Raw genomic sequence first — 144,179 nt, 5'->3', positions numbered from 1 at the left:
TAATCTTGGTGGCCTGGCAGCAGAAGGTTTCAACGAGAACTGTTTGGTTTGATCAATTAATGCGGTTGAATCAGAAATGATTTTGTTGGTTTGTATAACGAGGCTGTTGGTGGAATCTCTTTTTTATTTTTGTACAGCTGCCATCGTTGAGTAACTCTTGAAGAGATGCCGCGACTCTGGGGTAATACAAATCGCATTTTTTGTACCTTGAGTAAAATCTATATATATTTTACAATCAAGAATAATACAAATAATATAAATATCGGGGGATGAACGAGGGATGTTACACGTAGATTTGCCCGCGTTACGCTCGGCACGCCGGTACATAATGTAAGCAAAAAGCAAACAATGAATGTACGACGACATTTGTATCTATTCAGCATTTTTATTGTGCTGATTGGTAGGTGCCCATTTGGGTTACGTCGTTAAGCAAACGTGATTTAAATTGTTTAATATATTTTAAAATAAATCTTGCAGCTACCGTATGCATTTATGGCAAGGAATCAGCCCACGTTTTACCACACCTCTCTCACATTCCCTCTGTGGTTGTGTCACAGTGGTTACTTTCCGATAGCCAAGTGACTTCGCCCGCGAATCCCGAAACCCCACTCGCTTCGACCATCAACAGTGCCCTCAATGACACCTCAATCCGGCATGCGGCTCCGATAGGTGGACTCAGCCAAACGAGATAACACATTGGAGAGACAAAGTCGGCCACGCTTGATTCGTGAGCGTGGCTACACGACCATCTCGCGTGCCGCCGCTGTGTTAATAGGCGCCCGCTAACAGCACTTGTCCCAAAAGTCTGCTAAGGCTATACGGGTGTTCTTTGTGCGTGAGTGTGTTCGCAGCGAACCTGTGCTTCGATTCCCACTCACGGCCAACACCGGTGGCGATTATCTAAACCGGTCCTGGGCATTCCCTTGGTGCGGTGTGGAAACATCGCCACTGGGTAGATAAAGGCGTTCGGGCGTGGTGCTGGCTACCCACCCACTCGTGTGCCGTTCCAGACTTTATAGGTGCTCGCTAACAGCAATTGCCTCTACAGCCTGTTAAGGCTATACGGGGGATCTTTGTCTTTGTGTGTGTAGGTGCAGCTGTCAAGTTTAAGGCTCTGGGTATCGCTCTCGCTGCTCAAACTCACACCCCCACCCCTCCCCCATCACCCCCCCCACCCCTCCCCCATCACCCCCTCCCCCATCACCCTCTCCCCCATCACCCCCACCCCTCCCCCATCACCCCCTCCTCCATCACTCCCTCTCTGCCGCGTACACCATCACCCCGTCCCTACCCCCACACCACCCACCACCTCCACCATCACCCCCTCTCTACTCCCTCGAACATCACCCCAGCCACTCCCCCATCACCCCCTCCCCTCCCCCATCACGCCCTCTCTACCCCCTCCACCATCACCCCACCCCCTCTCTGCCCCCACCCCACCACCATCACCCCCCTCCCTACCCCCTTCAAGCCACCGGCGGCCACCCCCAAGCTAACCCCCACAGCCACCTCTGGGAATAAATTAGATAAGGCCAAGTTGGTGAAGCGGACACGGAGATGCGACTTGAATCCATGATCTGTGCTGGCTCGGAGGCTTCGCCGGCACTGCGCCTGCTTCGCACACACACACACACAGATACACTCATACACACACACATATATACACACATATATACACACACATATATATACACACACACATGCACACAGATACACTCATACACACACATACACACGGATACACACAAACATATATACACACACACATACACACACACATGCACACAGATACACTCATACACACACATACACACAGATACACACAAATATATATACACACACATACACACAGATACACTCACACACACATACACATACAACAACAACCGCCATTCGCCACTAAGTGGCGGTGACGCCACCAGGACGCTTGTGCCAGGACATGTGCACCTTGAAGCCACGTGGAGTGTCGAACGCCCGCTGGCAGGAGGTCACGGGGCAGACCCAGGTGCCACGGGTCAACTGACTGAGATGACTGGCTGATGCACCACCTGTGCCCCCTACTGTGCCAACCTGCTGTGCTTTAGCCACCCGGCCCTCCGCTCATTGTTGTGAGCGTCGCTCCTCCGCCCTCCGTTGTTGTTGGAGGGCGACTACCTCTAACGGCCCAGTAGCAGCGTCCTTCACGAGCCTCCTCCACAGAGGCCGATCTTGACACCGCTGGTACCAGTCATCGGCAAGTCCACTCAGCTCCACCTCCTCCTGTACCACATCACTCCATCTCTTCTCTAGCCCGTGCCGCGCCCGTTTAGCCCCCTCGATCCGGCCGAACAAAAGCTGTTTCGGCATGCGGTGGCTGGGCATGCGGGCTACATGACCCAGCCATCGCAGCCTTGCCCGCCGGAGGAGCTCACCGATGGGACCTTGCCCAGATCTTTCAAGGATTTGTGAGCTCCTCACACAATCCAGTCTGGTCAAACCCAGGATGGATCGTAGGTAGGCCAGCCTAAATGTTTCTAACCGGCGAAGATGTCCCATTAGGGGGGTCCACGTTTCGCAAGCGTAGAGAAGGGAGGGAATGACCGTGGCCGAGAATACCTGAAGCTTAGTGCGGAGCGACAGACCAGGTAGCTTCCACACAGCGTTACGCAACCGATGAAAAGATATTGCCGCTCAACTGATTCGAAGTGAGACCTCTGCTGTTAAACTGGAGCCGGTCATAAGCACACTGCCCAGGTATGGGAAACTCTCCACTCTCTCCACAACTGCCCCATCACCGATTGGGAGTTGTGGGGGTGGAGTGTCCGATGGTACAAAATACCCAGGCAGGTGCTTAGTTTTGGTGGGGCTGATGGTAAGGCCCCATCTCTTAGTGGCACGCTCCAGTCTCAGCAGCAGCGTCTCCAACTCCTCCTCTGAATGAGCAGCTATTACCAAATCATCAGCATACATAACGTGGTTGAGCAATAGGGAGCCATTCCTTGACTGCACCCGGGCATCGATCAGCCTGCCATTATATCTGTACTATATGTAGATTCCCCCAGTACAGCTATTGAAGGCTTCACGAACTACGTGGTCGAAATAGATGTTAAATAATGTGGGAGCCAGAGGACATCCCTGTCGCACCCCAAGGTGTACAGGGAAAGGCTCGGACTCCCGGCCACGTAGTTTTACCCGGGCCTGCTCGCCATCATGAAGGTCCTTAATGATCGTGAGCAGAGGGTCAGGTACTCCAAAAGCACGAAGAACAGCCCAGAGCCCAGGCCTATTGATGGTATCATAGGCCTTGACCAGGTCAATAAAGCAGAGATGTAGGTCTTGCTGGAATTCCCTACACCTCTGCTGTAGCAGACGGACAGAAAATATGGCATCTGTGCAGGACCGCCCTTTCCTGAAACCGCATTGGGGCTCCGCAAGCCTCTCCTCAGCGTGCCTGGCGAGGCGATGTTGAATAATACTTGCCAGGACCTTTCCCGGCACACTGAGGAGTGAGATGCCTCTGTAGTTGTTACTGTCTGTGCGGTCCCCCTTCTTAAAGAGGGAGATCACCAGGGCATCCTTCCAATCCTGCGGAACCCGTCCAGTGGTCCAGACTGTTGTTATGATGTCATATAGGGCAGTTTGTGCACAAACGCCACCCTCCCTCAGCATTTCGCTTGGGAAATCATCTCTGCCCGGTGCCTTTCCTGGTCTCAGACTCCGGATCGCCTTCAGTTCTTCCTCAACGGATGGCACCTCAGCCAGCCACTCACAGGGGGTGACTTCTTCCAATATTTGAGGCACCTGCAGCCTCAGCAGGGTCATCCCCACTTTGTGCCACGATGTTTTCCTGGCTGAGGGGTTTCCCCTCCCCCAGGACCTCACAGAAATGCTCAGCAAATTTGAAAAACCTTTTCCTGGGGGTCGGAGATTGGAACAATGTTTTTTCCCCTAATGATCGTAATAGGTGTGGAGCTGCAGGTTACTTTTTTGATGGAGCTAAATAGAGATATGTGATCGCGGGCCACTGAGGCAGACTCCATCTCCTCAGCAACCCGCGACCACCACCCATCCTTGCAGCGCTTCACGGCTCTCCAAACCTCCGAGCGAAGGCTGCGGTAAGCCTCCTCATTCTCTGACGTGGGATTCTGTAGCCGATGACAGTGGGCCTGTCGCTTTTTCTCAACTATCCTGAACACCTCCTCTGTCAGCCAGGGTCTCTGGGGAGGTCTGGCCCGCTTGCCCAAAACAGCCATTGGAGCTGCATGAGTCACAGTCCTAAACCTCGCCCATTTACCATCGACATCAAGAGGATATCATACACGCATATACACACACATATACACACACATACACACACACATATACACACACATATGTACACATACACTTATACACACAGATACACTCATACACACACATACACACACATGCACACATACACACACAACAAAGACAAACAAAGATTCCCCATATAGCCTTAACAGACTGTAGGGGCAAGTGCTGTTAGCGAGCACCTATGAAGGCCGGAACAGTACACGAGGGGGTGGGTGGCCAGCACCACGCCCGACCGCCTTTGTCTCCCTAGTGGCAATGTTTACACACTGCACCAGGTATTCATTTCAGGCTGAGTCGACCTAGAGAAGGCCCAGGACCGGTTCAGATAATCGTCACTGGTGTTGGCCGTGAGCGGGGGAATCGAACCCGTGTCGCCGGGTTCATAGCGCAGCGCGCTAACCGCTACACTATCGCTCCCCACACATACACACACATACACACACATATACACAGATACACAAATACACACATATACACACACATAGAAAAAATACAAAGGTCCCTTGTATAAACTAAACAGACTGTTGGGGCAAGTGCTGTTAGCGAGCACCTATGAAAGCCGGTGGCTAACACCACGCACGGCCGCCTTTGTCTCGCTAGTGGCGATATTTTACATACCCTACCATGTACTCATTTGAGGTTGAGTCGGCCTAGGGGAAGCCCAGAATCGGTTCAGATAATCGTCACCGGTAGTCGGTAGCCCTGAGCGGGAATCCAACTCGGGTCGCTGGGTTAATAGCACAGCGCGTTAGCTGCTACAGTACCGCTCCCCACACACACACACACACCCCAACACACACACACATGGACACATGACAAACAGACTTTCGTGGCAATTGCCGTTAGCGAGCACCCGTGAAGCCCGGGACGGTCACGCGAGGTCAATGGGTGGCCAGCACCACGCCAGTGCGCTAACCGCAGCGCCACCGCTCCTCCACCACCACCACACACCAAAGACACGCTCTCACACACGGTTGAAACTCACACGCGCGCACACACCACACGCGTGCACACACACACACACACGTGCCACCGAGAATGACTAATTGTTGGGGAATTTACTCTGAAAGGTATTCAATCAAAAGATGCACATTAGCCTGACTTCACACTCGGCGACAGAGGGAATTTTAATACGAGTATTACCCTGCCCCAATACTCTCCTACCCGTTACAGATAGCGCCCTAATACATATTCCATATATAAAGAAAATCCCCCGAAGCATTTAAACACGTTGCAGTATCATCGACGCGCGATGTACAGCTTGGCAGTGCGAGGCGCGTACTCCGAAATGCTGCACGGAACGGGTTGTGTTCTCAAACAAGCTTCCAAACATCTCGATGTCAAAGCTTTCGTGACTAACAGGAATTCATATTCTTTGGGTCTTTTGGTAAAGTCACGTAGATAGGTTCAAATTTATACAAATAAAATAAACAAAAAACTACGACGTTTCGATCGCTTCACAAGCGGTGGGTCATCAGGCACCTGATTCGATTCCCGCTCAGGGCTACCGGCTACCAGTGACGATTATCTGAACCGGTCCTGGGCTTCCCCTAAGTCGACTGAGCCTCAAATGAGTACCTTGTGCGATGTGTAAATGTCGTCAATTGGGAGACAAAGGCGGCCAGGCGTGGTGCTGGCCACCCACCCCTCGGGTAACCAGAGTTCGATTCCCGCTCACGGCCACCAACACCAGTGGCGATTATATGAACCGGTTTTGGGCCTCTCTTAGGTCAACTCAGCCTCTAATGTGTACCTGGTGCGTTGTGTAAACATCGCCACTTGGGCTTTCATAGGTGCTCGCTAACAGTAGATAGAGTTACGTTATTTCTGTGCATATGCATAAGTGCATGTGTGTACAGTAAATCGTAAATACAGGTAGCGATACGGGTTTAAAGCGAGTCGTAAGTATTCAAATATGCATGGCCACACATGCATATGCCTACACAGGTACATACACCTCTAGACGGGAATTACTGACTGGCTGTATCAATATGTCATGGGTTCTACAGAGGCACACACTTAAACTTGGAGGCAACACGTTTATTACACGACTCCAACAGGCTAACTACATAAACGTACACTGGTTAACTAGACCACAACGGGGTAACTACATAACCACGATGCCGAGTGTAAAGACCGAAGATCGAAGAGACGTAGCACCGACGGGTTCCATTTCAGCAAACAGCCGCGATTGCTCTCGGGACCTCCCTTCTATGCTCCCGAGCACGGCCTCGCTCCGCCTTTGGCCACGCCCCCTTCTTGATCTCAACAGAAGGTTCTCGAACAAGCATCACGTGTCCCTCAAGCCACCCTTTGGGCCCCCTCACTACCCTGTCCCGGTCACGTGCCCTCTCGGGTTCACCCAGACTGTCACGTCCTTACTTGCCCTCTCTCTCTGACCGTCACCAGAACCATGCCCCCTCGGGCCTGCTTACATGCCAGAGAGAGGCTCAAGACGCACAGTTCCACTCCTGTGACAGTAGCTGGCGTTAAACACCATAGTGACTCCATTAACGTCACTACATCACCCCCCCCCCCCCACCCATTTATAAAACACAGCCATCCCGGCTGATCACTAACCCCTAAATAATAACAATAGGAACAACCAACAACAAAAAATAATGCCGCTCAATATTTTCTATGTAACAATAACAAAGAGCAACTGCGAAAAGAGAAATAATTACAATATGTACAATATATACAATCACAGAGAATGAGAGAGAGAAGAAAAAAATGTCAGCAAATGTACAAGGGCCGACCCAACCTCCAGGCAAAAAAAAACACAATCCTACCCCTGTATGCGTGTCACCACCCGTGAGCACAAGAAGAGCCAGGATCAGCCAATGACCCATCCGGCTAGTGTGTGTGTCGACCAACAGATGGCGCAGAGATGATTAGCATGCTGGAGGAGAGTCATTTAAAACGGACATTCTTTGAACGGGTTCTTGTGGGCGTGGGCTCCCTGGAGGTCTCGGGGACAACTTGAGGATGGCCTAACGGGAGCGGCCCCTCCCAAGGAGTAGAAACAACAGGCGGGGAAAGGGTGGCCGATGGCCACGCTCCTCGGTCCACCTCGGATCGGCGCAACCAGTGACGTCGAGGGTGTCAGGTGCTTGGATCTTGAGGACCCAGCGTAGTCTTAGGACGTCCGGGTGGAGGAAGGCAGCGCCGTGGAGAGCCCATCTTGTTCGGCACGGCATCCCTCGACGACGTGCCCCCGCAGGCCGCACCGGAGGCAGACGATGGGGTCGGTCCTTGGGCGAGGGAAGGTCCTCCTCGGCCGGTTTCGTCCTTCTCGTCGCCCTGCCTCATCCTTCCTCCACTTGTTGCTGTTGAGCAAAGCGCAGACTTCGTGGAGGCTCCGTGTCTTTGCTCGCTCCCACCCCCACGGAGGGTCCGGCGCACGCAGCCACCTTCGCATGCCGCTTCAGATTAAAGTGCGCTTGGAGGCACCGCGCACTCTTTAAAAGGTGACAAGTCGTCATCTTGTGTGGCCAGCAGGACGACGTTGTGTTCCTGCGCCAGCATGAACATGCGTTCAGGGACCAAGGAGTGGAGCCCCTCTTGGTCCATCTTGGGATATGTCGCCTGCGCCAGCGACATTAGCGAGCGGCGGGAGGGCGAGAGGCATCTCAGCCCGCCCCCGCCCCCGCGCGGCAAACGTACGTCGCACGTTGGACGGCGGATCGAAGACCATCACCATCTGGGCGACGGCTTGTGGCAGCAATTCTCCTGTCGTCCGGTGGAATGGCGTAGAATGCCGCCAAAGGCGTCGTCGTCCAGGGCGGTGGGAAGCGTCCGACGGTCCAGCTAGGTCGCAGGTGGCAGTGAGGCGCCGGCGAAACGCCGCCCAGTCACCACCGGCATCCGCAAATTCCCTCACGAAGGGAAACCTCTTCATGAGCGTCGGGACCTACCGATCGCGATCTTGGCGGGAGGTCCATTTTAATTCTAGATTTGAAGCTTTCGTGACTGCAAGGATTCATACTCTTTGGTTTTATTCGGTAAAGTCACGTAGGTAAAACAAATTAAAATAAAATAAAATAAACAATTAAAACACGACGTTTCGAAGGCAACGCAAGCTTCCATCTTCAGGTGGGACCAGTCACAGCCAAAATCGTGCAGCGATTCTTTACCTACGCGACTTTGCCGAATAAAACCAAAGAGTATAGGTCCATTTTAGAGCGAACCGCGTTCCGCCCGTCCCACAAAATGGCTGCCTCTCCGCGGCTTCCTGCGCGCGGGAACCAGCAGCGGCGGCGGCGGCGTCGTCTTCTCCCACCGGCTCCTCCAGCCACAGCTCGGCGACCAAGGCCGTCACAGCAGACAACAAGCCAACATGGCGGTCGCTGCGCGGTCTCGGTGGTCTCTCTCTCTCCGACGACGGCGGCGGCGGCGGCGGCGCGGCGAGTTGGGGATCTCCCCACTTCTCCGGCTGCAGAGCCGCCTCGCACTCTCCCTCTGCGGGCTGCCATCCCCGGGGCTGTCTGGGGAACTACTTCTACGTCGTCCTCTTCATCTGAAGACGCCTTGGTGAGTTGCTTTCTTCGTGTGAACATCGCACTACACTAGGGCTATCACCTAGCCATGCTTAGCACGTCTGGCACCAGATGTCGTGGGTTCTACGGAGGGACACACTTGAACTTGGAGGCAAACACGTTTATTACACGACCCCAGCAGGGTAACTACATAGACGTGCACTGGTTAACTAGACCACAACGGGGTAGCTATATACACCGGGTCAGCCAGCTAACACACTGCCTGACCCTCGATGCCGAGCGTAAAGACTGAAGACCGAAGAGACGTAGCACCGACGGGTTCCATTTCAGCAGACAGCCGCGATCGCTCTCGGGAATTCCCTTTTAGCTCCCAAGCGTGGCCTCGCTCCACCTTCGGCTACGCCCCCTTCTGGATCTCACCAGAAGGTTCTCGACCAAGCATCATGTGTCCCTTAAGGCACCCTTTGGGCCCCCTCGCTACCCTGTCCCGGTCACGTGGCCTCTCGGGTTCATCCAGACTGTCACGTCCTTACTTGACCTCTCTCTCTGACTGTCACCAGAACCATGCCCCCTAGGGCCCGCTTCCATGCCATTCCTTCTCTGGTGCCAGAGAGAGGCTCAAGACGCACAGTTCCACTCTTGTGACAGCAGCTGGCGCTAAGCGCCATAGTGACTCCATTAACGTCACTACAAATATATACGCTCACGGCCACATACTGTATACTGACACAGATACATACAACTCTAGGAGGAATGAATGTAAAATAATACATTATCAAATGCACACACAGTGTACACACACATGTACCACGTGTGTGTATAGTATATATATAAATGTATTAAAATAAAAACCCGAATACAGACAGCCGCACGCGCTCACAAACGCACAGCGACCCAAAGTATTCTCTGGATTATAAGACGGTCCTGAAAGTAAGACGCACCACGTGATGCGTGCCCGGTGTCAATAAACTTTACAAATGTGATGACTCACACACACAGGAGAAACGAGCGCGTCTTATAATCCAGAGAATACGGTAGAGTCAGGGTCAAGAGGTTATCGTGGGCAATGCTGCTGATGTCACCACCACACCGCCATCCCTTCCTTCCTTCTGCCAGGAAGTAAAGTCGGCACCTGGCCTTCAATGGGCCGCTCTCACAGTCTCACCACCACCATCATCACCATCACCACCATCACCACCACCACCAACATCACAACCACCATCACCACCATCACCACCACCATCATCACCATCACCACCACCACCATCACCATCATCACAACCACCATCACCACCATCACCACCATCATCACCACCATCACCACCACCACCACCATCATCACAACCACCATCACCACCATCACTACCATCATCACCACCATCACCACCATCACCACCATCACCACCACCATCACCACCATCACCACCACCACCATCACCACGATCACCACGATCACCACCATAATCACCACCATCACCACCATCACAACCACCATCACCACGATCACCACCACCATCACCACCATCATCACCACCACCAGCATCATTACCACCACCATCACCACCACTAGCATCATTACCACCACCACCACCACCATCACCACCATCACCACCACCATCATCATGACCACCAGCATCAGAAAAATATAAAGATTGCCCATATAGCCTTTAACACACTTGGGGCAAGTGCTGTTAGTGAACACAATCATCACCAGCACAAGCACCGCTTAGCTTAAGGACTTCTCTTCCCCTTGGTCAACGACCTCTGGGTCTCCTCCCCATCACTACCTCCAAGTTGCCTACCCTATCCTCCTGCACCCTACACACGAGTCCCACCCATCACTACCTCCAAGTTACCCACCCTATCCTCCTCCACCCTACACACGAGTCCCATCCATCACTACCTCCAAGTTGCCTACCCTATCCTCCTCCACCCTACACACGAGTCCCACCCATCACTACCTCCAAGCTGTCCACCATATCCCTCCTCCACTCAATCCCCAGCACCCTCTGCATGCCCCCAGCGCTCTCCCGCCAGGCGCTGCCTCTCCCGGCTGGCCCGCGACACTGGCACCGCTCCCGTCTCACCACAAATCGAGAATCGAACTCGGGTCGCCGGGTTCGTACCGCAGTGGCATCGCCACGCTGCGCCAGGGGCACTTTGAGGCCACGTGAGGTGTGGACAGATCAACACTCGCAGGAGGTCACGGGACAGAGCCAGGTGGCATGGGTTGGCTGACTGAGATGACTTGGCAGATCCACACCAGCTGTGCCCCCTACTGTGCCAAATCGCTGGGTGCGGTTGAAATTTTCGCCACTGTTACTGGGCATGAGCGAGAATCGAACTCGGGTCGTCTGGTTTCGCAGTGCAGTGCGCTAACCGCTGCGCCACCGCTCCCGCGCGCGAGTCGCTGTAAACGTTTTCCATGACGTAGAGAGATCGGAGACGCCACAGAAAAGTTGAACTCTGACCTCAGCGTTTGGTGGGAAAATTACAAAGCGACTTGAGGCAGATGTAAGCATCTGTACGTGTTTGTGAGTGTGTGTGAGTGTGATTGTGTGTATGTGTGTGTGCGTGAGTGTGATTGTCTGTGAGTGTGTGTGAGACTGTGTTGTGACTGTGTGTGACGGTGTGAGTGTGGGCGAATGTGACTGTCATTATGTGCGAGTGTGTGTGAGAGTTTGTGAGTGTGACTGTGTGGGTAAGTGTGTGTGTGCGAGTGTGTGAGAGTTTGTGAGTGTGACTGTGTGTAGGTAAGTGTGTGTATGTGTGCGAGTGTGTGTGAGAGTTTGTGAGTGTGACTCTGTGAGTGTGTGTGAGTGTGACTGTGTGTGTGTGAGTGTGTGTGAGTGTGACTGTGTGTGTGAGTGTGTGTGTGAGAGTTTGTGAGTGTGACTGTGTGTGGGCAAGTGTGAGTGTGCGAGTGTGTGTGAGAGTTTGTGAGTATGACTACTGTGTGTGTATGAGTGTGTGTGTGAGTGTGTGTGAGTGTGACTGTGTGTGTGTGTAAGTGTGTGAGAGTTTGTGAGTGTGAGTGAGTGTGTGTGTGAGTGTGTCTGTGAGTGTGTGTGTGAGTGTGTGTGTGAGTGTGTGTATGAGTGTGTGTGTGAGTGTGTGTGAGTGTGTGTGAGTGTGTGTGTGAGTGTGTGAGTGTATGACTGTGTGTGAGTGTATGACTGTGTGTGAGTGTGTGTGAATGTATGTATGTATGAGTGTGTGTGTGTGAGTGTGTGTGAGTGTATGAGTGTGTGTGAGTGTGTGAGTGTGTGAATGTATGTATGTATGAGTGTGTGTATGAGTGTGTGAGTGTGTGTGAGTGTATGAGTGTGTGTGAGTGTGTGTGAGTGTAACTGTGTGTGTGTGAGTGTGTGTGAGTGTGTGAGTGTATGAGTGTGTGTGAGTGTGTGTGAGTGTGTGAATGTATGTATGTATGAGTGTGACTGTGAGTGTGTGTAGCGGTGTGGGAAGCGCTGCGCTATGAACCTGGCGACCCGGGTTCGATTCCCGCTCAGGGACACCACCAGGAACGATTATCTGAACCGGTCCTGGGCCTCCCCTGTGTTTACTCAGCCTCAAATTAGTACCTTGTGCGGTGTGTAACCATCGCCACTGGGGGGACAAAGGCGGTCGGGCGTGGTGCTGGCCATCCCACCCCCTCGTGCGCCGTGCCGGCCTTCATAGGTGCTCGCTAACCGCACTTGCCCCAACAGTCCGTGGAAGGCTACACGGGGAGGGGGGGGTGGATCTTTATCTTTGCTGTGTGTCGGCAAGCGTTTGACTCGACCAGGTGTTGCGGTTGCTTCATTGTTTCGTGGCTTCGCTTCCTCGAAGCTGCAAGGCCGGGAGCAACGGCGTCCCTCTCACGCCTTTCTCCGTATCTCTCTCTCTCTCCACATCCTCGCAGCCCGCTCCGAGCCAGCTGTAGCCGAGGGTTGGTGGCCCACGCGCGGATTCACCACGTGTTTGAGAGTCCCCCCCCCCCGCCTCAGCCCCCACCCCGGCCGCGTCAGCCATAGCCAATCCGCTGGGGAGCGGTGGTGCCACGGTTAGCGCGATGCACTTCGAACCGGGCGTCGCGAGTTCGACCCCCGCTCACGGCGCTTGCCACAACAGTTATCAAATCACGACAGCGGCGCAATGTATAGTCAAGGTAAGCAAATCACCAAAAATAACAAACAAATACCACTCGACCATCCCCATCCTAGCAGGCAAATCACCGCTTATTCTTTTTTCAGAAGCGACCTGGTCACAAATGAAAGCTCAACAAAGTGGCTTGTCGCGAGGAAATTCATAGCAGAAACATAAATCTAAACGCACGATTCTAAACGTGGAGGGGAAATGCGGAGGATCCGGAAAAAAAATCCATGCGACCACGGGGAGAGAGAGACACACAAACTCCAAATATACAGCAGCAGCAGGCGTCAGGGTTGGGATCGAACCCACAACCTCCTGCACACCAAGCGAGGAAGTTAACATCTCATAGCCACGGTGATGATGATGAGAGAGAGAGAGACACGCAAACTCCAAATATACAGCAGGCGTCAGGGTCGGGATCGAACCCACGACCTACTGCGTACCAGGCGAGGAATGACGACGCCACTAACCGGCGTGTCCCCTAATCCACGTGTTCATCTTTCTCTCTCTCTCTCTTCCTCCCCTCTCTCTCTCAATGCGATTCCAAGAATGGATCTCGCCACGCTTCTTTACGCGCTATTTACTTGCTCTTCTTTATATTTCATTATTGACCACGGCGCTTCGTGAACCGTGCGCTGTGGTATCACTCACCGATTCTTCCCGCTGCTCGGCTTTCACAGATGTAAAGGATTTCTTTTTTGCTTAGGCCAGAGAGGTGGGCCGGCTCGATTGCTTCAGAGGTCACAGAGGCTGAGCCGGCAACGGCTGAGCGCCTGGGTTCGAATCCAGGCAGCGAGTTCACGATCTCAGCCCAGTCACCAATGACTGGGAAAAAACAAACAAAGACAAAGGCGCAGATGCCCCGTGTAGCATGAACAGAGTGTTGGGGCAAGTGCTGTTTGCGAGCACCAATGAAGGTCGGCACAGCACACGAGGGCCAGCACAATGCCGCGGCCGCCTTTGTCTTCCCAGTGGCGATGTTTACTCAATTGAGGCTGAGTCGACCTGGGGGAGATATTCGTCACTGGTGTTGGCCGTGAGCAGGAATCGAATTCGGTTCGTCGTGTTCGTGGTGCAGTGCGCTAACCACTGCACTACTCACCAAATAACTGCACACGCACACAGACACAAACATATCATCACGTCAACTTTGTTCTGACACTGAGTCTCATTGCGATTTACGCGCTGCCCGCTTACACCGTGGACCGCAGGTCACTTGAAATGATCTCAGAAATAGTTCTGTAATATCCGCATCCGCGGGCCGTTCTCCAAAATAATAATAATTCAGTTTTATATCGCGTTATTCACGGCAACAACATATCGCAACGCTGCGCAAATAATTAGACGGAATAATTGGCTAAATCATATCAATAGAAATAATCGCGCGAACAAATCTTCAGAGAATAGACAACACGGAGGGCTGAACGCCGTTCTGCTGTGGAGGTCCAGAGAGGGCCCTCTCGTCGCACGACGCATGGCCGCTGGTGGCACATCCGGCTTCCAACTCGGGACTCAACGCCACGTGGCCAAACACCCCCTCGGGATAGCCAGAGGACTCGCCCGAGTATTGCCCGTATTCTCTCGCATTATAAGACGCACCCGTCGCCCTATACTTGAAAGTAGAGGCAGAGGGTGCGTCTTGTAAGGCGAGCGAGCGTGCGTAGTGCTGGCCACGGTCCCGGGCCTCCCCTAGGTCGCCTCAGCCTCAAATGAGTATCTGCTGCGGTGTGTTAAACATCGCCACTTGGGAGACAAAGGTGGTCGGGCGTGGTTCTGGCCACACCACCACCTCGTGTGCCGTGCCAGCCTTCACAGGTGCATGTTAACGACACTAGCCTCAACAGGCTGTTGAGGCTGTAAGGGGGAATCTGTATCTCGAGTGTGAAAATATTTGTACAATTTTTATGACGACCGGACACTGCGTAGGGGTGCTCAGGATGATATTGATCGACGGTGGAATCGGAGCTCCCCGTGTATTCAAGCTAAGATCATCTCCCTCCTCGGACGAGCATAGCGCCGACATCCATCAGCATCGGCGGGCTGGAGCCACCGGTGGAAGTTCCACGTTAATATGACGGGGGCCAGAATGTTCATGGCACGAACACTGATAGTTCACTTTCCAATAAAGTTGTACTGTATCTAACCCGATTGATGATGATGGTGGTGATGATGGTGCTGATGAGGATATTATTCATATTGATAGTAGTGAATTTGATGCTTCTGGTGATCATGGTGATGATAATAGCGACATTGTTAATTATTGTGATAGTAGTGATGATTGGAATGATGATGGTGGTGGTGATGAGGATAATGATGACTATTCTAGATTTGAAGCTTTCGTGACTGCAAGGATCCATACTCTTTGGTTATATTCGGTAAAGTCACGTAAAAGTATAAAACAACAAAAAAATAAAAAAAATCACGACGTTTCGGCCACAACACAAGTGGCCTTCATCAGGTGAAGGGACCAGACTGTATCGAGGACAGCGCTGGAGTGAACACAGCCAAGCTCAGACCGCGACCTTTAAGCTTAAAGTGTGTTTACTCCTTGCACTGTCCTCGAGACAGTCTGGTCCCTTCACCTGATGAAGGCCACTTGTGTTGTGGCCGAAACGTCGTGAATTTTTTTATATTTTTTTATTTTTATTTTTGTTGTTTTATACTTTTACGTGACTTTACCGAATAGAACCAAAGAGTAATGATGACTATATTAATGATGATGCTGGGAGTGATGGTGATCGGGTGAGTTGACCACGGATACCCGGCCTGAACACAAAGTGAGTGATACATTTACATTAATTACTTTTTTAGTACGCTTGGACAATCGTCACAGTACCAAGACCCGTCAAAATCTCGTTTCGTCTGTGTGTATGTTGAACTTCTTTCGCACCGTACGAAGCCAACCGCGCTTAATCCGCGCTGCGGTGAAAGGATAACAAACTAAACACAAAAAGCAGTTCTCAAGAAATTAGTTTTCAATCTGGATTTAGAAGTGCACAGCTTCAGTGGCTTCCCAATATCGGAGGGAAGAGCGTTCCAGACGGCCGCAGAAGCGCATCTGAAAGCGCACGATGCAGTGACCACCGTCTTTGTCCGATGGATAGCTAAACGCTGCTGTCGCTGCTGCCGCTGCTGCTACTGCTGCTGCTACTGCTGCTACTGCTGCTGCTGGTGCTGCTGCCGCTGCTGCTGCTGGTGCTGCCGCTGCTGGTGCTGCCGCTGCTGCTGCTACTGCTGCTACTGCTGGTGCTGCCGCTGCTGCTGCTGCCTGCTGCTGCTGCTGCTACTGCTGCTACTGCTGCTGCCTCCTGCTGCTGTTACTGCTGCTGCCTGCTACTACTGCTGCTGCTGCCGCTGCTGCCGCTGCTACTGTTGCTACTGCTGCTGCTGCCGCTGCTGCCGCTACTGCTGCTACTGCTGCTACTGCTGCTACTGCTGCTGCTGCCGCTACTGCTGCTGCTGCGAGGATGACCGGAGTGCGGCGTGACGACGGCTTACTCTCCTTGCCGAGATCAGCTAAAGGTGTCGTGGTCCATTTGTGGCGAGCGCTTTTGTGCGCTTTTATGAGTGCAGCAGCAACAACAACAACAAACCCCCCCGTGCGACCGGAGAAAGCTCCACGCACGCGACGGGACGCCACTACACGTCCGCACGGACGGGTCACGATTTCAGCTTGCCTCTATCACACGGCACCAATGGCCAAATCAGCAACCTAGTTGTTGTACTGCACTGTCTCCTATAGGCACAACCTGCTGGTGTATGTGTGTGTGTGGGGAACGGTAGGGTACGAACCTGGCGACCCGGGTTCGATTCCCGCTCACGGCCAAAACCAGTGAGGATTATCTGAACCGGTCCTGGGCCTCACCTAGGTCGACTCAGCCTCAAATGAGTTCCTGGTTCGACGCGTAAACATCGTCGCTAGGGAGACAAAGGCGGCCGGGCGTTGTGCTGGTCACCCACCCCCTCGTGCGCCGTGCCGGCCTTTATAGGTGCTCGCTTACAGCACCTGCTCCTACCGTCTGTCAAGGCTACACGGGGGATCTTTGTATGTCGCTGCATGTTGGACTTCTTTCGCACCGTACGTAGCCAACCGTGCTAAACGGAGGCAGCCGCGCTGCTGTGGGAGCCGCGTCGCTGTGATGAGGTGAGGAGGAGTCGTCATCGCCGCCGCCGTCGCTTCAGGGAACGGCCCTGGAAGGCGATGACGCCACCGCCCCCACGTCAGCACCACGGGGAGCGCTCCTCTTCATCCACCTCCTCCACATCCTCATCCTCCTCGATCTTCTCATCCACCTCCTCCACCACCTCCTCGGCCACCACCCCACGCCCTCCACGCTCTCCGAGGAGCGGTTCCCCGCGCGTCTCTCCTCCTCCTCCGACTCGTTTCTCAATCTCAGCGCTCAGAGCCGCGCTCGGCTGAACTCAGCGAGAAGCCGCCTCGAGTTGCGCGACGGTGGTTTTTGTTGCGTGCAGTCGTTGGTGACGGGGTCGAAACGTCGAACTCACGACACGCGGCGACCTGGGTTAGTCACGGGCGCCTACAAGGCGGGTTCACACCCAGGACCTCAGCTGTGCTGGCTCAGAGTGTCTGGCACGGCCAGCATGAACCCCCCTGTGAGAGACACAGACACCCAGACCCAGGGCTCCAACCCAGGTCCTTAGCTGCGCTGGCTCTGAGTGTCTGGCACGGCCATTATGAACCCCACTGTGAGACACAGACACCCAGACCCAGGGCTCAAACCCATGTCCTCAACTGTGCTGGATGTATGTGTCCGACATGGTCATTGTGAACCTCCCTGTGGGCTCTGCGAGCTGGGGATGTGGGTGGTGTTGGTTGGGGATGCGGTCACAGCGCCCCCTCGCGGTCAACACCCGGCAACGCTCCTCCAGCGGGGTGGCGGAGGAGGAGGTGAGGAGGTGTGGGGAGGTTGGTGCAATGTTTTTAAATGTACTGTATGTGAAACTTTTTCCGCACCGTACTAATCGTGCTAATCGGAGGTGCGTTAGAAGGACAACAAACCGCAGCGCAACAATCAGCTCTGAACACGCGAGTTTTCAATCTAGCATATTTAAAAGTGCACAAGCCCCCAGTGGTTTCCTAATATCGGAAGGAAGAGCGTTCCAGACGGCCGCCGAAGCTCACCTGAAAGCGCGGCGATGATGCTGTGACCACCGTCTCCGTTCGATGGCGATGATGACCGGAGTTCGCGTGACGGTCTGTGCTCATTTAAGGAGGTTAACAAGGTCATGGAACGTGCCCTTACCCATGAAATCTGGAATTCCAGCAGCACCTGTTGAACGAGCCTCTGACTTCGCCGATGAGACGCATGCGTTCGAAACCGGTCCAGAGTTCGGTTGCTTGAACAAACGCTGCCTCATGATGTTGCGTCTGGAGAGCCGTTATGCTGATGTGACTCATTCAGATTTGTTTTACGTGGGAGACACAGCAGAGTTCTGCTATTCTATTTCATCAAATCAACTAAACCCGATTCGTAACGCTCACAACACCGTGCCTGGCTCGAACCGTGTGGCCTGTGACGATTGCGTATTTAAGCCACGCTACAGCTAAGCAATTTTTTTTTGTTTACCAGGTAAGGCCCACTGAGCTGTTATAGCTCTTTTTCAGAAGCGACCTGGCCACAAATGATAGCTCAACGAAGTGGCTTATCACGTAGAAATGTAGAGCAGCCAGATACTCTAAAGGCGTGTTCATTATACGTTTGGAGGGAAAAAAACCGGAGGACCCGGAGAAAAATTCACAGCAACCACGGGGAGAGAGACACCGCAAACTCCAAAGACACAGGTGTCAGGGAAGAGGAGGTACAATTAGTGAGATCTGTCGACAGGAGATTCAGATTCGAGTGGTGAAAGAGATACGCGACAGACGGACATCGACAGATCTGGAGACGAGAGCGACAGACGATCATAGATGAGAGATGACCAACAGATGGAGGTGAAGCGATCTGTCGACAGGACGTACACCCGGCGTCTCGGTGTGACGTCATAACGTCTGTGCACGTCACGTGACATGCGTGGTCCACCACCGCGCGCCAGTGATATTTAGACTCAGAATATAAATTTTTAGTGGAGGAATCCGATGAGCCATGGAGGGTTTTTTTTTACAGATGTCCAGTAGGGGCACGGGGCAAGAACGTTACAACAACAAACTGTTACAAACACACTATAGGAGTGCAAAGTGCAAGAAAGGTAAATAAATCACCCAAACACACACACAAAATAAACTAGACCATCCCCATCCTGAATTAAAGCTTTCGTGACTGCAGGGATTCATATTCTTGGTTCTTTCGGTAAAGTCACGTAGAAGGGAAACAATAAAATAATACAAATATAAAACAAAATATAAAACAATTGTTTTATATTTTTATAAAACAATTGTTTTATATTTTTACAAAAAATTGTTTTATATTTTTATTATTTTATTGTTTCTCTTCTACGTGAGTTTACCGAAAGAACCAAGAATATGCATCGCTATCCTACCAAGCAAGGCCCACTGAGGTATTAACTTATTTTTCAGAAGCGACCTGGCCACAAATGATAGCTCAACAAAGTGGCACCATCATTTGGACATTTAAAGCAGCAAAATAATCTAAACAATCTCAATGCACGTTAATATGATATTGCCCGCCGAAGATTAAAAAAAAAAGTTAAAACATGCACCTGAATATCTCTGGGCTAACGGAACAAACGAGACAGAACGAGGGGGGGAAAGAAAAATTAACTAAATTTCAATGAGATTTTGAAGACAACAAATATACATATGCACAACACACCGTGCTAAAATCACATTTTAAAGAGGAGTTTTAAAAAAACGTGCAAGCAACGGGGCCCCGCGCGGCGCGCGACTTGCCGGCATCATCGCCAGCTGCCCCACCCAGCATCGTTGCCGGCAGTGGAAAATCCCTTCGGGTTGAAAAAGTTCACCAACCGCGTCGCCCCACGCGGGCCTTCCCCCATCGCCGAATTTGACCACTCGCGCCCATCCGACCGTGGCCGCAGACCGCGCCGATCGCCACCCTTGAGGCGGTGCGACCGTTCGCGGTTTGACCGCGAGATTGTTCCGCAGCCGGCATCGCAATTAGGTGCTTAGGCGTCCACTGGGAGCTAGGTGCGCTTTGAAATCATCGAGATTGAGCACTCATTTGTTTAAGAACTGCGTTTTGTGTTTAGTTTGTTGTCCCTGCCCTGCACCACCCATGGGCACGGTTGGCTACGTACGGTGCAAAAAGAAGTTCAGCATACATACATACACGCACACACGCGCGTGCTCTTAACCGCACTCTGTTCGCGATGACGCTGAAGATGAACCCACGTGACGTCGTCTCGTCTCCCAGGTCACGCGGTGCTCCCAGCTTCCAATGAGGACACCTCTGGCTCTCGCCTGATGATGCTGGTTGTTGTAATCACGGGCGAAACGTCACGTTGCTCGAATTGTAAATGTTGTGGGTTTACTCTCCAAAACACCGGTTAGTGCTAAACTCGTAACTGATTTGCACGATTTGTTCACGTGACAAATCGTGATAGTTAGCTGCGCCGGGTGGTGGCGGGTTTAAGGACTCAATTATATGTCCACGATCTAACCTTAAAAAACGTCTATTATGGATAATATTGGTGGCGAAAGCCTGCTGCATGTTAAACTGTCCAAGAGGAGGAAGTGGGGTTCAGCCACCCACCGTTTGAATTTCTCACTAATATTATCCCCCCCCCCCCCCCCAACCACTCGTGTATACGTTGACTGCACAAGTTATATTTAACACAGTTACAAATACTCATCATAATTTTTCACATTTTAAATACTTCCTGTTTCACGGGGTTGGGCTTGATTCAGGGTAGCGAAAACCACCAGGAGGGGTGGATGTCGTATTCCGAACCAAACTCCCGAGTATTCCCCATTTGCCTTTGAGTTGTGGGATCGTGGATTTATTGCCGATTGCAGCTACTTTCAAGAACGTAAACTCCCATCGCGATAGTCAGGGTTTTGTTGTATTCCGGGACGCCACGGTGGCTAGGAGATGTTAACTGCCTCGCCTGGTATGCAGGAGGTCGTGGGTTCTAACCCGACCCCGACGCCTGCTGTATATTAGGACTTTGCGTGTCTCTCTCTCTCCCCGTGGAGATGTTAACTGCCTCGCCTGGTATGCAGGAGGTCGTGGGTTCTAACCCGACCCCGACGCCTGTTGTATATTTGGAGTTTGCGTTCTCCTTCTCACCGTGGGCACGTGATTTTCTCCACATTTAGAACCAACATGTGTTTGGATTATTTGGCTGCCATAAATGTCCACGTGATGATGAGCCACTTCGTCGGGCTATCATCTGTGGCCAGGTCGCTTCTGAAAAAGAGCTACATAGCTCAGTGGGCCTTTCTTGGTAAAATAAATAAATTGACTGAAGTCGCGTTGCTCCCACAATGCACTGCGCACAGTGCTGTAGAACCTTTGCGCCTCTCGTGTCACGTGTGATGGACTGCTTCGCGTCCACCAATAAGGGACGATGCACCTACAGGCTCTGTGATTCATTGGCGCACAACAACGAGACGAGGCCGATCTCTTTGGTTCATATGTTTAATCAACATCGACTCTTAATGACCATTCTCAAACGCCACCCATAAGAGGATTCTTCCAAGAAATCAGACGAAGCAACTTTGATTCACACAGCATCATGTCTCCTTATCCTATATAGAGTAATATACATATATATAATTTTACGTTACATTATAGTGGCTGAAATAACGAGTGAGGTTATGAAAAGTTGTTGGCATAGCTATGGTGACAGGAGAACAGGTGAGAGTGGTGAAGGACGGGTTGGGGTGTAGTGATAGCGGTTGGGGTAATGATAGGGGTTGAGGTAGAGATAGGGGTTGGGGTAGTGATAGGGGTTGGGGCAGAGATAGGGGTTGGGGTAATGATAGGGGTTGAGGTAGTGATAGGGGTTGGGGTAATGATAGGGGTTGAGGTAGTGATAGGGGTTAGGGTAGAGATAGGGGTTGTGGTAGAGATAGGGGTAGTGATAGGGGTTGTGGTAGAGATAGGGGTAGTGATAGGGGTTGGGGCAAGATAGGGGTTGGGGTAGAGATAGGGGTAGTGATAGGGGTTGGGGTAGAGATAGGGGTAGTGATAGGGGTTGTGGTAGTGATAGGGGTTTTGGTAGTGATAGGGGTTGGGGTAATGATAGGGGTTGAGGTAGAGATAGGGGTTGGGGTAATGATAGGGGTTGAGGTAGAGATAGGGGTTGGGGTAGTGATAAGGGTTGGGGCAGAGATAGGGGTTGGGGTAATGATAGGGGTTGAGGTAGTGATAGGGGTTGGGGTAATGATAGGGGTTGAGGTAGTGATAGGGGTTAGGGTAGAGATAGGGGTTGTGGTAGAGATAGGGGTAGTGATAGGGGTTGGGGTAGAGATAGGGGTAGGCCTGGTCGAATGTGCGGCGGGGGGTAGTATCTGTAGCAAGATGATGATGGGCTAGGGGAGGAGAGATTGGGCTTGTTTAAAGAGAGAAACGGAAGCTGCAGGTTGTTGTTGTTGTTGTTGCTCTTTGTGCTCCAGGGGGAGTTGCTTCCGGTGAAGCGGAGCGAGAAGGGGGCCACGGAGCCAAAGCGTGACTGGGCGCAGGCAGGGGCGAGGGAATATCCCAACGTGATACGTCAGCAGTTCTCCTGCTGTGTTTGTTTCACCTGATGACGGTTGCATGTGTTGCGATCTAAACGTCGTGATCTATTGATTTTCTATCTACGTGACTTTACCGAAAGAACCAAAGGTTATGGTATTTCTGCAGTCACGAAAGCTTCAAATCAAAAAGTGATACAGTAACCCAGAAGGGCTGCTGGTTTCCACCGGTGAAGCCGGGGGCATTGGACTGACAATGGGGGATCTGGAACTTTGCTCCGGTTCTCGCAATCCTCTTCACGGTGACGTTAGCACCATATTCTCTGGATCCGAGTTCGATTCACGCACCGCAGCCAACGGCACTTGCCTGCCAGTGGCATCTGAACGGGTCTTGGGGCCGGCAGATTCACCAAACTCGCAGTGACCAGCTGTGGTGAAGTATGGTCAACCAATAAAAAGGCCAAACGTTAGCACGATATTCTCTGCATTTAAAAAAAAACGCTCGGGTAAGTATAAACGCACCACGGATCTTGTGCCGGTGACTAACCAGTTGTATACAAAGCTGGTCACATACACAAAAAGACAAAGATCCCCCGGATAGCCTTAACAGAGTGTAGGGGCAAGTGCTGTTAGCGAGCACCAATAAAGGCCGGCACGGCACACGAGGAGGTGGGTGGCCAGCACCACGCCCGGCCGCCTTTGTCTCCCCGTGGCGATGTTTACACACCGCACCAGGTTCTAATTTGAGGCTGAGTCGACCTAGAGGAGGTTCAGGACCGGTTCAGATTATCGTCACTGGTGTTGACCATTAGCTGGAATAAAACCCAGGTTCGTAGCGCTAACCGCTACACTACCGCTCCCCATACACACAAACAAAGATCCCCCGTATAGCCTGAACAGACTATTGGGGCAAGTGCTGTTAGAGAGGAGCACCTATGAAGGCAAAGGAATAAAAATACATGTTACGGGTCAATTAATTGAGGGTCAGAAGACATCTGGACCCCGTGAGAATAAACTAAGCTGTTGTTATTTTACCACGTGAGGCCCACTGAGCTATGTAGCTCTCTTGTCAGAACCCGGGGCATTGGACTGAAACTACGGGCCCAAAACTTTGCTCCGGTTCTCCGAAGGCTCTTCACGCTCTCAGATTAATTACTTATAATCAGACATGAGGACCTGCACCTCACCAGTGACTCCGAAATTAGCTCCAGTCCAGCCGGTCCCGACAAACTATGGTCCATCTCGTGTACTTAATGAACTAAAATTAAACTTTTTTTTGCCAGGTATTGCCCACTGGGCTATACAGCTCTTTTTACACGCTTTCATTTTACTCACTGTCTGTTATTCTTAGTTCTTTCGGTAAAAGTCACGTTGAAGGGAAACAATAAAATAATAAAATACATATAAAGCAATATTGTTTTATATATGAATCACTGCAGTCACGAAAGCTTTAAATAAAAATTCACTGTCTGTTTTGATTGAAAGCTTTCGTGACTGCAGTGATTCACATTCTTGGTTCTTTCGGTAAAGTCACGTTGAAGGGAAACAATAAAATAATAAAATATATATAAAACAATAACATTCTCACGACGTTTCGACTGTAACACAAACACCTGATGATGACAGTTTGTGTTACGGTCGAAACGTCGTGAGAATTTTATTATTTTATATATTTTATTATTTTATTGTTTCCCTTCAACGTGACTTTACCGAAAGAACCAAGAATATGAATCACTGTCTGCTGTTGTTGTCGTTGTATCCTCAAGTCTTGCAACTCAATTTCAACCCACTTCCCAATGTAGTATCGACTGCGAACTTGGTATACTTATGTCATACTGATGACAATACTATATTCTATCATTAAAAAATATATTTTTTAAACATTATTTTTTATATGTTATTATTCGGCATGGGTCTAATTGTCCACGCTCAACTGACGTTGGCTGTAATTGGCCACGGTCCCCTTACGTTGTGGCAAGCTTCGGGGCCACTTCCTGGAGTCGTGGAGTTCTTCCATTACCAGTACGGTACATTTCATTACAGCGTGTTTTTAATAAAGTGTTTTTAAATAGTACTTATTTCAGAAGCGACCTGGCCGCAACTGATAGCCCAATGAAGCGGCTTATCACGTGGCCATTTATATCAGCCAAAGACTCGAAGGGACCATCCATTCAGTACGTACGCATGGAGGGGGGAGGGTAACCCAAATGCGTTCGCTTGCGTATGGGGGGGTCTACTGACAATTTGCGTACGCATAGGATACGAGGGGGGGGGGGGTGGTGAAGCCTCGATAATAATTTGTCTACATTGGCCTTCAAATTAGTTAGATAGTCCGGCGGTGCTTATACACGTTAATATTATTAATCCTTGATCGTTTCTGCGTGGATTAAATATCGGCCGTTCTATAGGATTCGTGGAGGGGGGGGGGTGCGTTAAGCGTACGTACGCAAGTGGGGGTGGGGGTAAAAAAAGTACGCGTGCGTACAGGGAGGGGGGCGGTGTAAAGTTTTGATAGTTTTTTGCGTCCGTACTCATTGGATGGCCCCGAAGCGCATTATTCTAAATGTGTACGGGAAAATTAAGGGGAGAGAGACAAACTTACTCCAAATATATCGGCGCCAGGTTGGAGATCGAACCCACGACCTCCTGTATACCAGGCGAAGGCGTTAACATCTCCTAGCCACCAACAATCGGCTCCTCCATCGCTTGGGAGTCGACCATCATTCTTTCACTTGGGAGTCAACCATTGTTCCTTCGCCTGTGAGTCGACCATCATTCCTTCGCTTGGGAGTCAACCATTGTTCTTTCGCCTGTGAGTCGACCATCATTCCTTCGCTTGGGAGTCAACCATTGTTCCTTCGCCTGTGAGTCGACCATCATTCCTTCGCTTGGGAGTCAACCATCACTCTTTCGCTTGGGAGTCAACCATTGTTCCTTCGCCTGTGAGTCGACCATCATTCCTTCGCTTGGGAGTCAACCATTATTCCTTCCCCTGTGAGTCTACCATCATTCCTTCGCTTGGGAGTCAACCATCACTCTTTCGCTTGGGAGTCAACCATTGTTCCTTCGCCTGTGAGTCGACCATCATTCCTTCGCTTGGGAGTCAACCATTGTTCCTTCGCCTGTGAGTCGACCATCATTCCTTCGCTTGGGAGTCAACTATCACTCTTTCGCTTGGCAGTTAACCATTGTTCCTTCGCCTGTGAGTCGACCATCATTCTTTCGCCTGTGAGTCGACCATCATTCTTTCGCCTGGGAGTCGACCATCATTCCTTCGCTTGGGAGTCGACCATGATTATTTCGATAGGGAGTCGACCATCGTTCCTTCGCTTGGGAGTCGACCATGATTATTTCGATAGGGAGTCGACCATAATTCCTTCGCCTGGGAGTCAACAATCACTCTTTCGCTTGGGAGTCGACCATAATTCCTTCGCTTGGGAGTCAACCATCATTCTTTCGATTGGGAGTCGACCATCGTTCCTTTGCTTGGAAGTCGACCATCGTTCCTTCGCTTGGGAGTCGACCATGATTATTTCAATAGGGAGTCGACCATCGTTCCTTCGCCTGGGAGTCAACAATCACTCTTTCGCTTGGGAGTCGACCATAATTCCTTCGCTTGGGAGTCAACCATCATTCTTTCGCTTGGGAGTCGACCATCGTTGCTTCGATTGGGAGTCGACCATCGTTCATTCGCTTGGGAGTCGACAATCGTTGCTTCGCTTGGGAGTCGACCATCATTCCTTCGATTGGGAGTCGACCATCGTTCCTTAGCTTTGGGAGTCGACCATCGTTCCTTCGCTTGGGAGTCGACCATCGTTCCTTCGATTGGGAGTCGACCATCGTTCCTTCACTTGGAAGTCAACCATCATTCTTTCGCTTGGGAGTCAACCATCATTCTTTCGCTTGGGAGTCAACCAACGTTCCTTCGTTGGGAGTCGACCATCGTTCCTTCGCTTGGGAGTCGACCATCATTCTTTCGCTTGGGAGTCAACCATCATTCTTTCGCTTGGGAGTCAACCATCATTCCTTCACTTGGAAGTCAACCATCATTCTTTCTCTTGGGAGTCGACTATCGTTCCTTTGCTGGGGAGTCGACCATCGTTCCTTTGCTTGGGAGTCAACCATCATTCTTTCGATTGGGAGTCGACCATCATTCCTTCGCTTGGGAGTCAACCATTATTCCTTCCCCTGTGAGTCTACCATCATTCCTTCGCTTGGGAGTCAACCATCACTCTTTCGCTTGGGAGTCAACCATTGTTCCTTCGCCTGTGAGTCGACCATCATTCCTTCGCTTGGGAGTCAACCATTGTTCCTTCGCCTGTGAGTCGACCATCATTCCTTCGCTTGGGAGTCAACTATCACTCTTTCGCTTGGCAGTTAACCATTGTTCCTTCGCCTGTGAGTCGACCATCATTCTTTCGCCTGTGAGTCGACCATCATTCTTTCGCCTGGGAGTCGACCATCATTCCTTCGCTTGGGAGTCGACCATGATTATTTCGATAGGGAGTCGACCATCGTTCCTTCGCTTGGGAGTCGACCATGATTATTTCGATAGGGAGTCGACCATAATTCCTTCGCCTGGGAGTCAACAATCACTCTTTCGCTTGGGAGTCGACCATAATTCCTTCGCTTGGGAGTCAACCATCATTCTTTCGATTGGGAGTCGACCATCGTTCCTTTGCTTGGAAGTCGACCATCGTTCCTTCGCTTGGGAGTCGACCATGATTATTTCAATAGGGAGTCGACCATCGTTCCTTCGCCTGGGAGTCAACAATCACTCTTTCGCTTGGGAGTCGACCATAATTCCTTCGCTTGGGAGTCAACCATCATTCTTTCGCTTGGGAGTCGACCATCGTTGCTTCGATTGGGAGTCGACCATCGTTCATTCGCTTGGGAGTCGACAATCGTTGCTTCGCTTGGGAGTCGACCATCATTCCTTCGATTGGGAGTCGACCATCGTTCCTTAGCTTTGGGAGTCGACCATCGTTCCTTCGCTTGGGAGTCGACCATCGTTCCTTCGATTGGGAGTCGACCATCGTTCCTTCACTTGGAAGTCAACCATCATTCTTTCGCTTGGGAGTCAACCATCATTCTTTCGCTTGGGAGTCAACCAACGTTCCTTCGTTGGGAGTCGACCATCGTTCCTTCGCTTGGGAGTCGACCATCATTCTTTCGCTTGGGAGTCAACCATCATTCTTTCGCTTGGGAGTCAACCATCATTCCTTCACTTGGAAGTCAACCATCATTCTTTCTCTTGGGAGTCGACTATCGTTCCTTTGCTGGGGAGTCGACCATCGTTCCTTTGCTTGGGAGTCAACCATCATTCTTTCGATTGGGAGTCGACCATCATTCCTTTGCTTGGGAGTCGACCATCGTTCCTTTGCTTGGGAGTCGACCATCATTCTTTCGCTTGGGAGTCAACCATCATTCTTTCGCTTGGGAGTCGACCATCATTCCTTCGCTTGGGAGTCGACCATCGTTCCTTTGCTTGGGAGTCGACCATCATTCTTTCGCTCGGGAGTCAACCATTGTTCCTTCGCCTGGGAGTCAAATATCATTCTTTCGCTTGGGAGTCGACCATCGTTCCATCGCTTGGGAGTCAACCATCATTCTTTCGCTTGGGAGTCGACCATCAATCTTTCGCTTGGGAGTCGACCATCATTCCTTCGCTTAGGAGTCAACCATCATTCTTTCGCTTGGGAGTCGACCATCATTCTTTCGCTTGGGAGTCGACCATCATGCCTTCGCTTAGGAGTCAACCATCATTCTTTCGCTTGGGAGTCGACCATCATTCTTCGCTTGGGAGTCGACCATCAATCTTTCGCTTTGGAGTCGACCATCGTTCCTTCGCTTTGGAGTCGACCATCATTCCTTCGCTTGGGATTCAACCATCATTCTTTCGCTTGGGAGTCAACCATTGTTCCTTCGCCTGGGAGTCAACCATCATTCTTTCGCTTGGGAGTCGACCATCAATCTTTCCCTTGGGAGTCGACCATCATTCCTTCGCTTAGGAGTCAACCATCATTCTTTCGCTTGGGAGTCGACCATCATTCCTTCGCTTAGGAGTCAACCATCATTCCTTCGCTTGGGAGTCAACCATCATTATTTCGCTTGGGAGTCGACCATCGTTCCTTTGCTTGGAAGTCCACCATGGTTCCTTCGCTTGGGAGTCAACCATCATTCCTTCGCTTGGGAGTCGACCATCATTCTTTCGCTTGGGAGTAGACCATCGTTCCTTCGCTTGGGAGTCAACCATCATTCTTTCGCTTGGGAGTCGACCATCATTCCTTCGCTTGGGAGTCGACCATCATTCTTTCGCTTGGGAGTCGACCATCATTCTTTCGCTTGGGAGTCGACTATCATTCCTTCGCTTGGGAGTCAACCATCGTTCCTTCGCCTGGGAGTCTACCATCGTTCCTTCGCTTGGGAGTCGACCATCGTTTCTTCGCTTGGGAGTCGACCATCATTCCTTCGCTTGGGAGTCAACCATCATTCTTTCGCTTGGGAGTCGACCATCATTCTTTCGCTTGGGAGTCGACCATCATTCTTTCGCTTGGGAGTCGACTATCATTCCTTCGCTTGGGAGTCAACCATCGTTCCTTCGCCTGGGAGTCTACCATCGTTCCTTCGCTTGGGAGTCGACCATCGTTTCTTCGCTTGGGAGTCGACCATCATTCCTTCGCTTGGGAGTCAACCATCATTCTTTCGCTTGGGAGTCGACCATCGTTCCTTTGCTTGGAAGTCCACCATGGTTCCTTCGCTTGGGAGTCAACCATCATTCCTTCGCTTGGGAGTCGACCATCATTCTTTCGCTTGGGAGTAGACCATCGTTCCTTCGCTTGGGAGTCAACCATCATTCTTTCGCTTGGGAGTCGACCATCATTCCTTCGCTTGGGAGTCGACCATCATTCTTTCGCTTGGGAGTCGACCATCATTCTTTCGCTTGGGAGTCGACTATCATTCCTTCGCTTGGGAGTCAACCATCGTTCCTTCGCCTGGGAGTCTACCATCGTTCCTTCGCTTGGGAGTCGACCATCGTTCCTTCGCTTGGGAGTCGACCATCATTCCTTCGCTTGGGAGTCGACCATCATTCCTTCGCTTGGGAGTCGACCATCATTATTTCGCTTGGGAGTCGACCACCGTTCCTTCGCGATCATCGCTACCGGCGGGGTCCCGTCGTGCACGATCCTTACAGCCGACCCCTCGGGGCCTGTCAATCATATCTGGAGCTCAAAGCCCTTGAACGTTCGGAGGAGTCGCTGATCGTGACCCCTTGACCTCTGCAAAGCGTTTTAGAAACACGCTCGACATTTCACCAGGCAGGACATGGCAAGCATTACCATCATGCGACACCCTATCGTGCATTTCTAGCCATACATAAATATATAAAACAGATTGGTTCCCCAACACAACTGCTGCATGTTTGTGGCATCAGTTGTACGCGTTGGCCGATCTGATGATCTCGTAACTATTGACTTGGGGCTTCGGCGAGGCTCTGTTTTAAATCTCCATCGTTGTGCCCTCTCTTTATGAATAATTTGTTATCGTTCGCGTTACACTCGCAGTGGTGCTGTTTGTTGCTGGGCTGTTTGGTGTCTTTTTTTGGAGGGGGGGAGGCAGGGGGGGGCGGTTCGGGGGGGGGTTGGGGGTGCTTTTGCCCTGTACTCGGCAATCGCGATGTTAGGAGGCAGGGAAATAAAATAGCAGGTGCAGTAGAATTAGTACAGAATTGGGATGAGGGTTGACGGGTCACTCGTAGATGGGAGGTGTTTGGGTGCGAGAGGGGGGGGGAGGGGCTGGGTGGGGTAGAGGGGTGGCTGGTAGGGGGTAGGGAGTCTGGGGGGTGGGGTAGGAAGCAGAGGGAGACGAGGCCTTTATTGGATTTACGGGAGGACAGCGAAATCGATATCACGGACAAATGCCCCAATCAGTCATCAGATGCGGCAGAGCTCGCTCGCGTCACAACACCTGCAGTGGCATCTTTGTGTTGCTATTACTGCGAATTCACTACCATCATCAGCAGCAACAGCAACAACAGCGTCATCATTAGCAGTGTCATCAGCAGCGTCATCAGCATCATTAGCATCATCAGCTGCTCCTCAATGACAATAATTTTCGTTTTTCTGCCGTCTGAAATTCCGGTGTCGGGTGCTTGTACCAGGTTATAAAGGTTATACAGTTCGTGTGTGATCACCAATATCATCATCATCATCATCGTAGTCGTCTTTGACGTGGTCATCACTGCAGTAATCGTTATCGCTAACAGAACCATTCGGTTAAACAGCCATCACCATCAATACCATTGGCAGCATTAGCAGCATCGGCAGTAGTGGCTGTAGCAGATTCATCAGTGGCATCAGCAGTAATATTCATGAGCATCGTCGTCGTTATCTTCATTATCACCCAATCATCATCATTGTTACTATGGCCATCATCACCATCACAGCAACACTCTAGGGATCAACATCAGACACAACGCCCACAAACCGCATACTGGTCCTCAATAGGTGTTCGCTAACAGCGATTTCCCCAACAGCCTTCTTTGGGATCCTGTTTTTGACATCCAAAGACACACAACGCAACGAGTTAAAATGCCCGTCGGGAGTCGACTCAGCACATCGCCTCTGCGCGGTCGATAAAATCCGTTCGGTACCACATTCTGGAAGTCAGAGGCGGTTATCCCATGGAGAGGCTGGCTCCCATACAACGGGGAAGCTCAGTAGGTGTGCGCCTCCCTTGGCCCACCACTTGGGTGAGAGGCTGTTGGGAATGGCCAAGGCTGCTGTGGCTCTTTGGCCGCGAGGTCGGCAGTCGGACAACGATGGATTAATGAATCCATCTGTGCGGGGCCCTGGGTTCCACCCAATCCTCCCCCCCCCCCACCCCTCGTCATTCGTGATGGGCTTTCTTCCGGATGTCCCCATCTGTCTCTCCCGCACACGCAGATTTTCGCCGGACAATTTGAGTAATGTTTTTTTTTCCATGCTGCTGCTGCTGAGGCCCCAAAGTGTTTGGAACCACCCCGTGTGTGTGTGTTTTTTTTTTAAATCTCTTGACAGCTCCATCAGTGTGGCATCCCTGTCCGTCAGTGAAACCGACTTCCGTGATGAAAATCACGACAGTTTCAGATGCGGATGTAATTTCACAAATGTATGGGAATCAATTGATGTTGTCTGTCGGCCGAGTCGCCCCCACCACCCTTGTTAAAGAGCTTCTCAGCTCTACGGGCTTTACTCAGTGGTAAATATCACTCCTTGGGTTTTCGTCTGATTCCAATAGTCAAACTCTCACGGTTTTGGGCAAATATCCCCGCGTAGCAGCAGCTTGCACCCTCTTGAAGATATAGTCTTGAGACTCACTGAGGCTCTCCTCGCTGGCTCAAGGTGATTATAGTAATAATGATAATAGCAATGATGATACACAATGTATCATTATTATGATACGCGTTTAGAGTGTTTGGCTGATATAAATGGCCCTGTCGAGAGCCACTTCGTTGAGCTATCATTTGTGGCCAGGTCGCTTCTGACAAGAGAGCTACATAGCTCAGTGGGCCTCACGTGGTAAAATAACAACAGCTTAGTTTATTCTCACGGGGTCCAGATGTCTTCTGACCCCCAATTAATTGACCCGTAACATGTCTTTTTATTACTTTGCCTTCATAGGTGCTACTCGCTAACAGCACTTGCTCTAATAGCCTGTTGAGGCTATACGGGGGATCTTTGTCCGTCTTTATGTGCGTATGTGTGTGTGTGACCAACTTTGTAAACAACTGTTTAGTCACCGGCATCTTTTAATCCAGAGAATATCGTGCTAACGTTTGGCCCTTTTATTGGTTGACCATACTTCACCACGCTGGTCACTGCGAGTTGGTGAATCTCGCGGCCCCAGGACCGGTTCAGATACTGGCAGGCAAGTGCCGTTGGCTCTAGTGCGTGAATCGAATTCGGATCGTCGACATTGGCGCAAACAGCGCAGTGTGCGCTAACCGCTGCGCCACCACTCCCTCCTCCTGCAACATTTTAAAGCGTTGCTAAATACACGTGACAACACGTGACTGAATACAGGTGGGCAGGGGTTGATTTTCGGGAACACGCGATATTCACACATTTTTTTTTGTCCGTGCAAATAGACCTCCCTATAACGATTTGAATCCAATGGAAAAAAAAAATTTGTTTGCACCGAAATTGAATGAAACTCGAGCGAGACCGATAGAGGAGGCATCCCAGGTGTTTGCACTCGGAGAGAGAGAGAGAGGTGTGGGGCACAGGCGCTAGAAACTCACGCTTTCGGCGTGAGAGATGTTAATAATCAAAGCCGGTTAATAAAGTATTGATGGGCCTACGGCTAATGGTATGTACAAGTTTTACATGTTGCCTGACTAGGAAAAAACGTCACTAAACATATTCATCTGCGTATTATTTGGAAAATTAAACAACTTCATTCCACTCAAGGTACATTCGTCAAACGTAAATCACTGCGCTCCTTTTCTGCAAGCAAACAAACACGTGTTCCCCTAGCTTTAAGGGGGGACGGAAGGGGCCAATGAAAACACGTTTATCTGCTGTGGTAAAGTCATGATGAACGCTGTCACCGTAAACATTCGAAGGCAACGCGTTTTTATTTTCTTTCCCCGATTGTCGCTCTGCCGACGCTCAGCCGTTGCCTCGACGTGCAACGCAGGGCCCCGCGAGGCGGGCCTAACAATTCTACGGCAGCGGTGGCCAACCGACGTCTCTCCCGAGCTACACGGGCCTCTTTAATCCACCGTAGGCAGCTTCAATCGTAGACAAATGACGACAAAGATGACCCCGTTGTAGCCTCAGCAGGCTGTTGGGGGCAAGTGCGTGTTAGCAAGTAGCACCGATGGAGGCCAGCATGGCACACGAGTGGGTGGGTGGCCAGCACCACGCCCGACCAGGTACTCATTTGAGGCTGTGTCGACCTAGGGGAGGCCCAGGGCCGCTTCAGATAATCGTCACTGGTGCTGGCCGTGAGCGTGCTCGGGTCGCCGGGTTCGTAGCGTAGCGCACTAACCACTACATCTACCGCTCCCCATATCGTAGAACGTACACTATCGCAGTCATCATCATCTGAACACGTAGGCTTTCGCGACGAATATCATCCATAATGCAGGTTTTTTTTAGACGACATTTCGTCAGTAATTACAGCTAGCTTCATCAGCCAACAGCTGTTGCACAAATCTGGCTGTCGCCTGATGAAGATATTTGTAGTTACTGGCGAAAAGTCGTACTCAGATTCTAAATGTTGTGGCTTTAAATCTTGACTTAAAGCTTTCGTGTCTACAGGAATTCATATTCATTGGGTCTTTCAGTAAAGTCACGTAGATAGGTTCATAGAAAATAACAAAAAACTACGACGTTTCGAGTGCAACACAAGCAGTCGTCATCAGGAAAAGGGGGTTAGCTTCTAAAAGCAAACTGTTTATAAAGGTTAAAAATGGGCGTAGCCCAAATGTCAGCAGCATTATTTTCTTTGAACCTATCTACGTGACTCTACCGAAAGACCCAAAGAATATGTTGTGGCTTTGCTCTTCAACACACCGGTATCCTGTACTAATAACGAATTGACACGTTCTGTTTACGTGACAAACCTTACTAATTAGCTGTGTCGGGTGGTGGCGGGTTAAATGACACTTTTATATATTTATGCGATCTAACACCCCCAAAAAAACCTGTATTATGGATCATCATCATCACGATCCATGGGGCATATGGCACTGTAGGTGTCTCGCTGCATATTTCGTCATTTTTGTCGTTTCCCACTTTCCTGACAAAATGTGCTCAAGGAGTGGCAACATCTTTCTAATACCAGTTCTCTCAGGATTGACAACAACAGGAAGATTTAAAATTGTTTGTTTGATATTCTTGGTTTTTTCGGTAAAGTCACGTAGAAAGGAAACAATAAAATAATAAAAATATAAAACAATAAATTCTCACGATGTTTCGACTGCAACCCAAGCAATCATCATCAGGTGTGAAAACCACAGCAATATTTTTTTCAACTTTTCTTGCTGTGGTTTTCACACCTGATGATGATTGCTGGTGTTGCAGTCGAAACGTCGTGAGAATTTTATTGTTTTAGATTTTTACTATTTTCTCGTTTCCCTTCTACGTGACTTTACCGAAAGAACCACGAATATGAATCCCTGCAGTCACGAAAGCTTTAAATAAAAAATGGTTTGTTTGTTGTTTATTTTGGGGAAAATGGGAGGGGAGACCTAACAGAGGATGGCTTGACGGCGGCGGCGACGACGACGCCGATGACAACAACAACGGATGACGACTTCGACGACGCCGATGACAACAACAACGGATGACGACATCGACGACGCCGATGACAACAACAACAACAACGGATGACGACATCGACGACGCCGACGGACGACGGCGGCGATGACGGCGACGCCGATGACAACAACAACAACAACGGGTGACGACATCGACGACGCCGATGACAACAACAACAACGGATGACGACATCGACGACGCTGATGACAACAACAACAACAACGGATGACGACATCGACGACGCCGATGACAACAACAACAACAACGGATGACGACATCGACGACGCCGACGGACGACGGCGGCGATGACGGCGACGCCGACGGACGATGACGCAGGAGATCGGCGCCAGAAAGATGCAGTGCCCTACTTGGGCGTTATAAGCACGGGACGGAGACAGGAAGTTGGAAACAAAATAACGAACTGTGCAGTTGACACCTACTGTAAAGGGCCATCTGCAGTGCCGGATTGTTCCAGTACTACACATGTAGTAGCTACTACATGTGTAGTGTAGTAACATATGTAGTAGTAGCAGCTACTGGCCCAGCACTTTCAAGGGCCCCGCGCTAAATGCTATCAAGCTATCAATTCCGGTTCAGTGATTCTGCACTTGCTCTATCACTATAGTACTACACCGCCTTCAGCTTTTTACAAACGACTGGGTGTGTAAGGTTAGCGATTTGTCGTATTATCTGGCTGTATAGCAAATGAAAAAAATACAATTACTTTACTGTGCATGTAAAAAATGTTGCGTTGTAATATTTAGGTTTTGATTTCATTTAGGGCCCCTTTATAACATATGCCTATGGCTCCGCACTAGCTTAATCCGGCACTGGCTATCTGCCCATGAATCTCGTTGATGCTGATGATGATGATGCTTGGGGTGATATATAACCAAATATCCCTCCCACCTACCCGTGCCCTGCTCTACTGGCGTGGTTGCTGCCTCCTAATGAAGGTCACTATTGATGAATTAGCAATGTGGCAGTGGTGGCTGCTGTACTCACTGGGGGTTAAGACGGGAGCAAGTGGAAGGCAGATTGGACTGGAAGAAGTTGGGGGGTGGGGGCGGGGGGGGTTGGGTAGACCCGGGAGGCTGATTGAACCACCGTCAGCCGGCCGCCCGGAATTCAGAAGAGAGGTTATAGGTTCGACTCCGGGTCGGGTCGTCGCGTGCCGCGGTGAGTTTGAGGTCACGCAACACACCCACGCCGCCCGACGATGATGACTCCGCTCAGCGACGGCAAGGGCACGGCAGCATAATCATGATACCACCGTTCTAGAGGTGCAGAATAGGTGGCCTTGGTTCGTGGCAGAGAGAGTGAGAGGCCAGAGATATTCGCTCGAGTGAATCCGAGTTGGAGACTGTAGCTCTCTTATCCACCCACGGAGCCCTCTATATTGACGAATGTGTTGAGAAGTTTTTTTTTTTTACGCTGTCTGTTTTCAATCGCCGCTACCAACGCGTTTATTTTCCACTGATTTTTGAATAACCGTGCTCGGGGTGGTCACTTGGCCAACCTGCAGCGGTGCCGCTCATGAGTTAGATTCCAGGGTGGACCTTATGGAAATGCTTCCCCATGCGTTCTGGTGAACGAGTCCACGTTTCCAAATTATTTCTGCTACCTCCTGCGCTATAGATCTTGGCGAACATCGCCCCTTCTAATCACCATCTTGCCACCGCTTCATAGGCGTGTCCATACAACATGCAAGCTGAGTCCAATGAATAATATATGCTAGACTATGTAGTGGCCGGACTGTGTAGTGGCAAGAACAATCTGATGGACTATATAGTTGCTGCACAGTGATAGCAAACATATACTCCACACGTTTAACACGTAGTAGGCGTTCGTGACCAATATTATTCATGAAGGATTTTTTGGGGGAAATATAAATGTGTCGTTAACCCACCACCACCCAAAACTGCCAATTAGTAAGGTTTGTCATGTAAACAAAACATGCCAATTAGTTACTACTTCACAAATCTGTCAAATCGCCCGATGAAGCTGGCTGTAATTACCAGCGAAACGTACTCAAATTGTAAATGTAGTGGGTTTACTCTCCCACACACCGGTGTGCTGTATTAATAACTAAACGGGGCGTTTTTACGTGACAAACCTTACTTATTGGCTGTCGGGCGATGGCGGCTTTAACGACACGTTTATATTTACACGATCTAACCCAACAAACTCTCCTCCCCCCCCCGTTTTTTATGTACTCTACAACAGATGCTACCGTGGAGAGCTGACCTGTCCACCAACGAGTGGCTTGTCATCTGTAAGATGCGCCTCCTGTTCTTTGGTGGGAATCCACCTGGGTCCCCGTTCGAGCGTTCGCCACCGCAGGCTTTGGCTGTGGCTCAATTTGCGGAGGCCCAAAGCCAATGCCTTCAAAGGTCGAGCCGGCTCCGAGCCTGAGCCGAGCCGTGGCCTGAGGCGTTCACTCATGCGTCTCCGAAAGCAACTGAGCGACTTCAGGGTTGGGCCGAGCCCGAGAGTTAAGGGCCTCCATTGCCTCCTGGGCTTCGCCTGGCTGTCGAATGCTGCAAGCGATAACTCGCTTTAAACTCGGGATGCGTATATCTTGCGCCTCTCTCCTCCTCTGTATGGATGATTTGCGCACTTTTATACATCGAGATGGGAAAACTCATTTCTTTCTAATCGCTTTCTATGTTGAGTTTTGCTGTCCTTCCCCGCACCTCCAATTAGCATGGTTGGCTGCGTACGGTGCGAAGGAAGTTCAACAAGCGTACTGTACATGCGTGTTTACTTTGACGCGTAAGGCTTTCGCGACCAATATTAAGATTCATAATTCGTTCATTTTGGGGTTAGATCGTGTAAGTATGATGTCAACGTTTGAACCCGAGCCCTCTACCACCCAGCGACGACACAGCCAATCAATTCAAGTTGTCACGTCATGGGAAGATATGCCAATTGATTTGGGTTTTACATCGAAACTGGATGACGAATGCTTAAAAGTACACGAACGTTTGTCAATTTCCTTTTAACGTGACATTTCACTGGAGATGACAACATCATCGTCGCCATCATTATCGTGACGATGCTGGATGTGGCCTGAAACATGATCGATTTTAACGAAATTTATAACGGGCACAATATTTCATGGACATCGTCGATTGCGACTCTGAGGTTGTCGAGATAGGCTCAGGTTTTGATCCAGAGGCAGCAGATAGAGGAGATGGGGCCTCGAGGCGTTTCTTAGAAGTTGGTGTGGATTGAACGCTGCTGCTGTTGCTGCTGCTCCTGCTGTGAATGTGCAGCAGCAGCAGCAGGACGATGATGATTATGATGATGGCTGCATTACAGACGGCGGGAGCTGCTACGGAGGAACAACGCCGAACATTGGTCATGGTTCCTGTTACTGGGTGTCGAGAGGAGGAGTTTGTAAGTTTCTCTGCTGCTGCTGTAGAGTTCTATCGGGAACTGTAGTGCAGGGTGATAGGAGCTGTAGTGCAGGGTGACAGGAGCTGTAGTGCAGGGTGACAGGAGCTGTAGTGCAGGGTGACAGGAGCTGTGGTGCAGGGTGACAGGGGCTGTAGTGCAGGGTGACAGGAGCTGTGGTGCAGGGTGACAGGGGCTGTAGTGCAGGGTCACAGGAGCTGTAGTGCAGGGTGACAGGAGCTGTAGTGCAGGGTGACAGGAGCTGTAGTGCAGGGTGACAGGAGCTGTGGTGCAGGGTGACAGGAGCTGTAGTGCAGGGTGACAGGAGCTGTAGTGCAGGGTGACAGGAGCTGTAGTACAGGGTGACAGGAGCTGTAGTGCAGGGTGACAGGAGCTGTAGTGCAGGGTGACAGGAGCTGTAGTACAGGGTGACAGGAGCTGTAGTGCAGGGTGACAGGAGCTGTGGTGCAGGGTGACAGGAGCTGTAGTGCAGGGTGACAGGAGCTGTAGTACAGGGTGACAGGAGCTGTGGTGCAGGGTGACAGGAGCTGTAGTGCAGGGTGACAGGAGCTGTAGTACAGGGTGACAGGAGCTGTAGTGCAGGGGGACAGGAGCTGTAGTGCAGGGTGACAGGAGCTGTGGTGCAGGGTGACAGGAGCTGTAGTGCAGGGTGACAGGAGCTGTAGTGCAGGGTGACAGGAGCTGTAGTACAGGGTGACAGGAGCTGTAGTGCAGGGTGACAGGAGCTGTAGTGCAGGGTGACAGGAGCTGTAGTACAGGGTGACAGGAGCTGTAGTGCAGGGTGACAGGAGCTGTGGTGCAGGGTGACAGGAGCTGTAGTGCAGGGTGACAGGAGCTGTAGTACAGGGTGACAGGAGCTGTGGTGCAGGGTGACAGGAGCTGTAGTGCAGGGTGACAGGAGCTGTAGTACAAGGTGACAGGAGCTGTAGTGCAGGGGGACAGGAGCTGTAGTGCAGGGTGACAGGAGCTGTAGTGCAGGGTGACAGGAGCTGTAGTGCAGGGTGACAGGAGCTGTGGTGCAGGGTGACAGGAGCTGTGGTGCAGGGTGACAGGAGCTGTAGTGCAGGGTGACAGGAGCTGTGGTGCAGGGTGACAGCAACTGTAGTGCAGGGTGACAGGGGCTGTAGTGCAGGGTGACAGGAGCTGTAGTGCAGGGTGACAGGAGCTGTAGTGCATTATTTCACATGACCAAATTTCATAGCGACAAGGTTAATTGTGATAAGATAATACTAAAATGCTTTACCCTTTCTGGCAATAAATACAGGAGGTGTTAAGATGTTCAAACAGCAAACAGACACCTATTATTACAAGGCATTGAGTCTGCATTAGCCACACATTTAGTACTTATGGTAAAACAATGCGAAACAAATTTACCTTCATAATAATGCATTGTCCTCGATGCTGATTGGCTTACACTGGAGCTGTACAGCCTCCTTCATGGCTACGTCTCAGCGGTGTTATCGAGCAAAGAACGCCAACAACGGACAGGACAAGGACGATGCAACCGCCAAAGCATTAATAAATAGCCCTACATATAACTGCGTAACACGATTATGTTGATGATGTTGGAGATGTTGATGTTGGTGGAGATGATGATGATGTCAGTGATGATGTTGGTGGTGGTGCCCTTTCTGGGGGTGCATGCATCCCCTGGGTGTGCGAGATGCCCTTTCTGGGGGTGCGAGACGTGGCCAAATTTGTTTTAGAAGGTAAATGATCTATTTTGACCACGTAGTTCGTGAAGTCTTCAATAGCTGTACCGGGGGAATCTCCATTTGGTACAGATATAATGGGAGGCTGATCGATGCCCGGGTGCGGTCAAGGGATGGCTCCCTATTGCTCAACGACGTTATGTATTCTGTTGATTTGGTAATAGCTGCTCATTCAGAGGAGGAGTTGGAGACGCTGCTGCTGAGACTGGAGCGTACCACTAAGAGATGGGGCCTTACCATCAGCCCCACCAAAACTAAGCACCTGCCTGGGTATTTTGTACCATCGGACACTCCACCCCCACAACTCCCAATCGGTGATGGGGCAGTTGTGGAGAGAGTGGAGAGTTTCCCATACCTGGGCAGTGTGCTTATGACCGGCTCTAGTTTAACAGCAGAGGTCTCACTCCGAATCAGTCGAGCGGCAATATCTTTTCATCGGTTGCGTAACGCTGTGTGGAAGCTACCTGGTCTGTCGCTCCGCACTAAGCTTCAGGTCTTCTCGGCCACGGTCATTCCTTCCCTTCTCTACGCTTGCGAAACGTGGACCCCCTTATTGGTTGGAAACATTTAGGCTGGCCTGCCGGAGATGATGATGGCCTGCCTACGATCCATCCTGGGTTTAACCAGGCTGGATTGTGTGAGGAGCTCAAAAATCCTTGAAAGATCTGGGCGAGGTCCCATCGGTGAGCTCCTCTGGCAGGCAAGGCTGCGTTGGCTGGGTCATGTAGCCCGCATGCCCAGCCACCGCATGCCGAAACAGCTTTTGTTCGGCCGGATCGAGGAGGCTAAACGAGCACGGCACGGGCTAGAGAAGAGATGGAGTGATGTGGTACAGGAGGACGTGGAGCTGAGTGGACTTGCCGATGACTGGTACCAGCGGTGTCAAGATCGGCCTCTGTGGAGGAGGCTCGTGAAGGACGCTACTGGGCAGTTGGAGGCAGTCGCCCTCCAACAACAACGGAGGGCGGAGGAGCGACGCTCACAACAACGAGCGGAGCGCCGGGTGGCTGAAGCACAGCAGGTTGGCACAGTAGGGGGCACAGGTGGTGCACCAGCCAGTCATCTCAGTCAGTCGACCCGTTTCACCTGGGTCTGCCCTGTGACCTCCTGCCCGCGGGCGTTCGACACTTCACGTGGCCTCAAGGTGCACATGGCCTGGCACAAGCGTCGTGGTGACGTCACCGCCAATTAGTGGCGAATGGCGGTTGTTGTTGTTGGTGGTGATGATGCTGTTAAGTAATATGGTAGGTGATGATGTTGGTGATGATAATATTGGTGATGCTGATGGCGATGCCGGAGATGATGATGATGATGTTTATATTGGAGATGGTGATGATGTCAGTGATTATGTTGGTGCTGATGATGTTGTCTATGATAATCATGATGTTGGTGATGATGATGATGGCGATGTCGTAGATGATGATGTTCGAAATGATGTTAATGATGATATTGTGATGATGATGCACCAACTATCGTGTTCTACAACGGGACCATGTAGCGACATCCGTCTAGAGCAGTGGTTATTTTGATTCTGGAGTGCGTGCATCCCCTGGGAGTGCGAGATGCCCTTTCTGGGGGTGCGTGCACCCCCTGGCGGTGTGGGATGACCTTTCTGGGGATGCGTGCATCCCCTGGGTGTGCGAGATGCCCTTTCTGGGGGTGCGAGACGTGGCCAGATTTGTTTTAGAAGGTAAATGATCGACAACACACAAATGTGGCACGGGAACGTTAAGTTACAGCTGACTTTGTTTCATCAAACCTATATATATAAATATGATAAATGTTTACGATTGAGAACCAAAGGGGCGAAAGGCTGCAGTAAAGGTTAAGAACCACTGGTTTCGAGTATTTGGCTGCTATAAATGTCCACATAATCAGCCACTTTGTTGAGCTATCGTCTGTGGCCAGGTAGCTTCTTCAAAATATATAGCTCAATGGGCCTTACCTGGTAAAATAAAATAAAATAGTTTAGTTATTACATCCCTTCGCTTGTCTGGACATGGGTCCGATCACTCACCTTGGTACAAATGATAGCATAACATTAAAGCAGTGCGTGTGTGCGTGTATGTGTGTGTTTATTAACTGGCTCATCAAACAAGCAGAACGTAATTTTAATAAATGTAATAGCATTTGCTCAGGTTTGTGCGTTTGATGAATTCAAAAAGTAAAATGAAAACGGATCAAATCAAAGGTAATGGATTAATTATGGAGAGTTCACGAAGGAGTCCAAAACCAAGTCTCCCGTTTGAAGATTAAACAGGAGAGCCGGTAGCGAATTGAAGTGAAAATCACCTATATATTTTTTTGTTGTTAGGATATTTACATTTGCACAAGGGACGAAATATTTTACGATGCAACTAGCAATGTGGTATTCTACGGAGTTGAACAGATGAACAACACGCCGTCCGAAACCTACCGTGCGAGTAGGGCACACATTGTACGCGCGGTCGTGCACCACAAGGCGCGTGCACGTGCGAGGCTCACAACAACGGGCGGGTAAAACGCAGCGAGTCGGCTCCAGTTTGGGAGCACTGGTCGTGCATCTGCCGGTGATCTCAGTCAGCCAACCCATGGCACCTGGGTCTGTTCCGTGACCTCGTGCCAGCAGCGAGGCTTCGACAATTTAATTTGGCCTCAAAGTGCACCCAGCATGGTGGTGGCGTCACCGTTAAAGAGTGGGCCCATCGGCGCAACGAACCCGAGTTCGATTCCCGACTCACGGCCAACACGAGTGACGATTATTTGAACCGATTCTGTGCCTCCCCTCAGTCGACGCAGCCTCAAGTGAGTGCCTGGTGCGGTGTGTACAACATCAGCACTGGGGAGACAAAGACGGCCCGGGCGTGGTCCTGACCACCCACCCCCTCGTGTCCCTTTCCGGCCTTCATAGATGCTCGCTAACACGCACTTGCCCCAACAGCTTGTTAAGGCTACACGGGGGATCTTTGCCTCTGTGACGTGTTCTGGGTGGAGGAATCGAGGCGATGCGCTTGGCCACTCCAGTGACCAACAGAGGCCCTGGGTTTGTGCGAGGAGCTGGTGAATATTTTGACCTGAAATCGACAGAGAGAGAGAGAGACACAAACACAAACACACATGGCAACATCAAACAACAGGGAAATAATGTCCTTGACATGCAGGATGCTTCACTAGGGAGTTGTTTTCACTCGAGTGGTGAGTGCGTGGAGGAGGGGAGAGTGAGGTGAGTGGGGAGAGGGAGGAGAGTGCGTGGAGGGGAGTGGAGTGAGATGAGGGGGGAGAGGGAGGAGAGTGCGTGGAGGGGAGTGGAGTGAGATGAGAGGGGAGAGGTAGGAGAGTGAGTGGAGGTGAGTGGAGTGAGATGAGAGGTAGGAGAGTGTGTGGAGGGGAGTAGAGTGAGATGAGAGGTAGGAGAGTGAGTGGAGGTGAGTGGAGTGAGATGAGAGGGAGAGGTAGGAGAGTGCGTGGAGGGGAGTAGAGTGAGATGAGTGGGGAGTGCGTATTCAGGTGGAACAGTCACGGCAAAATAGCTGCATCAAGTGGTGAGCTCTGAGACACTCGAGCTTATATACAGGTTAAGGTGGGGGGGGAGGAGCCAAGCAGGGAGCCGTCGTCGCTCCCTGCTTGGCTCCTCCCCCCCACCTTAACCTTAGCCCCGCACGCCGTCGTGGCTCCCTGCTTGGCTCCTCCCCCCCACCTTAGCCTGTATATAAGCTCGAGGCTCTCAGAGCCTCACCACTTGATGCAGCTGTCTTGCTGTGACTGTTCCACCTGAAGACGGAAGCTTGTGTTGCCTCCGAAACGTCGTGATTTGATTTAGTTGTTTTCTTTTATTTTAATTTTGTTTTACCTACGTGACTTTACCGAAAAAACCCAAAGAGTATGTCCACGTGATGATAAGCCACTTCGTTGAGCTATCATTTGTAATGGACAGGTGGCTTCTGAAAAAAAAGAGCCATACAGCTTAGTGGACCTTACCTGGTAAAATAAAAAAAATAGTTTAGCTGATTACCGTTTCAAAGTCCCTTCCATTCCGCTCATCTCCATTGGCTGAAGTCGCCCTACTCCCACAATGCACCGCACGAAGTGCTGTAGAATCTTTGCGCCTCTCGCGTCACGTGTGACGGGGCTGCTTTGCGTCCACCATTAAGGGACGATGCACCTAGAGGCTCTGTGACTCCTTGAAGCACAACGGCAACGAGACGAGGCCGATCTCTTTCGTTCCATATTTTAAATCAAATTCCACTCTTAATGACCACACTCAAACGCCACCCAAAAGCGAATACTTCCAAGGAAGTTGGAGGAAACAACCTAGATTCACAGAGCATTCAAATAAATCACAAAGCACTCTTTCGACAAATGCCTCAATACTTGATGGGCAAACCGTGCAGCTTTAGAAATCCTCGTTCGTTCCAGGAGTTTGAGCTCGGGGTGTTTCACTCTTTGGCCCTCTAGACGTGGAATGCTCTGCCCTGAAGATCTGCGTCTGACCGCTGAGATTATCCCATTCGAAGACGGGCCACCGTGTCGCGCCCCTTTCAGATGGCGCTTCTGCGGCCATCTGGAAAGCTTCTTCCTTCTAGTATATTCGGAAACAGCTGGGAGCTATGCAACGTTGAAATCGTATATGATTGAACATTTCATTTCTTTAGAACTGTTTTTTTTGTGTTTAGCTTGTTGCCCTTTCTCCCCACACCTCCGATGTGCACGGTTGGCGACGTAGGGTGTGCGAAAAAAGTTCAACATACATACATTTAGAAATAAATTAAAAACATGCTTATTTCCTATATGTTAGATGAACTGAAGGTAACTGAAGATGAATATATTTTACTGTAGGCGCTCTGAAGCCCTTCGTTGGCTCTTCTCCGTCACATCTCAGACAAACAGCCAAGTTTAAAACATAATAGCCGCTGTGCACCAGGTCAAATCTCACTTTCTAATGAGCCCTATTGATTTACTGAGTGCTTCGAGGATTTAAAAACAACACACACACGCGCACGTTCGGGCCGAGCGCGTTTACCAACCAAGGAACGATTGCGACTAAAGAGACCAAGTTTAAAGCAACAACAACAACAGTAACAAAACAACAACAACAACAGCAAGGACGGCAACCAAAATATAATTTGACTCGCGTTTAACGGGAGGATTTGAAAACACAGCTTGGTCGACATTTCCAATTCCAGCGCGGGCTTGGAGGATATTTGGGGAATTGGAGGCCACCTTTTTTGCATCACTTTGGTAAACACGAGTCAACAATAACACATTAATATGCCCTTCGGGGAAGATGCTAATTCACGATTTGCATGTTTATTTACTTTCCAATCTGCTTTAAAAAAATAAAGGTTAGTGTTTATGCGTGGACGGTGCCCTATCTTATAAAGGATGGCGTTCTAGTGAATCCAGCAAAGCCGCTCATTGTAGTGAGCTCCTGTGAGAACCCGCAGAGCGATTGTCTTCGAGTTTTTTGTTTGTATTTTCGATGCTCCTTTGCATATTCCTCACATTCGCGACGCCACTCTTGGCGAAGGAGGCACGCATCACAGCACACGGTGCCACTCCACATTTCCCCTGCAGACCCCAGAGCTGCGCACTGCTCTCCAGCACCTCCGATGAGCACGGTTGGCTACGTACGGTGTGAAATAAGTTCAACACACATACACACAGATATCAAGGGGTCATCACGTGCCAGCATTAAAGGAGCCGGTGTCGCATACATCTATGAACAACGAGACACTGAGCCAGCGCAGCTGAGAACCTGGGATCGAGCAATAGCTCTGGGTGTTTGTGTCTCACAGGGGCTTCAATAATGGCCGTGTCAGACACTCTGAGCCAGCGCAGCTGAGGACCTGGGTGCGAACCCGGCTGGTAGGCGCCCGTGACTAACCCAGGTCGCCGCGTGTCGTGAGTTCGACGTTTCGGCCCCGCCACCAACGACTGCACGCAACGAAAACCACCGTCGTGCAACTCGAGGCGGCTTCTCGCTGAGTTCAGCCGAGCGCGGCTCTGAGCGCTGAGATTGAGAAACGAGTCGGAGGAGGAGGAGAGACGCGCGGGGAACCGCTCCTCGGAGAGCGTGGAGGGCGTGGGGTGGTGGCGGAGGTGGATGAGGTGGTGAAGAAGGGGGAAGTGGATGAGGTGGATGGGGAAGGAGTAGGAGCAGGAGGAGCAGGTGGAGGATGAGTAGGATGAGGAAGAGGGTGGTGAGGAAGAGGGTGATGAGGAAGAGGTTGGTGAGGAGGGTGGTGAGGAGGAGGGTGGCGAGGAATAGGGTTGTGAGGAGGAGGGTGGTGAGGAAGAGGGTGGTAAGGAAGAGGTTGGTGAGGAGGGTGGTGAGGAGGAGGGTGGTGAGGAGGAGGGTGGTGAGGAAGAGGGTGGTGAGGAAGAGGGTGGTAAGGAAGAGGTTGGTGAGGAGGGTGGTGAGGAGGAGGGTGGTGAGGAGGAGGGTGGTGAGGAAGAGGGTGGTGAGAAAGAGGGTGGTAAGGAAGAGGTTGGTGAGGAGGGTGGTGAGGAGGAGGGTGGTGAGGAGGAGGGTGGTGAGGAGGAGGGTGGTGAGGAAGAGGGTGGTGAGGAGGAGGGTGGTGAGGAAGAGGATGGTGAGGAGGAGGGTGGTGAGAAGGAGGGTGGTGAGGAAGAGGGTGGTGAGGAAGAGGTTGGTGAGGAGGGTGGTGATGAGGGTGGTGAGGAAGAGGGTGGTGAGGAGGAGGGTGGTGAGGAGGGTGGTGAGGAGGGTGGTGAGAAGGAGGGTGGTGAGGAAGAGGGTGGTGAGGAAGAGGTTGGTGAGGAGGGTGGTGATGAGGGTGGTGAGGAAGAGGGTGGTGAGGAGGAGGTTGGTGAGGAGGAGGTTGGTGAGGAAGAGGGTGGTGTGGAAGAGGGTGCTGAGTAGGAGGGTGGTGAGGAGGAGGGTTGTAAGAAAGAGGTTGGTGAGGAGGGTGGTGAGGAGGGTGGTGAGGAAGAGGGTGGTGAGGAGGAGGGTGGTGAGGAGGAGGGTGGTGAGGAAGAGGGTGGTGAGGAGGGTGGTGAGAAGGGTGGTGAGGAAGAGGTTGGTGAGGAGAGTGGTGAGGAGGAGGTTGGTGAGGAGGAGGGTGGTGAGGAGGGTGGTGAGGAAGAGGGTGGTGAGGAAGAGGGTGGTGAGGAGGAGGGTGGTGAGGAAGAGGGTGGTGAGGAGGAGGTTGGTGAGTAGCAGGGTGGTGAGGAGGGTGGTGAGGAGGAGGTTGGTGAGGAGGGTGGTGAGGAAGAGGGTGGTGAGGAGGAGGTTGGTGAGGAGGAGGGTGGTGAGGAAGAGGGTGGTGAGGAGGGTGATGAGAAGGGTGGTGAGGAAGAGGGTGGTGAGGAAGAGGTTGGTGAGGAGGGTGGTGAGGAGGGTGGTGAGGAAGAGGGTGGTGAGGAGGAGGTTGGTGAGGAGGGTGGTGAGGAAGAAGGTGGTGAGCAAAAGCGGGTGAGGAGGAGAGTGGTGAGGAGGAGGGTGGTGAGGAGGAGGGTGGTGAGGAAGAGGGTGGTGAGAAGGAGGGTGGTGAGGAAGAGGGTGGTGAGGAGGGTGGTGATGAGGGTGGTGAGGAAGAGGGTGCTGAGTAGGAGGGTGGTGAGGAGGAGGGTTGTAAGAAAGAGGTTGGTGAGGAGGGTGGTGAGGAGGGTGGTGAGGAAGAGGGTGGTGAGGAGGAGGGTGGTGAGGAGGAGGGTGGTGAGGAAGAGGGTGGTGAGGAAGAGGTTGGTGAGGAGGAGGGTGGTGAGGAGGAGGGTGGTGAGGAAGAGGGTGGTGAGGAAGAGGGTGGTGAGGAAGAGGGTGGTGAGGAGGAGGGTGGTGAGGAAGAGGGTGGTGAGGAGGGTGATGAGAAGGGTGGTGAGGAAGAGGTTGGTGAGGAGAGTGGTGAGGAGGAGGTTGGTGAGGAGGAGGGTGGTGAGGAAGAGGGTGGTGAGGAAGAGGTTGGTGAGGAGGGTGGTGAGGAAGAGGGTGGTGAGGAGGAGGTTGGTGAGGAGGGTGGTGAGGAGGGTGGTGAGGAAGAGGGTGGTGAGGAAGAGGGTGCTGAGTAGCAGGGTGGTGAGGAGGGTGGTGAGGAAGAGGGTGGTGAGGAGGAGGTTGGTGAGGAGGAGGGTGGTGAGGAAGAGGGTGGTGAGGAAGAGGTTGGTGAGGAGGGTGGTGAGGAGGGTGGTGAGGAAGAGGGTGGTGAGGAGGAGGGTGGTGAGGAGGAGGGTGGTGAGGAAGAGGGTGGTGAGGAGGGTGGTGAGAAGCGTGGTGAGGAAGAGGGTGGTGAGGAGGAGGTTGGTGAGGAGGGTGGTGGTGAGGAGGGTGGTGAGGAAGAGGTTGGTGAGGAGGGTGGTGAGGAAGAGGGTGGTGAGGAGGAGGGTGGTGAGGAGGAGGGTGGTGAGGAAGAGGGTGGTGAGGAGGAGGTTGGTGAGGAGGAGGGTGGTGAGGAGGAGGTTATTGAGGAGGAGGGTGGTGAGGAGGGTGGTGAGGAAGAGGGTGGTGAGGAGGGTGGTGAGGAAGAGGGTGGTGAGGAAGAGAGTGGTGAGGAAGAGGGTGGTGAGGAGGATGGTGAGGAAGAGGGTGGTGAGGAGGGTGGTGAGGAAGAGGGTGGTGAGGAAGAGAGTGGTGAGGAAGAGGGTGGTGAGGAGGAATGTGGTGAGGAAGAGGGTGGTGAGAAAGAGTGTTCAGTCTATGGGTAGTGTTGAGTCTATGGGCAGTGCTGAGTCTATGAGCAGTGTTGAGTCTATGGGCAGTGTTGAGTCTATGGGCAGTGTTGAGTCTATGGGCAGTGTTGAGTCTATGGGCAGTGTTGAGTCTATGGGCAGTGTTGAGTCTTTGGTGCAGTGTTGAGTCTGTGGGCAGTTCTGAGTCTATGGGCAGTGTTGAGTCTATGAGCAGTGCTGCTCAATGTACACGGGAAGTTAATTCCAGTGGAGGGGTGCAAATATGGAGAAGGACCGCACACGGGATTTTGAATAGCGAGATGAAGAACTATCGTCCTGTGGATATAACACAATTATTGCCCTTGTCACAGTAATGTGGAATTTCCAACAAGGGGCTCAGGGCTTCTAAGAGGCGGACGAGAACGGCTCCGTCCTCGTTTGAGCGACGGCTTCAAAACTCTGCTGCCAAGTCGCGCTTTGTGCCTTCTTTTGACGTCGCATGAGAAACGTGTTAATATTTAAATGAGCTTCGGCGTCGCCGCGGAGAGCGCTCGCGCGCGTGTCTATATATAATATATATTTTTAAAAATGCAAATGCGAATTGACAAATATTAACGGAGAGTGTTATATTTCACGGCAATGATAATTTGCGAACGATAACACGAACTAATAAAAAGCGAACAGCGCAGGCTATTAAAATACGCTTACTGAATTAATGCGCACCCGAGTTAAAAAAAAAAATATCACGGCCAAAACTCGGTGGACGCGTGTGTTCCGAACTGCGCAGCGGCTACCTGAAATTTAAAGGGAATGAAAAAACACACCTCGTGCGTTATTTACGCCGTAGGCTGCTAAATGATAACAAACAGACAAGGCTTAACATCCGACTATTAAGTATTAACCTCCTGGTTACGTTTGATTATTGCAAAAATTACATTGAAGATAACAATAATTATAATTTTCTTTTAAAAAAAAAAGGCATCACATGCAGATGCCCCTAACATTGGGTGGAGTTTAACTGGAGCGAGGCACGGCGCGTGTAGAGCAACGCACAGAGACGACACAAACTCATCTGGCGCCCAGGGCACGGATTTAGAAACATACAAAGACAAGTTCCTTTTAACTGACTGCCGGTGAAAGTGCTGCTAGCGAACACATGTGAAGGCCGGCGCGGCACACGAGGTGGTGGTGTGGCGAGCACCACTCCCGGCCGCATTTGTCTCCGCAGTGCTGATGTTTTTTTTTTAACACACCGCACCAGATACTCATTGAAGGCTGAGTAGACCTAGGGGAGGCCCAAGACCGGTTCACATATTCGCTGTCACTCGTATTGGTCGTGAGCGGTGAGTAGCGCGTTGCGCTAACCACTGCGCCACCACTCACCTCGATCAAAAACAGACTTGGAAATGCACAACGCCACACGCTTATCCCAAAACGGAGAGAAAACGCATCGCAAAGTGTCTACTTAACAAATGCCTTGGTGCCAGGATTGAAAGGTCAAATATAACCACGAATATAAACGAATGTTTTGCTTTTTTAATGGCCATTAAAATGTAAAGTTTCTTTCGTGTTAATTTATCTCTCTCAATCTCGCACTGTGCCGACAGTGCCAGGCTCACACTCATCGTCATCATCATCAGCATGGTCGTTGTCATCATCATCAACATGGTCATCATCATCAAAGTTGCAGCTATTAAGCGACTCCGAAGGAATGATGGGCTGAGTCAACCCCTAACCAGGACGTGAACTCGTAACCTTCCGATTGCAAGCCGCTCGCCCTTCCACTGAGCCACCTGACACAGTGTGGTGCACTGCTCAACTGCATCAGAAATCCCGATAACGATTCATGAACGAGGGCAGAATGAATACAGAACTATCGAGAACGAAATTCCATTTGATTTTTTTTTAAATAACAAATGTTAAAGAAATCAAAATAAGGAGAAAACACTAATAGTAAGACGCAACATTACAATATTACTTAAACGTGTAGAGGTGTTAACCACGCACTGTTCGGTAACCTGCATTGCCACCAGGTATCAAGAGGGCAGTGCAACGTTACCTCGGGGTACATAACGGTTGGGGTCAGACGAGGTGAAGTGGATCGTAGCCACGGTTTAGGGAGAACCAATCAGACAGTTCCACGTGGGCATGTGTGATTGGTTGTACCTGGCCACGAACGAGTATAAGAAGGGTGACCCAACAGAGCTCGTGGAGTTCTCTCCCTACACGAAGACTGGTCTGAAGACTAGCTAGGACCCTGGACCCAGCCTTCCAGCCCTTCTGAGGGGCGAAGGCTCGGGTACCCAGTGGTCAGGGCCCGCCGGGCCAGCGGTGGGTCAGATAGCCTCCCCTAGGTCCCAGCCGGAGGGCTAGGATAGCGGTAGACGTGTGAGTCCCGCCAAGTCCGGAGGCTGTACCTCCTTAGGTATCAAGGAGGTTAGCGGTAGACGTGCAAGTCCCGCCATGCTAGGAGGCTGTACCTCCCTAGGGTATCGGGTGAGGGGACCGAATATCCCTCTGTATGTGGTAAGAATTGTGTAAGGAACAGTTACAATAAACAGAGTGTGCCTCCTAAGAATTTTACTCGTCTTTACAACACTACAACCGTATCATTACGATGCAGGTCTTTCTCATTACACTGCTGGACAAAGGCTTCCCCACGTCCATACTTCACGAGGCTGCCCACAGCCGGTTGGTCAAAGTGGTGGTGGGTGGGGCGGTGCAGGTATCCTTTCAGATATCATTCGTCACTGATGTTAGCCGTGAATCAAAGTCAGGGTCTCCCAACTCCATTCCACCCGGACCCACTCACGACCACAACGCTCCGTCTTTCCGCGTTTACCAATTTACTCTGTCCTGCCCCAGCCAAATACACATTTAACTCGTTTCACGCTGCACGCGCCCGATGATTGTTAAACACACCCCACGTGACGCGTGAAGCAATTAACCCTGTCTGTGTTAACAGAGCCGATTCACATTAAGATTGAGATCTCAGTGTGTATTCTTGGTTATTTCGGTAAAGTCACGTAGAAGGGAAACAAAATAATAAAAATATAAAACAATAAAATAATAAAAATATAAAGCAATACAATTCTCACGACGTTTTGACTGCAACACAAGCATCATCATCAGATCATCAGATAATATCATCATCAGATGATTGCTTGTGTTGCAGTCGAAACGTCAGGAGAATTTTATTGTTTTATATTTTTATTATTTTATTGTTTCCCTTCTACGTGGTGACTTTACCGAAAGAACCAAGAACATGAATCCCTGCAGTCACGAAAGCTTTAAATCAAAATCTCAGTGTGTGTCTGTGTGCATGTATTCCGCGTGTGTATGTACAAGTGTGTGTGTACTCGTGTTCAGTGTGTGTGGGTACACGTGTATGTGTGCATGTGTGTACACGTGTTCAATGTGGGTGTACATGTGTTCCGTTTGTATGTGTAGGTACACGTGTATGTGTGTACACGTGTTCCGTATGTGTAGGTACACGTGCATGTGTGTACACGTGTTCCGTATGTGTATGTGTGGGTACACGTGTATGTGTGTACACGTGTTCTGTATGTGTATGTGTGGGTACACGTGCATGGGTGTACACGTGTTCCGTATGTGTATGTACACGTGTATGTGTAAACACGTGTTCCGTATGTGTATGTGTGGGTACACGTGCATGGGTGTACACGTGTTCCGTATGTGTATGTGTGGGTACACGTGTATGTGTAAACACGTGTTCCACGTGCGCGTGTGCTCGTGGGACACGTGACGCAGACAGCGTGAATTGCTGAGCGCGTCACGTGCGACGACTTTAACAATCATCGGGCGCGTGCATACGGAGGCCCGCGAGGACTCGAGTTGGTAGGAGACCCTGGCCACGAGAAATCCGACAGCACGACTTTGAGTCCCGCCCACGGCTAACATCAGTGGCAAATGATAGATGAACAGATACTTGGTGCTATTTCAGGAATATTTTGATGTTTTTTCCTGGATTTTCTGTTTGCACATGCACAAAGTCACTTTAAGATGTTTTCTTGTTCATGTTTTTGTTTTTTTGTTTGTTGCGGTTGCACCCGATTCAAGAGCCGAATGGCTCACAGGGCTATACCTAATAAATGAAACTATGAAACTATGACCCTCCCCTCCCCCTCCACCACTTTCGCCACCCGGCTCTGACCTGCCGAGGTGATTTGTGGACAAACGGCCAAACAGGCCCCCTTCATCCAGCAGCGGAATGACAAATATATGTCTCGTCCGTGATGTGTTTAAGTAGTACGCGATATTGGAGTTGGGGAGATTCAGGGTTAAGAGGTAACGATGGCCTTTGTTTATCAACAGGCTTGCCTGCAACCATGTGCGTCTACAATTCGTCGTTAATACGAGGCTTTTCCTGGGTTAATGATCCACCTTCGAGAGAGAGCGAGCGCAATCTGCCTACCTCCCGTATCTAAACTAAACTATATTTTATTTCTTGACTTAAAGCTTTCGTGACTGCAGGAATTCATACTCTTTGGGTCTTTCGGTAAAGTCACGTAGATAGATTGCTTGTGTGGCGATCGAAACGTCGTGATTTTTTTTCTATCTACGTGACTTTACCAAAAGACTCAAAGAGTATACAGTATATTATTTTCGTATATATTTAATGTATTTTACCATGTAAGGCCCCACTGAGCCGATAGAGCTCTTTTTCAGAATCGACCTGGCCACGAATGATTTGCTCAACGAAGTGGCTTATCATTTGGACATGCATTGCAGCCAAATATTCTCGACGCACGTTGATTCTCAGTGTGGAAGGGGAAAATCCACGCAATGACGGGGAAAGCGACATGCAAACTCCAAACGTACAGCAGGCGTCAGGGTCGGGATCGAGCCTACGACCCCCTGCATACCAGGCGATGGAGTTAACATCTTGTAGTCGTGATGCCCCAGGCCCGAGTAATCTCATAACTCGAACGCCTTGGCAGCTCGTTAACGGTGGTGGTGATGGTGGTGATGATGGTGGTGATGTTGGTGATGGTGGTGATGATGGTGGTGATGTTGTTGACAAGAATGACGGAGATATTGCTGTTGTTCGTGGTGATGAGTACGATGATCATCATGTTAACGATGCTGGTGATTATGGTGTTAATGATGATGACATTGTTAGTGATAATAATGGCGATGTGTACATTGTAATTAATAATTGTTGTGATATTGTTAATAATGATCGTGACGCTGATGATATTGTGAATGATAACAATGCTGTCAATGATGATGAAATTGATGATAATAATGATGGTGATATTCTAAATAATATAACGATATTGACATTGTTAATGATGACGATTGATTATTGTAATATTCATCACTACGATAATGATGATGATGATCCAAAGATATGTAAACAGTGGGGAAGAAATTGACTTCAATAACGATCGTGTAACTAGAGATAACTGTGTAAATTACAGTGATGACGATGATTATGTAAATGACGACGATGATGTTGGTGATATCGATGACGGAATTATGGCCATAAGCACAAAAGAAACACCAAAGACAAAGGTCCCCCGTATAGCCTTAACAGACTGTTGGGGCAAGTGCTGTTAGCGAGTAGCGCCTACGATGGCCGGCACGGCACACGAAACGGGGTGAGTGACCAACACCACTCGCGCACACACACACACAACGACAAACATTACAAACTCAAACATAAATGAAACCAAACAAAAAATAATGACGACGGATTTATATATTTAATAACTTATTTTCATAACCCCCACCCACCCACCCACTTCTCCCGCCGCCGACTTAGCACCCACAACGGCTGAACGCCCTCGGGGCTACGCAACCAGAGCCAAGCTGGGTGCTAAAAAAAAAAAACCCCGACCTCTGCACCCAACCCCAAACACCCCAGCCCCCCTTAATTCCCAATAGCTCCCTCGCATCTCTTGCACCCCCTCCCCCCCGCCCTCCTTCCCTATCCCCCCTCCAGGCAGGTGAAAGGCAGCGCCTTCCCTCGCACGCCCCGTGCCAAACCCCGTTTAGCGAGGGGGCCACAAATTCTTCCTGTCATCCGGAAAATTGTTGGCGTGCTCGGGCAGCGAGCGCGGCGCCCCCCACCCCACCCCCCCCCCCCCCCAAGTCACGCGCGCACATCGCTCGCAATTAAACGCTCTGCTGCCCTGATTAATGCTCCCAGCTCCAACGCCTCGCCACCGCCGCCCGGCACACACACACGCGCACACACAGCACCACACACGCTACACTACACAATATAGAGACAAAGATCCCCCGTGTAGCCTGTAACAGACTGTTGGGGCAAGTGCTGTTAGCGAGCAGCACCTGTGAAGGCCGGAACGGCACACGAGGGGGTTGGGTTGCCGGCAACCACGCCCGACCGCATTTGTCTCCCCAGTGACGATGTTTACACACCGCACCAGGTACTCATTTGAGGCTGAGTCGACCTAGGGGAGGCCCAGGACCGGTTCAGATAATCGTCACTGATGTTGGCCGTGAGCGGGAATCGAACCCGGGTCGCCGGGTTCATAGCGCAGCGCGCTCCACACACTACACACACTTCCACACACTTCCACACACTCACACACTTCCACACACTACACACACTACACACACTGCACACACTTCCATACACTACACACACTACACACACTTCCACACACTGCACACACTTACACACACTTACACACACTTCCACACACTCACACACTTACACACACTCACACACTACACACACTTACACACACTCACACACTACACACACTACACACACTACACACACTCACACACTTCCACACACGTCCACACACTACACACACTACACACACTCACACACTTCCACACACTACACACACTTACACACACTTCCACACACTACACACACTCACACACTACACACACTACACACACTACACACACTTCCACACACTCACACACTTCCACACACTACACACCCTTCACACACTTACACACACTACACACACTTACACACACTCACACACTACACACACTTACACACACTACACACACTACACACACTCACACACTTCCACACACTCACACACTACACACACTTCCACACACTACACACACTACACACACTACACACACTTCCACACACTCACACACTTCCACACACTACACACACTATACACACACACTACACACACTACACACACTGCACACACTACACACACTACACACACTTCCACACACTCACACACACTTCCACACACTCACACACTTCCATACACTCACACACTTCCACACACTGCACACACTTCCACACACTACACACACTTACACACACTACACACACTACACACACTACACACACTTACACACTACACACACTTCCACACACTCACACACTACACACACTACACACACTTCCACACACTACACACACTACACACACTTCCACACTACACACACTTCCACACTACACACACTCACACACTTCCACACTACACACACTTCCACACACTCACACACTTCCACACACTACACACACTACACACACTTCCACACACTTACACACTTCCACACACTCACACACACTACACACACTACACACACTACACACACTTCCACACACTACACACACTTCCACACACTACACACACTACACACACTTACACACACTACACACACTGCACACACTTCCACACACTACACACACTTCCACACACTCACACACTTACACACACTCACACACTTACACACACTACATACACTTACACACACTACACACACTACACACACACACACTTCCACACACTCACACACTTCCACACACTTCCACACACTCACACACTTGCACACACTTACACACTACACACACTACACACACTTACACACACTCACACACTACACACACTACACACACTTCCACACACTACACACACTACACACACTTACACACACTACACACACTTCCACACACTCACACACTACACACACTACACACACTTCCACACACTTCCACACAACCACCATGCAACGTACACACGCACGCACACGCGCGCGCGCTCCGTTTCCCCGTCTGCTAACCGCTCCAACATTGCACTGTTGTGGTTTTAATTTTAATCATTTGCCGTGGCGTGGGGAGGGCAGCTCTCGGTAGTGGTGGCGGCGGCGGTGGTGCCAATTGTTGGGTGGCTTTCGTGCGCGCTGTTGATTCTATTGTCTGTTATTGTTCTTGTGGTGGTGGTTGTAGAGATGGTGGACCGGCGTGGTGGCACTTAAGGCTATACGGGGGATCTTTGTCTTTGGTGGTGGTTGTGGTGGTGAGAAACGATGAGCCAGTTGCGCTACGAACCTGTACCCACCGAGTTCGATTCGCGCTCACGGCCACCAACACCGGTGACGATTATCTGAACCGGTCCTGGGCCTCCCCTAGCTTGACTCAGCCTCAAATGAGTACTTGGTGCAGTGTGCAAACATCGCCCACTGGGGAGACAAAGGCGGTCGGCCGTGGTGCTGGCCACCCATCCCCCTCGTGTGCCGTGTCAACCTTCATAGGAGCTCGCTAACAGCACCTGCCCCAAAAGTATCTTTAGGCTGTACGGGGGATCTTTGCCTTTTGTTACGTGGAAGGTGATTTTTTTTTTCCTCACCACGGTTGCTGAGCACAGAACCCAAAGGCACAACACGCCCAGCGGCCAGCAACAAACAGCTCCATTACAGTGGTGATAGATGACAGTTATTGCTCTAAAGCCAAAGTGTCTCCCTGTTCACTTTGTGTTTTAAAGAAGGGCCGTTGCCCGAAACGTCGCCTATTATGTACTTCTCCTGTTAAGACCACAAATGTTATTTACGGATGTGTTGAGTGTTCTAAGTGTCCCTTGCTCAGTTTGTTGATGATGTTGTTGTTGTCGGTGCCGTTTATGTTGTTGTTGGTGTTGTCAATGTTTGCGCGCTGCACCAAATAATAATTTGAGGCTGAGTCAACCTAGGGTAGGCCCAGGACCGGTTCAGATAATCGTCACTGCTCTTGGCCGTGAGCGGGAATCGAATCCGTGTTGTCGGGTTCGTAGCCACTACACTACCGCTTACCGCTATGAACCGGGGTGAAACCGGACACAAAGGTGACCTGGGCACCAGCGAAATTAGTTTTTTTTTAACTTTCGTTAACAACATTAGTGACGCAAATATGCATCATAGTTTATGACGTTTATTGTGTTAGTTATAGCTCGACACCACCCGACGTGCAGGGTAAATGTGCCAATTGATTTGGTGTATCAATAACACCGGAGGAGGAGGGGGGATGTTGGAAAGCACGCATATCGACAACTGCTTTTCAACATTTAGTCCTCCTCCTCCTCCATTGCGCGGAACGAACAAATCAAATTGGCAAATTGTCCCATGCCGTGACAACAACTTGCTTTGTTTGGCTCCGTCGGGTGGTGGAGGGCTGAAGTAACAACAAGAAAAAACTGACACCATACACTCCACGATCTACACCCGAGCATAAACGAATTCTTAAATCTTAACAATGGTCGTGAGAGCCGACACGTATGGCATCTGAATATTCATTGAACTCCGTGTCGTTTGTACTTTAATGAACGTCATCAAGCGTGACTGACTTGTCACAGACGGAGCGAGTGCCAATGCAGGCGCATGCCGAGGTGACCTGGGTGGCTTTACTCGGGGGACTGCATTTCCACGGAGAGGAAGACCGAAGTTGGGACTTTGCTCCCTGCATGTCACTCAGTGGACTCATCGCCCTCGCTGGTGAGTGGGAGCTGAGAGCAAGCTCGACCACCTGGGCGACGCGGTGGTCAAGATTGTTCACTCTCTCGTCTGGTATGCAAGATGGTCGTTGGTTCGAACCTGACCCTGACGCCTGTATATTTGGAGTCTGCATGTTTCTCTCTCCTCGTGGTCGCATGGAGTTTTTTTCTCTCCCCGTGTTAGCGAGTGACAGCGTAAGTGTAATCAGATTACCAAAAGGCAGACACCGTATGATTACTCCGTTTCCATTATATAACCAGATTACATTTTTGCATCATCTCATTGAACACATCACGTTGGTTAAGGAGCGGTTCCGAAGACGAGCTCTAATCTCTGGCGAGATGTTAACGACCTCGCCTGGTATGCAGGAGGTTGTGGGTTTTATCCCGACCCTGACGCCTGCTGTATATTTAGAGTTTGCGTGTCTCTGTCCCCGTGGTCACGTGGATTTTTCTCCAGGTCCTCCGGACTTCCACTCCACATTTAGAATCAACGTGCGTTTAGAGTATTTGGCTGCTATAAATGTCCACGTGATGATAAGCCACTTGGTCGAGCTATCATTTGTGATAGCCAGGTCGCTTCTGAATAAGAGCTATATAGCTCAGGGGGGCCTTACCCGCTAAAATAAATATGCATGTTAAATTTCTTGCTACAATAACACTATTTTATATACCACTCTTGTGATAACTTTTCTTGCTGTTTATACCTTTATTTTTTTTTCCATTTCTCAATTTGTTTAATTAATTGTTTATGTCCTGAGGGTACAATTTGCTTAATAATTGCTATAAATAAGATTTGGCCCTTGATGGGCTTATGAATATAATTATTGTACAGCGTTGTGAGATGCAATTAGCATGAATGACGCTCGATGAAACTGAAATAAGTATTATAAACAACATGCTTATTGTCAACAAACGTATATAAAACATTTACTGAGTTCACTAATTGGTTGCTCTGAGAATATTGAAGGTGGGGGGAGGGGAGGATTGCATGCCCATTTCTCCAAATTTTCATTACAAAAACAATACACATATCCCTCAGAAACAGAATATGTATATTAACTGGAGGAATCCGATAAGCTATAAAGCTCTTTTCTACAGATATCCAGTAGGGGCGGGTCAGCACGTTACGACAATGAACAAAACAAAAGAACAATAGAAGTACATATTATAGTCAAGACAAACAAATATCTTAAGAATATATACAGATATTACTAAACATTTTTTAAAAAATCTTACCAGGTAAAGCCCACTGAGCTATTAACACTGTCGCCTTAAAAGGAACAAATATTTAATCGGTAACGTTTCGGGCAATGGTCCTTCTTCATGGCTTTATTTAGAGTGGATGGGGCCCTGGCCTGATAATAATTTTGTATGTTTCCGGATGAACATGTTGTAAATCGGCGTGTTATCTATTAGTATATGTTGAGTTGCAAAGCCTTCACAATATATATAAAAAAAATCATGGCCAAATTAACTCATGTGTATATATTTTAAAAGAGTAACATTATAAACGTTGCATGCGCATTGCATTCTGGGTAAAATCATTGGAGTGAGATCAATGGCAAGGATCTTCAGCGCGGTCGACTCAGCGATGCGTTCGAAGATCCAGCTGTTCACTCAAAAGGATTTGCGAAAACCCTTAGAAGGAGGCATGTTCTAAATTGCTTTTTATTCCCGAAACTTTTAAGACACTTACCAAAAATAGATGTCTCAGCTTCGTATATGGGGTGGTGCCTTTACCTGGCTAACAAGCGCCATGACCTCGCCAACTTCGCCTGTGCTCAGGCGAAGTTGGCGGTGTACAGAACGAGAAAAAAAAGATGCTGGAAGGTGACACTGACGGCTGCTCCGTGCTTCCAGTGTTCAGGGGCCTGCTCAAGGCGCGGCTCCGGCTGGAGTACGCCACGTACCACACACATGTCGGTGATGTGCAGCGCGTCTTCTTCTAACGCTGGGGAGCCGGATAAGCCCCTCTCTGTACCAGCGTGGACGGCAACCCTCCACGTGTTCACCTTCTGAAGCGCTCGCTCGTCAACGTGGCGTGCGCGGTGATTTTAGCGCCACAGCGCGTGGATTTGTAACGTTTATTTTAATTTGTTTGCTGGTGACTTTGTGTGTTTCATATCGAAATCGCCTACAGTGCTGTTGCTTGCTGGCGGCAAATAAAAGTTGTTCAAAAGTCAAAGTATGTTATACGATTCAAAACTAGTTTTATATGGGTGTATTATAACCCCTCGCCGATTCTGTTGAGAAATCAAATGTGACATGTACACAAATGCAGTGTCCCAATACAAGGTACACCATATATATATGCACCTACAAAGGGATATCTTTTGTCTCGTTTACGGTAATAAAAACAACGACGTTTTAAGTGTGTCTGAGGCTGAACGGGGAGACACTGAGTGGGCTTGAGTGGCCCTCTGGATAAGGCCTCATCCACTTTGACCATAGCCACGGGGTCTTCGCCACAAGCACCGCGCATACGGTGAGCACCCGTTACTGCACAGTAGAAGCCCTCTTAGCGAGCACCCCTTTTAACGACTAATCGCTTAACGGCGGTCCTCCATAGATCTCAATGTGTAGTGTACAGAGTAGTGTATAGTGTAGTGTATAGTAGTGTCGTGTGTAGTGTATAGTAGTGTAGTGTATAGTAGTGTAGTGGATAGTAGTGTAGTGTATAGTAGTGTATAGTGTAGTGTATAGTAGTGTAGTGTATAGTGTAGTATATAGTGGAGTGTATAGTGTAGTGTATAGTAGTGTATTGCATAGTGCAGTGTATAGTGTAGTATATAGTGGAGTGTATAGTGTGGTGTATAGTATAGTGTATAACGTAGTGTATTGTAGTGTATAGTGTAGTGTATAGTAGTGTAGTGTATAGTGTAGTGTATAGTGTAGTATATAGTAGAGTGTATAGTGTGGTGTATAGTATAGTGTATAATGTAGTGTATTGTAGTGTATAGTGTAGTGTGTAGTAGTGTAGTGTATAGTGCCGTGTGTAGTGTATAGTGTATATAGTGGAGTGTATAGTGTAGTGTATAGTAGTGTAGTGTATAGTGTAGTGTATAGTAGTGTATAGTGTAGTATATAGTAGAATGCATAGTGTGGTGTATAGTAGTGTAGTGTATAGTGGAGTGTATAGTAGTGTATATAGTAGTGTTGTGTATAGTGTAGAACCCCTCTTAATGAGCCCCCCTGTTAACGACTAATCGCTTAACGACGGGCCTCCATCAAGCCCAATGTGTAGTGTAGTGTATAGTAGTGTATAGTGTAGTGTATAGTAGTGTATTGTATAGTTATGTAGTGCTTCCATAGAGCCCAATGTATAGTGTATAGTAGTGTAGTGTATAGTAATGTATAGTGTAGTGTATAGTAGTGTAGTGTATAGTAATGTATAGTGTAGTGTATAATAGTGTATTGTATAGTCACGTAGTGCCTCCATAGAGCCCAATGTGTTCGCTTAACGAATATTCCTCTATTAACGGCGGGCTGTTGTGGGTACAGTAAATACACATTTAATGCATTGATTAACCATGTTTCATTTAATATTATGTGTTTAGAATATTGCTAGAATCTTTATGTATTAATATCCATTGCTTAAATATTAGAAAGTATGTTTTTTTGTGGTGAAAATGGGTAACTTCCGATGCTATCGGTACGAATGAATCCTTTAACATGTATTTATTATACGCGCTTAACGACCAAATCGCTCAACAACCAGTTTCGTGCAACAAATTACCGTCGTCAAGAGAGGTTTTTTACTCTATTTGGGTTTCTTTTTGCGTTTGTCATTTTGCTGCCCCAGGTCACTCTTGCAACGAAACTAATCCTCGACACGGTGAGGCATCATGCCTCTTCAAAGCTTGAACGTTCTGACGTTGGCACCGCCCACTGCTCATAGGCCCTGCCCACTGCTCAGGTAACCACGCCCACCGATTATGTAACCCCGCCCACTGTTCATATAGCCCTGCTCACTATTCAGGTAGCTCCGCCCACTCCTCAGGTGCCCGCCTCCCCCCCAATACCCGCATCATGAGTTGAGAATGAGGTGAGGTTTACAAAAGGGAACATCGGGACAGCTTCTATTTAACTTGGACTGCCACAACCGAACCCGGACATTTGGTGCCACATAGATGTTGGGAAAAAAAATCTTTAGTGAGGGAGGCGGAACTTTATTGTTTTGCGACGAGAAGCCGCGTACTTTGAAGGCCGAACGTACGTGTGCATGCACGTACGTGTGCCTGTACGTACGTGTGCCTGTACGGCATATTTAATACCTAGTGCAGGTATCATGCGGAGTGATGCCAGACCGTGTAAGTCACCGATTCAACTGTTCTTTTCGGTGGAAACATCATTGTTTCCGAGTTATCAGCCACCCAGCAAATCCCACACACGGCCGTTCTGCTCACTCAGCCCCTGGTTATTAAATAACTCGTGCACGAACGGCTGTTTAATTAAAATGCTTTCGTGAGCTCCCGTTCAAATACCCTCCAACTTGCCTTCAAATGCCCGAATTCACGACACAGGGTGTTTGTGTTCATACTCCAGTGGCCAGGTGGCTCAATGGGATGGCACACGAACAAACCTATTTTATCTATGGGAGCCTTTTTGCCAGTATCAAAACGATGAAGCAATCCGAATGTTTAAACTTTTATGGCAATTTATGCGTCGTCTTTGAAACTGATTGGCCTGCACCAGAAACAGCTGTCTTAATGGTCTAGCCTCACCAGCAGTGTTCGACCAAAGAACGCCAAAAGGCGAACAGTACACGGACATTTTATTTTTATTTTCTACCTTCGTGACTTTGCCGAAAGAAAACCAAAGAGTATGGATTCCTGCAGTCACTAAAGCTTCAAATCACGATAGTACACAGACAATGCGCGTATCGGAGCATTGGTAGCTCGGGGTGAGCAGTTACATATAGGGGGCCTTTAATCCCAATATCAAAATAACGAAACAGTTTCAGTTTATTTAATTTGGTATAGCCCTGTCAGCCATTCGGCTCTTGAATCGGGTGCAACCACAACAAACAAAAAAACATGAACAAGAAAAACATCTTAAAGTTATTATGTGACTGTGCAAACAGAAAATCCATGAAAAAAACAGCAAAATATTCCTGAAAAAAAGCACCGTACACCAACTCTGTGTGCAAAAAATCCCAGTGGGATGCAAGTCAAACAACAACAACAACCACAAGGAAACTTAGATTAAGGCCATCAGTCTAACTCCGTACTACAACAAAACAAACATGTCCACACCAAAAAACGTTTTCGAAATCACCAAAAAATAAAGCCATAATTGCAACGTAACAGTGATCATAGGGACTGTGACCGAATTTTTACAATAAACTACATAAATAACATGTAACACCAAATCCTAGAGCCATAGCTGGCTGCATGAGAAACAACAAGAAGAGGTAAGATTAATTGGCTAACTCTGGTGTAGACCAATGAGATTCAAAGACAATGCGTATATTGCCAAAGTAATGTTTGCATGTTGTGCCCCAAGCGCGTGTGGTTAATGCAGACTTTACGCCTTGCAAAAGGTTTCTATTTGATGTTTAAATATTTAAACACCTCCTGTTGTATTGCCAGAAAGGGTAAAACCTATTCTTATTGTTTCATTGTTTTTATTTTTCCAGGTGAGGCTCACTAAGTTTTGCAGCCCTTGTTCAGAAACGACCTGGCCACAAACGATAGCTCAACGAAGTGGCTCATCATCGCGTGGAAATGCACAGCAGCCAAACACTGTGAACGCGTGATGTTGATTCTAAGTGTGGACGGAAAAACCGGAGCGGAAGAATCCACGGGGAGAACATACAACATACAACATATAAACTCCAAGTATACAAAAGGCATCGTCAGGGTGGCGATCGGGATCGAACCCACGAACCTCCTCCTGCATAGCAGGTGAGGAAGTTAACATATCGCAGCCGTTGCGTCCCATAACGGCTGTGCCCGAGGAGCTGAGCCAACTTGAGCTGGCATTGTTGGGAAAAAAAACCAAAAACGGTGTTTGCAAAAACCGGCTTGCATCCGCCCGCGATTAAACCGCCCTCTCAGGTGTGGCGAGAGATGATGGGTCACCACTGACTGAGCAACATTCCAATCGCGATACATTTGCGTTTGTTATTTAATTTGGCTCATTTGCGGCTTCTCGACGATGACGAAACCTCCGTGCCCGTTGTCCCGTGCGACGAATACCTCGGCAGCGGGGCGCGTGAGAAGGTGACGCCACCCGACATCCACCTCGCCCTCCCCCCTCGCCACCCCGGGCTGGTGTTAATGACAGACAACGGGAAGGGGACCTCAGGATATCGTCTTGTGAGAGGCCAGAGTCGATAACGATGGGGGTGGTGTCGCACTGCCTTCCGCGAGGGTTCCACGTGGAGAGATGTCCACGTCTCACGGTGAACGCAACAGTGCGCTTCGAGCACATTGGCAGTGGGCATGATAGCATCGTTGTGAAAATCCTCACCAGGCGTGCTGCTCAGGGAACTTTACTGTTCCATTCTACTGGACATCTGCGAAAACTACTGGACAATCTGTGAAAACGAGCTTCATAGCTCATCGGATTCCTCCAGTATAAATTTTTAAAAAATATTAATCTGAATCGACTATTTGATTTTTTTTTACCAGGTAAGGTCCACTGAGCTATATAGCTCTTTTTCAGAAGCGACTTGGCAATCACGAATGATAGCTCAATAAAGCATCTTATCACGTGGAAATGTATCCGATTCAACCCGAGCCCTTGTAGGATACGAACACTGTTGTTGACTTCAGAATGTTCTTCCCCGAGAGCCCCTTTCTTCACACCTCTCGATAAACCAACCGTCTCTCATCTCTTTTCTCGTAAATCTGTATCTTGTTGGGCCCTCCCCCGCCGCGCCAAGCCTCTACACTTGTATCGTACAAGGCGCGTCTCGGCCTTGCCCCACCTTCCTTTGCCAGCGCCCCTGTTTAATAATTTATCTGGGTGTTATCCCATGACCCCTGCGTGACCTTCACACTCAATCCTGGCCGTGTCCCCGGGCGAACTCTAGACCTGTATCGTATAAGGCGCCTCTCGGCCTAACGAGCGGAATGGGTTTCGCGAAAAATTTGCTCGGTAAGTGAAAACCTCGTTAAACAATGATCATCGTTTTCCCATTGACTCTTCCCATGCTAAACGCTGACATACGTTTCAGCCCCATAATGTTCCACTCTTGAACAACGATTTTTTCCGTGAGAAATACAAATTATAATTAAAAAAGAAAGTAAAAAAAAAACATCAAATGTAACACTTTTCACACATGAAGAACCACAGTGCTTGCAGGTGCCTGGCATTTGTTGTTTAAAGGGTAGACATCTGTGGGTGGAGGGAGCAGCAATAAAAGACCGCTGGTTCAAATATCACTCGCCAATTATGTTCGCCGTGGCTCGGAATCGAACCTGGATTGCTGGGTTTATAGCCTCGATGCGAGACGAAACGCGACTTCCTGTCCTAAGCGTCTGCAATTAATTAGCGCACCCACTCCTCCCCCCACCCCCCTTCTTCCCGTCACTCCCCGCAACCCACCCCTTCCATCCCCTCACCCCCCACCCTCGCCTCCCCCCATCCACCCATTACATTGCTACCACAAATCCCCCTCCTCCACACGACGGATCACGCGGGCACAGCACAGGAGAGTTGGTAAAGAAACAGCCGCGGGCCACCGTGCGCTCCCTGCTGCCACGGGACGCATATTATCGATCAGTTTCCGCTCGCTAAGCAAACATTTGCTCGTTTTGCGAACAAATGGGTCTAAGTTAAAATGTCTTGCTGTAGCGAAGCACGGGTAGAACGAGTGCTCCTTAAGTAAAACACGCCCTGTACTCATATAATCGTTCACGTCTAATTAGATTTAAATAAATGTCAATTTGATCGTTGAATTACTGGATAGCTATACTGAATATATTTACAGTAAAATTTGATGTGAAGGTAGGTTTTTTTTTCATAATTAAATTCAATGTATAAAATAGCTGTGGCAATTTGGTCCGGCGGGGGGCGGGGGGGGCGATGCTTAGAGGAGTAAAACACTCGTCTGCTCAATTCTGTCTCCTGGGGGATTGACCAGCGGGGTGGTAGTGGTAGTGCCGTGTGGCCTGGTGCGGTGTCTTGGCCACTGCTGCAGAGATACGAACACCACCCAGAGGAGCACTCGCGTACAAAGCGTCACCATCACGTGACCACGCCGCTCCCATCCCCTCTTCGCCAGGCCGTCCGGTCACCTCAACTGTGGTGGCTAGGAGATGTTAACTACCTCGCCAGGATTACAGGAGGTCATGGGTTAAATCCCGACCCTGTTGAATGTGTAGTTTGCGGTGTCTCTCTCTCTCTCGGTGGTCGCGTGGATTTTTCTCCGGGTCCTCCGGCGTTTCACTCCACATTCAGCATCGCGCGTTTAGAGTATTTGGCTGCTATGCATTTCCACCTGATGATAAGCCACTTCGCTGAGCTATTATGTGTGATGGTCAGGTCCCTTATGAAAAATATCTACTATATAGCTCAATGGGCCTTACCTGGTAAAATAAAAAAAAAGTTTAGTAGTCTATACTCTTTGGTTCTTTCGGTAAAGTCACGTAGGTATAAAATAAAATAAATAACGACGTTTTGGGCGCAACACACAAGCGTCCGTCATCAGGTGGGAAAGCCACGGTCTGCTGCTGATGCAGACTGTTTTAAAAGGTTTGAAATGGGTGTAGCCCAAGGGTCATAAAGAAGTGGCCGGGGCTAGTGATGTTAATGTGAGAAATTAGCATGTAACTGTGAGATAGGAGGAGAGAGGCCTCCTCGGCGAGGGAGTGCAACCCAACGGGTGCAATCCAAAGGACATGTGAGTATGAGAGTGCAATCCAATGGCATGAGCGTGCAATGCAAAAGACATGTGAGCATGGGAGATCTAAGAGAGAGGCATAGAGAGAGAGAGACACACATAGAGTCGGTAATAATAGCTGACATAGGCAGGTAGCATTGGAACATCACAGTCAGTTTAGACTTAACCTGGTTAATAACGTCCTTCCTATGATTGCTCAGTTTGTACCCATCCTCTCGGTTAAAGTTGTGTCTGTGTTTATATATCTGGATGGCTTCATGAACAAATCTCTGAAGGTAGCCGGTAGGTTTGCAGAGTACCTCCGTCTTGGAAAAATCTATTTCGTGTTAGCCCACAGCGTTAAAACAATGATCGGCAACAGCAGAGGTATTGGTCCTACCGTGTTTCAGATCTGCCTTGTGTTCACAAACGCGGTCCGAGAGATGTCATTTCGTTTCCCCAATGTAACTGCTGCCGCAACCACAAATCAGATTGTAGACACCAGGGTATTGCATGTCAGGAATCACATCCTTTACAGATGGGATTAAATCACGGATTTTGTGTACTGTGTTCAAACGAACCTGGAACTTGTGTTTGTTTAGTAGTCTAGTTTTTTTCTTAAGTAAAACCAGTCAAGTAACTCTACGTCTATGGCACTTCACGACCACAGGCAAAGCTGTTACTACCACTACCGAACGGCTTACACATCAACCCCTTAAACGTTAATTTCAAGTAAAATTAAATGTGAACAACATTGAAACAAACCGTTCATAAGTGATATTTTTGTGAAATTAGCTTTGGACACGTGCTTAATTTTAAAGCAGGCCCTGTCTCCATTAGATGTCCCTACTTGAACATCGGATTCCTCCAGTCTAAATATTCTGATTATGGAAATGGTTGTGGGCTCAGTGGGCCTTACCAGGTAAAATAAGAATAAATAGCTTAGTATCGTCTTGAGTTTAGCTTTGTGATGCATAAGGGAACCAGACCACAACGCGAAATGACGGCCATAGTCCATAAATCAGAATCTCTATTTGGACTGGAGGGAGTTGAATCTGATGAGCTATGAAGCTCTTTTTTTAACAGATATCCATCCAGTAGGGGCACAGGGGTCAGAAGGTTAGCGCCATAGGAAAAATTGAGAAAAGTTAAGCGGGTCACTTTAAATAAATAATCATGGATAACATATAAATAACAAACAAACAAAAATAATTGTGAGCCGGTCCACGCAGTTCGTGCCTTATGAAGCTGTCAAAGGCCAGCTTAATAAGACACGACCTGCGTGGACATTTATAAGAGCACAGTGCCATAGCATTAATCATTGACAGCTTTGTGTTTATCCGCTGCTGGATGAAGGCTTTCCCCATGCCACCATGCCTGTCGGGATTGTTTGAGCATACTTCACCACGATGGTTAGCGCGGGGTCGGTTAAGTGGGAGGTTTGGGGGTGAGGTGTGGACCAGGGGCGATTCAAGATATCACTTGTCACTGATGTTCGCACGCCGTGGCCATGAATCGAACTCAGGTCGCCACATTGGCAGCGCAGCGTGCTCACCGCTGCGCCACCGCTCCAGTGCTGTGATGAGTAACCATCACTACTACCACTACAAGAATAAACATTACCCAAATATTTCCATGAACAGGAACTCACCGCTGCCTTTCTGCGCACCTTTCGATTCAAAACAAACAAAATAAAGCGGGGAGAGGGGGAAAAAAAATCCTCACCACCATAGAGCAGAACGAAAAAAAAACGAATTTAGCTCAACTTCAAACACGAGTCGCATTTAAATTTATGAAGACCCCCCCCCCCCCAAAAAAATAAAAATAAAAATAAAGGGCGAACGTGTTTACAGGCCCGGGCGGAGGCGCTTCGTTCCCAGTCGCTTGTTTGTGTAACAAAATGAAATGCCTTGTTTGAGCAAACACTTTGGAGCATTTTTTTTTTGGTGCGCTACTCGGGCATGTATAATCACTATCACGAACAGCAACCCCCATTTCCTTTCCAATAATTGGCAAAACTGTTCATGCGTGGCGAAGGGTTAGAGGGTTATGAGGTGGGATTTTTTTTTAAGTTTCTCTGACAGCGACAGCATTTCTTGTGTTTAGTCGGAGCTCAGAGCAAACAACCTCCGTTTAGCCGGGATTGATTGTCTGGGAGAATTGCTGTTTGCGAGCGCCTATTTAGACCGGCGCGGCACGGCTGTTACTTGGTAATGGTGGGAACCAGCGTCACGCATATACCCAGACACGTTTATCTTTCTCGCAGTGCTGCTGTTCGTGACCCATACAAACCACCACCACCACCACCACAGCACTTGGTGATACTCAATTCAGGCCAAGTTGATCTTAGGGGATGTCCAGGAAAGGTTCGTTAGCAATTGGCAACTTATCCATACATAAAACAAATCGTTGAATCTTGACAATGATAAGTGAACGCTCGTTGTTCTGTAGTGTACAGGATGAAGATGCCATCATGATCAAAGCAGCTGATATCACTGTCTACTCTCTGGCAGATCACGTAACTGCTGCATAGCCGACACGTGACCTCCAAGATCTGCCTGACCAGTGTCCCATTAGATGCGCTTCTGCGGCCGTCTGGAACGTTCTTCCTTCCGATATTAGGAAGCCACTGGAGCCTTGCAAATGTTACATAATCTGGATTGAAAAATAACTTCCTTAGAATTGCTTTTTGTGTTTAGGTTGTTGTCTTTCCCCCGCGCCTCCTTCGATTAGCACGGTTGGCTACGTACGGTGCACAAGAAGTTCAACGTACACACGCACACCATCTGCTCTGAGGTCTTCCCCTTGGTCGCTGGACCCTTGAAGACCACTCCAACGCCTACCTCGGCAATCGGCCTTCATCCATCCTGCACACAGTCCAACCCAGCACATGTCTCGCCTATTTACATCCGCAGCTCTGAACCTGCCACGTTATCTTCCCGAATTCTGCATTGCCACGACATTCCTAGAGTCCTTCGCAGGCAACCTGGGCTCGAATGGCAACCACTTCTCTGTCGAGCGGCTCGGTTAGTGAAGGTCCAGCTCTCCCGATCCAGACACCAACACGGACATCACTCCTGCCTCGAATCCTCCTTTCCTTTCTCTCCTCCTCCACCCACGTGGTTTCCATCGGCTTATCAGAAACCTGGCCCTGCTAAAGCAACCCGCCCCTCTTGCCCCCCTTCACCACAGCCCCCTTGCATGAAGTCGCGTCCCAGATCATCAACAACCTCCTCCCCTCCTTCTGCCGCGACGTCGCGACCCAGCACAGAGGAGCCGCGTGGCTGACGACCGCCGGCAAGCTCTGCGATCCTGACAGCTCGCGTCTTCCGAACCCCGTGTCCAGCCTCAGTGTCTAAGTCGGGGCTCTTCATTGCGAGGTCCCGCGGGCCACTGGCGGGTCCCTGGTGGCCTTGAGTGTGGCCCCCGATAATACACGAGGAGTGAGAACACCCCCCCCCCCCGCTCTCACTGGCAATCAGTGGAGAACACTGCTCTAAGACCTCCCAGAAACTGCACGGCTCCAGACCAAATCCAAGCCAACAAAGCTGCATCAACGGCACACTCCGAGCACCGCGGCATTCATGGCTGGGTTGTCTCCTGTGCTAATCCCATTCCTGCATGGCCTGGAGTGAATGTATCGTCGTGAAGCACACCATCGAAGCACGCGGGAGACATAAATACAACCTGGACAAAACACCTGTCCTAACATGGAGCTGCTTTTTGTGTTTAGTTTGTTGTCCTTCCCCCTCCCCCCGCACCACCGATTAGCGCGGTTGACTGCTTTTAAAAGAAGTTTAACATACATACATCCCGAGCTATGCATGCTTGATATACTTGCATTACCTTTGCACTGTTCGCTGTTTTGTGATCTCTAGCCTAACGCTGGCGAGACAAGGCCATAAAAGAGGATGTCAGTTATCAAAGACAATGCACATATAAGGACAATGCACATACAAAGACAATACACATATAAAAACAAGGCACATATGAAGACAATGCACATTTAAAGACAATACACATATAAAGACAATATACATATAAAGACAATGAACACACAAAGACAATACACATATAAAGACAATGCACATATAAAGACAATGCACATATAAAGACAATACACATAGAAAGACAATGCACATATAAAGACAATGCACATATAAAGACAATGCATGTAAAACAACAATGCACATATAAAAACAATGCACATATAAAACAATGCACATATGAAAACAATGCACATATAAAGACAATGCATGTAAAAAAACAATGCACGTATAAAAAAACAATGCACATATAAAACAATGCACATATGAAAACAATGCACATATAAAGACAATACACATAGAAAGACAATGCACATATACAGTGACGGAAAAAAAGTATTTGATCCCCTGCTGATTTTGTACGTTTGCCCACTGACAAAGAAATGATCAGTCTATAATTTTAATGGTAGGTTTATTTGAACAGTGAGAGACAGAATAACAACAAAAAAATCCAGAAGAACTCATGTCAAAAATATTATAAATTGATTTTCATTTTAATGAGGGAAATAAGTATTTCACCCACTCTCAATTAGAAACATTTCTGGCTCCCAGGTGTCTTTTATACAGGTAACGAGCTGAGATTAGGAGCACACTCTTAAAGGGAGTGCTCCTAATCTCAACTTGTTACCTGTATAAAAGACACCTGTCCACAGAAGCAATCAATCAATCAATCAGATTCCAAACTCTCCACCATGGCCAAGACCAAAGAGCTCTCCAAGGATGTCAAGGACAAGATTGTAGACCTACACAAGGCTGGAATGGGCTACAAGACCATTGCCAAGCATGCTTGGTGAGAAGGTGACAACAGTTGGTGCGATTATTCGCAAATGGAAGAAACACAAAAGAACTGTCAATCTCCCTCGGCCTGGGGCTCCATGCAAGATCTCACCTCGTGGAGTTGCAATGATCATGAGAACGGTGAGGAATCAGCCCAGAATTACACGGTAGGATCTTGTCAATGATCTCAAGGCAGCTGGAACCATAGTCACCAAGAAAACAATTGGTAACACACTACGCCGTGAAGGACTGAAATCCTGCAGCGCCCACAAGGTCCCCCTGCTCAAGAAAGCACATATACATGCCCGTCTGAAGTTTGCCAATGAACATCTGAATAATTCAGAGGACAACTGCGTGAAAGTGTTGTGGTCAGATGAGACCAAAATGGAGCTTTTTGGCATCAACTCAACTCGCCGTGTTTGGAGGAGGAGGAATGCTGCCTATGACCCCAAGAACACCATCCCCACCGTCAAACATGGAGGTGGAAACATTATGCTTTGGTGGTGTTTTTCTGCTAAGGGGACAGGACAACTTCACTGCATCAAAGGGACGATGGACGGGGCCATGTACCGTCAAATCTTGGGTGAGAACCTCCTTCCCTCAGCCAGGGCATTGAAAATGGGTCATGGATGGGTATTCCAGCATGACAATGACACAAAACACACGGCTAAGGCAACAAAGGAGTGGCTCAAGAAGAAGCACATTATGGTCCTGGAGTGGCCTAGCCAGTCTCCAGACCTTAATCCCATAGAAAATCTGTGGAGGGAGCTGAAGGTTCGAGTTGCCAAACGTCAGCCTCGAAACCTTAATGACTTGCAGAAGATCTGCAAAGAGGAGTGGGACAAAATTCCTCCTGAGATGTGTGCAAACCTGGTGGCCAACTACAAGAAACGTCTGACCTCTGTGATTGCCAACAAGGGTTTTGCCACTAAGTACTAAGTCATATTTTGCAGAGGGGTCAAATACTTATTTCCCTCATTAAAATGCAAATCAATTTATAACATTTTTGACATGCGTTTTTCTGGATTTTTTTGTTGTTATTCTGTCTCTCACTGTTCAAATAAACCTACCATTAAAATTATAGACTGATAATTTCTTTGTAAGTGGGCAAATGTACAAAATTAGCAGGGGATCAAATACTTTTTTCCCTCACTGTATATTATCAGAGCGTGTTTGCTTGCCTGTTTTCCCACAAGTATTTGCAATAGGTGTCTATTTGCAAAAGGTGTCTATCTGGTGTTTAAACATCTTAGCACTTGTTTAATTTCCATAAAGAGGTAACATCCTATTCTTATTTCTCATCATATTGGTGAAAAAACGCTCCCATTGATATCACCCCATCGCTCACCTCACCCCAATGTCCCCTCACCCTGAATCCCATCGCTAACCTCACCCCAATGTCCCCTCACCCTGAATCCCATCGCTAACCTCACCCCAATGTCCCCTCACCCTGAATCCCATCGCTAACCTCACCCCAATGTCCCCTCACCCTGAATCCCATCGCTAACCTCACCCCAATGTCCCCTCACCCTGAGTCCCATCAGACATCTATAGTCCGGAATCGAACTTTGATGTGACGACGCAGTGCAGGACTGCGCTGGTGTTTCGTCACGCCCCCAAAAACAACCGTGTGTACGGTATGATTACAATTTATAAAGTCACACATTTGAAATGCGACGACTGTAAAGACACACATACACGCAACGGTACGGAATATCACGACCCGCCGTCACTGGGCACGTTCCTCTTCATAAATTCCTCACTCATTATCGTCTTCAAAATTAAAACGGGACGTGTAAATGGGTATTACAAAAAAAAAACCCTCACCACGCTTTCATTGCCTCCAACTAAGACTTTTAAGTAGCGTACCTTCCCCCCCCATTAATTATTCATTAAATTATATTCATAAAAAAAGATATGTATACATAATTCAGTGTTCCTTTAAGACGCATTCACTGAAGCAAATTATGCACGGTTAATATTATTAATACTGTGTAAGTGGTTTCTATGTCTTTTAAAACTATGTTTGCAGATGTGGAAATATTAACCCCATGTAGCTGCGTAAGCTATGCGGTGCACTCGTCCATCCTGTTGTGATGGCCTGAAGAACTCCACAAAGGTCCAGCTAGGGTCACTCTCCGGCCCTACACCCTCGCCTAGACAGCCCAGCCAACAAAACTCACTCAAATCGGGCAGGGCGTCCAGTCTATTATATGTAACCTCGTTGTGTATTATTAGGGAACACCTATTCATACGAATACTACGCTTTATGATTGTTTGGTCCTTTGCTAATGTCCCAGGCTCAGCCAGACTCCATGCTGCATGTTATTCTAAGGTTTCAATGGTATTGCTGTAAGCTCAGATATTGCCGTGGTATTAAAGATTGTCAGAGTTCTAATGTTGATGCCGTATACTCATAGAGCCATATTAAGGTACCTTCACGATTCTTAGTTCAAGTGGAAGCTAAAGTGTCCCACTGCTCAAGGGTGCTGAGATGTTAACTACCTCTCCTGGTATACAAGTAGGTATTGGGTTCGATCCCGACCCTGACGCCTGCTGTAAATTTGGAGTTTGCGTGTTCTCCCCGTGCTCGTGTGGATTTTTCTCCGGGTCCCCTGGGTTTTCCCTCCACATTTAGATCCAACATGCGTTTATAGAGCATCTGTCTGCGATGCATTTCCACGCGAAAAGCCACTTTATTGAGCTCTCATTTGTGGCCAGGTCGTTTCTGAAAACAAGAGCTACACAGCTCAGTGAGCCTTGCCTGATTTGAAGCTTTCGTGACTGCAGGGATTCATCTTCTTGGTTCTTTCGGTAAAGTCACCACGTAGAAGGGAAAAAATAAAATAATAAAGATAAAACATAATAAAATAATTTTATTTTATTTAAAAATAATAAAATAATAAAAACAATTATAACATAACAAAACGAAATAATTGTATTTTATTACGTTTTATATTATTTCCCTTCTACGTGACTTTACCGAAAGAACCAAGGAGATGAGCCTTACCTGGTTAAAATGAACCATAGTTTAGTCTTAGCAGAGGGCCGTCATCTCTGTCGGAGGCGGGGGCTGTTCTCTGTTGAAGACTGTTGGTGTGCCCAAATAAGGGAACAAACTAGACCAATGCTCTTCTTTGGTTCTTTCGGTAAAGTCACGTAGAATGAGAATAAAATAATAAAATAAAACAATAAAATTCTCACGACGTTTCGGCCACAACACAAGCGGCCTTCTTCAGGTGAAGGAACAAAAGACAAAAAAACTGTCGGGACGACAGAGCTCTGTCGTCCCGACAGTTTTTTGTTTCTTCACCTGAAGAAGGCCGCTTGTGTTGTGGCCGAAACGTCGTGAGAATTTTATTGTTTAATTTTATTATTTTATTCTCATTCTACGTGACTTTACCGAAAGAACCAAAGAAGATGAATCCTTGCAGTCACGAAAGCTTTAAATCGAAATTTAAGCTAGAGCAATGTTCTTCACTCATTTTCAGAGGGTGGCCACTTTCGCCGAGAAGTAAACATCATCAGTACGAGGGCCGCCACATTTTAAAATCATGGGGGGTTTGACAGCAGCACGATGGGGGGTGTTTTCGCAGTTGTTTATTGTTAGGGGGACGCACTTCAGGGGACGTGCTAAAGGCCACCAGGGGCCGTCAGTGGCCTCGCTGGCTTTGCAATGAAGAACACAGCATGAGATGTACACAGTCGTCGTCAGCAGCCAGCCATGGTCTATCCACTGATGGATGAAGGCCTCCCTACGCTGTCGCCTTCCCTCACGGTCCCGCTGCGCCACAGTCCACCAGGCACTTGCACGTGAGACGATCTGATCACTCCGTCTCTGCAACGTTGGTCTCGTCGGGCGCATCCCCCTCCTTGGGCTGTCATTCCGTCACCAATCTCGTCCACTGGCTTACCATTCCTTCTCGCGATGTGTCCTGCGCAAGCTCGCTTTACTTCACAGTAAAACGTCATTGACCCTGTCTTCTTTTTTTTGATAGATGTGCAATCGTTTCATAGGACAATAATATTTCCCGCACCTCTGATTCGCACGGTTTGCTACACACGGCGCGAAAGAAGTTCAATATACATAATACATACATGGAGGTGCAACAGTCACACTGATATTGCGTGACTAAAATAACATTGCAAATCAGAAGATGACGACTCAGGCAAGAAGATACGCTCTCACCATGGTTACCCGTGGGGGTAATGGAAGATATTTAGCAAAAAATGGACGGGAGAAGGAAAGGCATGAAGATAGACGGAGATAAAATTAACCGTCTGTGCCTTGCTGACATCATAGTTATCAAGACAACCGCTAGACACGGAAAGTGCAGGGAAATTGGTGACACACTTAACGGACAAGGCTGCAGAGTTTAACTAAATCTTAGACATAAAATGCAACGCATGCGTCAATAACACGTCCTTAAAAGGGGACAACTACAACAGGCGACGTTTCAGGCAATGCCCCGTTTCCACAGCACATACGTATCACAACATTGTCAATTGTTTCGCTACCAAATGCCCGGTGTTATTTCATAGACTCCACTAACTTATATTGGGCGGTGACCTGCTACTTATTGCAGAGGTTCGCGATTCCAATCCAACCAGCCCAGCCGGATTTTTTTATTATTATTTCGTACGGCTGCTCACGTAGACGCACAGCTACAATTTTACATTCAGGTGGTCGAGCCAGACAACCGCGTAAGGAGCAGTGGCGTTCATCATCGCTGTGATGTCTCCTTCGTATGCGTAGACCCGGGGATATTGCGTTGTCACGGTCTGTTCTTGGATGACCACAGTCGCACCACTCCTGGATGAAAAAAATAATAATAATTTATTCTCAATTTGTGAATCGCCAGGCATCCGCATCTGCTGTCATGGGTTTGCACAATGCATATGCGGTTTGTGGTGCACCGATGAGCTTCGTGGAAGACGAAACCCCAGGGGATCTTCCGCGTTGGGTCTTTCACAGAGCAAGGTAGTTAACTTTGTGAGCACCGACCTGGTTCACATTGGGCGGGGGGGGGGGGGTCTCTGAGTGCCGTCTGTTTCACATCGGACGTTAAAGACCTCGTGAATTTGAAACATTGACGGCGCAACATTGCCCAGTTAGGAATCTTACACGGCAGCAATCATGGATCCCCCACCCCACCCACCCGCACACCGTCCCCCTTACTACAAACAACTTAGCAGGACCCTTGTAGGAAAGAGTCGCCAGACACGATTGAGGCGTCCCTGAGTAAACCGGCGTAACATTGTTTTTTTTATTATTATTATCATGATATACAAATTATATTGCCGCGACATTATTTTTAACGCTCTAAATCACGAGCGTCCTCGTGGAAGAATATAAGCAACCAAACAAATCGGACGGTTCGTCCTCGTTTTTAAATTCGCGACAGAATTTAAAAAAACGATGAGATGTTTTATTATACACATCCCGTCGGCCATGCGGCCTTCTCTGTGTGTGTGTGTGCGCATCATTTCTGCAGCGTTGCATGAACGCGAGCAAACTGTGGACCGGTTTTGACATTCAATGTCTCGTCAGCAAAGTCAGGCTCGCTCGCACGCTTGAGCCAATAAATGCTGCTGAACTGCCAGATGTTTTCTGTTTGGTGTGGGTTCTAGCTCGACGCATAACCTCTATAAAACACAACACCATTATTAGCGTAGTTGTGCAGAAATATAATTGACACAATAAGCATTCGAGACGGACGCATCCTACACAGACATCAGTGGCGAGATGTTAACTACCTCGCTTGGTATACAGGTGGTCGTGGGTTACATCACGACCCTGACGCCTGCTGCATATTTGGAATTTGTGTGTTTCTCTCCCCGTGATCGCGTGGATTTTTCTCCGGGTCCTCCGGTTCTTCCCCCTCCACATTTAGAATCAACATCACGCGTTTAGAGGATTTGGATGCTTTACATTTCCCACGCGATAAGCCACTTCGTTGAGCTATCATTTGTGTTCCAGGTCGCTTCTGAAAAAGATATATGTAGCTCAGTGGGCCTTACCTGGTAATACAAAAAAATGTAATTTAGTTAATTTTTTTAGTGAAACCAGTCAACAAACTGTACGACTATGACTCTTCACGACCACAGGCAAAGCTGTTACTACCACGACCGAACGGCTTAAACATCAATGCCTTAGACGTCAATTGTAAATTCAAAAAAATGTGAAAATGTAAACAAATCGTGCATACGTTATATTTTTGTTCAATTAGCTTTAGACACTCGCTTAATTTTAAACGAGGCCCTGCCTCCTAATAAAATGAAATATGATACAACATTTAAACAAACAGTGCATACGTTATATATTTGTTAAATTAGCTTTGGGCACTCGCTTAATTTTAAAAGAGGCCCTGCCTCCTAATAAAATAAAATATGAACAACATTCAAACAAACCGTCCATAAGTTATATATTTGTTAAATTAGCTTTGGACACTCGCTTAATTTTAAAGGAGGCCCTGCCTCCATCTAAAGGAGGCCCTGCCCTGCCTCCTTTAGATGTCCCTTCCTGGACATCTGTGAAGAAGAGCTTAATAGCGCATCGGATTACTCCTACAATCTGAATAAAGATTCTGATTGTGACAATGGTGGTGTGCTGTGCTACAGTGCGACCTGTGCTAGCACTGCCCCCTGTTGTTAGTTACCTAGCTGACTGCTCGCGTTGCTGCTGCTGCTACGGCGTTGCCGGTGATGTACAAACAACAACAACACACATCTCTACACGTTCGTCAACAACAACAACAATCTCCACACGTTCGTCAACAACAACAAACATCTCTACAAGTTCGTCAACAACAACACTCACTGTGTGTGTGGCCTGAAAATAGGTGATGTGTCAAGCAACGGTCCTTCTTCATAGCACATTAAGTAGGGCAATTGTGCTAGAAAGAAGGGCAATTACCCGAAACGTCATCCACAATTGTATATATATGTTTTTACTTTCCACGCCACAGTGTCATTGATGGATGTGTTGAACTCCCTGTTGTCAGTGTCTCTGCACGAGACACGCGATCTAACCCAAACACCTTTATTAAGCTTTGATTGAACGTCGTTTCGATATTCGTGGCCGCACCTTTTAGGAACGCATCCCTGACGTAAACCGGGGTATCACTGAAGCTCAGTGGGCTTTACCTGGTACGGTTAATGCAAGCACAACGATGATCCCGGTTGGAGTTGACCGTGATGTTATTTCACTGAGCAGAGAAATCAGTCGCCACTAGGTGGTGGTAAGTTTCCATCATCGTTGCAGAGTCACAACGCGTGCCATGGTCTCCCTTCAGCCACGATCCCTTATCATGCTGAACGAGCAAACGATCCACCTCACCATATCTGTCCCTCCGCGTAAACACATTAAAACGAAAGCATGTTTAACCCATCCCACCAGCCACACGGCCTTGTGAGCGTGCATCATCCCAGCATCTTTGGTTCAACACCATCGAACAGAGGCGGTGGTCACCGCATCGCTTTCAGATGCGCTTCTGCGGCCGTCTGGAACGCTCTTCCTTCCAAAATTAGGAAGCCACTGGAGCAATGCACTTTTTAATTCATCTCGATTGGAAACTCGTTTCTTAATTATTGATTTTTGTGTTTAATTTGTTGTCCTTCCGCACACTTCCGATTAACACCATGGTGAACTGGACTTCCATAGTGAACTGGACTTCCATGGTGAAATGGACTTCCATGGTAAACTGGACTTCCATAGTGAACTGGACATCTATGGTAAATTGGACTTCCATGGTGAACTGTTGGGGCAAGTGCTGTTAGCGAGTAGCACCTACGATTGCCGGCACGGCACACGAGCAAGTGGGTGGCCAGCACCACGCCCGGCCGCCTTTGTTTCCTCAGCTATTTATTTATTTTACCTACGTGACTTTACCGAAAAAAAACAAAGAGTATGGACTTCCATGGTCAAAGGTCGGCAATCAAAATAACAAGAAGAGCCATAAATTTTTATTTAAAGCTTTCGTGACTGCAGTAATTCATATTCTTAGCTCTTTCGGTAAAGTCACGTTGAAGGGAAACAACAAAATAATAAAATATATATAAAACAATACAAATTCTCACGACGTTTCGACCATAACACAAACGGTCATCATCGGTGTGCGGTCATCATCATTTGATCATCATTTGATGATGACCGTTTGTGTTACAGTCAAAACGTCGTGAGAATTTTTATTGTTTTATATATATTTTATTATTTTATTGTTTCCCTTCAACGTGACTTTACCGAAAGAGCTAAGAATTAAGAAGAGCCATTTTTGTCGAATTTCAAACGCACACGTTCGTGGCACGGCTGACATTAGTGCTCTCACGATCTGTCCAGCCAGGGCCGCCCAGAGGTATCCAGAGGCTCCTGGCAGAATGATGCCACGTAGGCTCCTCATTCATACGTAAGGGTCAATAAAAAGCAGGGCCTTGGGGCGGCCCTTAGTAGGTGTATGTATGTAGGGCGTGTTGAACGCTCCAAACAACAATGTACCATGTTTCTCTTCAGCAGAAATCTGGAGGCTTGGACCACCTTTCACGTTGCACCGATGCTGCCAAATCGTTCACCACGCGGACACGAACTCTGAAGGACATCCGAGCGAGTAGGAATCCTCTCCCGACCTGCGATTCCTGCTCCATGTGCATGTATGTCATCATATTTATTTACACTCGAGGATTCCGATGAGCTATGGCATTTCTTTTTCACACACGTCCACTTGTTTTCACAGATTAACTTCTTTCGCACCGTACGTAACCGATCATGCTAGTAAGAATATGTGTACCCTTTCTGGCAGTAAAACAGGTGCTAAGATGTTCAAACACCAAATACAAACCTTATTTTTTTCATACTTTGATACTGGCAAAAAAGGTCCCATTTTGTAGCTAAACACACAAAGCAGTTCTAAATTAAATGTTGTTTGGCCAGCGACATCACTGTGACATCACAGTGACCCCTGGAAGATTTGGTCCCCCCCAAAGATGACTCCATGGCTACGGCCTTGACTCACTCTCACCCGCAAAGACAAAGATCCCCCGTGTAGCCTTAACAGACTGTTGGGGCAAGTGCTGTTAGCGAGTAGCACTTACGATGGCAGGCACGGCACACAAGCGAGTGGGTGGCCAGCACCACGCCCGGCCGCCTTTGTCTCCTCAGTGGCGATGTTAACACACCACACCAGGCTTGAGGCTGCGTCGACCTAAGGGAGGCTCACTCACCCACTCATCCACGAATTCACCCACCCACCCATTCACTCACCTACCAGTTACTGATTCACTCACTCATACACCCATCCACTCACCCACTCAATAACATATTCACTCACCCACCTATCTACTCATCCACCCACTTACCCACCCACCCACGTTTGCAGTTTACGGCCCATGTACATGGAACTCACTGCTGGTCAGGAGCGGAGCCACGGGGGGGGGGGGGGGCTGGGGGGGGGGGACTCAGCCCCCCCTGAAATTTTGGGAAAGTCGGTAATCGGGATAACCGGATATCCGGCTGCTGCAAAATGCTGTAGGCTGCCATCCTTGTGCTACCCTGCAGGCTGCTACCTCGTGCTGCCCTGCAGGCTGCTACCTCGTGCTGCCCTGCAGGCTGCCACCTTGTGCTGCTGCCCTGCAGGCTGCCACCTTGTGCTGCCCTGCAGGCTGCCACCTTGTGCTGCCCTGCAGGCTGCTTGAGCGGCAGCCTTTCGAACTTATCGAACTTATTATCCACATCAGCGGCTCCGACCTATTAATAAACTCCGCGTTCAAATCCAATAAAATTTGTTTTATACATTTGTGGCGCCCATTGGAAAACATAAACACTGGGTATCTCACAATATTGAAGTCAGCCACCCCCAAAGTCAAAATCCTGGCTCCGCCCCTGCTGCTGGTAACTGAGATCTGTCGCGTTAACATACATTTTTATTATTACTTTACCTGTTCCCCCAGGTGAGCCTCAAATATATTTTTGAGGAGGATCCTGGGGACTTTTTCCAATTGCGCGAGACCAATTGAGTAATAATTATCTATGGGAGTACACCGGAAATCCGAAATAACTCCATGTAGAACAGGAGGAGAATATACAAACTCCACACAGAGAGAGGCGCCTGAGTCGGGCATCAAACTCGGCCCCTCGTTTGCTGTGAAACACAAGCGTCACCACCACCAGAGTCTGTTCAATCAGCCAGATGTTAGCTTAACTTTTTGTTTTACCAGGTAAGGCCCCACTGAGCTGTCGAGCTCATTTTCAGAAGCGAGCTGGCCACAAATGATAGCTCAACCAAGTGGCTAATCACGTGGAAACGTATCGCAGCCAAATACTCTAAACGCACGTTGATTCTAAATGTGGAAGGGAAAAACCGGAGCACCTGGAGAAAAATCCACGTGACCACGGGGACAGAGAAACGCAAACTCTAAATATACAGCAGGCGTCAGGGTCGGGATAAAACCCACAACCTCCTGCATACCAGGCGAGGTCGTTAACATCTCGCCACCTGCAGCAGATTGGCAGCAGACTCGAGGCAGGAACTTTGTGTTTCGCTTACAGTTCATGTGGGCACACGGTCAGGCTTGAGTGTGGGGGTCACGCAAGGGTCAAGGGACCATACCCAGAGGAATGATTCAACGGGAGCGCTGGCAATGGAAGGTGGGAAAGCGGGGATAGGAGGGCAATGGGGAGAGAACCCCAACAAGATACAGGCACACCTCGCTTAGCGCTTAATATGTGTTCCTGGAGAAGAGAGCGCTAATGGAATTAGAACTAAAAGGGGTCATTGCACCATTGTACGTATCGGGATGCGTTCCCAACAGCGTTATTATTTTTTTTCCGTATCAGCAATATATGAAGACTTCATTGTACACATTGGCTGGTAAATGAGATGAGAGGAAAGAGATTGTTTATATAGAGACAGAGAGGTGTGAGACAAGGGCTCGGGGCTCCGGGGGCAGTAAAAGTCTGAAGTCAACAGCAGTGTTGGTGCCCTACAAGTGTTCCTGTTGGTGTTGGACGGAACAATAAAGGTCCGCTAGCAGGACGACTTGTGTGGTGGACTCTTATTGCACGAGGCACACAGCCCCTGCACGTGCACGACAGACTCCGTGCTATGCGAACAGCGTAAACAGCAGATGCACTCTGACTACCATTGTCTGCGATTTGCGATACGAAGGTGCTCTGTGGCTACGCAGAACGAGGGTGAAGATGTTGAATGCGTCGTCTGATTGTGTGTGTGATTTTTATTGATTCTTACAATTATCGGTTTACCTGCCGCGCTGTTTGCGGTCAAATGAGCGCTGCAGCCTGATGCTCCCTCCCGCCAGGCAGCCAGCCAGGGAGCAAAACTTTTTACGACATAGTACATGATAGCGTTTCACGCGCAGTGCAGCATGATAATGTGTAGGTAGGGGAGCTGTGACGTCAACGTGACGTCATCACGCAGGTGTGCGCGTGCGGTGGTGACGTCACCGCGCACACCCGCGTGATGGCGGGTGGGAAGGTAGACAAACACAGACAGAGGGATTCCACGAGAGTAGAATACGACGATTGGTGCCCACGAAAGACATTTATTTCGTTTTATTTTCGCGCAAACACGGTTATTCCACCGCCTGGACAATGTGTTCCACGGACAATCGAGTGAAACTGTAATCAGTCTCACGTGTAGCCACATTTCTAGATTTAAAGCTTTCGTGACTGCAAGGATCCATACTCTTTGGTTCTATTCGGTAAATTAACGTAGGTAAAACATAAAACAAAAATCACGACGTTTCGGCCACAACACAAGTGGCCTTCATCAGGTGAAGGGACCAGACTGTCTAGAGGACAGCGCTGGAGTGAACACAGCCAAGCTCAGACCGCTTAAAGGTCGCTTAAAGGTCGCGGTCTGAGCTTGGCTGTGTTCACTCCAGCGCTGTCCTCTAGACAGTCTGGTCCCTTCACCTGATGAAGGCCACTTGTGTTGTGGCCGAAATGTCGTGATTTTTGTTGTTTTATTTTTAACCCACGTGACTTTACCGAATAGAACCAAAGAGTACGTGTAGCCACATGCCTAGCCAGAAACTCACTCTGCGGGAACAACAACCATTCGGGCACTCATATAAAAACTTAACCGGGCCGCGTGTTTGGCAGCGACATTATCAAGGACAGCTGTTTTTGGGAAGGTGCGAGCGGAAGCTTGCCGCTTCAAATACTGGCTGGTGCGGGGTTGAACTCAGTCCATCATCCCTCTGGGGGTCGGTAAAATAGGTACTGCTTCATGGGGGAATCAACAGTGCTTGTTCTGTGGAGAGACTCCGCACCTACGATCAGCACGGTTGGCTACGTATGGTGCGAAATAAGTTCAACGTACATACGTACATTCTCTTCCCCGCCATAGGAATGGGTAATTTCCACCAACTGGCTCAGGGCTGTAAGCAGATGACCACCAATGAATGGCCTCCATGTGGCTCATTTTCGAGCAGGAAATCACTTTGACTTGTTGGGTGTTTTGGAAGCGGTGCCCTTTGACGAGTAATCATCAATGGGACATTCTCTCGTCTGGCGGGGAGGAGGCAGCGCAGTGATGCCGATTGTCATTATTGGCGAAACGTCGTACCCGAATTGTAAATGTTGTGGGTGTACTCTCCATCACAGCCGGTGTGCTGTACTTGTAACGAATTGACATGTTTGTCCACATAACAAACCTTACTAATTGGCTGTGTCGGGTAGTGGCGGGTTTAACGACTCAATTATATTTATGCGATCTAACCCTCTATTATTAACGATATTGGTCGTGGAAGTCTACTTAGCGTTAAACTTGTTGAGCCATAACCATGTCTGCAGGGATATTGCTCCATAATATAGTTTTTTTTGGGCTAAATCGCGTAAATAGAAATGTGTCGTTAAACCCGCCACCACCCGACACAGCCAATTAGCAAGGTTTGACGCGTTAACAGAGCATGTCAATGTGCTACTAGTCCAGCACACCAGGGGTGTTGCTATAGATGTTTGTGATATTGACGTCGCACGCGAATGGCTTATCACATGACTTACTACAATGCCCTGAGCCGTCACAAGTGATGTGATGCACGCTCACGATGTTGTCTCATGCACTCTGGGATGTCACCGCAGTGCACTAATCTCTCTGGCTGGCGTTCAGGATACTACCACACCAACCACAATTTTCTATTCCTTTGTTGTGATAACTTTTGTTTTTTGTTTATACTTTTAGCTTAATACCGTTTCTTGGCCAGGTTTATGAATTGTTGTCATTTCACGAGGGGTTTCATTTACTTACTAAAATTTGTTGTAAATTAGAATGAAGCACTTCTTGTGATTTGTTTGCATGTTATTATTGTACATCGTTGAGATTCAATTCGCATTATTTAAAACTGAAACTATTATTCCTGCGTGTAATATAATGTTGGCGTGGAACTAGGACCTATATCTAAAATAGAAGGTCCTTGCCTCGAACATCTGACAGTTCACCAGCATTGATTCAGACGAGCCTGACTCTGCTGATTACTGATGAGACACTGAATGTCAAGACCTGTCCAGATTTTGCTTTGTGTTAAACCTATCTTGCTGGGAAAGCAACAACACAAATCACTCCCATGAGGCTGTATGGCCAATGGGACTTGTAACAAAATACTATTGGTGTTCATGTAGAGGGACAGATTTGCGAAGCAGGCAAATTGGCTGCGTAGTTAATCAATTGAATTAATTAGGTGACTGAATCCGGATTCAAACCGAGGATATTTGCGGTACTGGCTTCGTGCATCTAACACGGCCATTGCTAGCCCCAGACCCTGGACTTCACTTGAGAGATGGTGGCCTGGTGATGTTGACACGGCCATTACAGTATGGACCAAGTTCAGGACACGTGATCCACGGATCCCAGACGTGCTCTGACAGAGCTGTTAGGAACCTATAGAGGGGGAGATCCAGACCTATGGCTTCAACGCAGGGCCTCGATAGATGCCAGCTTAACACTAAACCCATAACACAACTACATTATGAGCATCTTGCGACACAGCCAGACCAATGGCTTGCACCCATCAGGTGAGAGATACTGGGTTCATCACCCTGGCACAACCATTATGAATCTCTTTATGCAGGGCTTGAACTTAGAGCCCCCGGCAGTGCTTGCTTAGTAATCTTAACGTGGCCATTATGAACCCCCTAAGAAGGAAAGAGAGAGCGCGACAGAGCCACTCAGACCAGGACTCCAGATGTAACGGCTCATCAGCATCCTAATCCACGCAGCCACAGTCACGTGTTTACCAAAGTGTAAATACTTTTCAGCAGACAGTCTTAAAAAAAATCTGCTGCTGCTGTTGCTGCTGCTGTTGTTGCGGCCGTGTATTTAACCTCAGAGAAGCACGTGGCTTCCAAATATGAAAGTTACAGTAAACGTCACAATGACAACTGTGACGACGACAACAAACGACAACCACGTGGCCAACAAGACAACGAGAAGGGAAATAGAGAGAGAGAGAGAGGCAGGCGGCTGACTACATGAGCTTCACGATGATGTACATGAGCAGCAGGCAGATGAGGATCAGTGCGAAGTTGACGAACAGCTCCTGCATGTTCTTGGCGGCATGAGATCGGATGTCACGCTTGTCCTTATCCATTGTGACGTCGTCTCAGGGGCAGTGTGTGCCACGTGCGACTAGTATTGCTTCCTCCTCTTCTTATATCTTCTCCTCCGCTAGATTGGGTGTCTCCTTGAGTGTGTCTATGTCCTGATGTCTTGTGCAGAAGATGCCAGGAGATTTACATGTATGTTTATTTTTCTGCTGGATATGTCGTTTATTCCGGATTCTGGGGACAGATCATAATCATCATCATTCGTATTAACACCATAACACGATAATCATCATCACCACCGCCATCACCATCATCACCACTATCACAACCACCACCACCACCACCATCATCATTATTACAATTATTACAACTGCCATCATTATTAAAAGATCTACCACCATCATTGTTGGCAGCAGCATCATCATAATTACCGTAAAAATATAATCAACACCATCATCACCATTGTCATTACCACTATCAAAACCATCATCATCATAATCAACACTATCACCATCAGCTGTAGTAGAATTATCACTATCATCGTCGTTAATACCTAAGAATATTTTTACTTTTTCACGTTTCCCACTGCCCTTAACGATGTCACCTCTGAGCGGTTTCAATGTCACTGTCCTCATCAGCAACCCGTGAACCCTTCAACCAATTCTACGGTGTGCCTTGTCGTTAGGGCTTTGATTGCATTGCGACTCATCTGTGAGGCGTGGCCCTTAAATCAATGTCGTGTCGTGTATGTTGTGTTGTGTATCCCGTGTTGTTTATGTTGTGGCTGTTGTGATGGGTGTGTTGTGTGTTATGTTGTAAGTGTTGTGCTGTGTATGTTGTGTACGCTGTGTTGTGGGTGATGTGAATGTCGTGTCGTGTTGTGTATGTTAGGTTGTGGGTGTTGTGTATGTTACGTTGTGTATGTTGTGTTGTGGGTGTTGTGTTGTGGGTGTTGTGTTGTGTTTGTCCTGTGGGTGTTGTGTATGCCGTGTTGTGGGTGTTGTGTTGTGGGTGTTGTGTTGTGGGGGTTGTGTTGTGTGGGGAGCGGTAGTGTAGCGGTTAGCACTACACTGCGCTACAAACCTGACGACCCGGGTTCGATTCCCGCTAACGGCCAACACCAGTGACGATTATCTGAACCGGTCCTGGGCCTCCCCTAGGTCGACTCAGCCTCAAATGAGTACCTGGTGCGATGTGTAAACATCGCCACTGGGGAGACAAAGGCGGCCGGGCGTGGTGTTGGCCACCCACCCCCTCGTGTGCCGTGCCGGCCTTTAAAGGTGCTCGCTAACAGCACTTGCCCCTACAGTCTGTTCAGGCTATACGGGGGATCTTTGTCTTTGTTACGTTGTGGATGTTGTGTTGTGGGTTTTGTGTCGTGCTGTGGATGTTTTGTTGTGTGTGCGAGTGACTCTTCGCAATTATATTTTGAGCAAACTATCCACAAATATACAAAAATATGATTTTTAATAAAATATGTAATATGTAATATTTTATTGTAAATATGTAGCATTTTATTAATACAACAATTTCAATAATGATAGTAATTTTCACAGACACGCCTACCAGATGATAACCATTACTTAAAGAGAGGGTCCTTGCCTTTAAACATCTGCTGGTTTTCCCATCATTGATTCAAGCAGACAGCCTTACTGCTGATGAGACACCGAATGTCGAAACTGGTCCAGCGTTTGTTTTTGTGTGCTTCTATTTGAACGAATGCAGCCGATGAGATACACTCGCAGAAGGTCGTTGTGCTGATGGGATGCGTATAAAAATAATTACCGAATTACAAGACGCACAACCAACTTTAAAAACAAAATGAGTGCATCTTATAACCTGGAGAAAACGGCAATAGTAGCCGTGGGATATCCAGAGGCATGTGGTAACCAGATAACGCGAGGGCGCATTGCAATTAGCAAACATCTCTTATCTCGTAGCTGTCCACCAAGGCTGAGTGTCTGTGTCTGTGGCACACCGCGGGGGGTTCTGGGACTCCGTCACAGGGGCCTCAGTGACGTCACGCAGCGTCAGTGCACTTACCGCGTGTGCCCCAAGTCAAATGGAAAGTTTTCGTGTTTTTGTTTTTATCATTGGCCAAAGTTTCAGAATCGAATGGCATGCACCAGAATGGGATACACACGAATTTTATTTTTCTACCCACGTGACTTCACCGAAAGAACCAAAGAGTATGGATTCCTGCAGTCACGAATGCTTCAAATCAAGATTCAAATCAAGATTGGGACACACAACATAATCGTACAGCTTGACGATAACAGATGTGTGTGTGTATATACGTATGTGGGGAGCGGTAGCATCGCGGTTAGCGGGCTGCACTACAAACCCGGCCACCTGTGTTCGACTCCGGCTCACGGCCAACACCAGTAACGATTTTCTGAACCGTTCCTGGGCCTCCCCAGGACAAGTCAACTCAGCCTCAAATGAGTACCTGGTGCGGTGTGTAAACATCGCCACTGGGGAAACAAAGGCGGCCGGGCGTGGTGTTGGCCACCCACCCCATTTTGCCGGCCTATATACGTGCTCGCTGACAGCACTTGCCCCAAACGTCTGTTAAGGCTATATGTCTTTGTATACAGAAATCCGAAAGGAATTGGCCAAACACCACAATGCAAAACCCTCCTGTGAACGAGTCTCGAGCCTCAATGATGCTTTTCCGAATGAATAAATAACACCTCCGCCCGCCCAACACCGCCCCCATCAACATCATCATCCGCACGAACACAGACCTGGAGGCGCTTGTACCGTTTTCCCAGCAGGAATCCGTCAGCGGGAAGACTGCCAATGCCCTCGCCAGCTAAGAGCGGCAGAGTCTCTCGGAGTAAATTAATTAGCGCCGAAAGGCAACAGCAGCAGCAGCAGCGACCGTTGCAGCGGCGACGCCACCGCAATCGTTCCGCAGCAGAAACTCAGCAGAGTCGAGGGGGGGGGGGGGCATTCCTTCTGAGCAGCGCTCCCATCATTTAAACTCTTCTCGTGACCTTGGTGTGACCCTCCCTCCCTCCCCCCAGCCCCTCCCTCCCTCCCAAACAAATCCCCCCCCCCGCCACCTCCCCACAACTTCCCCGGCTCCCCACTCAGCTCTGCACACTGAGTTCCCCACGGTCACTCCACAGCTGCACACAAACTCCCCCAGCGTTCGCTAAATGCGGCGACGGGGTAAGTGTGGGCTGCCGCGTGGCCTTCTGTGAGCCTGGGTCTGAGGTTGCACAGTCCCCGGACCTAATACGGGTTTTGCGCATTTTCATTTATTATTTATCTTCAGTGTTTTGGCGGAATAGCAGCGAACTATTTCATAACCCACTCGTGTTCAAATGCCTATCGCACAATTCACTATTATTGGCCCACATCATGAAATGGGAACGACCAACGTAATGACACCTCGCTCGGCCAGGGATAAGTGGTGCATCTACCTATTCTTACGCTACGTGTCCCACCTATAACACCAGGGTCTGCCCCGTGACCTTTGACACTCGCTTTACGTGGCTTAAAAGTACACACACTTAGCCGGGAAACAAAGCGCCGTTGCGTGCTGAGATGTATTATCAACCTACTTGCTGTGCTTTCTGCACGGACATTTTTTGTTCGTCGTCAATTGTGAGGAGTTGGAACGCGATCGCAAGTTGACAATGACGCGGTGGGAAATGCATCCGATCAGCACGGTTGGCTACGTACAGTGCGAAAGAAGTTCAACATAGTACAAACATTACTCTTTGGTTCTTTCGGTAGAGTCACGTAGGTATAAAATAAAATAAATCACGACGTTTCGATTGCAACACAAGCAATCATCATCAGGTGGGAAAACAACAGCAAGAAACATTTTTTGCTTAAAAGTACGCACACTTTTAAGCAAAAAAAACCCCTTTTTCTTGCTGTGGTTTTCCCACCTGATGATGATTGCTTGTGTTGCAAGCAATCATCATGGATTCCTGCAGTCACGAAAGCTTCAAATCTAGGTTGATACGTACACACAACCATCTGCCGCAAATTGTCCACCTCCTCGGATTTTTTCGCGTGGTGCTCCCGTTTTGCTTCCATCCACTTAGAAACACGCGTCTAGATTGTTTTGATGATTTTGCTGCTGTGGATTTCCACATGATGATACACCACTTTCGTCGTCGCTATCATTTGTGGCCAAGTCGCTTCTAGGATAGAAGCCAATCGCTCAGTGGTCTTTGCCTGGTTAGAAAAAAAAAGAGTTTAGTTTTACGTGCATGATTTATAGTGATTTGTTTACCTGGCCTATACTAATTTGCACAACAGAGAGAAAGAGACACAACAGTCTCTGTGTGTATATGTGATGTGTCTCTCTCTGTGTGTCTCTGTGTTGTCTCTCTCTGCTTGTGTGTCTGTCTGTGTGTCTCCGTGTCTGTGTTTTGTCTCTCTCTCAAATTTAGTTCTACCTGATGACGATTGCTTGTGTTGCAATCAAAACGTCGCATTCTATTATTCAATTTATTTTCTCTCTGCGTGACATTACCGAAAGAACCAAAGAGTAACTCTGTACCAGTTTGGACATACATTGAGTCAGGCTTGCTTGTACCAACGCTGGTTAACTGCCAGATGCTTATAATCTGAACCTCTCTGTTAGCTATGGGTCCTAGCTCGACACAACATAATTATTTTGGCTGGATGAGCGATCGTCTCCATAGTGGAAATTCTACGTTCTCAATGGCAGGTGCGAGACTAACCGTACCATCGGATAGCGTCCAGCTTACTTGATCTAATAAATGCTGGCGAACCGCCAGATGTTTCGCAGGCAATGACCCCCCTCTCTCTGTTAGTAATGAGTTGTTTACAGCCGTTTTAGCAGTGTGGTAAAATCTGGAAGACCGACACAGACACAGAGAGAGAGAGTTCAAATGAAACGGATGCCAACATCTGACGGGAGTATTTGATTGAAGCCAAAACATCCAACTATTAATCTGCACAACGCAACATATTCGTCAATAATACCGTGGCCTTAAAACAAAACCAGTATATAATGTTTAGTAATGTATATTAGGTAACGGTTTTGCGGTAACGGAGAGGTAGAGTGGCCTCTCTGTGTGCTGTGAAGAAGGGCCATCGCCCGAAACGTCGCCTAATATTTACTTTTAGTAAGCCACACGAATGTGCTGTTATTTGTGTTGTTATTATTTGTGCCTGTGCACCACTGCATTCACTAAATACAGTGTGAGGGGAAACAATCCGAGAGTCGAGGCCATGTTAATTAATAAATAAAATAACTCAGTGGGGGATCTAAGGGCTCGCTCGTCAATTCAAATAGCGCCATGTTCGACTCTCATTGGGCGAGAGGCTGCGGTCACGCGGTGGCAGCCCGACGCACAGCCTCGGGCACAATCTGATTGGACGGGGTGGAGGACCCACTCGAATCTGATTGGTTATCAGGGTCGTTTTGAAATCGGATTGGTCGTCAGGGTCGTTTTGATATGTAATTAGTCGTCACGGTGATTTTGAAAGTGACGTCAGTTCGGAGACGTTGGTTGGGAGACATCGGTTAGGAGACGTCGGTTGGGAAGACGTCGGTTGGGGAGACGTCGGTTGGGGAGATGTCGGTTGGGGAGACGTCTGATGAGAGACGTCGGTTGAAGAGACGTCGGTTGGGGAGATGTCGGTTGGAGAGACGTCGGTTGGGGAGACGTCGGTTGGGGAGACGTCAGTTGGGAGACGTCGGTTGGGAGACGTCAGTTGGGGAGACGTCGGTTGAAGAGACGTCGGTTGGGAGACGTCGGTTGGGGAGACGTCGGTTGGGGAGACATCGGTTGGGGAGACGTCGGTTGGGGAGACGTCGGTTGGGAGACGTCGGTTGGGGAGACGTCGGTTGGGGAGACGTCGGTTGGGGAGACGTCGGTTGGGGAGACGTCGGTTGGGAGACGTCGGTTGGGGAGACGTCGGTTGGGGAGACGTCGGTTGGGGAGACGTCGGTTGGGGAGACGTCGGTTGGGAGACGTCGGTTGGGGAGACGTCGGTTGGGGAGACGTCGGTTGGGGAGACGTCGGTTGGGGAGACGTCGGTTGGGGAGACGTCGGTTGGGAGACGTCGGTTGGGAGACGTCGGTTGGGGAGACGTCGGTTGGGAGACGTCAGTTGGGGAGACGTCGGTTGAAGAGACGTCGGTTGGGAGACGTCAGTTGGGGAGACGTCAGTTGGGGAGACGTCTGTTGGAGAGACGTCGGTTGGGGAGACGTCGGTTGGGAGACGTCGGTTGTAGAGACGTCGGTTGGAGAGACGTCGGTTGGGGAGACGTCGGTTGGGGAGACGTCGGTTGTGAGACGTCGGTTGCGGAGACGTCAGTTGGGGAGACGTCGGTTGGGAGACATTAGTTGGGAGATGTCAGTTGGAGAGACGTCGGTTGGGGAGACGTTGGTTGGGGAGACGTCTGTTGGGAGACAGGGGATTGGTGGAGAGTCGGGGAATGTTCCAGAGAGGACCGGAGTGGAGACAGTCAGTGTGGTTTAGTAAAACGACAATGATCACTCAGGGGGAGGGACGATATTTGATTTACATTGAATTAAAATAAAATATGGAACGTAAATGACCGAATTTTCAGCCTCAAATGGGTACCTGGTGCGGTGTGTAAACGTCTCAGCGAGGAAGACAAAGGCGGCCGGGCGTAGTGCTGGCCACCCACCCCTCATGTGCGGTTCCGGCCTTCATAGGTGCTACTCGCTAACAGCACTTGCCCCAAGCGTCTGTTAAAGGCTATACGGGGGATTTTTTTGAGTCAGAACGTTACAACAACAAACAAAAGACACGATAGGAATGCCACATGTAGGAAAGTTACGCGAAATACTCCAAAAACATACGAACAAAGCGAAACGATTTTGTTTTGCCAGGTAAAGCCCACTGAGCTATCAGCTTCTTTTTCAGAAAATAACTGGCCACAAATGATAGCTCAACGAAGTAGATTATATGGAAGTGCATAGCAGTGCCGAGGGTTGATGAATCGCCCACAGGAATGTCGAGAAATTCCCTTCCCGTACGCGTCGAGGAAGTTGCCATACTTCATGCATCGCCAGTGCAGCAAATGTGGACCGACGCTCGCCTGTTCCGTCTGTTTGGGATCGAGCGTCGCCCCCGCGCACTGCGTGAGTTTTCTCCAGGCGCTCCGCTTTCCTCCCACGTGTAAACACTCGATCGTTGGGCCGACAACACCTTCGTATTTAGAGGACCGCAGAGCTTGGAGGGGGAAATGTGGCACCGGCTCACAGCCGGGCGCCGCGATGGCGCTGAGGTGTTAATTACCTCGCCTGGTATACAGGAGGTCGTGGGTTCGATCCCGACCCTGACAACTCCTGTATATTTGGAGTTCGCCTGTCTCTCTCTCTCTCTCCGTGGTCGCGTGGATTTTTCTCCGTGTCCTCCGGGTTTTCCCTCCACATTTATGAACACGCTAAAAAAAATGTCCGCGTGACAAGCCACTTCGTTGAGCTATTATATGGGGCCCGGTCGCTTCTGAAAAAAAGAGCTAAAGTATATAGCTCAGTGGACCTTACCTGGTAAAATAAAACAAAAATCGTTACTGATTTTAGTGTTTGAAAGCCATCAGCCTCACTTTGTAGGGCACTTCGCCGGCAGCCGCGTTGGTCTCTGGCCAACACACTCACACAGTCGCGAGACTCTGTCCTCGTCATTTCTCTCTCTCTCTGTGTCTCGTCTCTCTGTGTCTGTGGCGGAGCGTGACAAGGTGACAGGAGACAAGCACCTGCTTACAGATAGCCGCGGCGGCGTTTCCTTCTTCTTCTTCTTCTCCTCCTCCTGTGTTTTGTTTAACACGCCATGCCACATTTGTTTGGTTTGTTCTCTCCCTCGGGCGCTCAACGCTTTGCGTTACGCGAGTGTGAAGTCGGCACCAGCTCCGGGAGATATGTTCCACGTGCGTTGCCAGGCCAGGAACGGAGAGTGGGGGGCGTTGCTTTGGAACACGAGCAGCGAAATGCTCTTTGAGGCTGGAATTCGTGCGAGGGCTCAAGAGCACGCTGGGCGGCTATGATTAGAACGACATCACGACAACCCTTTCCTCCTCGTCCGACTCCGCACGGCCTCCACCCGGGGCAGCTCGAGGGCGAGCAGCGTGGTAGGGTGGTAGGGTGGTAGGGTGGCAGAGTGGCAGCGTGGCAGGGTGGTAGGGTGGTAGGGTGGTTGGGTGGTTGGATGGTTGGGTGGTAGGGTGGTAGGGTGGTAGGGTGGCAAGGTGGCAGAGTGGAAGCGTGGCAGGGTGGTAGGGTGGTAGGGTGGTAGCGTGGTAGGGTGGTAGGGTGGTAGGGTGGTAGGGTGGCAAGGTGGCAGAGTGGAAGCGTGGCAGGGTGGTAGGGTGGTAGGGTGGTTGGGTGGTTGGGTGGTTGGATGGTTGGGTGGTAGGGTGGTTGGATGGTTGGGTGGTTGGGTGGTAGGGTGGTAGGGTGGCAGAGTGGAAGCGTGGCAGGGTGGTAGGGTGGTAGCGTGGTAGGGTGGTAGGGTGGTAGGGTGGCAAGGTGGCAGAGTGGAAGCGTGGCAGGGTGGTAGGGTGGTAGGGTGGTTGGGTGGTTGGATGGTTGGGTGGTAGGGTGGTAGGGTGGTAGGGTGGCAAGGTGGCAGAGTGGAAGCGTGGCAGGGTGGTAGGGTGGTAGGGTGGTAGCGTGGTAGGGTGGTAGGGTGGTAGGGTGGTAGGGTGGCAAGGTGGCAGAGTGGAAGCGTGGCAGGGTGGTAGGGTGGTAGGGTGGTTGGGTGGTTGGATGGTTGGGTGGTAGGGTGGTAGGGTGGTTGGGTGGTAAGGTGGCAGAGTGGTAGGGTGACAGAGTGGCAGCGTGGCAGGGTGTTAGTGTGACAGTTCGGCAGGGTGTTAGTGTGGCAGAGTGTTAGTGTGGCAGCGCGTCAGGGTGGTAGGGTGGCAGAGTGGAAGCGTGGCAGTGTGTTAGTGTGGCAGGGTGGTAGGGTGGTAAGGTGACAGAGTGGCAGTGCGGCAGGGTGGTAGGGTGGTTGGGTGGTAGGGTGGCAGGGTGGTAGGGTGGCAGCTCGGCAGCGCGTCAGGGTGGTAGAGTGGTAGGGTGGCAGGGTGACAGAGTGGCAGTGTGGCAGGGTGGCAGCGTGGTATGGTGACAAGGTGGCTGCGTGGTAGCGGAGCAGAGTTGCAGGTGGCTGGGTAGCTTCCCTGTACACTGAATGCGGGCACTGCGAGTATCATTTTGATTTCGTCGGTGGCAGGCAGGCAGGCAGGGTGGTGACGCTCTTGCCTCACTGCAGAAAGCGCCTGGCTTCCATTGCCTGTGTGGAGTTGGTTCTCCCCCTGTCGTGCAGAGTGCGAGTGAGCGCGCGGGCCGTGGTGCAGCGGTTAGCGCGCTGCGCTTCGAACCCGGCGAGCCGAATTCGATCCCCGCTCACGAGTGACGATTATCTGAACCGGTCCTGGGCCTCCCCTAGGTCGGCTGAGCCTCAAATGAGTACCTGGCGTGATGTATAAACATCGCCACTCGGGATACAATGGCAGCCGGGTGTTGTGCTGTCCACCCACCCACCTCGTGCTGGCCTTCATAGGCGCCTGCCTACAGCACTTGACACAACAGTATGTTAAGGCTATACGGGGATCTTTGTCTTTGGTATGTTCTCCCTCTATTCTGCACGGGTTTCCTTCGGGCTCTCCATTGTCCTGCCATAGCCATCCTTAATTGGGATCACACAGCAGTAGAAGCAGCAACAGCAACATCGTCCCCTCCTGCAATAAGCCTGGCAGGATCCTCCTGAAAAAAGTCTTGAGGCTCAGTGATAATATTTAAAAAAAACAACCATGATCAGCAGCATCACCACCATTTGCACCAGAAGAGTCAGCAATAGCAGCAGCAGCGTCATCATCAGCAGCTCGGATTGCCACCTCTAAGTTAGAGAAAACGTGGCTCAGCAAAATTAGAACTACTCAGTGGAACGTCAGTAACGGATATCTCCGAATGTAAATAATAGTCTCTGTCATGGGAATGTGGAATGTCTACATCTTGGAAGAAATAAAAAAGCGCCGCCTCTCTGTGCGTTCGCAGAGTGAGACACTTTGAGTCCGTCCACTTTGAGTCCCCGTCTGTGGATGGACCGGTCTCTACCACGAGAATGTGGAATTTCCACAACTGGCTCGCGGTCACTGATGGAGGGGAGAGTCACACCACTGAAGAAGACGCTCCGGGTATTCCTGCTGCGTTTTGGTCAATACACAATGCAACAAAGGCAAAGATCCCCCGTATAGCCTTAACAAACTTTTGGGGCAAGTGCTGTTAGAAAAGCACCTATTAAGGCTGGCACGGCAGCACCACGCCCGACCGCCTTAGTCTCCCGAGTGGCAATGCTCACACATCGCACCAGGTACTCACTTGAGGCCGAGTCGACCTATGGGAGGCCCCAGGACCGGTTCAGATAATCGTCAGCGGCATACGCCGTGAGTGGGCACTTGGGGCGCCGGGTTCGGAGCGCAGCGCGCTAACCGCCACAGACAGACAGACACAGAAAGACAAAAACACCCCTCCCCTCCCCACTACCAACAACAGCAGCAGCAGCATTCTTCTGCGTGCGGAACGTGTCAGTGACATCCATAACGGGCCCTGGCAGTGTCGTGCGAAGGCATCCCGCATTAGCAGTGTTTATGGTTTGGGAGTAGAGTCGGGTTGGTGGGGCGGTGCAGGGACACTTTAAATACACGCGTGGAGCAGGCCACGGTTCAAGGGCACGCAAATGACGCTTGGGTTACCTCGGGACGCGAAGCAAGCAGGGGAGGGGTACGGGCGGCGGGGGGGGATATGATAGAAGGGGTGATTTTGGGTGGGGGCATGATTGGGGGGGGGGCTGTATGATGGTAGGGGGGATGTGGGGTGGTATGGGGGGGGGGGTATGATGAAGGGGTTGGTATGAGAGGTATGGTGTGGTTCGTGGATCCAGGCGAGATGGAGCCACCGTTCCATTGTGTGGATTAAAAGTGGTCCAATTACGATTACCGTGGTTTTGTTATTTTAACCACTTAATCAGTGGGTTTTATTTTAAATAGTTTCTTGCATTAATGTAGTTTTTTAAGCCGTCCTTGATTGTATTAATGTAGAATAAATTCAGACTTTTTTATTTTATGCGGTATTTTTCTGCTTAATGTAGTTTTAAGCAGAGCTTTGTAAAGTATTCAGAAGCCATGAGTTTTAACGACATTGTATATACAAAGCGCCAAATACTCATTAGTCCTCGTTGTGGAGAATGTTAATAACGAAATTAACAAACTTAATGTTTACAGATCCCATCAGCTACATGGCCTTCTGGGATGCAGCGTCGATTCAATACAAGATACATTCAATGTCTGGCTTGCTTGCATCAATGCTGGCGAATTATCAGATTGTCAATCTAAAACTATTTAAAAATAAAATTCTATTTTTTTTTTTACCAGGTATGGCCCACTGAGCCATAGATCTCTTTGTTAGAAGCGACCTGGCCATCACAAATGATAGCCGAATGAAGGTGCTTATTGCGTGGAAATTTATAGCAGCCAAATTCTCTAAACGCACGTGGTAGATACTGCCAAATGTGGAGGGGGGAAAATGGAGGACCCGGAGGAAAATCCACTCCAGGAGAGACACGCAAACTCCAAATATACAGCAGCAGGTGTCATGGTCGGGATCGAACCTACAACCTCCTGTATACCAGGCGAGGTTGTTAACATCTCATAGCCACCGTGGTATGTAGAACAGAGCCCTCTCTCTGTTCGATATGGCTCCTAGTTGCAAGAAAAACTCCCAAATAATCATGAGCGTCGTTTCGGAAAAAATAATGGAATAACTCCTATTCCTATCATTATCGCCTCCGTTCCCATGACATCACCGCGTGCTCTGTGACTTTTAATATTTTTCGCTGTCTCTGACGTCACAGGACTGCTCTTTGTGACGTCACAGCACTCTTGTGCTCGTGGACTGCACATCGAGGGCGTAACGCGTTCTGAGCTCTGTGCAACATCACGGGCACGCTCTGCGAAATCTCATCCCCCCGCCCCGTCGTCAGCCAGAATGTGCCTAGCCACTCAAAATAATTATTATTTGACAATGGAGTCGTCACACGGTAAAGGAGAGAAAACAAGTGGCGGAAAAAACATGAAGAGGCTTTACCCCTTTCTGGCAATAAACCAGGAGGTGTTAAGGGGCCGCCCATAAATGACGTCACGCGATTTTGGACGATTTTTTACCCCCCTCGTCACACGGCGTCACAAAAAGTCAGACCCCCCTCGAATATGACGTCACAAAGCTCTGCCCCCCCCCCTCCCCTCACCAAAAGCATATTTCCATTTTTAAAATAAAACATGCTTCAAATCATATTCTTGGTTCTTTCGGTAAAGTCACCACGTAGAAGGGAAACAATAAAATAATACAAATCTAAAAATAAAATTCTCACGTTTCGACTGCAACACAAGCAATCATCATCAGGTGTGAAAACCACAGCAATACAATTTGAAAAAAGTGGCGTTTTTTTAAACGTTAGCGCCACGGAGAGCGATTTGGCAGTTTGTTCAGATGGACGAGTCCATCTATGTTCGAAAAGAGGAGGGGGAGACGAAATTAATGGATGCGGTCTGAAAGCCACCGTAAGCGTGACCAATCAATTAAGACCCGAAATGGTTGATCAAATCCTTCCAATGATTGCTAAGCCAGAATCCATCTTCTCGGTTGAAATTGTCTCTGTGTTTGTATATGTGGATAGCCTCATGAACGAATCTCTCATGGTAGCCAGATGGCTTGCAAAGAACCTGTCTTGGAGAAGTCAATGTCATGTGAGTCTACTGAATTATAAGTGATCTGCCATGGCCGAGGTGTTGGTCCTACCGTGTTTTAGGTCTGCTTTGTGTTCACGAATGCAGTCCGAAACATGTCGTTTGGTTTCTCCAATGTAACTACTACCACAGAGGCAACTTAGTTTGTAGACGCCAGGGTACTGTATGTCTGGAATCACATCTTTTACAGACGGAACCAGATCACGGATTTTATGTAATGTGTTGAATCGGACCTGGATCTTGTATTTATTCAAGATTTTGGAGATCTTTTTTGTGATCCCCGCAATGTAGTGTAAAGTGATGGTTTTGAAAGGCTCAAGAGGGTTCTTCTTCATGGTTGGAGTGATAGCTTTGCGGATTGTGTAGTCGGAGTAACCATTAGCCTTAAGAGCTTGGTGTACGTGTTTGTGTTCACTGGCTACAGTGAAGGAAAAAAGTATTTGATCCCCTGCTGATTTTGTACTTATCTGAAACCGGATTCCCACCACCATCCATCCCAGAAGAATTCCCTCATCAAGACTCTGCACCATAGAGCCCAATGCATATCCGACCAGGAACACACAGCCAGTGAAGCACGTACACCAAGCTCTTAATTAAAGTTGCACATCTAAGATGTTCAAACACCAAAGATACACCTATTGCAAGGCATCATCAAGGCTGCACGAACCACACGTACTGTGGCAAAAACTGCAAGCGAACATGCTCCGATAATAATATCTGCATTGTCTGTGAAACTGCTTGGCCCGCACGAGAGACGGCCTTCTTCATCGCCTTGTCTCAACCGCCAGTGTCAGACCAGAGAACAACGCCAAGAAGGCGAACAGCACAAAGTGGCGCGTATAAGCGAGATGCTTTTTTTCCTTCGTTACTGTTTTCATTTTATTCTATAACCCGGTAGTAACAGCAAAAAAAAACAAACACATTTTACCACACGGACACTTCCACGCCGTTCACCGCGCGACCCGAGGAATCATCGCGGGAAATGATCAAACGGAGGAAGGCACCGCAGCAAGATTGCACACACGTGGAAGGGAGAAATGTTAACATGACAAGACTCGATGTATACCGTGGCTCCAGAGCCTTCGGCAATGTCACCGAAATCCTAAGAATCCGTACGGGTGCCGTTTTTGCTGCCAGGGACGTTCGGCAAGAAACCAATCCCGAGTCTCGGGGAAATTTCTCCGAACGCAAACCTTAAGATGTTAAATTTCGATTTAAAGCTTTCGTGACTGCAAGGATTCATCTTCTTTGGTTCTTTCGGTAAAGTCACGTAGAATGAGAATAAAATAATAAAATAAAACAATAAAATTCTCACCACGTTTCGGCCACAACACAAGTAGCCGTCCTCAGGTGAAGAAACACCAAGCGCTGTCTTCTGGACAGTCATGTTTCTTCACCTGAGGACGGCTACTTGTGTTGTGGCCGAAACGTCGTGAGAATTTAATTGTTTCATTTTATTTTATTCTCATTTTACGTGACTTTACGAAAGAACCAAAGAAGATCGTAAGATGTTCCCCGGCATGACACTGTGAGGTCTTTTTGGGGTTCTTCAGACGTCACCCCCCCCTCCCCCCCAAACATTCCTAAATTGTGGTAACGTGGCCTTCAAAAGCGTTAGAAAATGCCAAAAGGCACAACTGGGATGTGAGAGTGAAACACAGAACTTAAAGTAAAACAATACATTTGTTAAATCTTTTGTAAATCAGCAAAAAATCAGGAATCATGGGAAATGATGCTGCATGGCATTTCATGTACGCATGTAGATTGAACGCTGCTGCTACTGCTGTGAATGTGCAGCAGCAGCAGGACTACGATGATGATGCATGAATGCAGAACTTCTTTCGCACCGTACGTAGCCAATCGTGCTAATCGGAGGTGACTGTGAATTACAGAGAGGAAGAGACCTTTGGCACGATGACTGAACCTTGAAGCCCTTTCCTCCCAACAACGTGGTACTACTCTATTTTACCGACCCTGGACTTGAGATGATGATGGACTGCATCAATACCCAGCGCAGGAGACTGACCTGGCCCACTCTACAATGGCGAGCGGCGAGCTCTGACCGCAAGCCAATCACGGGGCTGCAAATAGCCGAGCGGCAAGCGCAAAGGCGTCGCTGCTACGGCATCGCGAAATATGAACAGGGCTCTTAATCGGCGCCGGACATGCAAAACGCGTGACCGCGATCGGATTGACCAAGAGCCGGTAGGTTCGGTTAACCATCGCGTCACTAAGTTTCACGATTACTTTTCACAAATAACAATGCGAAATGATTCGACGATTCGAATGGGGAAGTGATTGGAGTTAGCAGCTTGGGGGCTGAAGCAGTGAAGCATCGGCCGACATTCACGGATCGGAACCCCCTCACCCCAGCGGTCCACGCGGTCGACTGCCCGCCCCTGTCGAAGTCCAGGCTTAACACCGGTTGTCTCTCTGCCCGTGACCGACTGCCTCTCTCATTAGCCTCACCATCCGCGTGCAGCGTCTCCGCGATGCGGTCGCATGGTACCGGACACAGGGCACGGAGCGGCAGTCATCGCACGTCGCGTATATTTACCCCCAAGTTCAACGAATCGGCCCAACAAGCGAGTTCGTTTGAAGCGATCGTAAAAGTCATTCAAATGAAGCAGCTTGCGTGAAATCGCAAAATTCATGCAACTTCAAAAACAAAATCCCGTGTATTTAAGATGTTTTTTTTGTTTCCCTGCCCACCGCAAAAAGTCACCCCCCCCTCCTAACACTGCTCAAAGCAATGATAAATTATAATCGTTCAACCTGCACCACGGAGGTCTCGGAATCCACCCTCCTGCTTTGCGCGACTGCTGAGCGCAATGTGAAAGGGTCTGACTTAGGCAGGCGAGACGCCCCCCCCCACGATCCTGAGAACAGCGGAGACCCGAGGGCTTTGCCCCGACCCCCCCCCCTCCCACCTCCACCTCCCCACCCCCCATCTCGGTCGCTCAATAGGCCATGAGTTTGCGGATTCCTTCGAAGCAGCGCCACTTGTCGGGGATGTAGAAGACCTCGTGGATGTGGGAGAAGGGCGTGTCGAAGCCACACACGCGGTGCACGGGCGCCTCCATGTTCAGGAAGCATTGCTCCTGCACACGCACGCACACACGCGCAGAGACACGCACACGCACGCGCAGAGACACGCAATGACACACGCGCAGACGCGCGCACACACATACACACAAGCAGAGACACGCACACGTGCAGAGACGTGCACACGCGCAGACACACACACATGCGCAGACAAGCGCACACACACACACGTTCACAAACGCAGACACGTACACACGTGCGCACGTGTACGCACGCACACACAAAGAAAAGACAAAGATCCCCCATATAGCATGAACAGACTGTTGGCGCAAGTGCCGGTAGCGAGTAGCACCTCTCATGGCCGGCACGTCCCATGAAGGGGAGGATAGCCAGCACCAAGCCCGACCGCCTTTGTCTCCCTTGCGGCGACGCTGACAACACCGCACCAGGTACTCATTTAAGACTGAGTCGATCCACGGGAGGCCGAGGTCTCGTTAAAATAATCGTCACCGGTGTTGGTGGCCGTGAGCGGGAATCGAACTCGGGTCGCCGGGTCCAACACCACGCCCGGCCGCCTTTGTCTCCCCAGTGGTGATGTTTACACACCGCACCAGGTACTGATTTAAGGCCGAGTCGACCTAGGTGGTGGCAAACACACGACTTACAGAATATTTATTTACAGCGGAGAAATCCGATGAGCTGCAAAGCTCTTTGTCACGGTCGTTCAGACTCTGTGGTCACCCGTCGGAGGCCTAGAGTGACGTAGTGGTGAACCTCTCCTCCATGAGAGTGGAGAGGGGGTGGAGGAGGGAGGATGGGGGGGGGGGAGGTGGGGGTCACCCCCACCTCCACCCCGCCCCCCCCTTCTCTTCGTGCTGGTGGGAGCCGCCTAACTCGATACGGCGCCAAATAATCCAAGAGCGGCACAGACGGGCATCAGCGATAATTGTGCTTCAACAAACAATAATAATGGCAAATCGCCTGATGGAGCCGGTTGCAATCACCCAGAGAAACGTCTCAGTGCTCAAATTGTAAATGGCGTCGGTCTACTCTCCAACACACCGGTGTGCTGAAGCGGTAACTAATTTGCCACGTTGTGTTTACGTGACCAACCTCAACTAACTGGTTGTGTCGGGTGGCGGTGGGTTAACGACGCGTTTACGTTTACGCGATCTAACCCCACCCAAAAAAAAACACCTCTATTGTTTACAAATTCCCCATAAACGGAATGCCCAAGTAACGGTCTCGCACGGCCTCGCATGCTGCCCGCATCGTCCCCTGCTGGGCCCAAGGGGACCACGCGCCACTTCCTTGTCAGCTACCAACGGCGCTCATTCCCAGGCCTCGTCCGCCCCCTCCGCCAAGGACTCCCCCCCGCCCCACCCCTCCCTCCCAACGGAGACTTTCGCGTCTCTCGTCGATTGCTCGGCGGCCCGAGCGTTCGGCGGAGGGCACTGGAAGCGGGGGGCAGCCGACTCGTCGCTCGCCGGCCGCGTTGCTTTCACTCGGCGTCAATGCGCGCTCACGGTGACCGGCAGGCCGGGGGCCACTCGGGTGGGTTTCCGTCGTGCCCGTTGTCGGACACGCTGAGCCAGCAAAGATTGGGAACTTGGGTTGGAGCCCTGGGTCTGGGTGTCTCTCTCTCTCAGGGGGTTCATAATGGCCGTGTCAGACACGCGAAGCCAGGACAACTCAGGTCCTGGGTTTGAGCCCTGGGTGACTCTCTCTCTCAGGGGGTTCATAATGGCCGTGTCAGACACGCGAAGCCAGGACAACTCAGGTCCTGGGTTTGAGCCCTGGGTGTCTCTCTCTCTCAGGGGGTTCATAATGGCCGTGTCAGACACACTGAGCCAGCACAGCTGAGGACCTAAGTTGGAGCCCTGGGTCTGGGTGTCTCTCTCTCAGGGGGTTAATAATGGCCGTGTCAGACGCACTGAGCCAGCACAGCTGAGGACCTAAGTTGGAGCCCTGGGTCTGGGTGTCTCTCTCTCTCAGGGGGTTCATAATGGCCGTGTCAGACACACTGAGCCAGCACAGCTGAGGACCTAAGTTGGAGCCCTAGGTCTGGGTGTCTCTCTCTCAGGGGGTTCATAATGGCCGTGTCAGACACACTGAGCCAGCACAGCTGAGGACCTAAGTTGGAGCCCTAGGTCTGGGTGTCTCTCTCTCAGGGGGTTCATAATGGCCGTGTCAGACACACTGAGCCAGCAGAGCTGAGGACTAAGTTGGAGCCCTAGGTCTGGGTGTCTCTCTCTCGGGGGGTTCATAATGGCCGTGTCAGACGCACTGAGCCAGCACAGCTGAGGACCTAAGTTGGAGCCCTAGGTCTGGGTGTCTCTCTCTCAGGGGGTTCATAATGGCCGTGTCAGACACACTGAGCCAGCACAGCTGAGGACCTAAGTTGGAGCCCTAGGTCTGGGTGTCTCTCTCTCAGGGGGTTCATAATGGCCGTGTCAGGCACACTGCGCTCCCAACAAGGGGACGACTCCTCCTCATCCTCACCTCGTCACAACGACGCGACCGCCACAGCAAGCGCTGGCTGTCGTACTGATCACTTGGGGACTCGTTGAGTATCTATACCACGTGAACAAACGTAACTTAAAGTTCAACTAACTGCGACAACATATAGGTTACTTTAGGGATTCGCGGGAGGGGGGGGACAAAGTTTTACATTTTCGAAAACGATTTTGTTTCTAACCCAGTTAAATTCCTGTTCAGTAAGATCCACCTTCTGCTCGATAAAGCAGGTTTTTAATTAACACTATAGCGTTAATTATTAATAAGTAAGCCAGCACACACACACACACCGATTCCATAGACAAAGATCCCCGTATAGCCTGAATAGACTGTAGGGGCAAGTGCTGTTAAGCGAGCACCTATGAAGGCCGGCACGGTCACACGAGGGGGTGGGTGTCCAACACCACGCCCGGCCGCCTTTGTCTCCCCAGTGGTGATGTTTACACACCGCACCAGGTACTGATTTAAGGCCGAGTCGACCTAGGGGTTGGCGAGGCCTAGGAATGGTTCGGATGTCAGCCGCCACTGCTGCCATCCGTAGGTAGGAATCGAATCGGTGTCGCCAGCCGTCGGCAGCGCGGTGTGCGAAGTGCTGTGCCACCATTCCCCCCGCACCACCGTTAGAACCGCCCGCCAATTCAGCGCATCCGAGCTAAAATAAAACACCGAGGCAACCCTTTTAAAAATTAAAATAACACCGTTTCCGAACGAGGGTGATGTTAACGCGTGCGACTCAATCTCATTCACGATTAACTTATTAACGGCGGTTTGTGAGCTTACCCCCCCCCCCCAGCCCCTCCCCACCACCCCTCTCATCTCACTCCACACACTCCGCTCCCATCCACGCACTCCCCTACCTATCCCCTCTCATCTCACTCCACACACTCCGCTCCCATCCACGCACTCCCCTACCTATCCCCTCTCATCTCACTCCACACACTCCGCTCCCATCCACGCACTCCCCTACCTATCCCCTCTCATCTCACTCCACACACTCCGCTCCCATCCACGCACTCCCCTACCTATCCCCTCTCATCTCACTCCACACACTCCGCTCCCATCCACGCACTCCCCTACCTATCCCCTCTCATCTCACTCCACACACTCCGCTCCCATCCACGCACTCCCCTACCTATCCCCTCTCATCTCACTCCACACACTCCGCTCCCATCCACGCACTCCCCTACCTATCCCCTCTCATCTCACTCCACACACTCCGCTCCCATCCACGCACTCCCCTACCTATCCCCTCTCATCTCACTCCACACACTCCGCTCCCATCCACGCACTCCCCTACCTATCCCCTCTCATCTCACTCCACACACTCCGCTCCCATCCACGCACTCCCCTACCTATCCCCTCTCATCTCACTCCACACACTCCGCTCCCATCCACGCACTCCCCTACGTATCCCCTCTCATCTCACTCCACACACTCCGCTCCCATCCACGCACTCCCCTACCTATCCCCTCTCATCTCACTCCACACACTCCGCTCCCATCCCCGCACTCCCCTACCTATCCCCTCTCATCTCAGCAGCGGTCATCTCACAGGGAGAGACCGGTCCCCAACACGGGAACGTGGAATGTCCGGCACGAGCTCAAGAAGGTCCGGTGATGCGCCGTGGTCTGCGCGGTAGCTGCTGTCGATCGCGGTGCGGCTCTGCCACCTCGTGGCCGCACTGAGCCCTGCGGTTCGTGGCCACCGCCGAGGTATACAGAACTTATTTTGCGTGCGCGCGTGTGTGTGGAATATGAACATGTATGCGTGTAGAAATTCATAAACCTGTATCTGGGACATCGGTGTATTAATACAGGTTTCGCTCGCACTATGCGGGTCCGGTTTCCGGTCCCGTGCCGTCTATGGGTCTCTACGCAACTCTGTGGATCTCTACGCAGCTCTGTGCGTGTCTGTGATCTCCCAGTGACTGCCGCCACTGCGACGAAGCTCCTCATCTCAACGGGGGGGCCCCCCCTTTGCCAGCTGACGTAACGAAGCCCTAGAGCGCGTCCAGCGACGATGTCGCCGCTCGTCACCGCGGAGGGACGCGGGGATGGCGTGGGTGGGGGGAGGGGAGGAGCACGGGTGGCACCGCTCACCTGCACCGTGGTGGCGATCTCCGCCGCGAATCCGCTGGTGTATGGAGCCTCGTGCGCCACGAGCAGCCGGCCCGTCTTCACCACGGACTGCGGGGACACGCGGCACGCCCTCACCACACTGTGCCGACATCGCTACCGCTCTCCCACTACCGTCAGGGCTGGCGAGCAGCATCTCTCAAATTCTCACCGCAGCCACCACCACCAACGCCACCACCACCACCACCACCGCCGCTGACACCACCACCACTACCACCAACGCCACCACCACCAACGCCACCACCACCAACGCCACCACCACCACCAATGCCAAGGCTGCCACCCTCGCCACCACCGCCACCGCCAAGGCTGGGGGTCTGCCCCTTGATCGCGACGTTTCACACGTGTCAAATGCACGGCCCTGTTGTTCAATCCACTGGCGGATGACGGCACCTCCCGTGCCGATGCCGCTCGTGCGGCTGGCTTGACCGTACTTCACCACGCCGCCCAATGCCTGGTCAAGTATGGCGCTTCCCCCCCCCCGTCTCAGCGGGGTTCCCCTACCTCGCACACGGTCGCCATGTCCCAGGGCAGGATGGTCTGCAGGTCGATGAGTTCACACGACACGCCGAGCTTCTCCTGGGCCATGGCGGCCACCTCCCGCAGCACGTGCACCTGCACGACGGCGCGGGTCACGCGGGGGTCACGCGGGGGTCACGCGCGGGACTACGCGGTCCACGCACGCGGCGCTGTGCTGCAGTGAAGTCGCGTCGTTCCGCGCGGGCGACGCGGCCGCACCTCCCGCTCGCACCGCTCACACCGCTCACACCGCTCGCACCGCTCGCACCGCTCGCACCGCTCGCACCGCTCGCACCGCTCGCACCGCTCGCACCGCTCGCACCGCTCGCACCGCTCGCACCGCTCGCACCGCTCGCACCGCTCGCACCGCTCACACCGCTCGCGCCGCTCACACCGCTCGCACCGCTCGCACCGCTCGCACCGCTCGCACCGCTCGCCCCGCTCGCACCGCTCACACCGCTCACACGGCTCACTCCGCTCGCACCGCTCACACCGCTCACACCGCTCACACCGCTCACACCGCTCACACCGCTCACACCGCTCACACCGCTCGCACCGCTCGCACCGCTCGCACCGCTCGCACCGCTCGCACCGCTCGCACCGCTCGCACCGCTCACACCGCTCACACCGCTCACACCGCTCACACCGCTCACACCGCTCACACCGCTCACACCGCTCGCACCGCTCGCACCGCTCGCACCGCTCGCACCGCTCGCACCGCTCGCACCGCTCGCACCGCTCACACCGCTCACACCGCTCACACCGCTCACACCGCTCACACGGCTCACACGGCTCACACCGCTCACACCGCTCACACCGCTCACACCGCTCACACCGCTCACACCGCTCACACCGCTCACACCGCTCACACCGCTCACACCGCTCACACCGCTCACACCGCTCGCCCCGCTCACACCGCTCACACCGCTCACACCGCTCACACCACTCACACCGCTCACACCGCTCACACGGCTCACACGGCTCACACCGCTCACACCGCTCACACCGCTCACACCACTCACACCACTCACACCACTCACACCACTCACACCACTCACACCACTCACACCACTCACACCACTCACACCACTCACACCACTCACACCACTCACACCACTCACACCACTCACACCACTCACACCACTCACACCACTCACACCGCTCGCACCGCTCACACCACTCACACCACTCACACCACTCACACCACTCACACCACTCACACCACTCACACCGCTCGCACCGCTCGCACCACTCACACCACTCACACCGCTCGCACCGCTCGCACCGCTCACACCACTCACACCACTCACACCACTCACACCACTCACACCACTCACACCACTCACACCACTCACACCACTCACACCACTCACACCACTCACACCACTCACACCACTCACACCACTCACACCACTCACACCACTCACACCGCTCACACCGCTCGCACCACTCACACCACTCACTCCGCTCGCACCACTCACACCACTCACACCACTCACACCACTCACACCACTCACACCACTCACACCACTCACACCACTCACACCACTCACACCACTCACACCACTCACACCACTCACACCACTCACACCACTCACACCGCTCACACCGCTCGCACCACTCACACCGCTCACACCGCTCACACCGCTCACACGGCTCACTCCGCTCACACCGCTCACACCGCTCACACGGCTCACACCGCTCGCCCCGCTCACACCGCTCACACCGCTCACACCGCTCACACGGCTCACACGGCTCACACCGCTCACACCGCTCACACCGCTCACACCGCTCACACCACTCACACCACTCACACCACTCACACCACTCACACCACTCACACCACTCACACCACTCACACCACTCACACCACTCACACCACTCACACCACTCACACCGCTCGCACCGCTCACACCACTCACACCACTCACACCACTCACACCACTCACACCACTCACACCACTCGCACCACTCGCACCGCTCGCACCACTCACACCACTCACACCGCTCGCACCGCTCGCACCGCTCACACCACTCACACCACTCACACCACTCACACCACTCACACCACTCACACCACTCACACCACTCACACCACTCACACCACTCACACCACTCACACCACTCACACCACTCACACCACTCACACCACTCACACCGCTCGCACCACTCACACCACTCACTCCGCTCGCACCACTCACACCACTCACACCACTCACACCACTCACACCACTCACACCACTCACACCACTCACACCACTCACACCACTCACACCACTCACACCACTCACACCACTCACACCACTCACACCACTCACACCACTCACACCACTCACACCGCTCGCACCACTCACACCACTCACACCACTCACACCGCTCGCACCACTCACACCACTCACACCGCTCACACCGCTCACACGGCTCACTCCGCTCACACCACTCACACCACTCACACCACTCACACCACTCACACCACTCACACCACTCACACCACTCACACCACTCACACCACTCACACCACTCACACCACTCACACCACTCACACCGCTCACACCGCTCGCACCACTCACACCACTCACACCACTCACACCACTCACACCACTCACACCACTCACACCACTCACACCACTCACACCACTCACACCACTCACACCACTCACACCGCTCACACCGCTCACACCGCTCGCACCGCTCACACCACTCACACCACTCACACCACTCACACCACTCACACCACTCACACCGCTCACACCGCTCGCACCACTCACACCACTCACACCACTCACACCACTCACACCACTCACACCACTCACACCACTCACACCACTCACACCACTCACACCACTCACACCACTCACACCACTCACACCGCTCACACCGCTCACACCGCTCGCACCGCTCACACCACTCACACCGCTCACACCGCTCACACCACTCACACCACTCACACCACTCACACCACTCACACCACTCACACCACTCACACCACTCACACCACTCACACCACTCACACCACTCACACCACTCACACCACTCACACCACTCACACCACTCACACCACTCACACCACTCACACCACTCACACCACTCACACCACTCACACCACTCACACCACTCACACCACTCGCACCGCTCGCACCGCTCGCACCGCTCGCACCGCTCACACCGCTCACACCACTCACACCACTCACACCACTCACACCACTCACACCACTCACACCACTCACACCACTCACACCACTCACACCACTCACACCACTCACACCACTCACACCACTCACACCACTCACACCACTCACACCACTCACACCGCTCACTCCGCTCACACCACTCACACCACTCACACCGCTCACTCCGCTCACACCACTCACACCACTCACACCACTCACACCACTCACACCACTCACACCGCTCGCACCGCTCACACCGCTCACTCCGCTCACACCGCTCACACCACTCACACCACTCACACCACTCACACCACTCACACCACTCACACCGCTCGCACCGCTCACACCGCTCACTCCGCTCACACCGCTCACACCGCTCACTCCGCTCACCTGCGTGCCCCACCCGAGCAGCGTGGCGTCGCTGCCCTCCTGCAGCACCTCGGCCTGGGACAGTGGCAGCTCGTAGGGCCCCACTGGCACCTGCTCCACTGCCCACGGCAACAACAACAACAACACCACCAAAGACAGACACAGATCCCCTGTATAGGCAACATCTTCCCGCTGGCGAATTGCTGCTGGGAGAAGGTGTACACAAGCGCCTGCAGGTCCCTGTTGGCACAGATGATGGTGGTGATGGAGCTGGTGATGGAGCTGGTGATGGGGGGGGGGGGGGTGATGTTATTAATTCATTCATTCAGGAAAGCCTCATTGAGCCTCAAGACTCGTTCTCAGGAGGGTCCTGCATTGTGGCGTTTGACCAATTCCTTTCGGAAATAATTTTTATGTATACAAAGACAAAGATCCCCCGTGTAGCCTTACCAGACTGTTGGGGCAAGTGCTGTTAGCGAGCACCTACGAAGGCCGGCAACGGCACACGAGGCGAGTGGGGTGGGTGGCGAGGACCACGCCTGGCCAATCTTTGCCTCTCTAGTGGCGATGTTAATGCACACCGCGCCTTTCCTTTAAAACTAATTTCTCAACAAGTGCCTTCTTGTATTTAGTTTGTTGTCCTTCACCCGCACCTCTGACGACACTCGCTCTACGTGGCTTACAAGTACGGGGAGGGGGGTGGGGGAGGAGGGATGATGGGGGGGGGTGGGGTGAGCCTCCCTGTCTCTCTTTTCTCACTCTCCCGGGCACCGGGCCACTCACCTGCGGCTCGGTACAGAACCTTCGGCTCAAAGAAGATGCACGGGTTCTGGTCGTTGATGCAGGACAGCAGCAGCCCCTTGGCTTGAATGGGCCCCCTCGGAATAACCACCTGTAGAAGACAAAGACAAAGATTCCCCTGTGTAGCCTTACCAGACTTTTGGGGCCAACTGCTGTTAGAGAGTAGCACCTATTGATGCAGGCAGGGCGCACGAGAGGGGGTCGTTGGCCAGTACCACACCCGGCCACCTTTGTCTTCCCAGTGCCGATGTTTTACACACCGCATCAGGTCCTCGTATGAGGCCGAGTCAACCTAGGGCAGGCCCATGACCGGTTTGGATAATCGTCACTGGTGTTGGCCGTGAGCGGGATTCGAACGGCTGCAAAACAAACAAGCACGCAGACATAGTCATATAACACACGTAGCTGGGTAGGTATGTAGGTCGCCGAGCATGTCGTCGGGTGTGTAGCCGAGTGCGGAGTTATCTGGGTATGTATCAAAGTGAACAGGTAGCCGAGGAATCCGAGAGCAGGATAGGCAGCTGACAGGGTGTGCATCCGAGAGGATAGCCTGGCGTGCAGGTGCGCGTGCAGCCGAGAGGGTAGCTGAGTGGGTGTGTCGCTGAGAGGGTAGCCGAGTGGGTAGGCGTGTGGGTGGGCATGTAGCCTAATGGGCGTGCAGCCTAGTGGGCGTGCAGCCGAGAGGGTAGCCGAGTGCGTGTGTAGCTGACAGGGCAGCCGAGTTGGTGTGCCTCCGAGAGGATAGCCTGGCGTGCAGGTGGGCGTGCAGCCGAGAGGGTAGCCGAGTGGGTGTGTAGCTGAGAGGGTAGTCAGTGGGTAGGCATGCGGATGGGCATGTAGCCAAGTGGGCGTGCAGCCGAGCGGGCGTGCAGCCGAGAGGGTAGCCGTGCGGGTGTGTGGCTTAGAGCGTAGCCGAGTGGGTAGGCGTGCAGGTGGGCATGTAACCCAAATGGGTTGTGCAGCCGAGAGGGAGTGCAGCGGAGTGCACGTGTAGCCGAGTGGGTAGGCGTGCGGGTGGGCGTGCGGGCGACCTTGATGCCGGGCACGTGAGCGAAGAAGGCCTCGGGGCTCTGCGAGTGGTAGAGCGCGCCGTGACCCACGCAGCCCCAGGGCGCACGCACCGTGAGCCCCCCGCAGTTGAACATGTTCCCGGAGCGGTAGCGGTACTTGGCGGCCTCGTTCACGATCTTCGGCGGGGGGTGCGGGGAGGGCGGGGGGTAAATCAACCATCGCCGTCACCGTCGTCATCGCTCACATCCCTCTCAACACCGCCGTCATCCGTTGACATCATCGCCAATCGGAGGCAGGCGGATTGTTGCATCGCGTGACCGTGAGAGATGGCCCCAACTCCGGCAGGCACCCATCCAGCAGTGGATATTTAATGCACGGTGATGATGACGATGAAAACTATTTGGTTCATTTTACCGGGTAAGGCTCACTGAGCTACATAGGCTCTATTTCAGAAGCGACCTGACCACAAATGACAGCGAAGTGGCTTATGTAGAGCGGCCACCTCCTGCAGGTGGCCGCTATGAAGCGCACGTTGATTCGAGGGGAAAACCGGAGGACCTCGAGAAAAATCCACGCCGCGGCAGGGAGAGAGACACGCGAACCCCAAATATACAGCAGCAGCAGGCGTCAGAGTCGGCATCGAACCCACGGCCTCCTGCGTACCAGGCGAGCGAGATAACATCCCGCCACCTTGGAGGCCCCTCAAACTGCTGGTCCGCAGATTAATGTCGATAATACGCGTAACTTCTCTTATCCCCCCTGCTAACCCCCGGATAAATCGGAGGAATCAGTGTGGAGATCAACTCGGGGCAACGGCGGTCGCAATGATAGGAGAGCACATCTCAAGGGTCTCAAGCCTCTCACGCAGGAGGGTGCTGCGTCGACGCAATTGGCAAAACTCTCTCACCGTTTGAATCGGCGTTTCGCACGCGAGAGGAAACCGGAGCGTCCCTGAGAATGCCCGTGCATGGCCGGAGGTGGGTGGGTGGGTGGATGGCGGAAAAACACTCAAAATGATTCCGCACGGATGGGTTTACGAATCCGCTCGCGGCACGGCCGCCTCCGGGTCTCCTTGCAGCGCAGCGGAGAGGGGCCTCGCAAAGTGCGACGATCGCCGTACGGTCCGCCATCCCCGCTACGAACAACCCCAGATCCAGTGGCGTCGCAACGACATTCATCAGCTCAAGGAGGTGCGGCAATCGGTCTGGTGTGGCCCCAAACATTTGATTTGTCTCGCACGGTCGCGACTAGATGCTATTATTATATATTGCGGCTCCTCTTGCCCAATCACCATCGTGACGCTCACGGTCTCGCACGTTTAACGCTGTCGGGCGCTCCGTCTTCACAAAATAAGTATTGTTGTTTTATTTTTTTGATTTAAAGCTTTCGTGACTGCAGTAATTCATATTATTAGTTCTTTCGGTAAAGTCACATATATTTTATTATTTTATTGTTTCCCTTCAACGTGACTTTACCGAAAGAACTAAGAATAAGTATTGTTGTTCTTTGACAATGTTGTTGGAAACAGATCTCAATGGGGGTTGTCAAGGGGCCCCCAAACTCGTAGCTTTGGCCACCAGGGGGTGCCAAGGCCCCCACGCTCGTTACGCTACTGGCCGGATCCCGTGCATGACCCCGCCACCACGACCAAGACCCCCCAACCCCCCGTGTAGCCTTAACAGACTGTTGGGGCAAGTGCTGTTAGCGAGCAGCGCCTATGAAGGCCGGCACGGCAAACGAGGGGCTGGGTGGCCGACACCACGCCCGGCCACCCACCGAAACAACAACCGCCATTCGCCACTAACACACACGCGCACACAAATGCTGCGAGAGCCACGCCCACGCTCGCCTGGTCGAACGCCGGGAAGATGTAGTCGGCAAACTGGATTTCGGCGATGGCGGTAGCTCCAGTGACGGCCATGCCGATGGCGAAGCCCACGATGCCTTGCTCACACAGCGGCGTGTTGAACACGCGGTCCTTGCCTGCAAAGCGCCGCGAAGACTTCATACAAAATATGCACTCTTGTAATGAAATAGCCTCAACGCATCGCTCAGTGACGCTGTGTTTGTGGCCTTGAAAGAAAAAAATCTTATATAAGAGGCGACGTTTCGGGCAATGGCCTGACTTCGGAACATGTGATGTTTTTTCCATGTGTTATGAAGAAGGGCCAATTGGCCGAAACGTCGTCTATTTATATATTGTTTTCGTCATTTAAGGCCACACAGTGTTACTGAGGAACGTGTTGAGTTGTCCTGGATCCAAGCAACAGTCGGCTGGACCACGTCACGGTCGATTTCTGTCGCTCGGCTGGTGCTCTTGTTAGCTGTGCTTGTGCACCACTGCCAACGCAGGAGCGCCGAATATTTATTCCTGCATCGAAATTAATCCACCTGGAGGATCTCTTGAGCGGGAGCGTCTTCGTCGTCGTAAAGGGCGTCCTGAGCGTCCATTGTGAGACACGGGCACGCACACTGCGAGCACGTGATGACGCGTGTACGACTCCCAGAGTGGTGGGGCGGGATCAGGGTCCAGGGCGGGGTCGGGGTTGGGGGCGGGGACAGGGTTGGGGGTGGAGTCGAGGGTGGGGTTGGGGGTGGGGTCGAGGATGGGGTGGGGGTGGGGTCGAGGGTGGGGTCAGGGTTGGGGGCGGGGTCAGGGTTGGAGGTGGGGTCGAGAGTGGGGTTGGGGGTGGGGTCGAGGGTGTGGTCAGGGTCGGGGGTGGGTTCAAGGATGGAGTGGGGGGTGGGGTCGAGGGTGGGGTCGGGTTGGGGGTGGAGTCGAGGGCGGGGTCGAGGGCGGGGTCAGGGTTGGGGTTGAAGGTGGGTTTGGGGTTAGGGGTGGGATCGAAGGCAGGGTCAGGGATAGGGCGGGGTCGATGGCGGGGTTAGCGGTGGGGTTGAGGGCGGGGTCAGGGTTGGGGGTGGGGTTGAGGGCAGGGTCAGGGTTGGGGGTGGGGTCGAGGGTGGGGTTGGGGGTGGGGTCGAGGATGGGGTGGGGGTGGGGTCGAGGGTGGGGTCAGGGTTGGGGGCGGGGTCAGGGTTGGAGGTGGGGTCGAGAGTGGGGTTGGGGGTGGGGTCGAGGGTGTGGTCAGGGTCGGGGGTGGGTTCAAGGATGGAGTGGGGGGTGGGGTCGAGGGTGGGGTCGGGTTGGGGGTGGAGTCGAGGGCGGGGTCGAGGGCGGGGTCAGGGTTGGGGTTGAAGGTGGGTTTGGGGTTAGGGGTGGGATCGAAGGCAGGGTCAGGGATAGGGCGGGGTCGATGGCGGGGTTAGCGGTGGGGTTGAGGGCGGGGTCAGGGTTGGGGGTGGGGTTGAGGGCAGGGTCAGGGTTGGGGGTGGGGTCGAAGGTGGGTTTGGGGTGGGATCGGGGTAGGGTCGAGGGCGGTCGAGGGCGGGGTCAAGGGCAGGGTCAGGGTTGGGGGTGGGGTCGAAGGCAGGGTCAGGGATAGGGCGGGGTCGAGGGCGGGGTTAGCGGTGGGGTTGAGGGTGGGGTCAGGGTTGGGGGTGGGGTTGAGGGCAGGGTCAGGGTTGGGGGTGGGGTCGAAGGTGGGTTTGGGGTGGGATCGGGGTAGGGTCGAGGGCGGTCGAGGGCGGGGTCAAGGGCAGGGTCAGGGTTGGGGGTGGGGTCGAAGGCAGGGTCAGGGATAGGGCGGGGTCGAGGGCGGGGTTAGCGGTGGGATTGAGGGCGGGGTCAGGGTTGGGGGTGGGGTTGAGGGCGGGGTCAGGGTTGGGGGTGGGGTTGAGGGCAGGGTCAGGGTTGGGGGCGGGGTCGAGAGCGGGGTTGGGGGCGGGGTCGAGGGCAGCGGCGGAGTTGGGGGCGGGGCCAAACCCTCACCGTATTTGTCGAGAAGCCCGACTGTGCAGCGGAATACTCCTCCAAACGAGACGTCCTCTCCAAACACCACTAGGAGCACAGACAAAGACAAATATACCCCACATCGCCTAAACAGACTCTTGGGGAAAGCGCTGTTGGCCAGTAGCACCTATGAAGGCCAACACGGCACACACGGCACCAGGTACTCATTTAAGGCTGAGTCGATCCAGGGGGGCCTGGGACAAATTCAAGTAATCGCCACTGGTGTTAGCCGCCAAATGGTATTTAGGGGTTAACATAACTTCCAAAAGCCGCAGAAATAGGTTCACAAACCTACTTGCCGTAGTGGCATAGGCTGCGAGGGGGTGGGCCACCACCAAGCCCAGGGCTGCACAGCCACACCTGGAAACCTACTTGCTGCACTGCACCGCTGCGGAGTGCTTACCGGCAGATGGGTCGTTGGCAAGAGAGTCATCGATGGCACTGTTTACGGATTGGAAGAGATTCATCTTCTGAGTTTCTCCTGCAAAACAAGAGAGGTAAATAAAGTGAGACACACAGGTGGCAAGGAATGCATGGTGCCATCACATCACACGTGTTCCGTGCCAGCGTGTGGGTTCCGCAGTGGCGAGATGTTAACTCCCTCGCCTGGTACACGGGCGGTCGTGGGTTAGATCCTTACCCTGAAGCCTGCTGTATATTTGGAGTTCGCGCGTCTCTCTCCCCTCATGGTCGCGTGGCTTTTTCTCTGGGTCCTTTGGTTTTTCCCTCCACATTTGTAAACGTGCGTTTAGAGTCTTGATTTGAAGCTTTCGTGACTGCAGGAATCCATACGTCTCGATCGCAACACAAGCGGTCGTCCTCAGGCGGAAAAAAATATAATCCAGCAGTGGAACTGCTGGACCAGTGCCACTGCTGGATTATACTTTTTCCGCCTGAGGACGACCGCTTGTGTTGGGATCGAAACGTCGTGATTTATTTCATTTTATACCTACGTGACTTTAACGAAAGAACCAAAGAGTATGCGTTTAGAGTACTTGGCTGCTATAAATGTCCACGTGATAAGCCACTTCCGTTGAGCTATCATTTGTTGTGACCAGGTCGCTTCTGAAAAAAGGGCTATGTAGCTCAGTGGGTCTCACCTGGTAAAAGAAAAAAGAGATCGGTTTAGTTTTGCAGTTTATACATCAGCATGCCCTCTGCTTCGATCGAGCAGAGAGCATCTGGTAAAGGAAAAAACGTGCGGTCGTAGCTGCTGCCACTGTTTGCACAGCGAAGCGAGCCTTTGGCTGGCAGCGATGGAAACAATCATGGCACGCGGTCAATTTGTCCCGTCAAGGTCAGCAGCCTATCGTGAAATGTCGCAGAAAAATATAAATAACACGGGGGGGGCGGTTTCACATCGTTGGACGCACGGTTCGTACACATTAAAGACATGAGCAACCGTTAGCACGATCTCGAAGAGGATGTTTACTGGGGCAACCAATTAGCGCCGTGATGCAGATACAAATCGTATGCTAATGTTTTACCCTTTCTGCCAATACAACAGAGACTATAATGCTCTGATACATGCATCGCCTTTGTACTGTTCGCATTTTTGCGTTCTTGGTCTAACACTGGTTGAGACTAGGCCCGAAAGAAGGCGGTCTCTGGTGTGGACCAATCAGTTTCAAAGGCAATGCATCATATCCTACCAGAGTATGTGTTGTGTTTGCATGTTTACCACAAGTAAGTTTGGTTAATGCAGACATGATTCCTTGCAAAAGGTATCTGTTTAGTGTTTGAACATCTTCACACAGCTGTTTTATTGCCAGAAAGGGTAAAACCTATTCTTATAACTGGCTACAAATCCGTTTGTTCACCTTTTCTGATACTGGAGAAACGCTCACGAAATACCGTACTCAAAATTGACTTTAACACCGACGCTGGGACTGTGATGGGGCAAACGATTTAATGTATTTTTCCAAACCAGTGGCCTACTCCAGAAACGAGCCATATTTACTAAAACTATAATTACCTTAAAAATGACACCCACGTGTATTTTTTTAGGATGCATTTTCTTTAATTGTAGTTGACCGTGACGTTAACTCGCTTGTGCACGTGCCGACAGGGGGGGGGGGGGGCAAATTTCACGAGCCACGCGCACGTGGACGGTCCATCCGTTCCTCCCAGCCAGCCAGCCAGCCAAACTTGTATTCGTATATACACAGCCCTGTCTCTCTCCACCTTCCCCTTGCCTTCTCTGTACCGTATAACTTATGTTGGTGTCTCGCTCTGTCCGTTTCTCTCTCCCCTCTCTCCGCTGCACCTCACCCGCTTCTCCTCGCCCTATCTCCCGAAAACGGTGCTCCTGAATGCAAGGCCCGCGGGCCACTGACGGCCCCTGGGTTGGCCTTTAGTGAGGCCCCTGACGCACCCCATGATCATGCGGCTGTCAAAAACCCACCAATGGTTTCAAATGCGTGGCGGGCCCTCACACTGACGATGCCCACCTGTCACAATCACTTATCAGTGCCCTAACTTATGAAAGACCAATTCAGACCTTGTAGGTCACCCCGTGCCCCTTATAAATCTCAACGTTCATCCTACAAAGGGAGAAACACAAACACAAATGGTTTTGCCCGTCTTAAAACGGCTGTATGCCGTACGCACCTGAAAACTCAATTCCCCTGTACAATAATAGAGTGTTGAAGCATATGGGTTGAAGGGTATGGATGATGTCTTATCGGCGAAAGTGTGGGCGGCCTACCCCCCCCCCATCTAAAAATGAGTGAAGAACATTGAGAGACAGTGCATGATGAAGCTAGTGCAGGGCCTGGAGCACATGTTATAAATAAAAACTAAAAATAAATATTAAAGCACGCATTTTTTTTTAACTTGCATAGCAAAGTAATTGTATTTATTAATTTGCTATACAGCCAGATGATACGACAAATCTCTCACCTTAAACACCCAATCGTTCATAAAAGTTGAAGGCAGTATAGTACTACAGTGATAGAGCAAGTGCAGAATCAATGAACCTGAATTGATAGCTTGAAAGCATTTAGCGGGGGGCCCTTGAAAGTGCGGGGCCCGTAGCATTTGTAGCTACTTTTGCTACTATCACAGCCACTGCTGTGATAGTGTCGCTTACATTATCAACCACGGTACCAGATTCCGATCCGTCTCATCGCCTATCAACACGAAGCGTTTTGACGCCGCGAAGGTAACGTGACGTCAAAACGCACCCGGCCACCCCCCGCATTTAAAAACATCGCCATGACGTCACAACGCACCTGTCAACCCGTGCCGCGCCGTGACGTCACGCCGCCGCGAACCTTTCGAGTCTAAGGAGAGTTGCTGGGTGCGTGGGGGGTGCGTGGGGGGGAGGGGGCGTGGGGGGGGTGAGTGGGGGGGGGGGGTGGCTGAGTGGGGGGGGTTGAGTGGGGGGGTGCGTTGGGGGTGCGTGGGGGGGGTGTGGGGGGGTGCGTGGGGGGGGGGGTGGGTTGAGTGGGGGGGTGAGTGGGGGGGTGCGTGGGGAGGGGTGCGTGAGTGGGGGGGGTTGAGTGGGGGGGTGCGGGGGGGTGCGTGGGGGGGGGTGTGGGGGGGTGCGTGGGGGGGGGGGGTTGAGTGGGGGGTGAGTGGGGGGGGTGCGTGGGGGGGGGGTGCCTGGGAGGGGGTGCGTGGGGTGGGGTGCGTGGGGGGTGCGTGGCGGGGGGGGGCCGTGGCGGGGGGGTGCGTGGGGGGGTGCGTGGGGGGGGTGGGGGTGCGTGGGGAGAGGTGCGGTGGGGGGGTGCGTGGGGCGGGGGGTGCAGCAGCGACAGCGCCCGCCACGCGTCTGGCCACAGCGCATCAGCGAGACGCGCCACCGAGGGGCCCCGAACCGCCGTGTGCTCACCGTACTGAGTCGGTGCAGGGTCCGCCACGAACGTGAAGTGAGCGGCGCCTCTGCGCGGCCCGCACGATGAGGTCGCGGCGGCGGCGGCGGCGGCCCCGCGGCGCGCAGCCCCGCAGAGCCTCGCCGATGACGCAACGCGAGCGCCAAAGCCGCCATCGTTTTGCGACTCCCTCCCCCTCGTCGATTTTCTGAGTGACGCCCCCACCACCACCACCTCGTCGATTCCTTCGCGAACGCGACGGCGTTGCCACGCGAGCCAGGGGAGGGAGGGATCGATCCGCTGATTACGAGGCTCGGCGCGCGTCGATTTCGCTGAATCGATTTGGTCTTCCGGTGTAGATGTGGGCGTGTTCTTTTTAATTGGTCGTAGTGCCACGCGTTCTAGAAGAGGCGCTCGCGCTCACCGATGGAATCTTTCTCTCGGAGGAATCCGATGAGCTGTAAAGCTCTTTTTGACACATATTGTCCACGAAGACTTTTTTATAAATGTTTTCTCTCACATCAGAGTGCAGCGCCACATTAAATACGCACTACAATGACAATAGTTTAAAGCGATTTGAAGCATGTTTTATTTTTTTGGGGGTAGGGGGGGTCAAAAATCGTCCAAAATCGCGTCCACGTCATTTATGGACGGCCCCCAAAGCTAAATTATGTTTTACTTCGCAGTTAAAGCCGACTGAGCTATTAACTTGTTTTTCAGAAGCGACCTGGCCACATATGATAGCTCACAAAAGTAAGTGGCTTAAAATCTGGAAATGTACAGCAGCAAAATCTTGATTTATCCTGGAGGAATCTGATGAGCTGTAAAGATATTGTTTCACACATGCAACACCAGTTATATATATATTTTTTTTTACTTTAAACGTACGTTTTGTAGCTAGTGCAATAAATCAAACTCGTGGGTTAGACCGCCTGGTACTTTAACGGCCAAAAACAGGTCCCTGCAGGGTGGGCTGGTAGGAACATTGGAATTTTTCACTTCGTTAAAGTATTGAAAGGGGACGGACGGACGGACACATTAATCTATTGCAGGCTGGTACACTCAGTTTACAACTTCATTCCTACCAGTATTAATGTCACCAAACCCCTCCACCACCCTACAAAGATGTAATTTATAAGCACAGAGGCATTGATCAAATTCAGGCAAGGTAGGTGCTGTAATAGGGAGTAAGTAGCCTTGATACGTGGTAGATTGATTTTTATTCGGAAGCTACTGGAGCTATGCACTTTTAAATCTAAATTGAAAACTCATTCCTTTAAAACTGCGTTCAGTGTTTAGTTTGTTGCCCTTCCCCCGCGTATGGTGCTAAATAAGTTCAACGTGCATACAGCCCATCAGCACTTCGGTGGTCGATAAAACGACTAAACACTTTGTGGGTTAGTCAACAATAATGGTTTAATGGATGTCAGCCTGATGAAGCTAGTTGTAATTACTGGTGAATCGTCGTACTCGGAATGTAATTGTTGTGGATTTGCTCTCCCAACACACCGGTGTGCTGTACTAGTGACGAATTGGTCACGTTCTCTTTACGCGACAAACCTTACTAGTTGGCTGTGTCGGGTGGTGGCGGGTTTAACGACACATTTATATATTTACGCGATCTAACCCCCCCCCCCCCCCCCGCCAAAAAAAAACCCCTCTATTATGGATGATATTGCTCGCGAAAGCCTGCCACGTGTTAGACTCAATGTTTAAATATGACCCAATGGATATATTAGCCTCCCGCCGAAGGAATGTGCGATTTTTAACCTCTGCCTCAGGGCTATAAACGGGAGGCGGCCACTACCTTGAACGCTCATTTGGAGCATGACAAACAACAATCTTTGAACAGAATGCGTTGCGCGCACACAAATGTATCACTTCCAGAAGCGGTGGGTGGAGTCAACCGGGTTCTTGCGCAACTTGCACCACGCGGCCAACAAAACACGCCCCCAAACTACACCGGCGCCAGCCAATGGCAGGCGTCCTAGCGCCGAGCCCCCGACACACCCCCCACCCACCCCCCTGCTCGCATTGTATTCCCCAGCGCGCACGGACACACGTGCATTTACATGTCATACATCGCATAGGCGGCGTCACGGAACGACAGCCGAATGTGGTCTCGCACGCAAATACAGAGAAAGGTGCCCCCGTGTAGCCTTTAACGAACCGTGAGCGAGCACCTATGAAGGCTGGTAGGGCGCAAGAGAAGGGATGGTGTGAATAGCAACCACGCCCGGACGCCTTTGTCTCCCCAAGTACTATTGTTTACACGCTGTGCCAGGTACTCATTTGAGACTGAGTCGACCTAGGGGGGTGGGGTGATGGGTCATCAGAGCCACTGATGTTGGCCGTGAGCGGGAACTGAACTCGGGCCCCCGGCTTCGTAGCGAAATGCGTTCGTTAACCACTGCGCCACCGCTCCCCGCCCCCAACACAGGGGGAGGTGGTGGGAGGGACAGGGGTAGTGCGTCTTACAAGACGGAGAAGGCTTTGTACCGTATGTACTGCATTGTAGAACTTCTTTCGCACCGTACGTAGGCAACCGTGCTCGTTGGAGGTTACTCGTTTCAGGTGCTAGTTGATTTGCTTGCCGACCCATGGCCATGGGAGTCTAGTTTACCATGGGAGTCCAGTTTACCTTGGGAGTCCAGTTTACCATGGAAGTCCAGTTTACCATGGGAGTCCAGTTTCCCTTGGGAGTCCAGTTTACCATGGGAGTCCGGTTTACCATGGGAGTCCATTTTGCCATGGGAGTAGCGATAGCGATATGGGTTGGGGTAGTGATAGGGGATGGGGTAGTGATAGGTGTTGGGGTAGCGATAGGGGTAGTGATAGGGGTTGGGGTAGTGATAGGGGATGGGGTAGTGATAGGGGTTGGGGTAGCGATAGGGGTAGTGAAAGGGGTAGGGGGTAGTGATAGGGGTTGGGGTAGTGATAGGGGTAGAGATAGGGGTTGGGGTAGTGATAGGGGTAGTGATAGGGGTTGGGGTAGTGATAGGGGTAGTGATAGGGGTTGGGGTAGTGATAGGGGTTGGGATAGTGATAGGGGTAGTGATAGGGGTTGGGGTAGTGATAGGGGTAGTGATAGGGGTTGGGGTAGTGATAGGGGTAGTGATAGGGGTAGTGATAGGGGTTGGGGTAGTGATAGGGGTAGGGGTAGTGATAGGAGTTGGGGTAGTGATAGGGGATGGGGTTGTAATAGGGGTAGTGATAGGGTTGGGATAGTGATAGGGGTTGGGATAGTGATAGGGGTAGTGATAGGGGTAGGGGTAGTGATAGGGGTTGGGGTAGTGATAGGGGTAGGGGTAGTGTTAGGGGTTGGGGTAGCGATAGGGGTTGGGTAGTGATAGGGGTTGGGGTAGTGATAGGGGTAGGGGTAGTGATAGGGGTTGGGATAGTGATAGTGATAGGGGTTGGGGTTGTAATAGGGGTAGGGGTAGTGATAGGGGTTGGGGTAGTGATAGGGGTAGTGATAGGGTTGGGGTAGTGATAGGGGTTGTGATAGAGGTTGGGGTAGTGAAAGGGGTTGGGATAGTGATAGGGGTTGGGGTAGTGATAGGGGTAGTGATAGGGGTAGTGATAGGGGTTGGGGTAGTGATAGGGGTAGTGATAGGGGTTGGGGTAGTGATAGGGGTAGTGATAGGGGTTGGGATAGTGATAGGGGTTGGGGTAGTGATAGGGGTAGTGATAGGGGTAGTGATAGGGGTTGGGGTAGTGATAGGGGTAGTGATAGGGGTTGGGGTAGTGATAGGGGTTGGGGTAGTGATAGGGGTAGTGATAGGGGTTGGGATAGTGATAGGGGTTGCGATAGTGATAGGGGTTGGGACAGTAATAGGGGTTGGGGTAGTGATAGGGGTTGGGGTAGTGATAGGGGTTGGGGTAGTGATAGGGGTTAGGGTAATGATAGGGGTTGGGGTAGTGATAGGGGTAGTGATAGGGGTTGGGGTAGTGATAGGGGTTGGGGTAGTGATAGGGGTAGTGATAGGGGTAGGGGTAGTGATAGGGGTTGGGGTAGTGATAGGGGTAGTGATAGAGGTTGGGGTAGTGATAGGATTAGTGATAGGGGTTGGGGTAGTGATAGGGGTAGTGATAGGGGTTGGGGTAGTGATAGGGGTTGGGATAGTGATAGGGGTTGGGATAGTGATAGGGGTTGGGGTAGTGATAGGGGTAGTGATAGGGGTAGGGGTAAGGGTAGTGATAGGGGTTGGGGTAGTGATAGGGGTTGGGGTAGTGATAGGGGTTGGGGTAGTGATAGGGGTTGGGATAGTGATAGGGGTTGGGATAGTGATAGGGGTTGGGGTAGTGATAGGGGTAAGGGTAGTGATAGGGGTTGGGGTAGTGATAGGGGTTGGGGTAGTGATAGGGGTTGGGGTAGTGATAGGGGTAGGGGTGGTGATAGGGGTTGGGATAGTGATAGGGGTTGGGGTTGTGATAGGGGTAGTGATAGGGGTTGGGTAGTGATAGGGGTAGGGGTAGTGATAGGGGTTGGGGTAGTGATAGGGGTAGTGATAGAGGTTGGGGTAGTGATAGGGGTTGGGGTAGTGATAGGGGTTGGGGTAGTGATAGGGGTTGGGGTAGTGATAGGGGTTGGGGTAGTGATAGGGGTAGTGATAGGGGTTGGGGTAGTGATAAGGGCAGGGGTAGTAATAGGGGTTGGGGTAGTGATAGGGGTTGGGGTAGTGATAGGGGTAGTGATAGGGGTAGTGATAGGGGTAGTGATAGGGGTTGGGGTAGTGATAGGGGTAGTGATAGGGGTTGGGGTAGTGATAGGGGTAGTGATAGGGGTTGGGGTAGTGATAGGGGTAGTGATAGGGGTTGGGGTAGTGATAGGGGTAGTGATAGGGGTTGGGGTAGTGATAGGGGAAGTGATAGGGGTTGGGGTAGTGATAGGGGTTGGGGTAGTGATAGGGGTAGTGATAGGGGTAGGGGTAAGGGTAGTGATAGGGGTTGGGGTAGTGATAGGGGTTGGGGTAGTGATAGGGGTTGGGGTAGTGATAGGGGTTGGGATAGTGATAGGGGTTGGGATAGTGATAGGGGTTGGGGTAGTGATAGGGGTAAGGGTAGTGATAGGGGTTGGGGTAGTGATAGGGGTTGGGGTAGTGATAGGGGTTGGGGTAGTGATAGGGGTAGGGGTGGTGATAGGGGTTGGGATAGTGATAGTGATAGGGGTTGGGGTTGTGATAGGGGTAGTGATAGGGGTTGGGTAGTGATAGGGGTAGGGGTAGTGATAGGGGTTGGGGTAGTGATAGGGGTAGTGATAGAGGTTGGGGTAGTGATAGGGGTTGGGGTAGTGATAGGGGTTGGGGTAGTGATAGGGGTTGGGGTAGTGATAGGGGTTGGGGTAGTGATAGGGGTAGTGATAGGGGTTGGGGTAGTGATAAGGGCAGGGGTAGTAATAGGGGTTGGGGTAGTGATAGGGGTTGGGGTAGTGATAGGGGTAGTGATAGGGGTAGTGATAGGGGTAGTGATAGGGGTTGGGGTAGTGATAGGGGTAGTGATAGGGGTTGGGGTAGTGATAGGGGTAGTGATAGGGGTTGGGGTAGTGATAGGGGTAGTGATAGGGGTTGGGGTAGTGATAGGGGTAGTGATAGGGGTTGGGGTAGTGATAGGGGAAGTGATAGGGGTTGGGGTAGTGATAGGGGTTGGGGTAGTGATAGGGGTTGGAATAGTGATAGGGGTTGGGGTAGTGATAGGGGTTGGGGTAGTGATAGGGGTAGGGGTGGTGATAGGGGTTGGGATAGTGATAGGGGTTGGGGTTGTGATAGGGGTAGTGATAGGGGTTGGGTAGTGATAGGGGTAGGGGTAGTGATAGGGGTTGGGGTAGTGATAGGGGTAGTGATAGAGGTTGGTGTAGTGATAAGGGCAGGGGTAGTAATAGGGGTTGGGGTAGTGATAGGGGTTGGGGTAGTGATAGGGGTTGGGGTAGTGATAGGAGTTGGGGTAATGATAGGGGTTGGGGTAGTGATAGGGGTAGTGATAGGGGTTGGGGTAGTGATAGGGGTTGGGGTAGTGATAGGAGTTGGGGTAATGATAGGGGTTGGGGTAGTGATAGGGGTAGTGATAGGGGTTGGGGTAGTGATAGGGGTTGGGGTAGTGATAGGGGTAGTGATAGGGGTTGGGGTAGTGATAGGGGTAGTGATAGGGGTTGGGGTAGTGATAGGGGTAGTGATAGGGGTTGGGGTAGTGATAGGGGTAGTGATAGGGGTTGGGGTAGTGATAGGGGAAGTGATAGGGGTTGGGGTAGTGATAGGGGTTGGGGTAGTGATAGGGGTTGGAGTAGTGATAGGGGTTGGGGTAGTGATAAGGGCAGGGGTAATGATAGGGGTTGGGGTAGTGATAGGGGTAGGGCTAGTGATAGGGGTTGGGGTAGTGATAGGGGTTGGGGTAGTGATAGGGGTTTGGGTAGTGATAGGGGCAGGGGTAGTGATAGGGGTTGGGGTAGTTATAGGGGTTGGGGTAGTGATAGGGGTTGGGGTAGTGATAGGGGTAGTGATAGGGGTTGGGGTAGTGATAAGGGCAGGGGTAGTAATAGGGGTTGGGGTAGTGATAGGGGTTGGGGTAGTGATAGGGGTTGGGGTAGTGATAGGGGTTGGGGTAGTGATAGGGGTTGGGGTAGTGATAGGTGTAGTGATAAGGGTTGGGGTAGTGATAGGGGTTGGGGTAGTGATAGGGGCAGTGGTAGGGGTAGTGATAGGGGTAGCGATGGGGGAGGGAGTAGGCCTAGTTGTAGCTGGGGGATGGGGCAGGGGTTATCAGTAGCAGGATGATGATGGGCTAGGGGAGAAGTGATGGGAGTTATTGTAAAGAAGGAACGAAAGCCGGTTAGTGATGATGATTGTTTTCCCCCGATTATATTTGGCCAACAATAATACAGTCTTTGAATTTATAGGGCGCTTTAATACCAACATTGTATCAAAGCGCCCCTACACACAATCACATCTCATGCGATTGTATTGGGATTACTACTCCCAGTGGCGGTCATCCCTGTTCACGTATGTATGTATCCATAATAAATGTGTAAGTAAGTTGGACTTCCTTCGCACTCAGCAACGTTCTTACTGCGGAGGTGGCCGATATAGTCTGCCAGCGGGTAAGCAACAATTGCGTTGTGAAATCACAATTTAGTAAATTGCCGGTAATTTAGTTTCTCATTCGGATGTGTTTGGAAAAATTGGTTTACTGTATCAACACAAGCACTGCTCCCCCCCTATGTTCCGTTTGGAATTGATAAAAGCTACCATACTGCCTCTACTTGATTACTGTGACATCGTGTATAAATCAGCCCCAAGTACTGTACTGAAGAAGCTTGATTCCATCTATCACTCGGCCTTAAGATTTACATTGAACTGCCCATATAGGACTCACCACTGTGATCTCTACATTGGGTCAAACTTAACATCTCTTAATGTTCGACGGCTTGTGCGCCAGATCTTATTTATTCAAGATGTACTTACAAAAAAATCCGCAGACTACCTGCTGGATCTCCTCTCTGCTTCAAAGAACAAATTTGACCTCAGGTCTTCACTCATTTACCAGCTTCACATTCCCTATTGCCGTTCAAATACTGGAGGAAGGGCCTTTGCTATTGATGTCCCCAGGGTCTGGAATGCTATTGCCAATAAACTGCAACTTGAATCGCTACCAATGAGATCTTCTCTCAAAACTGCTCTAAAGGAGTTGTACACTCCTAGCTGCCACTGCTGTTCATTGGCGTAAAATAAAATAAAATGTTTCGCTCCGGATGACTCTGCAAAGTATAATCTGTATTTTGATTTAGCGTGCTGATCTTAAAGGTGCATTGAAAAATGTGATACTCCGACTGATACCTCTGTTGTTGTGGAGTAACTCATGCAGCCAGCTATGGCTCTAGGGTTTGGTGTTACATGTTATTTATGTAGTTTATTGTGAAACATTGAGTCACAGTCCCTATGATCACTGTTACATCACAATTATGGCTTTTTTTGGTGATTTCGAAAAGTTTTTAGGTTTGGATATGTTTGTTTTGTTGTAGTACGGAGTTAGACTGATGGCCCTAATCTAAGTTTTCTTGTGGTTGTTGTTGTTGTTTGACTTGCATCACACCGGGATTTTTGCACACAGCGTTGGTGTACGGTGCTTTTTCAGGAATATTTTGCTGTGTTTTTTTCCATGTATTTTCTGTTTTGCACAGTAAACACAAAGTCACTTTAAGATGTTTTCTTGTTCGTGTTTTTGTTTTTTTGTTTGTTGCCGTTGCACCCGATTCAAGAGCCGAATGGCTCACAGGGCTATACCAAATGAATCAACTGAAAACTGAACTGTTAGTTCCATTGTGTAAGTGTTGTTATGTAACTATGGGAGGAAACTCATGCATAACTGGGAGAGAGAGAGAGGACATATACAAACGCCACACGGGAAGGTGCCCGAATCTGGAAATCGAACAGAGGGCTTTCTTGCTGCGAGGTGTTAAACCACTGTGCCACTAGCACCCTGCCACGCACGACGTTAGGATGTTTCCCTCTGTAATGAGTGTCTGTCTGGCTTCGTGTGTGTGTGTGTGTGAGAGAGGGAGCCCGTGGTGGGGGGGGGGGTAACCCGACACAAACCCAACTAACGTTCCGCGTCAAGCACCTCAGCATTCGTCACAGACGGGAAACCCCAACCCCGCGCGCTCCACTCGCTGCCCACCGCAAAGCCCAGTCAGGGGCTGGACATCTCGCGGCACACGGCCATCTCTGCGCGATCCACCAACCCTGCGGCGAGATCGCTGGATGACGCGTGAGCCACCGCCAATCTTCGGGGCCCCTTTTGGGAGCGGCTACAAAAGCCCATCTTGTGGCTGTCACCGCGAGTGATTTCACAGTGAATAATGTTACCCCGCTGTGTGTTGTCCCACAGATTTATGAAACGCGCTACATACATCATCTTGTGTAATGCGCATCCTTTATCCTGCATCGCGACAGAAAAGTTTCAACTTTCAAGATGATGGGGGGGTTTTTTCAGGTTGTTTTTTTCTTTCTCCTATTCCTCCCCCACGGAGGAGGAGCGGCGGTGCAGTGGGTTAGCGCACCGTGCCCTGGAGTCGGTTTTTTTCCCCCCCAGCCAAGTCGTTTTAGGTTGACATCTTCAGTTCGATTCTGCGTAACGCAGTGAGAACTCAAGAGACCGGGATGAGTCTCATTTGCAAAGCGTTATCCGGGTCACCGACGTGGCAGGAGCGAAACAATGACAATTAAAAGTTCCAGTTCTCTACAGCAATGGAAATGCACATCGGAGCAAAATGAACAACAGCGTTGAATGCGTAATCAAAAAAAATATTACGCGAACATAAATGGACGTTAAACATCATACAGGGGACTCGCCTACTTACGAACATTCAACTTTCACAGATATAAGAACAAACCTGTTCGCACGTCCGGTTGCCTGTTTGGACCGAGCGTCGTAAGTTCAACCGCCGCGCCAGAGATGGCAGAACGTGAAGAACCGGTGGCATCTACATCTACAGGAAATTATACAACTTTTAAAGCCATTCCCCGTGTTTAGTTTACATGCCGTATAACGTGTTTGGAATCGACAGGAGCAAAGTTGGGCTTACGAACACATCGACTTACAAACAGACCTCTGGAACCTAACCCGTTCATATGGAGAGAAGTTTCCCGTATTATTTTGAGAGTGATCATAGTACAATTACCATTAAGTTGCAGAAACTTAGAATCGGTGCAGTATATAGGATGATTATTCTCAAGAAATTGACGTTTGTTTCCACACGTGGCACATTTGCAGCACAAATTTGCCACTCAAAGTGCCATCATCACGTTAATACTCAACGTTAAAAAAAAATCTAAATTCTATCCATTGAGACAAAAAATACGTAAATATCCACTATCTATAGTTATACGAATATGTAAACAGACAATGATGCACGTGAACATCAGTGGTGAGTGATAATGTGTACCGTATGTTGAACTTATTTCGCACCGTACGTAGCCAACCGTGCTAATCGGAGGTGCGGAGGAAGGACAACAAACTAAACTAAAAAAGCAGTTTTTAAATAAATTAGTTGAGTGATCTTTTCTGAAACAGTTTCGGATCCCTCTTAACCACACAATCTTCCGCACTCACCAGCGCGGTGAAGTATGGTCAAGCAACCCGCATCATTAACGTGGTGTGGGGAGGTGTCTATCCAGCAGTGGATTTACAGAGCCCTGTGAATGTAAGTTAGGAGTCGCGATGCTTATGGGATGGGCCTTGCAAGTCGTGAGATGGGACACAGCTCCAGTGGTGCAAGTCTGAGAAGTTGACATTTGCCAATCTTTCCAATTCGGAGATTCTGTTGAAAAGGAGTTCACAGACTCGGGCTTTCATGGATGAATGCATGACACTTGCTTCATGTTCTATTTAAAGTTTTTACCTTAGGACTTCAAACAACGTGGTAGTCATTTTATCAATCCCAGAGTGACAGAATAAGAGGTTAATTAAAATAAACAATAACAACATCATCATATCAGGTAACTGGCATTGGCCAAACATGCAAATTCTGAACATTACTCGAGATTACAAGTAGCAACACCGCCCCCCGTATTGTGAAGACCTTGCAGGACCCAACTGACAAGGAGTCTTGAGACTCAAAAGAAGTCTTTCCTGGGGCAACCCAAGTGGAATAAAAACAATAAACTTTAAATTTCGATTTAAAGCTTTCGTGACTGCAATGATTAATCTTCTTTGGTTCTTTCGGTAAAGTCACGTAGAATGAGAATAAAATAATAAATTGATAAAATATTATTGTGTTATTGTGTTATTATTGTGTTATTTTATTTTATCAATTTATTATTTTATTCTCATTCTACGTGACTTTACCGAAAGAACCAAAGAAAATTAACTTTAACCCTGTGGTGTTTATGTTTTCGTCGTGATATATTCTGTGCTGTTGGTGGTCAGCGGAACTAAGCACCTGGGTTTACAATACTGGGTTTTTTTATCACGCGATTCATAATGGCCATGTCAGGAGTGAAGTCTAAAGGGATAGACGCATTGATCCGACCAAAGATCCCCCATTCAGTCATATAGGCTGCAGTGTTGACGAGTATATATTAAAGCCGGTACGGCGCACGAGTGATGTGATAGCGGTGGCGTGAGCGGTTAGCGCGCTGCGCTACGGACTCGGCGACACGGGTTCGATTCCAAGCTCACGGCCAACACCGGTGACGATGATCTGAACCGATCCTGGGCCTCCCCTAGGTCGACTCAGCTTCAAATGAGTACATGATGCGGTGGGTAAACATCGCCACGAGGGAGACCAAAGCGGTCGCACCGGCCTTCATAGGTGTTCGTTAAGAGTACTTGCCCCAACAGTCTATTGAGGCTACACAGGGGGTCTTTGTCTTTGATGAGGCCGGGACTAAGCATATCCCCCTAACTTTGTCTCACTCTGATTGCTGATGTTGATGGCCCACATCGTCAGCGCTGCACGAGATGGTGCTCATGTTAGGCTGAGTTAACCTAGAGGAGGACCAGCCTGGAATTCAGCATCCAACTGTGGTGGTGGTGATGTGATTTCTTGAGTTCGGGGCAAAGAGCTGATTGCGTCTATGATGAGAGACTGATTACTTTGCATCTGTAATCTGAAACGGATTCCATTGCATCTGTAGTGGGTTACACGGAGGCACACACTTTAACTTGGAGGCAACACGTTTATTCTCACACCCAAACAGGGTAACTACATGAACATACAACAGGTTAACTAGACCACAACAGTGTAATTACGTAAGCGGGTCAGTCAGTAACACACTGCCTGACCCGCGATACCGAGCGTAAAGACAGAAGTCCGAATACCGAGGACCCAGGATCGAAGAGACGTAGCACCGACGGATTTCATTCCAACAGACACCCCGGATCGGCTTTCGGGACCTCCCTTTTATGCCCCTGAGCGTGGCCTGGCTCCGCCCTCGGCCACGCCCCCTTCTGGATCCTACCAGAAGGTTCTGGGCCGTACATCACGTCTTCCTCTCGCCACATTTTGGCCCCCCTCATTTTCCTGTCCTGGTCACGTACCCTCTCGGGTTCACATAGACTGTCACGTCCTCAACTGCCCTCTCTCTTACAGTCACCAGAACCATGCCCCCTAGGCCCCCTTCCATACCATACATACTCTGGTGCCAGAGAGAGGCTCTCACACGCACAGTTCCACTCTTCTGTCAGTAACTGGCGCCAAACGCTGTAGTGACTCAATATACGTCACTATACATCTATAATCATAAACTGATCACTTTTACCCGGTAATGCAAACGAACCCGAGCAGTGTGGTATGCAATGCGGCAGAATCTGTGAACGTCAATTATAATATTTTGCAATTGCAGGACAGCGATAACCCCCGGTTCACGTCGGAGATTCGTTCCTGAACGGTGCGACGACGCATATCGAAACGACGTTAAATCAAATCGGTTTTACAGGGTAGTGGGTAGTGGGTGGTGGTGGTGGCGAAGGCTGAGAGGCGACGGACAACGAGAGAGAACGGACGACGATGCCGTCAGCGACGTAGGCGTTGGGGTTGAGACGACGCAAATCGGGGTAGCGGTTTCGATAATAAAGCGACGACGTGTTTGCGAAACGACGTTAAAGGTAAACACACACAAAAAAACAAACACCTCGATGTTTCAAGAGCCGCAATGCACTCTGGGGTGAATACGAGACGGAGGTGGCCCCTTAATAAATAACGTCACCAAGGAGTCCTTAAAGAGCCACAGGTTGTCGAGCCCCGGGTTAGTCACAGTTAACCTCACATTCATATAGCGCTTTTATCCAAGGCGCTTTACAAGGGTTACGAGAGGTACAATGAGGGTAACTAAAAGTGATGCGGTGAATAGGGATGGGGTATGGGGAAAGAAGGTTTCGTGGGTACGGGAATTACGCTGGGTACCTTGGGAGATGGAAGGATGAAGGATGGGCCAGGGAGAAGAGGTGGCGGTCTCGAGGGAGGAGCGGGAACGAGACAGGGAGGGTGTTTGCTTAATGTGGAGGGGAAGTTTGTTCACCAATTTAATGACATGAATAGGCATGCAATGAAATTTGAGTCATGCACCCTTTAACTGACCCATATCACTGGGAATGTGGATTTTACACCAATGGCTCAGATATATCAACAGAGATGAAGACTTTGACTGCTAGTTCAAGAAGGAGGGGACACAGTGTCCTGTATAAATAAGGTTCCTCTCAGCAGTCGGCATCTACTGGACAATAAGAAAGAGCTTTATAGCTCATCAGATTCTTCCAGTTATAAATACAGATTTTATATATATAAAGTTTCTGATTGGCTATCAGCAACATCAACCACGCCGCCAATCCAGCAGAGGGCACTGGAAGCTCGTGCACGCATACTGGGGTCACGGCGATATGATGATATCATGATCGTACGGCGATATGGCGATATCATCATACGATATAGGATCGGCGATCAAGGGATATCGTGCATTTTGCTACCTATTGTCATTATCGCGATTATCTTTGAACGTACAAATAATTCTGAAATGTTCTTGACAAAAAAATATATTCGAAATAAGCAATAACTTAAATATATAATTTAAGAAAAAAAACAGTGTTCGTAACTATTAAGATAGTGTTGTATCAATTAAATTCGTGCTTTTTAGTAAATAATAGTGTACATATTTCGCTGTTATCCATGAATGCAATGGCTTTGCAATATGTCTTACGGATTAACTACTGGCATGGCTTTTAATGAAGTCACCAGTGTTGCAGTTGATTAAATTAAGGTATGCAGAGTAACTAATTAACAGACACACTCGTGGCAGGCGAATGCTGAGTGAAGTGCAGTCGAAGGTCTTTTAAAAGAAATCTTCCTTCGTACCGGAAGAACAGCCGAAGCAAACTTCAAAAATGTCATGGGAAAAAACGAACATCGCGATAATTGTCATATCGTGAAAGTGTGATGTCGTTTTGGGAAATAATATCGCGATAAATAATATCGCGGACACCCCAAATCCACAAGGTCCACTCACTGACACGTGGCGTCTCATGCCCACGTGGGAATCACCAGCGGAAAGTGTTATGGCTCTTACGCCGTATGTTACGTGAAGCACCTGCGATTAGCACGGTTTGGATACATGCGGTGCGAAAGAAGTTCAACAAACATACATGCATACGAAGCCGCATTATATTATTTGGATGTATAGGGCGTCTAATTGCAGTGCAAACACAGTGGGGATGTAATGGTAATAGTAATTACTTATTTACCGAGAAAGCCACGTTGAGTCCAAGGATTAATTTACGGAGGGTCCTGCACTGCATGAAGAAGATTTTTTTTTTCCAATGAATGAGCGTTCATGCATCTGGGCGGAAACCGGAGCATTTGGTAAAACTCCACATGTGCGAGGGGACAACGCTCTATCCTTGTACAGATTATTGCAGTACACGCTTGCTCGGCCGCCTTCTCCTTGAGAGCCAGGGTACGACTCCTCCTTGACGCCCGGAGGGAAGCGAGTTGCGCAACAGCTCCGCGGCGATCCACCAACCCCCGCTAAGAGAGGGCAACGCTCTATCCCATACAGATGGAAGAGGTGGAGTCCGTAGTGTTGGTGTACCGCCTTCTGCTGGTGTTCCAGGGTACGGGCTCCTCCTTAACGCCCACGGGAAGGGCGTTTCACAACATGTGCCCGCGTGTGCGTGCGCGTGTGTGTGATGAACATGACGGTTCATGAACCCCACTTACCATCTCCTTATCAAGTTTTGAAAATGTGCTTCATCCGGAAACATCTATTTTTTTTCGTGTGGGTGGGGTGGGGGGCTAAACATCGACCAATCCTCTCGACAGAATGCCCCCAAAAGGGCCTCTCCTCTTTGCCAGAGAGGAGCCGGAAGAATCATACACGAATACTTCAAGATAATTATTTCCCTCTATTCTTTGTGACATAGCACAACAGCTTAAAAAACACCCGGATCGAGCTGCCACCGATGCCACTCTTCCTGCTGCCACTTTTTCCGAAACTGTTGGCGCCGCTACCGCTGCTGCCACTGCCGCCGCTGCCGCTCCTGCCACTGCTGCCACTGCTGCTACTGCTGCCACTGCCGCTCCTGCCACTGCTGCCACCGCTGCCACCGCCCCTCCTGCCACTGCCGCCACCGCCGCTGCTACCGGCCGCGTGCTACCCCACGGATCTCGCGTGGCTATCTGGGTCTTTGCGCGCGTTTAGAGGAATAATTGGGGCTCGTGTATACACGGAGATTGCCTGCGCGACCCTCACCGCCCCCCACCTCGTCTCAAGACCATTACCCTCTGTTGGTGAGTAATCCCCAGACAAACGCGTATTACTGTTAGGCGAGCAGCTCAGCCTTAAACCGAGAGGGCGAGAGGAAATTAATTACATCTCGGTCCCTCTCGCCTGTCCTCATGAGAATTGGCAAAGGACGGGCTTTGTCTTATTATTTTTTTATGTTTGTTCTTCGCGCAATTTCCTTAACCTTGGCTCAGGCGACGCTTGACTCGAGCGCACTGCGAGGCTAGGCAATTACCGCGGTCCGTAGGGTTGCAACCATGTCCGGGCTCGCGAAAATCCATGGCAATCAGAGGGTCCATGAGTTCATAGAATGGGTGAGATCACTGTCATCATCATCATCACCACCATGAGAACTCGAGTCGACCAGGGGATATGAGTGTGCAAAAAAAGAGTGACCTGCTGGGTAACACGAAAAAAAATTACAAAAATAAATTGAGTACAGCAACGAAGCGAATATATATCGGAGCCAAAAAGCATCACGGTGACACGTGATGATGAGAAATCATGTTGAATGGTCACGAGTTCGTATCTCAATTGGAGTGGTTCAACATAGACAATCACTGTTGTCACCGTGAATGCACAGAGTGGCCCCCACTCTCGTGGATACACAGAGTGTCCACCACTCTCGTGGGTACACAGAGTGTCCACCACTCTCGTGTGTACACAGAGTGTCCACCACTCTCGTGGGTACACAGAGTGTCCACCACTCTCGTGGGTACACAGAGTGTCCACCAGTCTCGTGGGTACACAGAGTGTCCACCACTCTCGTGGGTACACAGAGTGTCCACCAGTCTCGTGGATACACAGAGTGTCCACCAGTCTCGTGGGTACACAGAGTGGCCCCCACTCTCGTGGATACACAGAGTGTCCACCACTCTCGTGGGTACACAGAGTGTCCACCACTCTCGTGGGTGCACAGAGTGTCCACCAGTCTCGTGGGTGCACAGAGTGTCCACCAGTCTCGTGAGTATACAGTGTCCACCAGTCTCGTGGATACACAGAGTGTCCACCAGTCTCGTGGGTGCACAGAGTGTCCACCACTCTCGTGGGTGCACAGAGTGTCCACCACTCTCGTGGGTACACAGAGTGTCCACCACTCTCGTGGGTACACAGAGTGTTCACCACTCTCGTGGGTACACAGAGTGTCCACCACTCTCGTGGATACACAGAGTGTTCACCACGCTCGTGGGTACACAGAGTGTCCACCACTCTCGTGGATACACAGAGTGTTCACCACGCTCGTGGGTACACAGAGTGTCCACCACTCTCGTGGATACACAGAGTGTTCACCACGCTCGTGGGTACACAGAGTGTCCACCATTGTCATGGGAAGTCCAGTAGTGGCCGTCGTGACGACAGACGGATCCCCGCCATGGCAATGTGAAACATTTCCACCACTTGCTGTTGACGGCGGCATATGGCCCCCGCATGCTCTCGCGAGCGGTGAGAGAGAGGGAGAGCTCGGCTCTCCGACTTTGGATTTGACTTTTTGTCTAGGGCAGGCGTCGACAACCTGCGGCTCCAGAGCCTCATGCGGTGGCTCTTTGGCTTCCCCTTTGCGGCAGCAGTTTATTTAATAAAACAAATCTCATACGTCATTTAGCGTGAAGATGATGTATTAAATACGGCAGGGTAAAGGTTTACGATGAAATGTCTTGGCGACAACACAATGTATTGTTACTGAATAACTAAGTGGGTCGGGGGAGGGATAAGCTAAACAGAAGCAGTTTCCTCCATCACCTATTTTGTCCATCTAAGTCAGAAACGTGTGTGTCATCTGCTATATACCAGCTGCTGCTGTTGCTGAGTTCGTGTGCACGTGGCTCTGCCCGTGCGATGCGGCTCCCGAAACTATTTTGGTCAAAGGCAGAAAACTAAAATTGCCTCTTCTTCTTCTCCTCCTCCTTCCTCTTATTTGAAAGCGTATCCGATTCCGGGGGCTCGGGGTGCCTGCAGTTCAGGAATCAAACCCTGGATACGCACTGGGCGCTCTCCCAACAACCTCCCGACGGCCACATCGCTAACGTGTGCCGATGTTACACTCGCTGGTCATCTGCTTCCTAAAGCTCCGAGTCCATCTCTCTCTCTCGCTCTTTCTCGCTCTTCCCCTCTCTCTCTCTATAATCCGCTTTGGACGATTGAAAAGCGTGAAGCGTGTAAAATACGCCTTTAAAGAGGAGCCCGTGGTGTTGTGAGATAAGACATTTTGATGAAAACCCCATGTGGTACTGACCACATAATGCTTCCCGCAACGATATGAAGCTTCGCAGACACCGGCGATACTTTATATACCGTGGGTGCTGCTTCTGTACATGGGTGTGTGCGTGGGGAGCGGTAGTGTAGCGATTAGCGCGCTGTGCTACGAACCTGGCGAACCGAGTTCGATTCCCGCTCATGGGCGGTTATCTGAACCGGTCCTGGGCATCCCCTAGGTCGACTTCGTCTTAAATCAGTACCTCGTGCGGTGTGTAAACATCGCCGCTGGGGAGACAAAGATGGCCGGGTGTGGTGCTGGCCACCCACCCTCTCTTGTACAGTGCCGGCCTTCATAGGTGCTCGCTAACAGCACTCGCCCCAACAGTCTGAACAGGCTACACGGGGGATCTGTTTTCTTTGTTTTTGTAAGATGCGGCAGTGTGATGGCTTGCACACTGCACTGCGATCTTCGCGGCCTGTGTTCAATATCCAGTCATGCACAACGTCTGGAGTGGGTCTCCTCTAGGTCGACCCGGACTTAAATTCATACCTCTCCCCCCCATGTAACAAAATAATCGAATGTTCGACCGCGCACGATTTTTTCCATGTAAATGAGACCAATCTCGGATTGTCTGTCTCCCCCCTACCCTCCATCAATCAGGACACATCGGGCACACACGGGGCCTGGTGGATATTCGCGTGCGGTTTTTTGTTTGTGTGTGTCGCTGAACGTTCTTTGGTTGTTGCGTACAAGCGAAACAATCCAATACGAATCTTGATTTGAAGCTTTCGTGACTGCAGGAATCCATACTCTTTGGTTCTTTCGGTAAAGTCACGTAGGTAGAAAAGAAAAGAAATCACGGCGTTTCGATCGCAACACAAGCGTCCGTCATCAGGTGGAACAGACACGGCAGGACGACTGCTGACATAGGAGAAAGAGCTGCTGCTGCAACAAGAGTTTATATCGGATTTTGGTGGGCTCAACCCAAGGGTAAGTGGGCGGAGCTAGAGAAGGAATTTGTACGTAAATGTAAATGTGAGAGATTAGCGTGCCAATGTGAGACGGTCCCAGCCACCGGAGGTATAGCGGGGATCCTCCTGTGCCTGGGCCGTCTTACAGATATTGAGCCTGGTAATGTACTCAGAGAGTCGGGAGTGACAGCTGACATAGGCAGGTAGGATGGAAACATCACAGTCAGTTAAGACTTTATTTGGTCAATAATCTAATACGAAATATTAACAAAAAACAATTCGTATCTGGAGCGGTGTGTCAACACGGCCGGGCGTGGTCCTGACCACACCACCTAAAAACGTGCCGCGTCATCATCCTCATAGGTGCTCTCAAACAGCAGCACGCGCTGCGTTCAATTCGCGAGAGATGTGTATTGTGGAGTGTGCGTTGTTTGGTGCGTAATCATGTTGAAATGTCGAGAACTCGTAATTGGTATCGGCATCTGCGCACCCTCTCCAAACATTACTCGGTTGAGAGTATCATATATTGTCAAGATAATTAAGATATTATCTGAGTGTAGCTCCCTGGACACTATCCGTCCACACTCACAGGCCCGCAGTTCAACAATCGACAAAGCGAAGCGGTTGTTGCTCTCCCCATTTTTGAGGGGTTCCTAACATGCGTCCATATGTTGCTCAACACATGGACGTATGTTGGACGTATGTTGCCTAACGCATGAACGGGTTTCGGCGAGTTTGTAAATCCGAGCTCACCGTTTCACAGCCTCCAGCCGCGATCATTCGTCGACCAGGGTTTTTGCGAACAAGCGAAAAACTCGACGCAGCATCCGTTTCACAAATGCGTTTTGGAAAGTGGTCACGAAGTGAACGTTTTAAATTTGAAAATGTCATGGAATTTGTGCCGCTTCGCCAATTAAGATTAACAGCTACAACTACAACACTCCCAAGGGGAGTACAGATATCCGGAAGGTAAGCAAGCAATATTTACTTAATTATTGGTTTCTGTGAGAAAGTCATATTTCGTGGTGGGGAAACACATATATGTTGATTTGAAGCTTTCGTGGCTGCAGGAATCCATACTCTTTGGTTCTTTCGGTCAAGTCACGTAGATAAAAAAAAATTCGGTAAAGTTTCGGTCAAGTCACGTAGATAAAGTCACGTGGATTTCGGTAAAGTCACGGAGATGGATACATTTTCTATCTACGTGACTTTACCGAAAGAACCAAAGAGTTTAAGCACACGTACATGCTAGCTTCTTTGCCCGTCCTAGGACGGAAGCTGTAATATTTGCGAAAAAAATTGAGCAGAGTATAATTGTATCTTGTGTAAATTTAATGGCAGTGAATCTTGCACGAAAGTATGTCATTAGGCACTTCACTGCATTTCACTGTAGCACTGTATATAAGTGACCTTCAATTTGTTCAAATTCACTGCTCTGGTACTTTATTCTCTTCCGCTTTCGGTCGCTGGGGTTGAAATAAATTGGAAATCGATACAATATCTGCAAAATTCACCGAGAAATGTCTATTTTACCATAATGTAGAAGCATCAATTAGACTTACCTTTTGTCTCAAGTGCTGAAGAAATCAATAAAGACACCACATACACTTTGTTGCAGCGTATAATTATTTATTAGATGAACTTTCAATAAAGAAACGTCAAACTTAAAGCGAATTTGCGAAAAAAAACATGTATTTCCGCACAACCTTCTTCTGCATGAGTGTAAAAATCCACTCGCTCATGAATATTAATGATGGGGGGGGGGTACGGCATGTGGAGTGACGTCACGCGTGGGACACACAGACATTCTTAGCTCATTATAGTAGTAATATATAGTAATATTGTGTAATATATATAATAATATTGCGTTTATATTGGCTCAGCAGGTAAGTGGGCATGCGTATCAGTGCAGGGCAGCGGTCAGCAGCCTGCGACTCCGGAAGCCGCGTGTGTTGAACTTCTTCCACGCCGTGCATAGCCAACCGTACTTATCGGCTCTTTAAGGACCTGCTTCACGCCGTTATTTATGAAGGACCCACCACCGTCTCGTATGCATCACAGTGCGCCATCGCGGCTCCTCTTTGAATATTGAGCGGGGTTTTTTGTTTCTCCTTCTTTCTCCGAATTCGAATGTTGCTGTTTGGGTTGCCAAGGCCTGGTGTAGCGGATAGCGCGCACTGCGCTCAGCGCCGGGTAGAAGCTAGTGCGGGGCCTGTAGCATATGTTATAAAGGGGCCCTGAATAAAATATGACAAAAAAAACACGTAAATATTAAAACACACATTTTTCACTTGCATAGCAAAGTAATTGTATTTTTTTTTTCATTTGCTATGCAGCCAGATAATACGACAAATCGCTCACCTTAAACACCCAGTCGTTAATAAAAGTTGAAGGCGGTGTAGTACTATAGTAATAGAGCAAGTGCAGAATCACTGAAACGGAATTGATAGCTTGAAAGCATACTCTAGAGCTTGAAAGCATTTAGTACGGAGCACTTGAAAGTGCGGGGCCCGTAGCATTTGTAGTACATATGTAGATACTTTTGCTACTAGGATAATCCGGCACTGGCTGCGCTACGAACCCGCCGACTCGAGTTCGATTCCCGTTCACGGCCAACACCAGTGACAATTATTTGAACCGGTCCCCTACGCCTCAAATGAGTACCTGGTAGGGAGACAACGACGGCCGGGCGTGGTGCTGACCACCCACCCCCTCGTGTACCGTGCCGGCCTTCACAGGCGCCCGCTAACAGCACTTGCCCCAACAGCATGTGTAATCTGTACGGGGGGGGGATCATTGTCTTTGTCTTACACGTATATCAGTTGCTTAAATATATATGCTCGGTTTGTTGAAATAATATATTTGGTCCAATGCCCGGAGTGAAATTCGACTGTACATTGTGATGCTGGTCTCTGCCTTGAAGAAATCCAGCGTTGTCCCTGGCAGTTTTGGTTTCACGACCCCGGATGATGACGGGCCCGGGTCAACCCTAACTGGGAATTGAACTTGCGACCCTGGCTGGGAATTAAACTTGTGACCCTGACTTGGGATTTGAACTTGTGACCTTTCAATTGTGAGTCAAACGCCGTGGCCGCGGCACGCCACTCAGCCAGCTCGATACGATCAACTCCACTTGTGTGGAAAGTCAATGGGCAGCGGTTGCCCTGTGGACACTCTGGCTCCCTCCATAGGAACGCGGAATGTCCACCGCTGGCTCAGGGCCGCTAGTGGAGATGAGCGCCGTCCCACACTCGCATGGACAGAACGTTTCAAGTTTATTTTGTTGAACCAAGTGGGAAGCCAAGAGACCATGGATGTGTCTCATTTGCAAGACTTACCTGGGGTACGGGTCTGCCAGTGGAGAGGGGGCGATGATCGCTATACATGTACTCTCGTTGATAATGGGTTTTTCCCCATTTTTTGGCAACAGAACAGCTGTGTTAAGATGTTAAAACACCAAACTGAAACCTTTTACAAGGAATCATGTCTGCATTAACCACAATACTTGTGGTCAGAATACAAACAAAAAACATACTCTGATAATTTATGCATTCTCCTTTAAACTGATTGGTTCACACCAGAGACAGCTTTCTTTTAAGCCTCGTCTCAAACGGTGTTAGACCAGAGGACGCCAAAATGCGGATAGAGTATTTGCCTGCTATAAATTTCCAAACGATGATAAGCCACTTCGTTGAGCTATCATTTGTGGCCAGGTCGCTTCAGAAAAAAAATCTCATTATATAGCTTAGTGGGCCGTGTCTGGTGAAATAAAACAAAACAAAAATAGAATTTGCAATCCCAAATGAGTAATCTTCCAGGTAATGTTTCTGATTTGGCAAATCTGGACACTGACTCCGATATACACAATGTCCCACTCTTGCGAATAACGTTCACTGTGTAGCAGACGGCGCATAGCATCATCATTATTATGCCTAATGCACAAATACCATGAAGCGCATCGGATGCTCTTCTGCGGCCGTCCGGAACGCTCTTCCCTCCCAATATTTTCTGAAGCCACTGAGAGCTGCGCACTTTTAAATCATCATCTGCTTTGCCCCCGCACCTTTGAATAGCCACGGTTGGCTACGTACGATGGGAAAGAAGTTCAAACGTAAATACACAATCGCAGTATTAACCAGGGCGGCCGCCGGAACTCGAACCGTGAACGTCTGCGGCGAGGGGCGAGCGCGCTTCCGCTAGGCCGCTTTGGCCCGTGTCGCAGGCCGAGCGCCACGCTCGCGTTATCGAGAGAGACATTCTAAATGGGCGATGGCGGGTAAAAAAATGCATCATTTACGCCGTAGCTTACGTGGGGGGGGGGGGGCTGACATTAGGATGTTGAAGGCAGCCCCCCTTCGCTGCTGAATCGTGGTGGCTCTTCGCTCGGGGCTCATCAATTGTAAACAAACAAAACAGACGGGCCGCTTATATCACTCAGGCCCTCGCTCGGCAGGCGTAATTCGACTGTCAATGCCGACGCGCTCTCTCGGCCGGTGGTTTAACCCATAATTATCCAGCGCGACCTTGGCAAAGCAACACTGTGAGCCATGTCGCATGGGGAGAGGGTCAAGGTCAAGAGGTCGTCACGGCCAACGCCGCTCGTGCCTCTCGCCACTTCGGCATCACTTCCTTCTCGCTAGGATCCCACCACGGTTGCGGCAGAGTTGAGGACACGAGACCTGCAAGCATCGCTCTTAAATGGATAACGTCGTCTCAGCAGGAAGGTGGTGGGGCGCACGTTTAACCAGCGCTGTGGGAGGCGGCAGCTAGGGTTGGTGGATCACGCACGCACGCGTTGTGACGCTCCCTTCCCGAGGGCGTCGACGAGGAGCCCGTTACCCCTGGCTCGCCAGGAGGTGGTACAGCAAAATGTGGACTCCATCTGTTCCACCTGTATGGGATAGAGTAGTGGTTCTTCATTGCAAGGCCCGCGGGCTACTGGCTGCGGCTCCTGATGGCCTTTTAGCGCGGTTTCCTGCTCACATCTAAACACGAATTAGTTGAATCTTGATTTAAAGCTTTCGTGACTGGAGGAATTCATATTCTTTGGGTCTTTCGGTAAAGTCACGTAGTTAAGTTCAAAACAAACAAAAAAACTACGTTTCGATCGCAACACAAGCAGGTCGTAGTTTTTATTTAAAAGTTATTTTATTTGAACCTATCTACGTGACTTTACCGAAAG

General features: G+C 50.4%; 2 protein-coding genes and 2 long non-coding RNA genes across 6 annotated transcripts; 1 reads left to right on the top strand and 3 right to left on the bottom strand.

Annotated features, from left to right (window-relative positions):
- The first annotated feature begins 56,865 nt into the window (after positions 1–56,865).
- Positions 56,866–79,407, top strand: LOC142931118 (uncharacterized). Of its 3 annotated transcripts, XR_012947134.1 has the most exons (5): positions 56,866–58,339; positions 60,202–60,826; positions 62,144–62,257; positions 63,980–64,247; positions 70,364–71,354. It is a non-coding gene; the product is annotated as an uncharacterized LOC142931118 (long non-coding RNA). The 3 variants fall into 3 exon arrangements; XR_012947135.1 differs by lacking the exon at positions 70,364–71,354 and adding an exon at positions 79,089–79,407 and having other exon boundaries at positions 60,202–62,257; XR_012947133.1 differs by having other exon boundaries at positions 60,202–62,257; positions 70,364–71,360.
- Positions 79,408–86,722: 7,315 nt separating this feature from the next.
- Positions 86,723–89,549, bottom strand: LOC142931117 (uncharacterized). Its single transcript, XR_012947132.1, has 2 exons — positions 89,299–89,549; positions 86,723–86,785 (listed from the first exon to the last, which is right to left on the bottom strand). It is a non-coding gene; the product is annotated as an uncharacterized LOC142931117 (long non-coding RNA).
- A 10,627-nt stretch (positions 89,550–100,176) lies between these two features.
- BCKDHB (branched chain keto acid dehydrogenase E1 subunit beta) lies at positions 100,177–120,691 on the bottom strand. Its single transcript, XM_032972696.2, has 10 exons — positions 120,581–120,691; positions 117,149–117,226; positions 116,725–116,793; positions 114,742–114,875; positions 112,913–113,068; positions 111,864–111,972; positions 111,102–111,199; positions 107,527–107,637; positions 106,987–107,073; positions 100,177–102,426 (listed from the first exon to the last, which is right to left on the bottom strand). The coding sequence occupies exons 2-10, from the start codon at positions 117,210–117,212 to the stop codon at positions 102,286–102,288; spliced, it is 969 nt and encodes a 322-aa protein (XP_032828587.2). The 5' UTR covers positions 117,213–117,226; positions 120,581–120,691; the 3' UTR covers positions 100,177–102,285.
- Positions 107,655–110,567, bottom strand: LOC142931108 (uncharacterized; the record flags this gene model as incomplete). The annotated part of the gene is made up of 1 exon (XM_076074552.1): positions 107,655–110,567. A coding segment is annotated over one exon (2,913 nt), but the record flags the coding sequence as incomplete, so codon positions are not given.
- Positions 120,692–144,179: the final 23,488 nt, after the last annotated feature.

This window comes from Petromyzon marinus, chromosome 49 (assembly GCF_048934315.1).
Source record: "Petromyzon marinus isolate PM22_M1 ecotype Great Lakes invasive population chromosome 49, UKy_Petmar_22M1.pri1.0, whole genome shotgun sequence".
NCBI classification, from domain to species: domain Eukaryota; kingdom Metazoa; phylum Chordata; class Hyperoartia; order Petromyzontiformes; family Petromyzontidae; genus Petromyzon; species Petromyzon marinus.
Note: the sequence above shows the minus strand (reverse complement) of the source record. Positions and strands in the feature narration are given on the sequence as shown.

Bases quoted from the DNA above. Each gene is read 5' to 3' on its own strand.
- BCKDHB (XM_032972696.2), bottom strand. From the start codon at position 117,212: ATGAATCTCTTCCAATCCGTAAACAGTGCCATCGATGACTCTCTTGCC. The intron at 111,200-111,863 runs GTGAGTGGCCCG...TGCCGTGGGCAG, and splicing joins GGTTCTGTACCGAGCCGCAG to TGGAGCAGGTGCCAGTGGGG. The intron at 107,638-111,101 runs GTGAGCGGAGTG...GCCGTCGTGCAG, and splicing joins TGCTCGGGTGGGGCACGCAG to GTGCACGTGCTGCGGGAGGT.